The sequence below is a fragment of the Oncorhynchus masou genome, unplaced genomic scaffold (assembly GCF_036934945.1).
Source record: "Oncorhynchus masou masou isolate Uvic2021 unplaced genomic scaffold, UVic_Omas_1.1 unplaced_scaffold_1673, whole genome shotgun sequence".
Lineage (NCBI taxonomy): Eukaryota > Metazoa > Chordata > Actinopteri > Salmoniformes > Salmonidae > Oncorhynchus > Oncorhynchus masou.
The window spans coordinates 1-107500 of record NW_027006863.1 but is presented as its reverse complement, the minus strand read 5'-3'; the positions used below and the strand labels follow the sequence as shown (position 1 = coordinate 107500).

General features: G+C 47.3%; 1 pseudogene; it reads right to left on the bottom strand.

Annotated features, from left to right (window-relative positions):
* Positions 1-35863: 35863 nt before the first annotated feature.
* On the bottom strand, positions 35864-94671 carry LOC135531934 (regulator of G-protein signaling 7-like; annotated as a pseudogene).
* Between the last annotated feature and the right edge of the window lie 12829 nt (positions 94672-107500).

The window sequence follows — 107500 nt, the reverse complement described above, 5'->3', positions numbered from 1 at the left end:
TACATCTGTCAGCCCTTCCCAGTATGAATACATCTGTCAGCCCTTGCCAGTATGAATACATCTGTCAGCCCTTCCCAGTATGAATACATCTGTCAGCCCTTGCCAGTATGAATACATCTGTCAGCACTTCCCAGTATGAATACATCTGTCAGCCCTTCCCAGTATGAATACATCTGTCAGCCCTTCCTAGTTCTAAACATCTGTCAGCCCTTCCCAGTATGAATACATCTGTCAGCCCTTCCCAGTATGAATACATCTGTCAGCCCTTCCCAGTATGAATACATCTGTCAGCCCTTCCCAGTATGAATACATCTGTCAGCCCTTGCCAGTATGAATACATCTGTCAGCCCTTCCCAGTTCTAAACATCTGTCAGCCCTTCCCAGTATGAATACATCTGTCAGCCCTTCCCAGTTCTAAACATCTGTCAGCCCTTCCCAGTATGAATACATCTGTCAGCCCTTCCCAGTATGAATACATCGGTCAGCCCTTCCCAGTATGAATACATCTGTCAGGCCTTCCCAGTATGAATACATCTGTCAGCCCTTCCCAGTTCTAAACATCTGTCAGCCCTTCCCAGTATGAATACATCTGTCAGCCCTTCCCAGTATGAATACATCTGTCAGCCCTTCCCAGTATGAATACATCTGTCAGGCCTTCCCAGTATGAATACATCTGTCAGGCCTTGCCAGTATGAATACATCTGTCAGGCCTTGCCAGTATGAATACATCTGTCAGGCCTTCCCAGTATGAATACATCTGTCAGGCCTTGCCAGTATGAATACATCTGTCAGTAAAGTCAACACTTCCCAGTATGAATGAGAATCTGATCTAGACCCAGTAATAGGTTTCTGAGCCATGTGATTCCAGTCCGTTCTATTCCGTGTACTGTTAGTAAACTGTCAGGGCAGTTTCCCCTACTGGGCCTGAGGAAGAGGTCTCCAGACCAAGCCTTGGCTGTTGGCAGGGAAGATGAGAAACGAGAGGTGAAGATGCAGCCTGAGCTTGTCTCCGTCTGGCAGGTCTGGAAACTCTGCCCAGTATTATGTTAGCCCATCAACTCATATCAGTCTCACTCTGAAACTGATGGTGCTTCAGAGTGATGATGGTGGATGGAGGGAGGGAAGGAGTCCTCAGTGGTGTGATGGAGGGAAGGAGTCCTCGGTGGTGTGATGGAGGGAAGGAGTCCTCGGTGGTGTGATGGAGGGAAGGAGTCCTCGGTGGTGTGATGGAGGGAAGGAGTCCTCGGTGGTGTGAGGGAGGGAAGGAGTCCTCGGTGGTGTGAGGGAGGGAAGGAGTCCTCGGTGGTGTGAGGGAGGGAAGGAGTCCTCGGTGGTGTGAGGGAGGGAAGGAGTCCTCGGTGGTGTGATGGAGGGAAGGAGTCCTCGGCGGTGTGATGGAGGGAAGGAGTCCTCGGCGGTGTGATGGAGGGAAGGAGTCCTCGGCGGTGTGATGGAGGGAAGGAGTCCTCGGCGGTGTGATGGAGGGAAGGAGTCCTCGGTGGTGTGATGGAGGAAAGGAGTCCTCGGTGGTGTGATGGAGGGAAGGAGTCCTCGGTGGTGTGATGGAGGGAAGGAGTCCTCGGTGGTGTGATGGAGGGAAGGAGTCCTCGGCGGTGTGATGGAGGGAAGGAGTCCTCGGCGGTGTGATGGAGGGAAGGAGTCCTCGGCGGTGTGATGGAGGGAAGGAGTCCTCGGCGGTGTGATGGAGGGAAGGAGTCCTCGGCGGTGTGATGGAGGGAAGGAGTCCTCGGCGGTGTGATGGAGGAAGGAGTCCTCGGCGGTGTGATGGAGGGAAGGAGTCCTCGGCGGTGTGATGGAGGGAAGGAGTCCTCGGCGGTGTGATGGAGGAAGGAGTCCTCGGCGGTGTGATGGAGGAAGGAGTCCTCGGCGGTGTGATGGAGGGAAGGAGTCCTCGGCGGTGTGATGGAGGGAAGGAGTCCTCGGTGGTGTGATGGAGGGAAGGAGTCCTCGGTGGTGTGATGGAGGGAAGGAGTCCTCGGTGGTGTGATGGAGGGAAGGAGTCCTCGGTGGTGTGATGGAGGGAAGGAGTCCTCGGTGGTGTGATGGAGGAAGGAGTCCTCGGTGGTGTGATGGAGGAAGGAGTCCTCGGTGGTGTGATGGAGGGAAGGAGTCCTCGGTGGTGTGATGGAGGGAAGGAGTCCTCGGTGGTGTGAGGGAGGAAGGCGTCCTCGGTGGTGTGATGGAGGGAAGGCGTCCTCGGTGGTGTGATGGAGGGAAGGCGTCCTCGGTGGTGTGATGGAGGGAAGGCGTCCTCGGTGGTGTGATGGAGGGAAGGCGTCCTCGGTGGTGTGATGGAGGGAAGGCGTCCTCGGTGGTGTGATGGAGGGAAGGCGTCCTCGGTGGTGTGATGGAGGGAAGGCGTCCTCGGTGGTGTGATGGAGGGAAGGCGTCCTCGGTGGTGTGATGGAGGGAAGGCGTCCTCGGTGGTGTGATGGAGGGAAGGCGTCCTCGGTGGTGTGATGGAGGGAAGGCGTCCTCGGTGGTGTGATGGAGGGAAGGCGTCCTCGGTGGTGTGATGGAGGGAAGGCGTCCTCGGTGGTGTGATGATGGAGGGAAGGAGTCCTCGGTGGTGTGATGATGGAGGGAAGGAGTCCTCGGTGGTGTGATGATGGAGGGAAGGAGTCCTCGGTGGTGTGATGATGGAGCGAAGGAGGGAGGGAGTCCTCAGTGTAGTCCTCAGTGGAAAACTAAAGTAAGATAGACCTCTCCTCCTCCATCTCTTCGGTCTTCCTCTAAAGTCACCGTCTGGAGTCGTTCTGTCTATCGCCCCTAGGGAATGTTGGGAGGTAGGCAGGTAGGTCACAGAGAAAGAGGATTTGGAGGAACAGAAAAGTCCTTCAAAATCCTCACAAAAAAACACCTTTGCATGGTCTGTCGTGGAGGCAAACATGTTCTGCTCTTTAAATTAAAATGAGTGAAAAGCGGAGTTGACCAAGTCAAGTATCATAAATGCTACTGTAGTGTATTCATGGATGCTGTGGTGAAGAGATTTCTCTGAGAGAAACTGTCCGGAACAGTAACTGTTATGAGGTGGACTAAATCATCTTGGGAAAAAGGGGGATATGAATATCGTGTCCCTTAGGACATGACCTCGAGGCCTTCCTATGTCCACTAACACATCTTCTGTATCAACACCAACAAGACCTGAAACCTGATGAGGCCTCTCTATGTCCACTAACACATCTTCTGTATCAACACCAACAAGACCTGATGATTCCTCTCTATGTCCACTAACACATCTTCTATATCAACACCAACAAGACCTGAAACCTGATGACTCCTCTCTCTGTCCACTAACACATCTTCTGTATCAACACCAACAAGACCTGATGATTCCTCTCTATGTCCACTAACACATCTTCTGTATCAACACCAACAAGACCTGATGATTCCTCTCTATGTCCACTAACACATCTTCTATATCAACACCAACAAGACCTGAAACCTGATGACTCCTCTCTCTGTCCACTAACACATCTTCTATATCAACACCAACAAGACCTGAAACCTGATGACTCCTCTCTATGTCCACTAACACATCTTCTGTATCAACACCAACAAGACCTGAAACCTGATGACTCCTCTATATGTCCACTAACACATCTTCTGTATCAACACCAACAAGTCCTGAAACCTGATGACTCCTCTCTATGTCCACTAACACATCTTCTATATCAACACCAACAAGACCTGAAACCGGATGACTCCTCTCTATGTCCACTAACACATCTTCTGTATCAACACCAACAAGACCTGAAACCGGATGACTCCTCTCTCTGTCCACTAACACATCTTCTGTATCAACACCAACAAGACCTGATGATTCCTCTCTATGTCCACTAACACATCTTCTGTATCAACACCAACAAGACCTGATGATTCCTCTCTATGTCCACTAACACATCTTCTATATCAACACCAACAAGACCTGAAACCTGATGACTCCTCTCTCTGTCCACTAACACATCTTCTATATCAACACCAACAAGACCTGAAACCTGATGACTCCTCTCTATGTCCACTAACACATCTTCTGTATCAACACCAACAAGACCTGAAACCTGATGACTCCTCTATATGTCCACTAACACATCTTCTGTATCAACACCAACAAGTCCTGAAACCTGATGACTCCTCTCTATGTCCACTAACACATCTTCTATATCAACACCAACAAGACCTGAAACCGGATGACTCCTCTCTATGTCCACTAACACATCTTCTGTATCAACACCAACAAGACCTGAAACCGGATGACTCCTCTCTATGTCCACTAACACATCTTCTGTATCAACACCAACAAGACCTGAAACCGGATGAGGCCTCTGTCCACTAACACATCTTCTGTATCAACACCAACAAGACCTGAAACCTGATGACTCCTCTCTATGTCCACTAACACATCTTCTGAGGCCTTTGATTTCTAAATGAAGCATGTATCACATTTACACAATAAATCCCAATTCTACTAATTATCCTCATCACGTTCTCCATTGGCTGAAAACCGCATTACTAATGTGGAGCATTTAAAGGAACATGCTACATGTGGTTCTCTAACACAGAGAACATTAGCCTGGGGCTGCTGTGTGGACATAGGCTGCTGCAACCACAATGCACTTTGGACACAGACACGACCCCTTCCTGCTGCTGGTGATAATTACCGCCAGCTGAGAGACAGTCCTTATGTTCCCCCAGCCCGGCCTACTGTTCAGTTTCAGAAGTGGATTCTCAGCTACTTAGTTCAACCCCACATGTGGTCTTCATTCCAGGGCCCAGGTCAATAGTAGTGCACTATGTAGAGAAAGGGGCTCCATTTGGGACATAATTGCTGGTCGGGCGTGGGGGTGGGAGCTGCTGGCTGTGGTGGGAGCTGCTGGTCGTGCGTGGGGTTGGGAACTGCTGGCTGTGGTGGGGGTGGGAGCTGCTGGTCGGGTGTGGGGGTGGGAGCTGCTGGGTGGGGTGGGAGCTGCTGGGTGGGGTGGGGGTGGGAGCTGCTGGGTGGGGTGGGGGTGGGAGCTGCTGGTCGGGTGTGGGGGTGGGAGCTGCTGGCTGGGGTGGGGGTGGGAGCTGCTGGTCGGGTGTGGGGGTGGGAGCTGCTGGCTGGGGTGGGGGTGGGAGCTGCTGGCTGGGGTGGGGGTGGGAGCTGCTGGTGCTGGTCGGGCGTGGGAGGTGCTGGTCGGGCGTGGGGGTGGGAGCTGCTGGCTGTGGTGGGAGCTGCTGGCTGTGGTGGGAGCTGCTGGCTGTGGTGGGAGCTGCTGGTGGGGGTGGGAGCTGCTGGCTGTGGTGGGAGCTGCTGGTGGGGGTGGGAGCTGCTGGCTGTGGTGGGAGCTGCTGGCTGTGGTGGGAGCTGCTGGCTGTGGTGGGAGCTGCTGGCTGTGGTGGGAGCTGCTGGCTGTGGTGGGAGCTGCTGGCTGTGGTGGGAGCTGCTGGCTGTGGTGGGAGCTGCTGGCTGTGGTGGGGGTGGGAGCTGCTGGTCGGGTGTGGGGGTGGGAGCTGCTGGCTGTGGTGGGGGTGGGAGCTGCTGGCTGTGGTGGGGGTGGGAGCTGCTGGTGCTGGTCGGGCGTGGGAGCTGCTGGTGCTGGTCGGGCGTGGGGGTGGGAGCTGCTGGCTGTGGTGGGAGCTGCTGGCTGTGGTGGGAGCTGCTGGCTGTGGTGGGAGCTGCTGGTCGGGTGTGGGGGTGGGAGCTGCTGGTCGGGTGTGGGGGTGGGAGCTGCTGGTCGGGTGTGGGGGTGGGAGCTGCTGGCTGTGGTGGGGGTGGGAGCTGCTGGTCGGGCGTGGGAGCTGCTGGTCGGGCGTGGGAGCTGCTGGTGCTGGTCGGGCGTGGGCGTTGCTGGTCGGGCGTGGGAGCTGCTGGTCGGGCGTGGGCGTGGGGAGCTGCTGGCTGTGGTGGGGGTGGGTTGATGTTGGTCCATTAGACAGACAGTTTGTGTGGGATTTCACAGGGCAAATCAGCAAACAGTCCAGGGTTCTGCAGGGCCAGCCAACCACGTTCCGCCAACCACAGCCCCAGCACCGATCAGGGGGACCACAGGCCCGACCCAGCAGGGGAAGGCGGTACCAGCTCCCTGCGCTGGGCTGGTCAGACCTGGGGCTGCCCTCAAGGTTTATCTCCCTGGATAAACTAACCAACAGCAGGGAAAGACAAACACTGTCGTCTGGAGGTCAGGGTTACAGTAGGTTGGTCCACCTAACAACACTGTAGCCATGTCATCTGGAGGTCAGGGTTACAGTAGGTTGGTCCACCTAACAACACTGTACCCCTGTCGTCTGGAGGTCAGGGTTACAGTAGGTTGGTCCACCTAACAACACTGTAGCCATGTCATCTGGAGGTCAGGGTTACAGTAGGTTGGTCCACCTAACAACATTGTGGCCATGTCATCTGGAGGTCAGGGTTACAGTAGGTTGGTCCACCTAACAACATTGTGGCCATGTCATCTGGAGGTCAGGGTTACAGTAGGTTGGTCCACCTAACAACATTGTGGCCATGTCATCTGGAGGTCAGGGTTACAGTAGGTTGGTCCACCTAACAACACTGTAGCCATGTCATCTGGAGGTCAGGGTTACAGTAGGTTGGTCCACCTAACAACACTGTAGCCATGTCATCTGGAGGTCAGGGTTACAGTAGGTTGGTCCACCTAACAACACTGTAGCCATGTCATCTGGAGGTCAGGGTTACAGTAGGTTGGTCCACCTAACAACACTGTAGCCATGTCATCTGGAGGTCAGGGTTACAGTAGGTTGGTCCACCTAACAACACTGTAGCCCTGTCATCTGGAGGTCAGGGTTACAGTAGGTTGGTCCACCTAACAACACTGTAGCCATGTCTCTCTCTCGGTCCCCTGACGGAGGCGTCTGTGACGGTCCACTGACGGAGGCGTCTGTGACGGTCCCCTGACGGAGGCGTCTGTGACGGTCCCCTGACGGAGGCGTCTGTGACGGTCCCCTGACGGAGGCGTCTGTGACGGTCCCCTGACGGAGGCGTCTGTGACGGTCCCCTGACGGAGGCGTCTGTGACGGTCCCCTGACGGAGGCGTCTGTGACGGTCCCCTGACGGAGGCGTCTGTGACGGTCCCCTGACGGAGGCGTCTGTGACGGTCCCCTGACGGAGGCGTCTGTGACGGTCCCCTGACGGAGGCGTCTGTGACGGTCCCCTGACGGAGGCGTCTGTGACGGTCCCCTGACGGAGGCGTCTGTGACGGTCCCCTGACGGAGGCGTCTGTGACGGTCCCCTGACGGAGGCGTCTGTGACGGTCCCCTGACGGAGGCGTCTGTGACGGTCCCCTGACGGAGGCGTCTGTGACGGTCCCCTGACGGAGGCGTCTGTAACGGTCCCCTGACGGAGGCGTCTGTGACGGTCCCCAGACGGAGGCGTCTGTGACGGTCCCCCGACGGAGGCGTCTGTGACGGTCCCCCGACGGAGGCGTCTGTGACGGTCCCCGACGGAGGCGTCTGTGACGGTCCCCGACGGAGGCGTCTGTGGACGGTCCCCGACGGAGGCGTCTGTGACGGTCCCCGACGGAGGCGTCTGTGACGGTCCCCGACGGAGGCGTCTGTGACGGTCCCCCGACGGAGGCGTCTGTGACGGTCCCCGACGGAGGCGTCTGTGACGGTCCCCACGGAGGCGTCTGTGACGGTCCCCGACGGAGGCGTCTGTAGACGGTCCCCCGACGGAGGCGTCTGTGACGGTCCCCGACGGAGGCGTCTGTGAGACGGTCCCCCGACGGAGGCGTCTGTGACGGTCCCCGACGGAGGCGTCTGTGACGGTCCCCCGACGGAGGCGTCTGTGACGGTCCCCGACGGAGGCGTCTGTGACGGTCCCCGACGGAGGCGTCTGTGACGGTCCCCGACGGAGGCGTCTGTGACGGTCCCCCGCGGAGGCGTCTGTGACGGTCCGCCGACGGAGGCGTCTGTGACGGTCCCCTGACGGAGGCGTCTGTGACGGTCCCCTGACGGAGGCGTCTGTGACGGTCCCCAGACGGTCCACTGACGGAGGCGTCTGTGACGGTCCCCCGACGGAGGCGTCTGTGACGGTCCCCCGACGGAGGCGTCTGTGACGGTCCCCCGACGGAGGCGTCTGTGACGGTCCCCGACGGAGGCGTCTGTGACGGTCCCCGACGGAGGCGTCTGTGACGGTCCCCGACGGAGCGTCTGTGACGGTCCCCGACGGAGGCGTCTGTGACGGTCCCCGACGGAGGCGTCTGTGACGGTCCCCTGACGGAGGCGTCTGTGACGGTCCCCGACGGAGGCGTCTGTGACGGTCCCCAGACGGTCCACTGACGGAGGCGTCTGTGACGGTCCCCGACGGAGGCGTCTGTGACGGTCCCCGACGGAGGCGTCTGTGACGGTCCCCGACGGAGGCGTCTGTGACGGTCCCCCGACGGAGGCGTCTGTGACGGTCCCCAGCGGAGGCGTCTGTGACGGTCCCCGACGGAGGCGTCTGTGACGGTCCCCGACGGAGGCGTCTGTCCCCGACGGTCCCCCGACGGAGCGTCTGTGACGGTCCCCGACGGAGGCGTCTGTGACGGTCCCCGACGGAGGCGTCTGTGACGGTCCCCCCGACGGAGGCGTCTGTGACGGTCCCCCCGGAGGCGTCTGTGGCGGTCCGCCACGGAGGCGTCTGTGACGGTCCGCCCGACGGAGGCGTCTGTGACGGTCCGCCCGGAGGCGTCTGTGACGGTCCCCGACGGAGGCGTCTGTGACGGTCCCCCGAGGAGGCGTCTGACGGTCCCCCGACGGAGGCGTCTGTGACGGTCCCCGGCGACGGAGGCGTCTGTGACGGTCCCCGACGGAGGCGTCTGTGACGGTCCCCGACGGAGGCGTCTGTGACGGTCCCCGGGAGGCGTCTGTGACGGTCCCCCGACGGAGGCGTCTGTGACGGTCCGCCCGGAGGCGTCTGTGACGGTCCGCCGACGGAGGCTTCTGTGACGGTCCCCTGACGGAGGCGTCTGTGACGGTCCCCTGACGGAGGCGTCTGTGACGGTCCCCTGACGGAGGCGTCTGTGACGGTCCCCTGACGGAGGCGTCTGTGACGGTCCCCTGACGGAGGCGTCTGTGACGGTCCGCCGACGGAGGCGTCTGTGACGGTCCCCGACGGAGGCGTCTGTGACGGTCCCCGACGGAGGCGTCTGTGACGGTCCCCGACGGAGGCGTCTGTGACGGTCCCCGACGGAGGCGTCTGTGACGGTCCCCGACGGAGGCGTCTGTGACGGTCCCCGACGGAGGCGTCTGACGGTCCCCCGACGGAGGCGTCTGTGACGGTCCCCGACGGAGGCGTCTGTGACGGTCCCCCGACGGAGGCGTCTGTGACGGTCCCCGACGGAGGCGTCTGTGACGGTCCCCGACGGAGGCGTCTGTGACGGTCCCCGACGGAGGCGTCTGTGACGGTCCCCCGACGGAGGCGTCTGTGACGGTCCCCCGACGGAGGCGTCTGCAGACGGTCCCCGACGGAGGCGTCTGTGACGGTCCCCCGACGGAGGCTTCTGTGACGGTCCCCCGACGGAGGCGTCTGTGACGGTCCCCCGACGGAGGCGTCTGTAACGGTCCCCAGACGGTCCACTGACGGAGGCGTCTGTAACGGTCCCCTGACGGAGGCGTCTGTGACGGTCCCCTGACGGAGGCGTCTGTGACGGTCCCCTGACGGAGGCGTCTGTGACGGTCCCCAGACGGTCCACTGACGGAGGCGTCTGTGACGGTCCCCGACGGAGGCGTCTGTGACGGTCCCCGGAGGCGTCTGTGACGGTCCCCCGACGGGGAGGCGTCTGTGACGGTCCCCCGACGGAGGCGTCTGTGACGGTCCCCGACGGAGGCGTCTGTGACGGTCCCCGACGGAGGCGTCTGTGACGGTCCCCGACGGAGGCGTCTGTAGCGGTCCCCCGACGGGCGTCTGTGACGGTCCCCCGACGGAGGCGTCTGTGACGGTCCCCGGACGGGCGTCTGTGACGGTCCCCCGACGGAGGCGTCTGTGACGGTCCCCCGACGGAGGCGTCTGTGACGGTCCCCGACGGAGGCGTCTGTGACGGTCCCCGACGGAGGCGTCTGTGGCGGTCCGCCGACGGAGGCGTCTGTGACGGTCCGCCGACGGAGGCTTCTGTGGACGGTCCCCTGACGGAGGCGTCTGTGACGGTCCCCTGACGGAGGCGTCTGTGACGGTCCCCTGACGGAGGCGTCTGTGACGGTCCCCTGACGGAGGCGTCTGTGACGGTCCCCTGACGGAGGCGTCTGTGGACGGTCCCCTGACGGAGGCGTCTGTGACGGTCCGCCGACGGAGGCGTCTGTGACGGTCCCCGACGGAGGCGTCTGTGACGGTCCCCCGACGGAGGCGTCTGTGACGGTCCCCGACGGAGGCGTCTGTGACGGTCCCCGGACGGGCGTCTGTGACGGTCCCCCGACGGAGGCGTCTGTGACGGTCCCCGACGGAGGCGTCTGTAACGGTCCCCGACGGAGGCGTCTGTGACGGTCCCCCGGAGGCGTCTGTGACGGTCCCCGACGGAGGCGTCTGTGACGGTCCCCCGACGGAGGCGTCTGTGACGGTCCCCCGACGGAGGCGTCTGTGACGGTCCCCCGACGGAGGCGTCTGTGACGGTCCCCCGACGGAGGCGTCTGTGACGGTCCCCCGACGGAGGCGTCTGTGACGGTCCCCGACGGAGGCGTCTGTGACGGTCCCCCGACGGAGGCGTCTGTGACGGTCCCCCGACGGAGGCGTCTGTGACGGTCCGCCGACGGAGGCGTCTGTGACGGTCCCCCGACGGAGGCGTCTGTGACGGTCCCCCGACGGAGGCGTCTGTGACGGTCCCCCGACGGAGGCTTCTGTAACGGTCCCCCGACGGAGGCGTCTGTAACGGTCCCCAGACGGTCCACTGACGGAGGCGTCTGTAACGGTCCCCTGACGGAGGCGTCTGTAACGGTCCCCTGACGGAGGCGTCTGTAACGGTCCCCTGACGGAGGCGTCTGTAACGGTCCCCTGACGGAGGCTTCTGTAACGGTCCCCTGACGGAGGCGTCTGTGACGGTCCCCTGACGGAGGCGTCTGTGACGGTCCCCTGACGGAGGCGTCTGTGACGGTCCCCTGACGGAGGCGTCTGTAACGGTCCCCTGACGGAGGCTTCTGTGACGGTCCCCTGACGGAGGCGTCTGTGACGGTCCCCTGACGGAGGCGTCTGTAACGGTCCCCTGACGGAGGCGTCTGTGACGGTCCCCAGACGGTCCCCTGACGGAGGCGTCTGTAACGGTCACCTGACGGAGGCGTCTGTAACGGTCCCCTGACGGAGGCGTCTGTAACGGTCCCCAGACGGTCCCCTGACGGAGGCGTCTGTAACGGTCCCCTGACGGAGGCGTCTGTAACGGTCCCCTGACGGAGGCTTCTGTAACGGTCCCCTGACGGAGGCTTCTGTAACGGTCCCCTGACGGAGGCTTCTGTAACGGTCCCCTGACGGAGGCGTCTGTAACGGTCCCCTGACGGAGGCGTCTGTGACGGTCCCCGACGGAGGCGTCTGTAACGGTCCCCAGACGGTCCCCTGACGGAGGCGTCTGTGACGGTCCCCTGACGGAGGCATCTGTAACGGTCCCCTGACGGCGGCGTCTGTAACGGTCCCCAGACGGTCCCCTGACGGAGGCGTCTGTAACGGTCCCCTGACGGAGGCGTCTGTAACGGTCCCCAGACGGTCCCCTGACGGAGGCGTCTGTAACGGTCCCCTGACGGAGGCTTCTGTAACGGTCCCCTGACGGAGGCTTCTGTAACGGTCCCCTGACGGAGGCTTCTGTAACGGTCCCCTGACGGAGGCGTCTGTAACGGTCCCCTGACGGAGGCGTCTGTAACGGTCCCCCGACGGAGGCGTCTGTAACGGTCCCCTTACGGAGGCGTCTATGTTGTTGTCTTCGGTCTGTCTTTATGTCGTGTTGTGGTGTCTCTCTTCTGCCATGCTATGTTGTTGTCTTCGGTCTGTCTTTATGTTGTGGTGTCTCTCTTCTGCCTTGCTATGTTGTTGTCTTAGGTCTGTCTTTATGTCCTGTTGTGGTGTCTCTCTTCTGCCTTGCTATGTTGTTGTCTTCGGTCTGTCTTTATGTTGTGGTGCCTCTCTTCTGCCTTGTGGTGTCTCTCTTCTGCCTTGCTATGTTGTTGTGTTAGGTATGACATTATGTCGTGGTGTCTCTCTTCTGCCTTGCTATGTTGTCTTCTGTCTGTCTTTATGTCATGTTGCCTCTTCTGCCATGCTATGTTGTTGTCTTAGGTCTGTCTTTATGTCGTGGTGTCTCTCTTCTGCCTTGCTATGTTGTTGTCTTCGGTCTGTCTTTATGTTGTGGTGTCTCTTCTGCCATGCTATGTTTTTGTCTTCGGTCTGTCTTTATGTTGTGGTGTCTCTTCTGCCTTGCTATGTTATGGTCTTCGGTCTGTCTCTATGTTGTGGTGTCTCTTCTGCATTGCTATGTCGTTGTCTTCGGTCTGTCTTTATGTTGTGGTGTCTCTCTTCTGCCTTGCTATGTTGTTGTCTTCGGTCTGTCTTTATGTTGTGGTGTCTCTCTTCTGCCTTGCTATGTTGTTGTCTTCGGTCTGTCTTTATGTCGTGTTGTGGTGTCTCTCTTCTGCCATGCTATGTTGTTGTCTTCGGTCTGTCTTTATGTTGTGGTGTCTCTCTTCTGCCTTGCTATGTTCTTGTCTTCGGTCTGTCTTTATGTCGTGTTGTGGTGTCTCTCTTCTGCCTTGCTATGTTGTTGTCTTAGGTCTGTCTTTATGTCCTGTTGTGGTGTCTCTCTTCTGCCTTGCTATGTTGTTGTCTTCGGTCTGTCTTTATGTTGTGGTGTCTCTCTTCTGCCTTGCTATGTTGTCTTCGGTCTGTCTTTATGTTGTGGTGTCTCTCTTCTGCCTTGCTATGTTGTTGTGTTAGGTATGACATTATGTCGTGGTGTCTCTCTTCTGCCTTGCTATGTTGTCTTCTGTCTGTCTTTATGTCATGTTGCCTCTTCTGCCATGCTATGTTGTTGTCTTAGGTCTGTCTTTATGTCGTGGTGTCTCTTCTGCCTTGCTATGTTGTTGTCTTCGGTCTGTCTTTATGTTGTGGTGTCTCTTCTGCCATGCTATGTTGTTGTCTTCGGTCTGTCTTTATGTTGTGGTGTCTCTTCTGCCTTGCTATGTTATGGTCTTCGGTCTGTCTCTATGTTGTGGTGTCTCTTCTGCATTGCTATGTTGTTGTCTTTGGTCTGTCTTTATGTTGTGGTGTCTCTCTTCTGCCTTGCTATGTTGTTGTCTTCGGTCTGTCTTTATGTTGTGGTGTCTCTCTTCTGCCTTGCTATGTTGTTGTCTTCGGTCTGTCTTTATGTCGTGTTGTGGTGTCTCTCTTCTGCCATGCTATGTTGTTGTCTTCGGTCTGTCTTTATGTTGTGGTGTCTCTCTTCTGCCTTGCTATGTTCTTGTCTTCGGTCTGTCTTTATGTCGTGTTGTGGTGTCTCTCTTCTGCCTTGCTATGTTGTTGTCTTAGGTCTGTCTTTATGTCCTGTTGTGGTGTCTCTCTTCTGCCTTGCTATGTTGTTGTCTTCGGTCTGTCTTTATGTCGTGTTGTGGTGTCTCTCTTCTGCCTTGCTATGTTGTCTTCGGTCTGTCTTTATGTTGTGGTGTCTCTCTTCTGCCTTGCTATGTTGTTGTGTTAGGTATGACATTATGTCGTGGTGTCTCTCTTCTGCCTTGCTATGTTGTCTTCTGTCTGTCTTTATGTCATGTTGCCTCTTCTGCCATGCTATGTTGTTGTCTTAGGTCTGTCTTTATGTCGTGGTGTCTCTCTTCTGCCTTGCTATGTTGTTGTCTTCGGTCTGTCTTTATGTTGTGGTGTCTCTTCTGCCATGCTATGTTGTTGTCTTCGGTCTGTCTTTATGTTGTGGTGTCTCTTCTGCCTTGCTATGTTGTTGTCTTCGGTCTGTCTTTATGTTGTGGTGTCTCTCTTCTGCCTTGCTATGTTGTTGTCTTCGGTCTGTCTCTATGTTGTGGTGTCTCTTCTGCATTGCTATGTTGTTGTCTTCGGTCTGTCTTTATGTTGTGGTATCTCTTCTGCCTTGCTATGTTGTTGTCTTCGGTCTGTCTTTATGTTGTGGTGTCTCTTCTGCCTTGCTATGTTGTTGTCTTCGGTCTGTCTTTATGTTGTGGTGTCTCTTCTGCCTTGCTATGTTGTTGTCTTCGGTCTGTCTTTATGTTGTGGTATCTCTTCTGCCTTGCTATGTTGTTGTCTTCGGTCTGTCTTTATGTTGTGGTGTCTCTTCTGCCTTGCTATGTTGTTGTCTTCGGTCTGTCTTTATGTTGTGTTGTCTCTCTTCTGCCATCCTATGTTGTTGTCTTTGGTCTGTCTTTATGTCGTGTTGTGGTGTCTCTCTTCTGCCTTGCTATGTTGTTGTCTTCGGTCTGTCTTTATGTCGTGTTGTGGTGTCTCTCTTCTGCCATGCTATGTTGTTGTCTTTGGTCTGTCTTTATGTCGTGTTGTGGTCTCTCTCTTCTGCCATGCTATGTTGTCTTCGGTCTGTCTTTGTGAAGTGGTGTCTCTCTTCTGCCTTGCTATGTTGTTGCCTTAGGTCTGTCTTTATGTCGTGTTGTGGTGTCTCTTCTGGCTTGCTATGTTGTCTTCGGTCTGTCTTTATGTTGTGGTGTCTCTTCTGCATTGCTATGTTTGTTGTCTTCGGTCTGTCTTTATGTTGTGGTGTCTCTTCTGCCTTGCTATGTTGTTGTCTTCGGTCTGTCTTTATGTTGTGGTGTCTCTTCTGCCTTGCTATGTTGTTGTCTTCGGTCTGTCTTTATGTTGTGGTGTCTTCTGCATTGCTATGTTGTCTTCGGTCTGTCTTTATGTCATGTTGTGGTGTCTCTCTTCTGCCTTGCTATGTTGTTGTCTTTGGTCTGTCTTTATGTCGTGTTGTGGTGTCTCTCTTTTTGGGATGTGTGTGTTGTCCTATAAAAGGCCTTTTGGTAGGCCGTCATTGAACATAAGAATTTGTTCTTAACTGACTTGCCTCGTTAAATAAAAGTTAAATCATTTTTCTAAATAAAAAAACTATGTAAACATCACAGTTCTGAAAACCCCAAAAGTTGTCTCTTGGAACGGGACAAGGTACGTTAAGCCCCCGACACATTAAATTGTCATTAATTATTCAACTAAATATTTCCACCACCTTTTAAAAAACTATCTTTAGTTCTCAAACACAATCACAATCTATGCCCAATCTCAGCGATAATGCTTTGCATTACTCCTTGGAAAAAAACACTTACATTTGCTCAACTTGACATTGGCTCAACTTACCCCAAGGCAAACATTTACACTATATTAGCCTACACAGCTACAAGGATACACTTTAATATTAGATTTAGGACCTCATATTGAAGCTAATAGAGGCCCCAACTGATGTTTATAACAACGTTAAAATGATCTACTTTGGTTTAGATACAAGCAAAATGAAACCTCTAACACAATAAATTAACTAACTAGCTAACTTGCTGGTCAGGTTTTCCATGTGGTTTCATCCTTCACAGACTCCATGAACTGATGACCTCTTCCTACATATTAGGTCACATGATTCATTTTGTGTACGGTTTCCTAGAAACAAGGGTGGTTCAAACTTCGCCCACTCTCCCCTACTGCTACTCTATTGATTATTCATTAAAATGTCCCGTTACACATCAATCATTTAATCAATAATGTTGTGTGAATTGTGATGAGGGCAAGTTCTCTCATTTCAGTGATGTCAATAAATGAAAGTCACTAGACAAGTCATCTTTAAAGGGTACTGGAGTACAACATCACAGCTGATCATATTAACACCATATCAACACCACAGGTTATGTTAACGTCTTACCTTATATGTCTGTACCATTTACAGTAAACTGTGCCCAGAGCTTGTCTAAGTGAGGATGATTGAGATAAGGACATTGGTACTCTATTCTGTGTGGTTCTGTCTCTAAGGTTAGGAAGTGTCAGGTCAGTTGACCTCTTGTCTGTAAGCATAGAATGTGTCAGGTCAGTTGACCTCTTGTCTGTAAGGATAGAATGTGTCAGGTCAGTTGACCTCTTGTCTGTAAGGATAGAATGTGTCAGGTCAGTTGACCTCTTGTCTGTAAGGATAGAATGTGTCAGTTTTACCTCTTGTTTCAGGTGTCCAAAGCGTCCTCTCTCTCTCTCTGTGTCCCGGTCTCTCTCTGCGTTAGGGTTAGGTAAGTATTCCAGTAGAGACAGAGGTCAGGGGTTGAGGTGGTCTATTCGTTGGTCACTCATTGGTTGGCTCCTCTGTTTTGGTGGTCAGTTTGAAGGTTTTTCAGCTCTTCTGTCAGATCATGGTTTCTATGCTGAGCTTGGTGGTTTGTTCGCTGGTCTCTACCCTGGTCAGTCCGCGACTCTCTTCGGGGTCCTGGTGAGGTAGCTGTATGGATGCCCATGGACAGGCTGAGATTCCTGGGGTTAGGGTCTCTCTCTGTGTCTCTGTGTTCTGGCTCCTCTCCATCTCCCGCATGTGGATATTATCACCCAGCAGACTTTCTATTGGCTTTCATCACTAAACAAGTCTCGCCCTCTCCCTCCCTAACACTCCCTCTCCCTCCCTCACACTCTCTCTCCCTCCCTCACACTCTCTCTCCCTCCCTCACACTCTCTCTCCCTCCCTCACACTCTCTCTCCCTCCCTAACACTTTCTCTCCCTCCCTCACACTCTCTCTCCCTCCCTCACACTCTCTCTCCCTCCCTCACACTCTCTCTCCCTCCCTCACACTCTCTCTCCCTCCCTCACACTCTCTCTCCCTCCCTCACACTCTCTCCCTCCCTCACACTCTCTCCCTCCCTCACACTCTCTCTCCTCTCCCCTCCCTCACACTCTCTCTCCCTCCCTCACACTCTCTCTCCCTCCTCCCTCACACTCTCTCTCCCTCCCTCACACTCTCTCTCCCTCCCTCCCTCACACTCTCTCTCCCTCCCTCCCTCCCTCACACTCTCTCTCCCTCCCTCCCTCACACTCTCTCTCCCTCCCCTCCCTCCCTCACACTCTCTCTCCCTCCCTCACACTCTCTCTCCCCTCCCTCACACTCTCTCTCCCTCCCTCACACTCTCTCTCCCTCCCTCACATTCTCTCTCCCTCCCTCACATTCTCTCTCCCTCCCTCACACTCTCTCTCCCTCCCTCACCCTCTCTCTCCCTCCCTAACCCTCTCTCTCCCTCCCTCACACTCTCTCTCCCTCCCTCACACTCTCTCTCCCTCCCTCACACTCTCTCTCCCTCCCTCACACTCTCTCTCCCTCCCTCACACTCTCTCTCCCTCCCTCACACTCTCTCTCCCTCCCTCACACTCTCTCTCCCTCCCTCACACTCTCTCTCCCTCCCTCACACTCTCTCTCCCTCCCTCACACTCTCTCTCCCTCCCCTCACACTCTCTCTCCCTCCCTCACACTCTCTCTCCCTCCCTCACACTCTCTCTCCCTCCCTCACACTCTCTCTCCTCCCTCCCCCCTCCCTCACACTCTCTCTCTCTCCCTCACACTCTCTCTCCCTCCCTCACACTCTCTCCCTCCCTCACACTCTCTCTCCCTCCCTCACACTCTCTCTCTCCCTCCCCTCACACTCTCTCTCCCTCCCCTCACACTCTCTCTCCTCCCTCACACTCTCTCTCCCTCCCTCACACTCTCTCTCTCCCTCCCTCACACTCTCTCTCCCTCCCTCACGCTCTCTCCCTCCCTCACGCTCTCTCCCTCTCACGCTCTCTCTCCCTCCCTAACGCTCTCTCTCCCTCCCTAACGCTCTCTCTCCTCCCTAACGCTCTCTCTCCCTCCCTAACGCTCTCTCTCCCTCCCTAACGCTCTCTCTCCCTCCCTAACGCTCTCTCCCTCCCTAACGCTCTCTCTCCCCTCCCTAACGCTCTCTCTCTCCCTCCCTAACGCTCTCTCTCCCTCCCTAACGCTCTCTCTCCCTCCCTAACGCTCTCTCTCCCTCCCTAACGCTCTCTCTCTCTCCCTCCCTAACGCTCTCTCTCTCCCTCCCTAACGCTCTCTCTCTCTCCCTCCCTAACGCTCTCTCTCTCTCCCTCCCTAACGCTCTCTCTCTCTCCCTCCCTAACGCTCTCTCTCTCTCCCTCTCTCCCTCCCTAACGCTCTCTCTCTCCCCCTCCCTAACGCTCTCTCTCTCCCCCCTCCCTAACGCTCTCTCTCTCCCCCCTCCCTAACGCTCTCTCTCTCCCCCTCCCTAACGCTCTCTCTCTCCCCCTCCCTAACGCTCTCTCTCTCCCCCTCCCTAACGCTCTCTCTCTCCCCCTCCCTAACGCTCTCCCCCTCCCTAACGCTCTCCCCCTCCCTAACGCTCTCTCTCTCCCCTCCCCTAACGCTCTCCCCCTCCCTAACGCTCTCTCCCCCTCCCTAACGCTCTCTCTCTCTCCCCCTCCCTAACGCTCTCTCTCTCTCCCCCTCCCTAACGCTCTCTCTCTCCCCCCTCCCTAACGCTCTCTCTCTCTCCCCCTCCCTAACGCTCTCTCTCTCCCCCTCCCTAACGCTCTCTCTCTCTCCCCCTCCCTAACGCTCTCTCTCTCTCCCCCTCCCTAACGCTCTCTCTCCCTCCCTAACGCTCTCTCTCCCTCCCTAAAGCTCTCTCTCCCTCCCTAAAACTCTCTCTCCCTCCCTAACACTCTCTCTCCCTCCCTAACACTCTCTCTCCCTCCAGACTGCCCCTCCCTGTTTCTCCCCTTCTCACCCTCATTGCATTGTTAATTCAATCCAACCAGCCCTGTTGACAAAACACACACACACACTGCAACACTTTCCCAGTGTCTCCTGATGTGGTTGGCCCCCTGCTTGCTTCCCGGCAGGGAGGAAGAGAGGTAGAGAAAGAATGAAAGAGAGGGAGAACAAGACCAAGAGGGAGAGGTAGAGAAAGAATGAAAGAGAGAGAGAACAAGACCAAGAGGGAGAGGTAGAGAAAGAATGAGAGAGAGAGAGAGGGAACAAGACCAAGAGGGAGAGGTAGAGAAAGAATGAGAGAGCGAGAGGGAACAAGACCAAGAGGGAGAGGTAGAGAAAGAATGAGAGAGCGAGAGGGAACAAGACCAAGAGGGAGAGGTAGAGAAAGAATGAGAGAGAGAGAGGGAACAAGACCAAGAGGGAGAGTTACAGCAGGGACTTATTTTAACACCACAGATGGAGTGTATTTAAACACTTAAAACAGCCCTTTATTGAACACTTTAAGGTCTCTAAGTGTCTGAAGGTTTAAGTACGTCTCAGTGGGATGAAAGCCATTTTGACACGCGAAATACCACTACTGAAGTGATCTGGACGTCATGTCTCCAACCCGACAACTACAACCATGCTGTATGTTCTTCAACAACCGTCAAGGTGAAATACCACTACTGAAGTGATCTGGAAGTCATGTCTCCAACCCGACAACTACAACCATGCTGTATGTTCTTCAACAACCGTCAAGGTGAAATACCACTACTGAAGTGATCTGGAAGTCATGTCTCCAACCCGACAACTACAACCATGCTGTATATTCTTCAACAACCGTCAAGGTGAAATACCACTACTGAAGTGATCTGGAAGTCATGTCTCCAACCCGACAACTACAACCATGCTGTATGTTCTTCAACAACCGTCAAGGTGATGGAGTTGTGTTGCTCCTTGGGTATTAGTAAGAGAACACAGCAGTGTTCTTTCACAGTACTTTCCATAGTAGTCTACACGTCACCAGCAATTAATAACACCCATGGATAATACACCTACTGTATAATGTTTATAATCAATTAAACAAGATCAGTATCGTTATCATGCATTCAAATAATGAGATTAAGCTCTGTGTAAACTCCTTGACTACAGTGACGCTACAGTGGCAGAAACAAAATAGTGTCTGGTGCCATCTAGTGGCCATAGATGGAATTCCACTCCTTTATATTCCTCAATACCATCCTGCAGCTCAGGTGTGTCAAACTCATTTCCCCTCTGGGCCGCATTCGCTCTTCACCAAGGTCAAATACAATTAGATTATTTGACCTCAAAATTAGTATGAAATGGTCCTTTTATCCTTTTATTTATTACAAGTAAAACTAAATTAGAATACTTAAATGAATTATTCTGTATACTTCTGGCCCTCCTTTGGATACTGTGTTAACTAACCTCCGGACGAGCTTCAATGCCATACAACTCTCCTCTGGCCTCCAATTGCTCTTAAATAAAAGTAAAACTAAATGCATGCTCTTCAACCGATCGCTACCCGCACCTGCCCGCCTGTCCAACATCACTACTATGGACGGCTCTGACTTAGAATTTGTGGACAACTACAGTGTCATCCGTTTTGTCACCAAAGCCCCATATACTACACACCATTGCGACCTGTACCCTCTCGTTGGCTGGCCCTCGCTTTATACTTGTCGCCAAACCCACTGGCTCCATGTCATCTACAAGACCCTGCTAGGTAAAGTCCCCCCTTATCTCAGCTCGCTGGTCACCATAGCATCATCCACCTGTAGCAGGTATATCTCTCTGGTCACCCCCAAAACCAATTCTTTCTTTGGCCACCACTCCTTCCAGTTCTCTGCTGCCAATGACTGGAACGAACTGCAAAAAGCACTGAAACTTGAAACACTTATCTCCCTCACTAGCTTTAAGCACCAACTGTCAGAGCAGCTCACAGATTACTGCACCTGTACATAGCCCATCTATATTTTAAAATATCCCTACTTTTTGAATGTTCAATGCTCCCTGAGTCTCTAGCTTTTGTTTTGATGGAAGTTTGCAAGCTGGACAGCGTGATGAGACAATAATGGACCTACATTTATAATTTTTACACAGTTTCAATTTGGTTTTAGTAATTTAAGTGTTGATTGAGATCTCGCTCTCCTTTCCCTCTCTTTCCATGTACTCTTGAGCCAATAAACACCACAAAAGGCAAGCGACACTCAATTTGTTTACATTATTTAATTTCACCAGGTATGTTTATTTAACCAGGTAGGTCAGTTGAGAACAAGTTCTCATTTACAACTGCGACCTGGCCATAAAAAAATAATAGCCATAATGCACCTTCAAGTTGGTTGCCAACCACAGAAGAAGAAGAAGCCTGAAGGAGGAGAGATTACTAGAAAAGGACCCTTTTATCTGTGGATTAATTGTCAGAGTAGAGGATCTTGTGCATTTCAGGTAAAATAACAACCCATTGTTTATATCCCAGGACAAATTAGCTAGCAACAGTAAGCTAGCTTGCTACATTGCCATAAATGTTTAATGATTGTCGACCTGTCCACAAATGAATATAGTTGTTTCAGAGTTTGTTTTGATATTTCAACCTGCTTGACCTGATCATGTCTGGTATGGATGGACAAAATCAACATGCGAACACCTGGTCCAGTCTGGATAAGAGCTTCTGCTAAAATGATCCCCCAAAATATAATAATAGATTGGCAAGTCATGTGCATTAAGGGGAGGGGAGGACGTGCTAAAGAAGTCTCTCTTACGGAACGACCCTGGGATTATAAGTCATGTGCATTAAGGGGAGGGGAGGACGTGCTAAAGAAGTCTCTCTTATGGAACGACCCTGGGATTATAAATCATGTGCATTAAGGGGAGGGGAGGACGTGCTAAAGAAGTCTCTCTTACGGAACGACCCTGGGATTATAAGTCATGTGCATTAAGGGGAGGACGTGCTAAAGAAGTCTCTCTTATGGAACGACCCTGGGATTATAAATCATGTGCATTAAGGGGAGGGGAGGACGTGCTAAAGAAGTCTCTCTTACGGAACGACCCTGGGATTATAAGTCATGTGCATTAAGGGGAGGACGTGCTAAAGAAGTCTCTCTTATGGAACGACCCTGGGATTATAAATCATGTGCATTAAGGGGAGGGGAGGACGTGCTAAAGAAGTCTCTCTTATGGAACGACCCTGGGATTATAAATCATGTGCATTAAGGGGACCCTCTTGGTGTACCCTCTAACCTCTTGGTCTGAAGACTATCTGTGTTGCTACTTCAACATCACTTTGCTCCTGTATATATTGTGTTCCATCGTATCAGTGGAGACTTTATAAGGGCCCGTGTGTTCAGGGTGATAACTCGTCTTATGGAACAAGGTGTCAGCAGGCTTAAAATATACCGTCGTCCCGAAGAGATTCTTTCCACCTGCATCCAAATACCAGTGTTAAGAAATTCTCTATATTTTGGTAGGTTAAACTTAACCGTGTTGGAAGGATGATGCCACTGGGTGGCACCAAAACCCGGAGATATCATCTACGTACTGGATGTAAAGGGAGGGGAGCTTCCTGCGCTTGGTAAAGACGCTCCCAATCGGCTATGTAGTGGCATATGCAGGAGGAAACTTCTCATAGAACCCCAAACCTGCAAATAGTGTTTGGAATCCAGCTCTAAATCAAATAGTGTTTGGAATCCAGCTCTAAATCAAATAGTGTTTGGAATCCAGCTCTAAATCAAATAGTGTTTGGAATCCAGCTCTAAATCAAATAGTGTTTGGAATCCAGCTCTAAATCATTGCGCGTTAACCCCAGTTCAAGGAGAGAGAGGACAGCCTTGTCTGGTTTATTTGGGTCTGGCTGTTTGAGATTTCTGTAACAGTTTTCAGGTATAACTGAGTGTCAGGGTTTTGTATATAACACATCTAAATCAATAGAGAAAAGCGACCGGTGGAAACCTCATACGGGACTGTCTTTGTACTAGGAACCTTGTGTATTTTACTTAACAGATAGAATTCTCTGGCTCTCAGGGGGTCAGGACCAAAGAAGTAGTAGCTTTGTTTAGAGATGTACTTTTCCTTCTACAATTCCCCCTATAATTTCATCAGTCCTTCTCTGGGTTCCCAGCTGTAGGGAACGTTGTAAAGGCATAGTGTGCCTGGTGGGGTTCAGTTATCTGTTGGGTTTTGTCCAAAACAACCATTTTTATCTGCTGGTTTGATATCTATATCCTGGTTGTTTCTGTTGTTGTTCTACAGTCAGATTGTCATTATTCACTGTACTAGATGGAGCTTGTATCCCATCCAATAAGGTTTTGTATCGGTTTGGAAACCGAGTCCAATTCATGTTCTCATTTAGATAGTTTGATGAACGGTAATGGTGTTGAATCTATCGTAATGCCCGTACAGATTGCTGCAATCTAAATGTACGAGACCAGGTAGAGGATATTGGACTGTGTGGAGGAGGGCTGACCCGTAGTTGAATTGCTTTAGTCAGGACTCCCGTGGTCTTAACAGGCCAGTGGACCGGATCGTGAGGCTCCACCTGGAACAGGAGCTCATCCACACCAGTCAACACCCTGCGATGGTGTCTGATGATGTCATTGGTCTGTTCATCAGCGTCTGCTGTTTAAATCGACAAACGATCACAAAAGTGGATCAGACACCAACAGATCTACGGGGGAAAGACCTTCACAACTAAAAGCTGTTGAATCTGTTTTTTAAATATTGTTTTAGGTTGATTGAACCTGAGCAGTTCTAGTTCAACACAACCGTCTGGGTGACCTGCATATGGCTACAACCTGTCCAACAGCACTGCCATATGGTGTATCTGAGGAAAGCTTCTTCACTTTGTACAAGTGGAAGATGGAATGAGGGGGATTCCCCCACACATTAGAACCTCCTACTATGGCTGCCAGTTTGTTCATGTCTATTGACCAATCCCGCTTCTTGTAAGTATTATCATGTCGGCTCGGGTTTCTAGAGATGAGCCAGTGTTTGTGGTGTCAGCTGTGAGAGTGGCGGGGGAGGCCATACTGTTATTTGTTACTCAGAACGGGCATTATGCCCTTAACGTTTTTGCAGTATTTTGATGTCCGGATGAAAAGCGATGAAGAATGACTCTTCATCACATTTCCCCCCCAGTGAGGGGCACTGTATGTGTGTGAGAGTGTTGTGTATGAGGTGTGGTTTCTCCCCTCCAGTAGCCAAGCAGCTGGTCCCACTATCTGGAGGTGGAGAGGAGACAATAGGATCAGATATATCCACAGCAACATTAATCACAGGTGCTTCAGGTATCAAAATAACCTCTGGTTCTGGTCTAAGCCCTGTACGGTGAGTGGATGAAGCTTTCCATGGTGTCTATTGAGGTTGGGGGGGGGGGGGGGGTCTACCAAGGCTCCCAGTTCAAAGTTAACATTTTCCAAAGAGTCCATGTTAAAGGAAAGACTACCATGGCTATACGGAGGGCTAGGATACTGGACCTGGAGTGGTAAACTACCTCTACAGAGTCAATATGGAGGCTATATACAGGGGGTACCGGTACAGAGTCAATGTGGAGGCTATATACAGGGGGTACCGGTACAGAGTCAATGTGGAGGCTATATACAGGGGGTACCGGTACAGAGTCAATGTGGAGACTATATACAGGGGGTACCGGTACAGAGTCAATGTGGAGGCTATATACAGGGGGTACCGGTACAGAGTCAATGTGGAGGCTATATACAGGGGGTACCGGTACAGAGTCAATGTGGAGGCTATATACAAGAGGGTACCGGTACAGAGTCAATGTGGAGGCTATATACAGGGGGTACCGGTACAGTGTCAATGTGGAGACTATATACAGGGGGTACCGGTACAGAGTCAATGTGGAGGCTATATACAGGGGGTACCGGTACAGAGTCAATATGGAGGCTAGATACAGGGGGTACCGGTACAGAGACAATGTGGAGGCTATATACAGGGGGTACCGGTACAGAGTCAATGTGGAGGCTAGATACAGGGGGTACCGGTACAGAGTCAATATGGAGGCTATATACAGGGGGTACCGGTACAGAGTCAATATGGAGGCTATATACAGGGGGTACCGGTACAGAGTCAATGTGGAGGCTATATACAGGGGGTACCGGTACAGAGTCAATGTGGAGACTATATACAGGGGGTACCGGTACAGAGTCAATGTGGAGGCTATATACAGGGGGTACACAGAGTCAATGTGGAGGCTATATACAGTACCGGTAGAGTCAATGTGGAGGCTATATACAGGGGTACCGGTACAGAGTCAATGTGGAGACTATATACAGGGGGTACCGGTACAGAGTCAATGTGGAGGCTATATACAGGGGGTACCGGTACAGAGTCAATGTGGAGGCTATATACAGGGGGTAGGTACAGAGTCAATGTGGAGGCTATATACAGGGGGTACCGGTACAGAGTCAATGTGGAGGCTATATACAGGGGGTACCGGTACAGAGTCAATGTGGAGGCTATATACAGGGGTACCGGTACAGAGTCAATGTGGAGGCTATATACAGGGGGTACCGGTACAGAGTCAATGTGGAGGCTATATACAGGGGGTACCGGTACAGAGTCAATGTGGAGGCTATATACAGGGGGTACCGGTACAGAGTCAATGTGGAGGCTATATACAGGGGGTACCGGTACATGAGGCTATATACAGGGGGTACCGGTACAGAGTCAATGTGGAGGCTATATACAGGGGGTACCGGTACAGAGTCAATGTGGAGGCTATATACAGGGGTACCGGTACAGAGTCAGTGTGGAGGCTATATACAGGGGGTACCGGTACAGAGTCAATGTGGAGGCTATATACAGGGGGTACCGGTACAGAGTCAATGTGGAGGCTATATACAGGGGGTACCGGTACAGAGTCAATGTGGAGGCTATATACAGGGGGTACCGGTACAGAGTCAATGTGGAGGCTATATACAGGGGGTACCGGTACAGAGTCAATGTGGAGGCTATATACAGGGGGTACCGGTACAGAGTCAATGTGGAGGCTATATACAGGGGGTACCGGTACAGGCTAGGGGGTACCAAGAGTGTGGAGGCTATATACAGGGGGTACCGGTACAGAGTCAATGTGGAGGCTATATACAGGGGGTACCGGTACAGAGTCAATGTGGAGGCTATATACAGAGTCAATGGGAGGCTATATACAGGGGGTACGGTACAGAGTCAATGTGGAGGCTATATACAGGGGGTACCGGTACAGAGTCAATGTGGAGGCTATATACAGGTATACAGGGGTACCGGTACAGAGTCAATGTGGAGGCTATATACAGGGGGTACCGGTACAGAGTCAATGTGGAGGCTATATACAGGGGGTACCGGTACAGAGTCAATGTGGAGGCTATATACAGGGGGTACCGGGGGTACAGAGTCAATGTGGAGGCTATATACAGGGGGTACCGGTACAGAGTCAATGTGGAGGCTATATACAGGGGGTACCGGTACAGAGTCAATGTGGAGGTTATATACAGGGGGTACCGGTACAGAGACAATGTGGAGGCTATATACAGGGGGTACAGAGACAATGTGGAGGCTATATACAGAGTCAATGTGGAGGTTATATACAGGGGGTACCGGTACAGAGTCAATGTGGAGGCTAGATACAGGGGGTACCGGTACAGAGTCAATATGGAGGCTATATACAGGGGGTACCGGTACAGAGTCAATATGGAGGCTATATACAGGGGGTACCGGTACAAAGTCAATATGGAGGCTATATACAGGGGGTACCGGTGCAGAGTCAATGTGGAGGCTATATACAGGGGGTATCAAAGATTCTCTGTAATTAGTTACTCGATTATCCTGAATAATCATGTAACTGTAATTAACTACGAAGTCGGGGCACCAAGGAAAGAATTCAGATTACAAAGTTATAATTTCCCAATATAATCTTTCAGATATTTTCATATCTGATTAATGATTTATTTATTTTACCTCACGTTAATCTCATTCCAAACGTCGTAAATTGTTGGTTATCTGCACGAATCCAGTCTTCACTATGAGTCATCCATACATCAATTGTCTTAAATTATTTATTTATTACTAAGGAATTCACAGAAATGCATAAACAAACAGTAAATATGGTTACATGTGGTGATAGAATGTGCCCTAGTGGGCTGAACCGGCATGGCTGCTTGTTAGACAAAGGGGCAATGGGGGATTGACTAAGAAGTCCCGACAGAGTTAATTATAACAATTAAGATGCTAATCCCTTACACATGAACTCTCACTCATTCGGGAACAATTGCAATCAATATATATATTTACGCTCAGTGTGTCGTCTTGATCGCCGGTGAAAAGTCTTTCTTTTGTGGAGTTGTCCGTCTCTCTCCCTCTCTCTCTCTGTCTTGTTTAGAGGGGATAGTTCAAAGTGACATTCGTTCCTGATGGATGTTTCGGCGGTTGTCGTTCTTCACGTTCAATGATACTGAATTCAGACTAGTAATCAATATTAAAGGCTTGTTCTTTCGGCGGTTGTCGTTCTTCGCGTTCAATGATACTGAATTCAGACTAGTAATCAATATTAAAGGCTTGTTCTTTCGGCAGTTGTTGTTCTTCGCGTTCAATGATACCGAATTCAGACTAGTAATCAATATTAAAGGCTTGTTCTTATTCTGTCGCTATCGATAGTCTAAGAGTTAAACTACGTGGTTAAAAGATTCAGGAATGGTGTATAACCTCTGTCCTCCCCTAATGGAGATAAACATGGTCTGGTGATAATTTCTCAAAGTTGGGTTTTATCCAGAATGGCAGAAGAGGGCTGTCCCAGGATGTCTGACCCTAACTGGGCTCAGCGGCAGTCCACTGACTTAGTTCAAATCAAAAGGGAATTGTATTTTTCTTCATCAAACAGTCCACAATCATATTACACCATTATACAAACAGTATCATACTCACTCATTCATCTTATACAACAATTAGATGTAAACCTTATATCTGAGGCTATTATATAAACAGCATTATGGTAATTTGGCCACACCGTCTCCCATGAGCTTCCCAAGTTGTAACAAACAGACCAGTTCGTAGCTGAATTCTTCACCCATCTTTTATACTTTCTCCGGAACATGACATTTGTTCGTACCTCAAGTTCTGTGAGGTGGAAGGATTTCCTTTGTCTCCATGAAAAACTACTCTCTATAACTGTGTCCATGAGGTCTTCTCAGGAATATATGACCTCTGACCACAGCAGTCTGGTTGTTGAAGCAGAGAGCGGGGGATGGTGCTCGCTGTACTCAAAGAGGGCAACGTCATGACAAGGCCTACCACTGTTGTGTCGTCTGCAAAATGAATGATGGTGTTGGAGTTGTGCCTGGCCGTTCAGTCATGAGTAAACAGGGAGTACAGGAGGGGACTGAGCACGCACCCCTGAGGGGCCCCCGTGTTGAGGATTAGCGTGATGGATGTTGTTATCTACCCTTACCACCGGTGGCCGGCCTGTCAGGAAGTCCAGGATCCAATTGCAGAGGGAGGAGTTTAGTCCCAGGGTCCTTAGTTTATTGATGAGCTTTGAGGGCACTATGGTGTTGAACGCTGAGCTCAAGGCTGAGTCAAGGCTGGATTTAGTGTCAACATACTTACTGGGACTATCTAGTGTCAAGGCTGGATTTAGTGTCAACATACTTACTGGGACTATCTAGTGTCAAGGCTGGATTTGGATTCAACATACTTACTGGGACTATCTAGTGTCAAGGCTGGATTTAGTGTCAACATACTTACTGGGACTATCTAGTGTCAAGGCTGGATTTGGATTCAACATACTTACTGGGACTATCTAGTGTCAAGGCTGGATTTAGAGTCAACATACTAGGTTAGGGTTAGAGTTGAGGGTTAGAGTTGAGGGTTAGGGGTCAGGGTTGAGGTTTGGGGTCAGGGTTGAGGGTTATGTTTTTTTTGTTTTTTTACCTTTATTTAACTAGGCAAGTCAGTTAAGAACAAATTCTTATTTTCAATGATGGCCTAACTGCCTGTTCAGGGGCAGAACGACAGATTTGTACCTTGTCAGCTCGGGAATTCAAACTTGCAACCTTTCGGTTATGAGTCCAACGCTCTAACCACTAGGCTACCCTGCCGCCCCATGGTTATAGTTTGGGTTGAGGGTTATTGTTAAGGGTTAGTGTATGGTTTAGGGTTAGTGTTGAGGTTAGGATTAGGGTTGAGGTCAAATCAAATTTTATTTGTCACATACACATGGTTAGCAGATGTTAATGCAAGTGTAGCGAAATGCTTGTGCTTCTAGTTCCGACAATGCAATAATAACCAACAAGTAATCTAACTAACAATTCCTAAACTACTGTCTTATACACAGTGTAAGGGGATAAAGAATATGTACATAAGGATATATGAATGAGTGATGGTACAGAGGAGCATAGGCAAGATACAGTAGATGGTATCGAGTACAGTATATACATATGAGATGAGTATGTAAACAAAGTGGCATAGTTAAAGTGGCTAGTGATACATGTATTACATAAGGATGCAGTCGATGATAGAGTACAGTATATACGTATGCATATGAGATGAATAATGTAGGGTAAGTAACATTATATAAGGTAGCATTGTTTAAAGTGGCTAGTGATTTAGTGATTTAGTGGCTAGTGATTTAGTGGCTAGTGATTTACATCATTTCCCATCAATTCCCATTATTAAAGTGGCTGGAGTTGAGTCAGTGTGTTGGCAGCAGCCACTCAATGTTAGTGATGGCTGTTTAACAGTCTGATGGCCTTGAGATAGAAGCTGTTTTTCAGTCTCTCGGTCCCAGCTTTGATGCACCTGTACTGACCTCGCCTTCTGGATGATAGCGGGGTGAACAGGCAGTGGCTCGGGTGGTTGATGTCCTTGATGATCTTTATGGCCTTCCTGTAACATCGGGTGGTGTAGGTGTCCTGGAGGGCAGGTAGTTTGCCCCCGGTGATGCGTTGTGCAGACCTCACTACCCTCTGGAGAGCCTTACGGTTGAGGGCGGAGCAGTTGCTGTACCAGGCGGTGATACAACCCGCCAGGATGCTCTCGATTGTGCATCTGTAGAAGTTTGTGAGTGCTTTTGGTGACAAGCCAAATTTCTTCAGCCTCCTGAGGTTGAAGAGGCGCTGATGCGCCTTCTTCACGATGCTGTCTGTGTGAGTGGACCAATTCAGTTTGTCTGTGATGTGTATGCCGAGGAACTTAACTTGCTACTCTCTCCACTACTGTTCCATCGATGTGGATAGGGGGGTGTTCCCTCTGCTGTTTCCTGAAGTCCACAATCATCTCCTTAGTTTTGTTGACGTTGAGTGTGAGGTTATTTTCCTGACACCACACTCCGAGGGCCCTCACCTCCTCCCTGTAGGCCGTCTCGTCGTTGTTGGTAATCAAGCCTACCACTGTTGTGTCGTCCGCAAACTTGATGATTGAGTTGGAGGCGTGCGTGGCCACGCAGTCGTGGGTGAACAGGGAGTACAGGAGAGGGCTCAGAACGCACCCTTGTGGGGCCCCAGTGTTGAGGATCAGCGAGGAGGAGATGTTGTTACCTACCCTCACCACCTGGGGGCGGCCCGTCAGGAAGTCCAGTACCCAGTTGCACAGGGCGGGGTCGAGACCCAGGGTCTCGAGCTTGATGACGAGCTTGGAGGGTACTATGGTGTTGAATGCCGAGCTGTAGTCGATGAACAGCATTCTCACATAGGTATTCCTCTTGTCCAGATGGGTTAGGGCAGTGTGCAGTGTGGTTGAGATTGCATCATCTGTGGACCTATTTGGGCGGTAAGCAAATTGGAGTGGGTCTAGGGTGTCAGGTAGGGTGGAGGTGATATGGTCCTTGACTAGTCTCTCAAAGCACTTCATGATGACGGAAGTGAGTGCTACTGGGCGGTAGTCGTTTAGCTCAGTTACCTTAGCTTTCTTGGGGACAGGAACAATGGTGGCCCTCTTGAAGCATGTGGGAACAGCAGACTGGTATAGGGATTGATTGAATATGTCCGTAAACACACCAGCCAGCTGGTCTGCGCATGCTCTGAGGGCGCGGCTGGGGATGCCGTCTGGGCCTGCAGCCTTGCGAGGGTTAACACGTTTAAATGTTTTACTCACCTCGGCTGCAGTGAAGGAGAGACCGCATGTTTCCGTTGCAGGCCGTGTCAGTGGCACTGTATTGTCCTCAAAGCAGGCAAAAAAGTTATTTAGTCTGCCTGGGAGCAAGACATCCTGGTCCGTGACTGGGCTGGATTTCTTCCTGTAGTCCGTGATTGACTGTAGACCCTGCCACATGCCTCTTGTGTCTGAGCCTTGTTTGATAGCCTTGCGGAGGGAATAGCTGCACTGTTTGTACTCGGTCATGTTACCAGACACCTTGCCCTGATTAAAAGCAGTGGTTCGCGCTTTCAGTTTCACGCGAATGCTGCCATCAATCCACGGTTTCTGGTTAGGGAATGTTTTAATCGTTGCTATGGGAACGACATCTTCAACGCACGTTCTAATGAACTCGCACACCAAATCAGCGTATTCGTCAATGTTGTTATCTGACGCAATACGAAACATAATCCAGGTTAGGATTAGGGTAGAGGTTTGGGGTTGGAATTAGGAAAATTCTTGTCCCTATTCCAGATACACATTTTTATCACTCACACAAACTGGTGAGACAATGAGGATGATTAAAGTCTAATTGATATTAAACAAACATCACATCAGATCAAGCTTGAGTCGAAAACATCCATCTTCTGGATTCCATGTCACTTGATATCACTCTCCACATAACCCAGAGGGATATCACTCTCCACATAACCCAGAGCGATATCACTCTCCACTTAACCCAGAGCGATATCACTCTCCACATAACCCAGAGTGATATCACTCTCCACATAACCCAGAGTGATATCACTCTCCACATAACCCAGAGTGATATCACTCTCCACATAACCCAGAGTGATATCACTCTCCACATAACCCAGAGTGATATCACTCTCCACATAACCCAGAGTGATAGCACTCTCCACGTAACCCGGGGTGATAGCACTCTCCACGTAACCCGGGGTGATAGCACTCTCCACGTAACCCGGGGTGATAGCACTCTCCACGTAACCCGGGGTGATAGCACTCTCCACGTAACCCGGGGTGATAGCACTCTCCACGTAACCCGGGGTGATATCACCCTCCACGTAACCCAGGGTGATATCACCTTTCACGTAACCCAGGGTGATATCACCTTTCACGTAACCCAGGGTGATATCACCTTTCACGTAACCCAGGGTGATATCACCTTTCACGTAACCCAGGGTGATATCACTCTTCACGTAACCCAGGGTGATATCATTCTTCACGTAACCCAGGGTGATATCACTCTTCACGTAATCCAGGGTGATTCAGAGTGATATCACTCTCCACATAATCTAGAGTGATATCACTCTTCACATAATCTAGGGTGATATCACTCTTCACATAATCCAGGGCTATCCAGGGTGATATCACTCTCCACATAATCCAGGGTGATATCACTCTCCACATAATCCAGAGTGATATCACTCTTCACATAATCCAGGTAAGGTTTTTAGTTTACATTCTGAAGAGAGAACTGATCTGAGATCAGCTCGGTCCGGTACCAGAGGACCAACTGTCAGAGGGACATTTACAGAAATATTGGTAACACTTGATTGTATTTCATAACCAACACATTCATGGGTTATGGGTAAGTAATGTGTTGAAACGTCTACATAAGTACCCTTGAAATAAAATGTTCCAGAAATATGAGTCACGTAAAACCGGTAACGGTTGTAGCTTTAATACATCCAATCAGTGAGTGGAAAACATTTAAATATGATAGAAAAATAAACCAATGAGACATGTGGGGCTCGATTCAATCCGTAGTGCTTAAGAGCTGCGCTAGAGCGCAATATAAATTTAAAGACAATGTTCACGGAGACGCTATTCATGGTAAATACGCATAACAATTAGTGTGTTGAGATATCTGTTATGAATGTATTGTAATGTTATAAAAATTGTATAAACTGTCTTTAATCATGACGGACCCCAGGAAGAGTAACTGCTGCCTTGGCAGGAACTAATGGGGATTTAATAACTTTATTTAACTAGATAAGAGTCAGTTAAAAACAAATTATTTACAATGACGGCCTACCTACCCCTCTAACCACTAGGCTACCTGCCTCCCCACCCTCTAACCACTAGGCTACCTGCCTCCCCACCCTCTAACCACTAGGCTACCTGCCTCCCCCCCTCTAACCACTCGGCTACCTGCCTCCCCCCCTCTAACCACTAGGCTACCTGCCTCCCCCCCTCTAACCACTAGGCTACCTGCCTCCCCCCTCTAACCACTAGGCTACCTGCCTCCCCACCCTCTAACCACTAGGCTACCTGCCTCCCCCCTCTAACCACTAGGCTACCTGCCTCCCCCTCTAACCACTAGGCTACCTGCCTCCCCCCTCTAACCACTAGGCCACCTGCCTCCCATCTCTAACCACTAGACTACCTGCCTCCCCTCTCTAACCACTAGGCTACCTGCCTCCCCCTCTAACCACTAGGCTACCTGCCTCCCCCTCTAACCACTAGGCTACCTGCCTCCCCCCCTCTAACCACTAGGCTACCTGTCTCTGCCCATCTAAGCACTAGGCTCCCTGCCGCCCCTACACTCTAACCGCTAGGCTACCTGCCGTCCCAACACTCTAACCGCTAGGCTACCTGCCGTCCCAACACTCTAACCGCTAGGCTCCCTGCCGTCCCTACACTCTAACCGCTAGGCTACCTGCCTCCCCCCTCTGACCACTAGGCTACCTGCCTCCCCCCCTCTAACCACTAGGCCACCTGCCTCCCTGCTCTAACCACTAGGCTACCTGCCCCCCCCCTCTAACCGCTAGGCTACCTGCCTCCCAACACTCTAACCGCTAGGCTACCTGCCGTCCCAACACTCTAACCGCTAGGCTACCTGCCGTCCCAACACTCTAACCGCTAGGCTCCCTGCCGTCCCAACACTCTAACCGCTAGGCTACCTGCCTCCCCCCTCTGACCACTAGGCTACCTGCCTCCCCCCCTCTAACCACTAGGCCACCTGCCTCCCCCCCTCTAACCACTAGGCTACCTGCCTCCCCCACTCTAACCACTAGGCTACCTGCCTCCCCCCTCTAACCACTAGGCTACCTGCCTCCCCCCTCTAACCACTAGGCTACCTGCCTCCCCCCTCTAACCACTAGGCTACCTGCCTCCCCAATAAAAACAAATGTCATCTCAATGGGAAATGACCTTTAAATTTAAATCACACTACAGAGCTTTTAGGGCTATGGGTTGAATCGAGCCCTAAGACGCTATAAGACAAAAGTGTGAGTGCCCAAATGGCAACGTATTCCCTATATAGTGCACTACGTTTGATGAGGGCCCATAGGGCTAGTAATGCACTATATAGGGAATAGGGTGCTATTTGGGTTATACACAAAAACATTTCCCTAAAACATTACATTAATGTACAAATGATCTGGTCCTCTCTCCTCTCTCTCCCAAGGCTAAAACATTACATTAATGTACAAATGATCTGGTCCTCTCTCCTCTCTCTCCCAAGGATAAAACATTAATGTAATGTACAAATGATCTGGTCCTCTCTCCTCTCACTCCCAAGGCTAAAACATTACAATAATGTACAAATGATCTGGTCCTCTCTCCACTCTCTCCCTAAAACATTACATTAATGTACAAATGATCTGGTTCTCTCTCCTCTCTCTCCCAAGGCTAAAACATTACATTGTTCCAGGGTGATTCCATCAAAATGATTTGACCTAAAAAAGGAGACAAAGAGACAGAGGATTGATACTAAGGCCTAGATTCAATAAGGAGTCTATTCAATGAAGTATCGTGAAGTTCAACCCAATTGAAATGTACAGGCAATGTCTCTGCGTGAGCTCATTTCACTGTAAACGCTGCACATGTCGGCTCAATCAGAAGTTCCCTTTTTACATTTCTATCGATGTGATCTGCAATGCTTCAGCGATGCATATAACATAGAGCCCTGAGGCCTGGATTCAATCAGATCTAACTTTATAACCCGGTGATACCAGATGCCCACATAGCAGCTGTTTCCTCATTGGCTTATAGGTGGGTTCTGTGTTGGAGCCCCACTGTGTTGGAGCCCCACTGTGTTGGAGCCCCACTGTGTTGGAGCCCCACTGTGTTGGAGCCGAAGTCACGTCGGTGAGCAGCTGCGATCGTTGTCACGGAGCCACCCCTGTCCAACTCTCACGTTAGACGTTCAGAAGGAGAAAGTGTCTTTTTTTAAAATAGAAAATAACGAAGGTCACAATTGAAAATCACTCAACTAATATAATAAGGATTTCTATCAGCAGAATGGAGGTGTAGCTTAGAACACATCCCAGTCTTGAAACAAGGCTGCATAGGATTTCTACTAATAGGACTAGAAGAGTCCGCGTTAGGTATAAAAGCCGGGATCTTCACAGCTCCAACACAGTGAAACCTCCAACATGGCCCAACTTAAAACAACAGCACGGCAATTCTGTTGTCTCAGATCTAATTGGATCAAGCCCTCCATCTGTCACATTTGAGTTACAAGTTAAGCACTAAATAGGACACACTTTGCATAGCATAGTGTTTTAGGGACATGAAGCTGGGGTTAGAGGTTAGAGGTTAGGGGTTAGGGTAGAACTGGGGAGTGGACATGAAGCTGGGGTTAGGGGTTAGGGTAGAACTGGGGAGTGGACATGAAGCTGGGGTTAGGGGTTAGGGTAGAACTGGGGAGTGGACATGAAGCTGGGGTTAGGGTGGAGCTGGGGAGTGGACATGAAGCTGGGGTTAGGGTAGAACTGGGGAGTGGACATGAAGCTGGGGTTAGGGGTTAGGGTAGAACTGGGGAGTGGACATGAAGCTGAGATTAGGTGTATGTAGAGTTAGTGGTTAAAGGTCAGGGGTTAGGTGTATGTAAGGTGAAGGGTTAAAGGTCAGGGGTTAGGTGTATGTAAGGTGAAGGGTTAAAGGTCAGGGGTTAGGTGTATGTAAGGTGAAGGGTTAAAGGTCAGGGGTTAGGTGTATGTAAGGTGAAGGGTTAAAGGTCAGGGGTTAGGTGTATGTAAGGTGAAGGGTTAAAGGTCAGGGGTTAGGTGTATGTAAGGTGAAGGGTTAAAGGTCAGGGGTTAGGGTTATAATCATCTTTACCTGGACGTGGAGATCCTCAGGATAAGTTCTTACTTTTCTGAGGACAAAAATAAAAAGTATAAATGAACCACAGCCTGCATATCTCCATCTCTGTACATCACTATATCTACTCCTCATGTGGACAAGTCTCAAATCTTACATTGCAGTCGACTCAGCAGATATTTCATTTTTTATGACGGACAATGTTCAAAATTGTAAACCACAAAGGAGGGTATCTAGAGCATTGTGATATGCGGAGGGAAAATCTATTTGAATGGGATCTTTGACACGATGCACCAGACTGTTGTGAGTCAGTGTGGTAACGATGCACCAGACTGCTGTGAGTCAGTGTGGTAACGATGCACCAGACTGCTGTGAGTCAGTGTGGTAACGATGCACCAGACCGCTGTGAGTCAGTGTGGTAACGATGCACCAGACCGCTGTGAGTCAGTGTGGTAACGATGCACCAGACCGCTGTGAGTCAGTGTGGTAACGATGCACCAGACCGCTGTGAGTCAGTGTGGTAACGATGCACCAGACCGCTGTGAGTCAGTGTGGTAACGATGCACCAGACCGCTGTGAGTCAGTGTGGTAACGATGCACCAGACTGCTGTGAGTCAGTGTGGTAACGATGCACCAGACCGCTGTGAGTCAGTGTGGTAACGATGGACCAGACTGCTGTGAGTCAGTGTGGTAACGATGCACCAGACTGCTGTGAGTCAGTGTGGTAACGATGCACCAGACCGCTGTGAGTCAGTGTGGTAACGATGCACCAGACCGCTGTGAGTCAGTGTGGTAACGATGCACCAGACCGCTGTGAGTCAGTGTGGTAACGATGCACCAGACCGCTGTGAGTCAGTGTGGTAACGATGGACCAGACTGCTGTGAGTCAGTGTGGTAACGATGCACCAGACTGCTGTGAGTCAGTGTGGTAACGATGCACCAGACCGCTGTGAGTCAGTGTGGTAACGATGCACCAGACCGCTGTGAGTCAGTGTGGTAACGATGCACCAGACCGCTGTGAGTCAGTGTGGTAACGATGCACCAGACTGCTGTGAGTCAGTGTGGTAAGGATACAGACCTAGTAGTCATCTGTAAACACGCATCACTTCGCTTTTTCAGCCTCTACACCACTTACCCTGTTTACCAGTGTTTCAGCCCCTACACTACTTACCATGTTTACCAGAGTGCGTCAGCCCCTACACCACTTACCCTGTTTACCAGAGTGTTTCAGCCCCTACACCACTTACCCTGTTTACCAGAGTGTTTCAGCCCCTACACCACTTACCCTGTATACCAGAGTGTTTCAGCCCCTACACCACTTACCCTGTTTACCAGAGTGTTTCAGCCCCTACACCACTTACCCTGTATACCAGAGTGTTTCAGCCCCTACACCACTTACCCTGTTTACCAGTGTTTCAGCCCCTACACTACTTACCCTGTTTACCAGAGTGTTTCAGCCCCTACACTACTTACCCTGTTTACCAGAGTGTTTCAGCCCCTACACTACTTACCCTGTTTACCAGTGTTTCAGCCCCTACACTACTTACCCTGTTTACCAGAGTGTTTCAGCCCCTACACCACTTACCCTGTTTACCAGTGTTTCAGCCCCTACACCACTTACCATGTTTACCAGAGTGTTTCAGCCCCTACACCACTTACCCTGTTTACCAGTGTTTCAGCCCCTACACCACTTACCCTGTTTACCAGTGTTTCAGCCCCTACACCACTTACCCTGTTTACCAGTGTTTCAGCCCCTACACCACTTACCCTGTTTACCAGTGTTTCAGCCCCTACACCACTTACCCTGTTTACCAGTGTTTCAGCCCCTACACCACTTACCCTGTTTACCAGTGTTTCAGCCCCTACACCACTTACCCTGTTTACCAGTGTTTCAGCCCCTACACCACTTACCCTGTTTACCAGGGTTTCAGCCCCTACACCACTTACCCTGTTTACCAGGGTTTCAGCCCCTACACCACTTACCCTGTATACCAGTGTTTCAGCCCCTACACCACTTACCCTGTTTACCAGTGTTTCAGCCCCTACACCACTTACCCTGTTTACCAGTGTTTCAGCCCCTAAACCACGTACCCTGTTTACCAGTGTGTCAGCCCCTACACCACTTACCCTGTTTACCAGTGTTTCAGCCCCTACACCACTTACCCTGTTTACCAGTGTTTCAGCCCCTACACCACGTACCCTGTTTACCAGTGTTTCAGCCCCTACACCACTTACCCTGTTTACCAGTGTTTCAGCCCCTACACCACTTACCCTGTTTACCAGTGTTTCAGCCCCTACACCACTTACCCTGTTTACCAGTGTTTCAGCCCCTACACCACTTACCCTGTTTACCAGTGTTTCAGCCCCTACACCACGTACCCTGTTTACCAGTGTGTCAGCCCCTACACCACTTACCCTGTTTACCAGTGTTTCAGCCCCTACACCACTTACCCTGTTTACCAGTGTTTCAGCCCCTACACCACGTACCCTGTTTACCAGTGTTTCAGCCCCTACACCACTTACCCTGTTTACCAGAGTGTTTCAGCCCCTACACCACTTACCCTGTTTACCAGTGTTTCAGCCCCTACACCACTTACCCTGTTTACCAGTGTTTCAGCCCCTACACCACGTACCCTGTTTACCAGTGTTTCAGCCCCTACACCACTTACCCTGTTTACCAGTGTTTCAGCCCCTACACCACGTACCCTGTTTACCAGTGTTTCAGCCCCTACACCACGTACCCTGTTTACCAGTGTTTCAGCCCCTACACCACGTACCCTGTTTACCAGTGTTTCAGCCCCTACACCACTTACCCTGTTTTCCAGAGTGTTTCAGCCCCTACACCACTTACCCTGTTTACCAGTGTTTCAGCCCCTACACCACTTACCCTGTTTACTAGTGTTTCAGCCCCTACACCACTTACCCTGTTTTCCAAAGTGTTTCAGCCCCTACAACACTTACCCTGTTTACCAGTGTTTCAGCCCCTACACCACGTACCCTGTTTACCAGTGTTTCAGCCCCTACACCACTTACCCTGTTTTCCAGAGTGTTTCAGCCCCTACACCACTTACCCTGTTTACCAGAGTGTTTCAGCCCCTACACCACTTACCCTGTTTACCAGAGTGTTTCAGCCCCTACACCACGTACCCTGTTTACCAGTGTTTCAGCCCCTACACCACTTACCCTGTTTACCAGTGTTTCAGCCCCTACACCACGTACCCTGTTTACCAGTGTTTCAGCCTCTACACCACTTACCCTGTTTACCAGTGTTTCAGCCCCTACACCACTTACCCTGTTTACCAGAGTGTTTCAGCCCCTACACCACTTACCCTGTTTACCAGTGTTTCAGCCCCTACACCACGTACCCTGTTTACCAGTGTGTCAGCCCCTACACCACTTACCCTGTTTACCAGTGTTTCAGCCCCTACACCACTTACCCTGTTTACCAGTGTTTCAGCCCCTACACCACGTACCCTGTTTACCAGTGTTTCAGCCCCTACACCACTTACCCTGTTTACCAGAGTGTTTCAGCCCCTACACCACTTACCCTGTTTACCAGTGTTTCAGCCCCTACACCACTTACCCTGTTTACCAGTGTTTCAGCCCCTACACCACGTACCCTGTTTACCAGTGTTTCAGCCCCTACACCACTTACCCTGTTTACCAGTGTTTCAGCCCCTACACCACGTACCCTGTTTACCAGTGTTTCAGCCCCTACACCACGTACCCTGTTTACCAGTGTTTCAGCCCCTACACCACGTACCCTGTTTACCAGTGTTTCAGCCCCTACACCACTTACCCTGTTTTCCAGAGTGTTTCAGCCCCTACACCACTTACCCTGTTTACCAGTGTTTCAGCCCCTACACCACTTACCCTGTTTACTAGTGTTTCAGCCCCTACACCACTTACCCTGTTTTCCAAAGTGTTTCAGCCCCTACAACACTTACCCTGTTTACCAGTGTTTCAGCCCCTACACCACGTACCCTGTTTACCAGTGTTTCAGCCCCTACACCACTTACCCTGTTTTCCAGAGTGTTTCAGCCCCTACACCACTTACCCTGTTTACCAGAGTGTTTCAGCCCCTACACCACTTACCCTGTTTACCAGAGTGTTTCAGCCCCTACACCACGTACCCTGTTTACCAGTGTTTCAGCCCCTACACCACTTACCCTGTTTACCAGTGTTTCAGCCCCTACAGCACGTACCCTGTTTACCAGTGTTTCAGCCTCTACACCACTTACCCTGTTTACCAGTGTTTCAGCCCCTACACCACTTACCCTGTTTACCAGAGTGTTTCAGCCCCTACAACACTTACCCTGTTTACCAGTGTTTCAGCCCCTACACCACTTACCCTGTTTACCAGTGTTTCAGCCCCTACACCACTTACCCTGTTTACCAGTGTTTCAGCCCCTACACCACTTACCCTGTTTACCAGTGTTTCAGCCCCTACACCACGTACCCTGTTTACCAGAGTGTTTCAGCCCCTACACCACTTACCCTGTTTACCAGAGTGTTTCAGCCCCTACACCACTTACCCTGTTTACCAGAGTGTTTCAGCCCCTACACCACTTACCCTGTATACCAGTGTTTCAGCCCCTACACCACTTACCCTGTATACCAGTGTTTCAGCCCCTACACCACTTACCCTGTTTACCAGTGTTTCAGCCCCTACACCACTTACCCTGTTTACCAGTGTTTCAGCCCCTACACCACGTACCCTGTTTACCAGTGTGTCAGCCCCTACACCACTTACCCTGTTTACCAGTGTTTCAGCCCCTACACCACTTACCCTGTTTACCAGTGTTTCAGCCCCTACACCACGTACCCTGTTTACCAGTGTTTCAGCCCCTACACCACTTACCCTGTTTACCAGAGTGTTTCAGCCCCTACACCACTTACCCTGTTTACCAGTGTTTCAGCCCCTACACCACTTACCCTGTTTACCAGTGTTTCAGCCCCTACACCACTTACCCTGTTTACCAGTGTTTCAGCCCCTACACCACTTACCCTGTTTACCAGTGTTTCAGCCCCTACACCACGTACCCTGTTTACCAGTGTGTCAGCCCCTACACCACTTACCCTGTTTACCAGTGTTTCAGCCCCTACACCACTTACCCTGTTTACCAGTGTTTCAGCCCCTACACCACTTACCCTGTTTACCAGTGTTTCAGCCCCTACACCACTTACCCTGTTTACCAGTGTTTCAGCCCCTACACCACTTACCCTGTTTACCAGTGTTTCAGCCCCTACACCACTTACCCTGTTTACCAGTGTTTCAGCCCCTACACCACTTACCCTGTTTACCAGTGTTTCAGCCCCTACACCACGTACCCTGTTTACCAGTGTTTCAGCCCCTACACCACTTACCCTGTTTACCAGTGTTTCAGCCCCTACACCACTTACCCTGTTTACCAGTGTTTCAGCCCCTACACCAGTACCCTGTTTACCAGTGTTTCAGCCCCTACACCACTTACCCTGTTTACCAGAGTGTTTCAGCCCCTACACCACTTACCCTGTTTACCAGTGTTTCAGCCCCTACACCACTTACCCTGTATACCAGCCCCTACACCACTTACCCTGTTTACCAGTGTTTCAGCCCCTACACCACTTACCCTGTTTACCAGTGTTTCAGCCCCTAAACCACGTACCCTGTTTACCAGTGTGTCAGCCCCTACACCACTTACCCTGTTTACCAGTGTTTCAGCCCCTACACCACTTACCCTGTTTACCAGTGTTTCAGCCCCTACACCACGTACCCTGTTTACCAGTGTTTCAGCCCCTACACCACTTACCCTGTTTACCAGAGTGTTTCAGCCCCTACACCACTTACCCTGTTTACCAGTGTTTCAGCCCCTACACCACGTACCCTGTTTACCAGTGTTTCAGCCCCTACACCACTTACCCTGTTTACCAGAGTGTTTCAGCCCCTACACCACTTACCCTGTTTACCAGTGTTTCAGCCCCTACACCACGTACCCTGTTTACCAGTGTGTCAGCCCCTACACCACTTACCCTGTTTACCAGTGTTTCAGCCCCTACACCACTTACCCTGTTTACCAGTGTTTCAGCCCCTACACCACGTACCCTGTTTACCAGTGTTTCAGCCCCTACACCACTTACCCTGTTTACCAGAGTGTTTCAGCCCCTACACCACTTACCCTGTTTACCAGTGTTTCAGCCCCTACACCACTTACCCTGTTTACCAGTGTTTCAGCCCCTACACCACGTACCCTGTTTACCAGTGTTTCAGCCCCTACACCACTTACCCTGTTTACCAGTGTTTCAGCCCCTACACCACGTACCCTGTTTACCAGTGTTTCAGCCCCTACACCAAGTACCCTGTTTACCAGTGTTTCAGCCCCTACACCACTTACCCTGTTTTCCAGAGTGTTTCAGCCCCTACACCACTTACCCTGTTTACCAGTGTTTCAGCCCCTACACCACTTACCCTGTTTACCAGTGTTTCAGCCCCTACACCACTTACCCTGTTTTCCAGAGTGTTTCAGCCCCTACACCACTTACCCTGTTTACCAGAGTGTTTCAGGCCCTACACCACTTACCCTGTTTACCAGAGTGTTTCAGCCCCTACACCACGTACCCTGTTTACCAGTGTTTCAGCCCCTACACCACTTACCCTGTTTACCAGTGTTTCAGCCCCTACACCACGTACCCTGTTTACCAGTGTTTCAGCCTCTACACCACTTACCCTGTTTACCAGTGTTTCAGCCCCTACACCACTTACCCTGTTTACCAGAGTGTTTCAGCCCCTACAACACTTACCCTGTTTACCAGTGTTTCAGCCCCTACACCACTTACCCTGTTTACCAGTGTTTCAGCCCCTACACCACTTACCCTGTTTACCAGTGTTTCAGCCCCTACACCACGTACCCTGTTTACCAGAGTGTTTCAGCCCCTACACCACTTACCCTGTTTACCAGAGTGTTTCAGCCCCTACAACACTTACCCTGTTTACCAGTGTTTCAGCCCCTACACCACTTACCCTGTTTACCAGTGTTTCAGCCCCTACACCACTTACCCTGTTTACCAGAGTGTTTCAGCCCGACAAGAAAGCAAGAAAGCTGAAGTATGATAGACACTGGAGGGAAGACATTCACAGTGATATGTGCTGTACTGTAGACACCATAGTTGAGCCTCCAGATCATCCTGTCCTGCTGGCTCTGATGCCAATACAATGAGATTATATGGTCTTGTGATATTTGACTGATGTTTTCATAAATTGATTTGTAGTGTATTTCCTCTGCTCTGTATTGAACCTCTCATCCATGCGTCCGTCCCGAGCTGCTGTAATCCTCCACAGATACAGCTGTGACCCAGAGTCAGACGCCCGGCCTCCTCAGCCAGTTGTTTACCTTCTTCTTGGCCTGTTGCAGCTCCTGGTAGAAAGTAGAGCGGAGGAAGCGGCTGTAGGAATCACTCTTCATCAGCTTGTAGATGTGCTCCTGAAACAGAGAAGGTCCATTCCAATCTTACTGTGTAGAGACCCACCAATAACCCCACTCCAATTCTAACCCACCAATAACCCCACTCCATTCTAACCTTACACCTTACTGTGTAGAGACCCACCAATAACCCCACTCCATTCTAACCTTACTGTGTAGAGACCCACCAATAACCCCACTCCAATTCTAACCCACCAATAACCCCACTCCATTCCAATCTTACTGTGTAGAGACCCACCAATAACCCCACTCCATTCTAACCTTACTGTGTAAAGACCCACCAATAACCCCACTCCATTCTAACCTTACTGTGTAGAGACCCACCAATAACCCCACTCCAATTCTAACCCACCAATAACCCCACTCCAATTCTAACCCACCAATAACCCCACTCCAATTCTAACCCACCAATAACCCCACTCCAATTCTAACCCACCAATAACCCCACTCCAAATCTAACCCACCAATAACCCCACTCCAATTCTAACCCACCAATAACCCCACTCCAATTCTAACCCACCAATAACCCCACTCCAATTCTAACCCACCAATAACCCCACTCCAATTCTAACCCACCAATAACCCCACTCCAATTCTAACCCACCAATAACCCCACTCCAATTCTAACCCACCAATAACCCCACTCCAATTCTAACCCACCAATAACCCCACGCCATTCCAACCTTACTGTGTACAGACCCACCAATAACCCCACGCCATTCCAACCCACCAATAACCCCACTCATTCCAATCTTACTGTGTACAGACCCACCAATAACGCCACTCCATTCTAACCCTCCAACCTTACTGTGTACCAACCCACCAATAACCCCACTCCATTCTAACCTTACTGTGTACCAACCCACCAATAACCCCACTTCATTCTAACCTTACTGTGTACCAACCCACCAATAACCTCACTCCATTCTAACCTTACTGTGTACAGACCTACCAATAACGCCACTCCATTCCAACCTTACTGTGTACAGACCTACCAATAACGCCACTCCATTCTAACTCACCAATAAACCCACTCCATTCTAACCTTACTGTGTACCAACCCACCAATAACCCCACTCCATTCCAACCTTACTGTGTACCAACCCACCGATAACCCCACTCCATTCTAACCTTACTGTGTACCAACCCACCGATAACCCCACTCTATTCCAACCTTACTGTTTACCAACTCACCAATTACCCCACTCCATTCCAACCTTACTGTGAACCAACCCACCAATAACCCCACTCCATTCCAACCTTACTGTGTACCAACCCATCAATAACCGCACTCCACACTAACCTTACTGTGTACCAACCCACCAATAACCCCGCTCCATTCCAACATTACTGTGAACCAACCCACCAATAACCCCACTCCATTCTAACCTTACTGTGCACCAACCCACCAATAACCCCAACACCTGTCTAAAAATGTGGGCAATATCTGAATGTGGACAAGAAAGGACAAAGGACGCATGTTAGCACCAGGTGTAAACGGGGCAAGGGGTTTCACAAAGAAGTAATTAAACAGAACATTGTTCCTATTCAGCTGCAGTATTACTCTCCCCATTCAAAACACCACTTCCTGACTCCTCACAGACCTGTGCGTCCTCGAAGGCGTATCGTCCAGGGTCCTTGACATTCTGTGTGGTCTTGTCGTAGCTCTTGGAGTCAACGTTAATGGCACTGGGGGCCCCTGGGGCCAAGAATTCCTGCCAAATCTCCTGGACTCTTGTAGGGACCTCCCGAATCGGCCTCTTCTTCACCTCCTGAACCGCCAGCCAGAACCTGGACCACAGAAAGATACAGGAATGTTAAACACAACAGAACCTGGACCACAGACAGATAAAGGAATGTTAAACAACAGAACCTGGACCACAGACAGATAAAGGAATGTTAAACAACAGAACCTGGACCACAGACAGATACAGGAATGTTAAACAACAGAACCTGGACCACAGACAGATACAGATACAGGAATGTTAAACAACAGAACCTGGACCAGAGACAGATACAGGAATGTTAAACAACAGAACCTGGACCACAGACAGATACAGGAATGTTAAACAGAACCTGGACCACAGACAGATACAGATACAGGAATGTTAAACAACAGAACCTGGACCAGAGACAGATACAGGAATGTTAAACAACAGAACCTGGACCACAGACAGATACAGGAATGTTAAACAGAACCTGGACCACAGACAGATACAGATACAGGAATGTTTAACATCAACAGAACCTGGACCACAGACAGATAAAGGAATGTTAAGCACATCAACAGAACCTGGACCACAGACAGACAAAGGAATGTTAAGCACATCAACAGAACCACAGATAAAGGAATGATAAACATGTTCACTGGAAGTGAAAAGCAAATTGTGACGTTACAGGTGACCTATTCCGTATAATAACATTGTCAAGTAAATATAAATTGAATGGGGTCATGTTCAGGACACAAGTAGGGGCAGGAGGTATGTGGAAAGGTAGCTTTGTGTACTGACACGAACAAGCCGACACCTACCTAGCAGTTGTTTTGGCGGTGATGGCTGTGAAACCGTGTTAGAGCGGTCAAATCCACAAGCGACTCGCGGCATTATACCTAAAGCGGACGTTGCCATTGGCTGCACGGCGTAGCATTAAGATAAAACCCAGCCTCGTTTACAAGTTTTAACACTGGAATGTGAGATGTAATCTACACCTGGATTCGACTGATAGAAATCCTCATTATTTCCTTTGAATGATTTTCAATTTGAGTCATTATTTTTATATAGAGCCTGCACTTTCTCCGTCTGTATTTCTTACAAGAGTGGGATGGATGTGGCTTAGTGACAATGACCACACGAGCAGCTGCTCACCGATTTGACAACACCAAAACACCAGCTCTGCTGGTTGAGTATTGATTGAATATTAGTGAAAGTATAAATCAGATATCTGCATCACAGTTCACGCTCCAAACTACAGTAATCTGACAGGAAGCTCTTCCAGCATGTCAACATCTATACGCTCCAAACTACAGTAATCTGACAGGAAGCTCTTCCAGCATGTCAACATCTATACGCTCCAAACTACAGTAATCTGACAGGAAGCTCTTCCAGCATGTCAACATCTATACGCTCCAAACTACAGTAATCTGACAGGAAGCTCTTCCAGCATGTCAACATCTATACGCTCCAAACTACAGTAATCTGACAGGAAGCTCTTCCAGCATGTCAACATCTATACGCTCCAAACTACAGTAATCTGACAGGAAGCTCTTCCAGCATGTCAACATCTATACGCTCCAAACTACAGTAATCTGACAGGAAGCTCTTCCAGCATGTCAACATCTATACGCTCCAAACTACAGTAATCTGACAGGAAGCTTTTCCAGCATGTCAACATCTATACGCTCCAAACTACAGTAATCTGACAGGAAGCTCTTCCAGCATGTCAACATCTATACGCTCCAAACTACAGTAATCTGACAGGAAGCTCTTCCAGCATGTCAACATCTATACGCTCCAAACTACAGTAATCTGACAGGAAGCTCTTCCAGCATGTCAACATCTATACGCTCCAAACTACAGTAATCTGACAGGAAGCTCTTCCAGCATGTCAACATCTATACGCTCCAAACTACAGTAATCTGACAGGAAGCTCTTCCAGCATGTCAACATCTATACGCTCCAAACTACAGTAATCTGACAGGAAGCTCTTCCAGCATGTCAACATCTATACGCTCCAAACTACAGTAATCTGACAGGAAGCTCTTCCAGCATGTCAACATCTATACGCTCCAAACTACAGTAATCTGACAGGAAGCTCTTCCAGCATGTCAACATCTATACGCTCCAAACTACAGTAATCTGACAGGAAGCTCTTCCAGCATGTCAACATCTATACGCTCCAAACTACAGTAATCTGACAGGAAGCTCTTCCAGCATGTCAACATCTATACGCTCCAAACTACAGTAATCTGACAGGAAGCTCTTCCAGCATGTCAACATCTATACGCTCCAAACTACAGTAATCTGACAGGAAGCTCTTCCAGCATGTCAACATCTATACGCTCCAAACTACAGTAATCTGACAGGAAGCTCTTCCAGCATGTCAACATCTATACGCTCCAAACTACAGTAATCTGACAGGAAGCTCTTCCAGCATGTCAACATCTATACGCTCCAAACTACAGTAATCTGACAGGAAGCTCTTCCAGCATGTCAACATCTATACGCTCCAAACTACAGTAATCTGACAGGAAGCTCCAAACTTCCAGCATGTCAACATCTATACGCTCCAAACTACAGTAATCTGACAGGAAGCTCTTCCAGCATGTCAACATCTATACGCTCCAAACTACAGTAATCTGACAGGAAGCTCTTCCAGCATGTCAACATCTATACGCTCCAAACTACAGTAATCTGACAGGAAGCTCTTCCAGCATGTCAACATCTATACGCTCCAAACTACAGTAATCTGACAGGAAGCTCTTCCAGCATGTCAACATCTATACGCTCCAAACTACAGTAATCTGACAGGAAGCTCTTCCAGCATGTCAACATCTATACGCTCCAAACTACAGTAATCTGACAGGAAGCTCTTCCAGCATGTCAACATCTATACGCTCCAAACTACAGTAATCTGACAGGAAGCTCTTCCAGCATGTCAACATCTATACGCTCCAAACTACAGTAATCTGACAGGAAGCTCTTCCAGCATGTCAACATCTATACGCTCCAAACTACAGTAATCTGACAGGAAGCTCTTCCAGCATGTCAACATCTATACGCTCCAAACTACAGTAATCTGACAGGAAGCTCTTCCAGCATGTCAACATCTATACGCTCCAAACTACAGTAATCTGACAGGAAGCTCTTCCAGCATGTCAACATCTATACGCTCCAAACTACAGTAATCTGACAGGAAGCTCTTCCAGCATGTCAACATCTATACGCTCCAAACTACAGTAATCTGACAGGAAGCTCTTCCAGCATGTCAACATCTATACGCTCCAAACTACAGTAATCTGACAGGAAGCTCTTCCAGCATGTCAACATCTATACGCTCCAAACTACAGTAATCTGACAGGAAGCTCTTCCAGCATGTCAACATCTATACGCTCCAAACTACAGTAATCTGACAGGAAGCTCTTCCAGCATGTCAACATCTATACGCTCCAAACTACAGTAATCTGACAGGAAGCTCTTCCAGCATGTCAACATCTATACGCTCCAAACTACAGTAATCTGACAGGAAGCTCTTCCAGCATGTCAACATCTATACGCTCCAAACTACAGTAATCTGACAGGAAGCTCTTCCAGCATGTCAACATCTATACGCTCCAAACTACAGTAATCTGACAGGAAGCTCTTCCAGCATGTCAACATCTATACGCTCCAAACTACAGTAATCTGACAGGAAGCTCTTCCAGCATGTCAACATCTATACGCTCCAAACTACAGTAATCTGACAGGAAGCTCTTCCAGCATGTCAACATCTATACGCTCCAAACTACAGTAATCTGACAGGAAGCTCTTCCAGCATGTCAACATCTATACGCTCCAAACTACAGTAATCTGACAGGAAGCTCTTCCAGCATGTCAACATCTATACGCTCCAAACTACAGTAATCTGACAGGAAGCTCTTCCAGCATGTCAACATCTATACGCTCCAAACTACAGTAATCTGACAGGAAGCTCTTCCAGCATGTCAACATCTATACGCTCCAAACTACAGTAATCTGACAGGAAGCTCTTCCAGCATGTCAACATCTATACGCTCCAAACTACAGTAATCTGACAGGAAGCTCTTCCAGCATGTCAACATCTATACGCTCCAAACTACAGTAATCTGACAGGAAGCTCTTCCAGCATGTCAACATCTATACGCTCCAAACTACAGTAATCTGACAGGAAGCTCTTCCAGCATGTCAACATCTATACGCTCCAAACTACAGTAATCTGACAGGAAGCTCTTCCAGCATGTCAACATCTATACGCTCCAAACTACAGTAATCTGACAGGAAGCTCTTCCAGCATGTCAACATCTATACGCTCCAAACTACAGTAATCTGACAGGAAGCTCTTCCAGCATGTCAACATCTATACGCTCCAAACTACAGTAATCTGACAGGAAGCTCTTCCAGCATGTCAACATCTATACGCTCCAAACTACAGTAATCTGACAGGAAGCTCTTCCAGCATGTCAACATCTATACGCTCCAAACTACAGTAATCTGACAGGAAGCTCTTCCAGCATGTCAACATCTATACGCTCCAAACTACAGTAATCTGACAGGAAGCTCTTCCAGCATGTCAACATCTATACGCTCCAAACTACAGTAATCTGACAGGAAGCTCTTCCAGCATGTCAACATCTATACGCTCCAAACTACAGTAATCTGACAGGAAGCTCTTCCAGCATGTCAACATCTATACGCTCCAAACTACAGTAATCTGACAGGAAGCTCTTCCAGCATGTCAACATCTATACGCTCCAAACTACAGTAATCTGACAGGAAGCTCTTCCAGCATGTCAACATCTATACGCTCCAAACTACAGTAATCTGACAGGAAGCTCTTCCAGCATGTCAACATCTATACGCTCCAAACTACAGTAATCTGACAGGAAGCTCTTCCAGCATGTCAACATCTATACGCTCCAAACTACAGTAATCTGACAGGAAGCTCTTCCAGCATCTCAACATCTATACGCTCCAAACTACAGTAATCTGACAGGAAGCTCTTCCAGCATGTCAACATCTATACGCTCCAAACTACAGTAATCTGACAGGAAGCTCTTCCAGCATGTCAACATCTATACGCTCCAAACTACAGTAATCTGACAGGAAGCTCTTCCAGCATGTCAACATCTATACGCTCCAAACTACAGTAATCTGACAGGAAGCTCTTCCAGCATGTCAACATCTATTCGCTCCAAACTACAGTAATCTGACAGGAAGCTCTTCCAGCATGTCAACATCTATACGCTCCAAACTACAGTAATCTGACAGGAAGCTCTTCCAGCATGTCAACATCTATACGCTCCAAACTACAGTAATCTGACAGGAAGCTCTTCCAGCATGTCAACATCTATACGCTCCAAACTACAGTAATCTGACAGGAAGCTCTTCCAGCATGTCAACATCTATACGCTCCAAACTACAGTAATCTGACAGGAAGCTCTTCCAGCATGTCAACATCTATACGCTCCAAACTACAGTAATCTGACAGGAAGCTCTTCCAGCATGTCAACATCTATACGCTCCAAACTACAGTAATCTGACAGGAAGCTCTTCCAGCATGTCAACATCTATACGCTCCAAACTACAGTAATCTGACAGGAAGCTCTTCCAGCATGTCAACATCTATACGCTCCAAACTACAGTAATCTGACAGGAAGCTCTTCCAGCATGTCAACATCTATACGCTCCAAACTACAGTAATCTGACAGGAAGCTCTTCCAGCATGTCAACATCTATACGCTCCAAACTACAGTAATCTGACAGGAAGCTCTTCCAGCATGTCAACATCTATACGCTCCAAACTACAGTAATCTGACAGGAAGCTCTTCCAGCATGTCAACATCTATACGCTCCAAACTACAGTAATCTGACAGGAAGCTCTTCCAGCATGTCAACATCTATACGCTCCAAACTACAGTAATCTGACAGGAAGCTCTTCCAGCATGTCAACATCTATACGCTCCAAACTACAGTAATCTGACAGGAAGCTCTTCCAGCATGTCAACATCTATACGCTCCAAACTACAGTAATCTGACAGGAAGCTCTTCCAGCATGTCAACATCTATACGCTCCAAACTACAGTAATCTGACAGGAAGCTTTTCCAGCATGTCAACATCTATACGCTCCAAACTACAGTAATCTGACAGGAAGCTCTTCCAGCATGTCAACATCTATACGCTCCAAACTACAGTAATCTGACAGGAAGCTCTTCCAGCATGTCAACATCTATACGCTCCAAACTACAGTAATCTGACAGGAAGCTCTTCCAGCATGTCAACATCTATACGCTCCAAACTACAGTAATCTGACAGGAAGCTCTTCCAGCATGTCAACATCTATACGCTCCAAACTACAGTAATCTGACAGGAAGCTCTTCCAGCATGTCAACATCTATACGCTCCAAACTACAGTAATCTGACAGGAAGCTCTTCCAGCTTGTCTACAGTCCTGTAGCAGCATTGGGAATTATGTCCAGCAGAGGGATCCAGAGAGCAAATTAAATTCTACTACAGGCCAGTTGAAACACGTGTTTATCTTCCATAGTAGAGTACTATACTAGACTAGAGTACTAGAGTAGAGTAGTAGATTACTTGAGTACTAGAGTATAGTACTAGTAGAGTAGTACTAGTAGAGTAGAGAAGTGTGTAATACAGAGTAAAGAACAATAGACATACCTGAGGTTCTCTGAGCTGAACTCTGACTCCAGAAACTTGAGGAACTGTTCTCTCCCAACAGGATCCTTCAACACCTCGTTAATCCCAAAGCCCCACCTCTTCACTCTCTGCTGGCCCGGCTCCTTACTACAGAGAGAGATAGACAGAGGATCCTTCAACACCTCGTTAATCCCAAAGCCCCACCTCTTCACTCTCTGCTGGCCCGGCTCCTTACTACAGAGAGAGATAGACAGAGGATCCTTCAACACCTCGTTAATCCCAAAGCCCCACCTCTTCACTCTCTGCTGGCCCGGCTCCTTACTACAGAGAGAGATAGACAGAGGATCCTAAAACACCTCGTTAATCCCAAAACCCCACCTCTTCACTCTCTGCTGGCCCGGCTCCTTACTACAGAGAGAGATAGACAGAGGATCCTTCAACACCTCGTTAATCCCAAAGCCCCACCTCTTCACTCTCTGCTGGCCCGGCTCCTTACTACAGAGAGAGATAGACAGAGGATCCTTCAACACCTCGTTAATCCCAAAGCCCCACCTCTTCACTCTCAGCTGGCCTGGCTCCTTACTACAGAGAGAGATAGACAGAGGATCCTTCAACACCTTGTTAATCCCAAAGCCCCACCTCTTCACTCTCAGCTGGCCTGGCTCCTTACTACAGAGAGATATTTTTTTAATTTTTCCTTCATTTAAGTTTAGAACACATTCTTATTTTCAATGACGGCCTAGGAACAGTGGGTTAACTGCCTTGTTCAGTGGCAGAACGACAGATTTGACCTTGTCAGCTCGGGTTTTCGATCTTGCAACCTTTTGGTTACTAGTCTAACACTCTAACCATCATCAAATCAAATTTATTTATATAGCCCTTTGTACATCAGCTGATATCTCAAAGTGCTGTACAGAAACCCAGCCGAAAACCCCAAACAGCAAGCAATGCAGGTGTAGAAGCACGGTGGTTAGGAAAAACTCCCTAGAAAGGCCGAAACCTAGAGAGGAACCAGGCTATGTGGGGTGGCCAGTCCTCTTCTGGCTGTGCCGGGTGGAGATTATAACAGAACATGGCCAAGATGTTCAAATGTTCATAAATGACCAGCATGGTCGAATAATAATAAGGCAGAACAGTTGAAACTGGAGCAGCAGCACGGCCAGGTGGTCAGGGGACAGCAAGGAGTCATCATGTCAGGTAGTCCTGGGCTATGGTCCTAGGGCTCAGGTCCTCCGAGAGAGAGAGGAGAGAATTAGAGAACGCACACTTAGATTCACACAGGACACCTACTGAGCATAAATACTGGACAGGAGAAGTACTCCAGATATAACAAACTGACCCCAGCCCCCCGACACATAAACTACTGCAGCATAAATACTGGAGGCTGAGACAGGAGGGGTCAGGAGACACTGTGGCCCCATTCGAGGACACCCCCCGGACAGGGCCAAACAGGAAGGATATAACCCCACCCACTTTGCCAAAGCACAGCCCCCACACCACTAGAGGGATATCTTCAACCACCAACATCCTGAGACAAGGCTGAGTATTGCCCACAAAGATCTCCGCCATGGCTCAACCCAAGGGGGGCGCCAACCCAGACAGGATGACCACATCAGTGAATCAACCCACTCAGGTGACGCACCCCTTCCAGGGACGGCATGAGAGAGCCCCAGTAAGCCAGTGACTCAGCCCCTGTAATAGGGTTAGAGGCAGAGAATCCCAGTGGAAAGAGGGGAACCGGCCAGGCAGAGACAGCAAGGGCGGTTCGTTGCTCCAGAGCCTTTCTGTTCACCTTCCCACTCCTGGGCCAGACTACACTCAATCATATGACCCACTGAAGAGATGAGTCTTCAGTAAAGACTTAAAGGTTGAGACCGAGTTTGCGTCTCTGACATGGGTAGGCAGACCGTTCCATAAAAATGGAGCTCTATAGGAGAAAGCCCTGCCTCCAGCTGTTTGCTTAGAAATTCTAGGGACAATTAGACGGCCTGCGTCTTGTGACCGTAGCGTACGTGTAGGTATGTACGGCAAATCAGAGAGATGGGTAGAAGCAAGCCCATGTAATGCTTTGTAGGTTAGCAGTAAAACCTTGAAATCAGCCCTTGCTTTGACAGGAAGCCAGTGTAGGGAGGCTAGCACTGGAGTAATATGATCAAATTTTTTGGTTCTAGTCAGCCGTATTTAGCACTAACTGAAGTTTATTTAGTGCTTTATCCGGGTAGCCGGAAAGTAGAGCATTGCAGTAGTCTAACCTAGAAGTGACAAAAGCATGGATTAATTTTTCTGCATCATTTTTGGACAGAAAGTTTCTGATTTTTGCAATGTTACGTAGATGGAAAAAAGCTGTCCTTGAAATGGTCTTGATATGTTCTTCAAAAGAGAGATCAGGGTCCAGAGTAACGCCGAGGTCCTTCACAGTTTTATTTGAGACTACTGTACAACCATCAAGATTAATTGTCAGATTCAACAGAAGATCTCTTTGTTTCTTGGTACCTAGAACAAGCATCTCTGTTTTGTCCGAGTTTAAAAGTAGAAAGTTTGCAGCCATCCATTTCCTTATGTCTGAAACACATGCTTCTAGCAAGGGCAAATTTGGGGCTTCACCATGTTTCATTGAAATGTACAGATGTGTGTCATCCGCATAGCAGTGAAAGTTAACATTATGTTTTCGAATAACATCCCCAAGAGGTAAAATATATAGTGAAAACAATAGTGGTCCTAAAACGGAACCTTGAGGAACACCGAAATTTACAGTTGATTTGTCAGAGGACAAACCATTCACAGAGACCAACTGATATCTTTCCGACAGATAAGATCTAAACCAGGTCAGAACTTGTCCGTGTAGACCAATTTGGGTTTCCAATCTCTCCAACAGAATGTGGTGATCGATGGTATCAAAAGCAGCACTAAGGTCTAGGAGCACGAGGACAGATGCAGAGCCTCGGTCCAATGCCATTAAAATGTCATTTACCACCTTCACAAGTGCCGTCTCAGTGCTATGATCTAAAACCAGACCGAAGAATTTTGTATACATTGTTTGTCTTCAGGAAGGCATTGCTGGTCACTGGCCCAACGCTCTAAGCACTAGGCTACGCTGCCGCCCCACTACAGGCTCCTTACCATAGAGAGAGATTGGTTCTTGAAACAACTTGTGTTGCGTGGACGTAAATGAAACCATTGTAGTGTAGAGGCTGTGTAGAGGCTCTACGCTCAAAGAAGATATTTGAAAGGTTGTTTATTCATTGAATACAACACAGACCGTCCTGACTGCTGGGCTTCTTCTCAGTACCTTCCCTAGCCTGGCCAGCCACTCACTACTTAATAACAACACAGACTGCTGGGCCTCTGCTCAGTACCTTTGTTCTTAACCTGGCCAGCCACTCACTACTTAATAACAACACAGACTGCTGGGCCTCTGCTCAGTACCTTCCCTAGCCTGGCCAGCCACTCACTACTTAATAACAACACAGACTGCTGGGCCTCTGCTCAGTACCTTCCCTAGCCTGGCCAGCCACTCACTACTTAATAACAACACAGACTGCTGGGCCTCTTCTCAGTACCTTCCCTAGTGACCAGCCACCACAATGCCACTGCTGGTTTGGGAAGCCACTCACTTTGCTTCTGCTTAATAACCAGAACTAGGAGGAACAGACTGCTGGGCATCTGCTCAGTACCTTCCTAGCCTGGCCAGCCACTCACTACTTAATAACAACACAGACTGCTGGGCCTCTGCTCAGTACCTTCCCTAGCCTGGCTCAGTAACTCTGACCACTCACTAGAATAACAACACAGACTGAGGGTGAACCCACCTAAGTAACTCTGAATAACACACAGACTGAGAGAAGGACAGACTGACTAGGTAATAACAACCCACCTGGTCTCAGTACTCTGACAGAGAGAGAGAAGGACAGACTGAGGGTGAACCCACCTGGTCTCCAGTAACTCTGACAGAGAGAGAAGGACAGACTGAGGGTGAACCCACCTGGTCTGCTAACTTGACAGAACAACACAGACTGCTGGTGAACCCACCTGGTCTCCAGTACAGACTGAAGGTCCCAGCCTGGCCAGCCACTCACTGACAATAACAACACAGACTGCTGGGCCTCTGGTCTCCAGTACCTTCCCTAGACAGAGAGAGAGAAGGACAGACTGAAGTACCTTCCCCTAGCCTGTGAACAGCCACTCACTACTTAATAACAACACAGACTGCTGGGCCTCTGCTCAGTACCTTCCCAGCCTGGCCAGCCACTGACACTTAATAACAACACAGACTGCTGGGCATCTGCTGAACCCACCTGGTCTCAGTAACTCTGACAGAGAGAAGGACAGACTGAGGGTGAACCCACCTGGTCTGCAGTACTCTGACAGACAACACAGGGACAGACTGGGGTGAACCCACCTGGTCTCCAGTAACTCTGACAGAGAGAGAAGGACAGACTGAGGGTGAACCCACCTGGTCTCCAGTAACTCTGACAGAGAACAGAGAAGGGACAGACTGAGGGTGAACCCACCTGGTCTCCAGTAACTCTGACAGAGAGAGAGAGAAGGACAGACTGAGGGTGAACCCACCTGGTCTCCAGTAACTCTGACAGAGAGAGAGAAGGACAGACTGAGGGTGAACCCACCTGGTCTCCAGTAACTCTGACAGAGAGAGAGAAGGACAGACTGAGGGTGAACCCACCTGGTCTCCAGTAACTCTGACAGAGAGAGAGAAGGACAGACTGAGGGTGAACCCACCTGGTCTCCAGTAACTCTGACAGAGAGAGAAGGACAGACTGAGGGTGAACCCACCTGGTCTGCAGTAACTCTGACAGAGAGAGAGAAGGACAGACTGAGGGTGAACCCACCTGGTCACCAGTAACTCTGACAGAGAGAGAGAAGGACAGACTGAAGGTGAACCCACCTGGTCTCCAGTAACTCTGACAGAGAGCTCAGAAATACGACAGACTGAGGGTGAACCCACCTGGTCTGCAGTAACTCACTACTGATCACTGAGACAGACTGGACAGACTGAGGGTGAACCCACACTGGTCTCCAGTAACTCACTGACAGATAGAGAAAGGACAGACTGAAGGTACAACCCACCTGGTCTCAGTAACTCTGACAGAGAGAGAGAAGGACAGACTGAGGGTGAACCCACCTGGTCTCCAGTAACTCTGACAGATAGAAAGGACAGACTGAGGGTGAACCCACCTGGTCTCCACTCTGACAATAGAGACACAGATGAGGGTGAACCCACCTGGTCTCCAGTACACTCTCACAGAGAGAGAATAACAACACAGACTGAGGGTCAACCCACCTGGTCTCCAGTAACAATCTGACAGAGAATCACACTGACAGACTGAAGGTGAACCCACCTGGTCTCCAGTAACTCTGACAGAGAGAGACAGACTGAGGGTGAACCAATCACCTGGTCACCAGTCACACTCTGACAGAGAGAGAGAAGGAATCACACTGCTCACTGAACCCACCTGGTCACAGTAACTCTGACAGAGAGAGAGGACAGACAGACTGAGGGTGAACCCACCTGGTCTCCAGTTCCCAGACGGTGATGTCATCAGAGATCCAGGGGTTGGAGGGCTCCGGGGAGGTCAAGAAGGGGTCATACCCTACATACTGCTCTGTGTAGTTCAGCAAGCTGTATAGGGAGTCCAACAGTCACATTGCTCACTGACAATACGTACACCAATCACACTGCTCACTTACAATACGTACACCAATCACACTGCTCACTGACAATACGTACACCAATCACACTGCTCACTGACAATACGTACACCAATCACACTGCTCACTGACAATACGTACACCAATCACACTGCTCACTGACAATACGTACACCAATCACACTGCTCACTGACAATACGTACACCAATCACACTGCTCACTGACAATACGTACACCAATCACACTGCTCACTGACAATACGTACACCAATCACACTGACAATACGTACACCAATCACACTGCTCACTGACAATACGTACACCAATCACACTGACAATACGTACACCAATCACACTGCTCACTGACAATACGTACACCAATCACACTGCTCACTGACAATATGTACACCAATCACACTGCTCACTGACAATACGTACACCAATCACACTGCTCACTGACAATACGTACACCAATCACAGCTTTGACTCACTGACAATAATCCACAATCTGAAAATATGCATAGATGTGACAATACGTGTGTGTGTGTGTGTGTGAATCACACTGTGTGTGACTGACAGAGTGTGTGTGTGAGAGAGAGTGTGTGTGTGAGTGTTGCATTACAAGGAAACAGCCAATCACACTGCCACTGGACATTTTTAGCCAATGCCTGTCTGTTGGGCTTGCCAGTGTTGAATCTGAAAGGAGAAGGTGCCAATGTGAAGGCATGCTGCTCTGTCAGATACCCAGATAACGATCAATATGTCAGATACCCAGATAACAATCAATATGTCAGACGACCAGATAACGATCAATATGTCAGACGACCAGATAACGATCAATATGTCAGACACCCAGATAACGATCAATATGTCAGATGACCAGATAAAGATCAATATGTACACCAATCACACTGATCAATATGTCAGACGACCAATCACATCAATATGTCAGATGACCAGATAACGATCAATATGTCAGACACCCAGATAAAGATCAATATGTCACTGACACCAGATAACGATCAATATGTCACACTGATCACTGACAATATGTCAGATGACCAATCACACTGCTCACTACAATGTCAGACACCCAGATAAAGATCAATATGTCAGACGACCAGATAACGATCAATATGTCAGACTGACCAGATAACGATCAATATGTCAGATGACCAGATAACGATCAATATGTCAGATGACCAGATAACAATCAATATGTCAGATGACCAGATAACAATCAATATGTCAGATGACCAGATAACAATCAATATGTAGGATGACCAGTCAAGCTAATGATCAATATGTCAGATGACATGATAGAGTCAAGATAACGACCATTCTGTTGTTTTTAAAGGCCCATTCTACCAGAAAACACTGTGACATGATAGAGTCAAGATAACGACCATTCTGTTGTTTTAAAGGCCCATTCTACCAGAAAACACTGTGACATGATAGAGTCAAGATAACGACCATTCTGTTGTTTTTAAAGGCCCATTCTACCAGAAAACACTGTGACATGATAGATCAGGATAACTGACCATTCTGTTGTTTTTAAAGGCCCATTCTACCAAAAACACTGTGACATGATAGAGTCAAGATAACGACCAATCTGTTGTTTTTAAAGGCCCATTCTACCAAAAACACTGCTCACATGACAATAGAGTCACCAATCACATTCTGCTGTTTTTAAAGGCCCATTCTACCAGAAAACACTGTGACGTGATAGAGTCAAGATAATCACCATTCTGTTGTTTTTAAAGGCCCATTCTACCAGAAAACACTGTGACGTGATAGAGTCAAGATAACACCATTCTGTTGTTTTTAAAGGCCCATTCTACCAGAAAACACTGTGACATGATAGAGTCAAGATAACGACCATTCTGTTGTTTTTAAAGGCCCATTCTACCAGAAAACACTGTGACATGATAGAGTCAAGATAACACCATTCTGTTGTTTTTAAAGGCCCATTCTACCAGAAAACACTGTGACGTGATAGAGTCAAGATACACCAATCATTCTGTTGTTTTTAAAGGCCCATTCTACCACACTGCTCACTGTGACATACGTACACCAATCAAGATAACTGACCATTCTGTTGTTTTTAAATCACCATTCTACTGAAAACACTGTGACGTGATAGAGTCAACTGATAACGACCATTCTGTTGTTTTTAAAGGCCCATTCTACCAGAAAACACTGTGACGTGATAGAGTCAAGATAACGACCATTCTGTTGTTTTTAAAGGCCCATTCTACCAGAAAACACTGCTGACGTGATAGAGTCAAGATAACACCATTCTGTTGTTTTTAAATACCCATTCTACCAGAAAACACTGCTGACTGATAGAGTCAAGATAACACCAATCTGTTGTTTTTAAAGGCCCATTCTACCAGAAAACACTGCTGACATGATAGAGTCAAGATACCAATCATTCTGTTGTTTTTAAAGGCCCATTCTACCAGAAAACACTGTGACATGATATCAGGATAACACCATTCTGTTGTTTTTAAAGGCCCATTCTACCAGAAAACACTGACATGATAGAGTCAGGATAACATTCTGTTGTTTTTAAAGGCCCATTCTACAGAAAACACTGTGACATGATAGAGTCACCATAACACATTCTGTTGTTTTTAAAGGCCCATTCTACCAGAAAACACTGTGACATGATAGAGTCAAGATAAATCACATTCTGTTGTTTTTAAAGGCCCATTCTACCAGAAAACACTGCTGACATGATAGAGTCAAGATAACACCATTCTGTGTTTTTGAAAGGCCCATTCTACCAGAAAACACTGTGACATGATAGAGTCAAGATAACACCAATCTGTTGTTTTTAAAGGCCCATTCACCAAAAACACTGTGACATGATAGAGTCAAGATAACGTACACCATTCTGTTGTTTTTAAAGGCCCATTCTACCAGAAAACACTGTGACATGATAGAGTCAAGATAACGTACCATTCTGTTGTTTTTAAAGGCCCATTCTACCAGAAAACACTGTGACATGATAGAGTCAAGATAACACCAATCTGTTGTTTTTAAAGCTCATTCTGAAAACACTGTGACATGATAGATCACACTGCTCACTGACATTCTGTTGTTTTTAAACCCATTCAAAACACTGTGACGTGATAGAGTCAAGATACACCAATCTGTTGTTTTTAAAGGCCCATTCACCAAAAACACTGTCACAATAGAGTCAAGATAACACATTCTGTTGTTTTTAAAGGCCCATTCACCAATCACACTGCTCACTGAGTCAATAACGACATTCCAAAGGCCCACACTGCTCACTGACAATACGATAGAGTCAAGATAACACCAATCTGCTCACTGTTTTTAAATCAATGGCCCATTCTACCAGAAAACACTGTGACAATAGAGTCAAGATAACGACCATTCTGTTGTTTTTAAAGGCCCATTCTACCAGAAAACACTGTGACATGATAGAGTCAAGATAACCACCATTCTGTTGTTTTTAAAGGCCCATTCTACCAGAAAACACTGTGACATGATAGAGTCAAGATAACGACCATTCTGTTGTTTTTAAAGGCCCATTCTACCAGAAAACACTGTGACAATAGAGTCAAGATAACGACCATTCTGCTCACTTTTTAAAGGCCCATTCTACCAGAAAACACTGTGACATGATAGAGTCAAGATAACGACCATTCTGTTGTTTTTAAAGGCCCATTCTACCAGAAAACACTGTGACGTGATAGAGTCAAGATAACGACCATTCTGTTGTTTTTAAAGGCCCATTCTACCAGAAAACACTGTGACATGATAGAGTCAAGATAACGACCATTCTGTTGTTTTTAAAGGCCCATTCTACCAGAAAACACTGTGACGTGATAGAGTCAAGATAACGACCATTCTGTTGTTTTTAAAGGCCCATTCTACCAGAAAACACTGTGACATGATAGAGTCAAGATAACACCAACCCATTCTACCAGAAAACACTGACATAGAGTCAAGATAACGATCATTCTGTTGTTTTTAAAGGCCCATTCTACCAGAAAACACTGTGACATGATAGTCAGATAACCACCATTCTGTTGTTTTTAAAGGCCCATTCTACCAGAAAACACTGTGACATGATAGAGTCAGATAACGATCATTCTGTTGTTTTTAAAGATAACATTCTAATATGAAAACACTGTGACATGATAGAGTCAATATAACGACCATTCTGTTGTTTTTAAAGGCCCATTCTACCAGAAAACACTGTGACATGATAGACACCCAGATAACTATTCTGTTGTTTTTAAAGGCCCATTCTACCAGAAAACACTGTGACATGATAGAGTCAAGATAACGACCATTCTGTTGTTTTTAAAGGCCCATTCTACCAGAAAACACTGTGACATGATAGAGTCAAGATAACGATCATTCTGTTGTTTTTAAAGGCCCATTCTACCAGAAAACACTGTGACATGATAGACACCCAGATAACGATCATTCTGTTGTTTTTAAAGGCCCATTCTAACAGAAAACACTGTGACATGATAGAGTCAAGATAACGATCAATATTGTTTTTAAAGGCCCATTCTACCAGAAAACACTGTGACATGATAGAGTCAAGATAACAATCATTCTGTTGTTTTTTCTAAGAAAACACTGTGACCAGATAACACATCCCATTCTACCAGAAAACACTGTGACATGATAGAGTCAGATAACGACCATTCTGTTGTTTTTAAAGGCCCATTCTACCAGAAAACACTGTGACATGATAGAGTCAAGATAACGATCATTCTGTTGTTTTTAAAGGCCCATTCTACCAGAAAACACTGTGACATGATAGAGTCAAGATAACGACCATTCTGTTGTTTTTAAAGGCCCATTCTACCAGAAAACACTGTGACATGATATTCCTAAAACCCCAAAACAGCAAGCAATGCAGTCAAGATAACAGAACATTCTGTTGATTTTTAAATGCCCATTCTACCAGAAAACACTGTGACATGATAGAGTCAAGATAACGAACATTCTGTTGTTTTTAAAGGCCCATTCTACCAGAAAACACTGTGACATGATAGAGTCAAGATAACGACCATTCTGTTGTTTTTAAAGGCCCATTCTACCAGAAAACACTGTGACATGATAGAGTCAAGATAACGACCATTCTGTATTTTTAAAGGCCCATTCTACCAGAAAACACTGTGACATGATAGAGTCAAGATAACGACCATTCTGTTGTTTTTAAAGGCCCATTCTACCAGAAAACACTGTGACATGATAGAGTCAAGATAACGATCATTCTGTTGTTTTTAAAGGCCCATTCTACCAGAAAACACTGTGACATGATAGAGTCAAGATAACGATCATTCTGTTGTTTTTAAAGGCCCATTCTAAGAAAACACTGTGATAGAGTCAGATAACGGGTCAAGATAACGACCATATAGGTCTTCTGTTGTTTTTAAAGGCCCATTCTACCAGAAAACACTGTGACATGATAGAGTCAGGATAACGATCATTCTGTTGTTTTTAAAGGCCCATTCTACCAGAAAACACTGACGTATAGGGTCAAGATAACGACCATTCTGTTGTTTTTAAAGGCCCATTCTACCAGAAAACACTGTGACATGATAGAGTCAAGATAACGACCATTCTGTTGTTTTTAAAGGCCCATTCTACCAGAAAACACTGTGACATGATAGGGTCAAGATAACGACCATTCTGTTGTTTTTAAAGGCCCATTCTACCAGAAAACACTGTGACATGATAGAGTCAAGATAACGACCATTCTGTTGTTTTTAAAGGCCCATTCTACCAGAAAACACTGTGACATGATAGAGTCAAGATAACGACCATTCTGTTGTTTTTAAAGGCCCATTCTACCAGAAAACACTGTGACATGATAGGGTCAAGATAACGACCATTCTGTTGTTTTTAAAGGCCCATTCTACCAGAAAACACTGTGACATGATAGAGTCAGGATAACGACCATTCTGTTGTTTTTAAAGGCCCATTCTACCAGAAAACACTGTGACGTCATAGGGTCAAGATAACGACCATTCTGTTGTTTTTAAAGGCCCATTCTACCAGAAAACACTGTGACATGATAGAGTCAAGATAACGACCATTCTGTTGTTTTTAAAGGCCCATTCTACCAGAAAACACTGTGACATGATAGGGTCAAGATAACGACCATTCTGTTGTTTTTAAAGGCCCATTCTACCAGAAAACACTGTGACATGATAGAGTCAAGATAACGACCATTCTGTTGTTTTTAAAGGCCCATTCTACCAGAAAACACTGTGACATGATAGAGTCAAGATAACGACCATTCTGTTGTTTTTAAAGGCCCATTCTACCAGAAAACACTGTGACGTGATAGAGTCAAGATAACGACCATTCTGTTGTTTTTAAAGGCCCATTCTACCAGAAAACACTGTGACGTGTCATTGCAGTTTGATATTTGTTGCCATCTGCTCAGGAATAACCCTCTTTTGTAATTGGCCCTGATGCCATTACCTGCTGACGTAGCTCCTCCTCCGTGGGCTCTTTGACCTCTGGGGCGGGGGCGTGGGCGGGGCTGTGGCTCCGGACGTCATTCTGGAGGCTGTACACAGACTGGAGAGAAACATCCTTGTTACGGAAACGGGTATCCTGTGTTTCTTTTCTCTCCTTCTCCCCTCACAGGTGACAAACATCATTCACCAATCAGTCATCAATCAGAAGACACACCTCCTGTTTCCCTGACCCAATCACACTCCCTTTCCCTTGGTTTAAAACCCCTGTCAGTTGTTTTCTCAGGGGCTCAATCTGTCTGTAGATCTCTGGTTTGGTTTATCAACTACATGTCACTGTGTCTGTTACCATGTGAGTATTGTTTTGGTTATGGTGTTTGACTGTTTGTTTGCTGGTGGGAAAAGGGGGTACCATGACAAGTCACCCGTGGGCATACACTACCCGTAGGTAAACGTCTACATCCCCTAGTTAGAACGGGGTGGACCACCCGCTGTATTTTTTGTTAGTGAGTTAGCTGTATTGAAAGTAGGCTAGTCTAGCTTAGGGGTGTTTTGGGATATTTGTTTATTTCCTTGGGTCCAGCTCAGCCCCTTTTCCTGCCCCCCCCTCCTTAAATAAACATTGTGTTATAGATAGATAGATAGACATCACATCCGGCTCCGTGATTTGGAGTCCCAGCACAATTGGCCCAGCGTCGCCAGGTTTTTCAGGGTAGGTCGTCATTGTAAATAAGATTTTGTTCTTAACTGACTTGCCCTGTTAAATAAAATAAACAAAAAAAGCGAGGGAGAGTTGAAGAGACAAAGATATATTGTGAGTGTGACAGTGTGAATGGGCTGTCCTTGTCTTGCTCCTCTGTATCAGTGTGAATGGGCTGTCCTTGTCTTGCTCCTCTGTGTCCGTTTGAATGGGCTGTCCTTGTCTTGCTCCTCTGTGTCAGTTTGAATGTGCTGTCCTTGTCTTGTTCCTCTGTGTCCGTTTGAATGGGCTGTCCTTGTCTTGCTCCTCTGTATCAGTGTGAATGGCCTGTCCTTGTCTTGCTCCTCTGTATCAGTGTGAATGGCCTGTCCTTGTCTTGCTCCTCTGTATCAGTGTGAATGGCCTGTCCTTGTCTTGCTCCTCTGTGTCCGTTTGAATGGGCTGTCCTTGTCTTGTTCCTCTGTGTCAGTTTGAATGGGCTGTCCTTGTCTTGCTCCTCTGTGTCCGTTTCAATGGGCTGTCCTTGTCTTGCTCCTCTGTGTCCGTTTGAATGGGCTGTCCTTGTCTTGTTCCTCTGTATCAGTGTGAATGGGCTGTCCTTGTCTTGCTCCTCTATGTCCGTTTGAATGTGCTGTCCTTGTCTTGTTCCTCTGTGTCAGTTTGAATGGGCTGTCCTTGTCTTGCTCCTCTGTGTCCGTTTGAATGGGCTGTCCTTGTCTTGCTCCTCTGTGTCCGTTTGAATGTGCTGTCCTTGTCTTGTTCCTCTGTGTCAGTTTGAATGGGCTGTCCTTGTCTTGCTCCTCTGTATCAGTGTGAATGGGCTGTCCTTGTCTTGCTCCTCTGTGTCCGTTTGAATGGGCTGTCCTTGTCTTGCTCCTCTGTGTCCGTTTGAATGGGCTATCCTTGTATTGCTCCTCTGTGTCCGTTTGAATGGGCTGTCCTTGTCTTGCTCCTCTGTGTCCGTTTGAATGGGCTGTCCTTGTCTTGCTCCTCTGTGTCCGTTTGAATGTGCTGTCCTTGTCTTGTTCTCTGTGTCAGTTTGAATGGGCTGTCCTTGTCTTGCTCCTCTGTATCAGTGTGAATGGGCTGTCCTTGTCTTGCTCCTCTGTGTCCGTTTGAATGGGCTGTCCTTGTCTTGCTCCTCTGTGTCAGTGTGAATGGGCTCTCCTTGTCTTGCTCCTCTGTGTCCGTTTGAATGGGCTCACCTTGTCTTGCTCCTCTGTGTCCGTTTGAATGGGCTGTCCTCTTCCTCCTCTGAGTCCGGAATGGGCTGTCCTTGTCTTGCTCCTCTGTGTCCGTTTGAATGGGCTGTCCTTGTGTCCTCCTCTGTGTCCGTTTGAATGTGCTGTCCTTGTCAACACCTCCGTGTCAGTTTGAATTCTCTCCCTCTCTCTCTCTTTCTTTGCTTTGGGGATGCTTTTCTGCAAAGGGGACAGGACGACTGCCCGTATTGAGGGGAGGATGGATGGGGCCATGTATCGCGAGATCTTGGCCAGCAACCTCCTTCCTCAGAAAGAGCATTGAAGATGGGTCGTGGCTGAGTTTTCCAGCATGACAACAACCCGAAACACACAGCCAGGGCAACTAAGGAGTGGCTCCGTAAGAAGCATCACAAGGTCCTGGAGTGGCCTAGCCAGTCTCCAGCCCTGAACCAAAAGAACATCTTTGGAGGGAGCTGAAAGTCCATATTGCCCAGGCTCTGACAGCCCCGAAACCTGAAGGATCTGGAGAAGGTCTGTATGGAGGAGTGAGTTCCAAAATCCCTGCTGCAGTGTGTACAAACCTGGTCAAGAACTACAGGAAACGTTGATCTCTGTAATTGCAAATAAAGGTTCCTGTACCAAATATTAAGTGCTGCTTTTCTGATGTATCAAATACTTATGTCACGCAATAAAATGCAAATTAATTACTTCTCATACAATGTGATTTTCTGCATTTTTGTTTTAGATTCCGTCTCCACAGTTGAAGTGTACCTCATCAAAAATTAGACCTCTACATGCTTTGTACGTCTGAAACACTGACAATTTTACAGGTTATCAAATACTGTCTCCCACTGTATTACAGTAGATTTCTCACTGTTCATATTACAGTACATATGACAATTCATACCTTTCTTGTTTTATGAGGCTGCTTCATCCTTGAGGACTTCTTGATGTCGGCCTCTGTTGTGTTCACACATCCAGGCTGTATAGAGAAACAAGGACACATTTACATCAGTCTTCTCCAGGCTGTATAGAGAAACAAGGACACATTTACATCAGTCTTCTCCAGGCTGTATAGAGAAACAATGACACATTTACATCAGTCTTCTCAAGGCTGTATAGAGAAACAAGGACACATTTACATCAGTCTTCTTCAGGCTGTGAAACAAGGACACATTTACATCAGTCTTCAGGCTGTATAGAGAAACAAGGACACATTTACATCAGTCTTCTCCAGACTGTATAGAGAAACAAGGACACATTTACATCAGTCTTCTCCAGACTGTGGAACAAGGACACATTTACATCAGTCTTCTTCAGGCTGATAGAGAAACAAGGACACATTTACATCAGTCTTCCAGGCTGTATAGAGAAACAAGGACACATTTAATCAGTCTTCCAGGCTGTATGAGAAACAAGGACACATTTACATCAGTCTTCTCCAGGCTGTATAGAGAAACAAGGACACATTTACATCAGTCTTCTTCAGGCTGTATAGAGAAACAAGGACACATTTACATCAGTCTTCTCAGGCTGTATAGAGAAACAAGGACACATTTACATCAGTCTTCTTCAGGCTGGCTATAGAGAAACAAGGACACATTTACATCAGTCTTCTCCAGGCTGTATAGAGAAACAAGGACACATTTACATCAGTCTTCTCAGGCTGTATAGAGAAACAAGGACACATTTACATCAGTCTTCTCCAGGCTGTGGAACAAGGACACATTTACATCAGTCTTCTTCAGGCTGTATAGAAACAAGGACACATTTACATCAGTCTTCTGGCTGTATAGAGAAACAAGGACACATTTACATCAGTCTTCTCCAGGCTGTGGAACAAGGACACATTTACATCAGTCTTCTTCAGGCTGTATAGAGAAACAAGGACACATTTACATCAGTCTTCTCCAGGCTGTGGAACAAGGACACATTTACATCAGTCTTCTTCAGGCTGTATAGAGAAACAAGGACACATTTACATCAGTCTTCTTCAGGCTGTATAGAGAGACAAGGACACATTTCCATCAGTCTTCTCCAGGCTGTGGAACAAGGACACATTTACATCAGTCTTCTCAGGCTGTATAGAGGAACAAGGACACATTTACATCAGTCTTCTCCAGGCTGTGGAACAAGGACACATTTACATCAGTCTTCTTCAGGCTGTATAGAGAAACAAGGACACAATTACATCAGTCTTCTTCAGGCTGTATAGATAAACAAGGACACATTTACATCAGTCTTCTCCAGGCTGTGGAACAAGGACACATTTACATCAGTCTTCTTCAGGCTGTATAGAGAAACAAGGACACATTTACATCAGTCTTCTCAGGCTGTGGAACAAGGACACATTTACATCAGTCTTCTTCAGGCTGTATAGAGAAACAAGGACACATTTACATCAGTCTTCTCCAGGCTGTATAGAGAAACAAGGACACATTTACATCAGTCTTCTCCAGGCTGTGGAACAAGGACACATTTACATCAGTCTTCTTCAGGCTGTATAGAGAAACAAGGACACATTTACATCAGTCTTCTTCAGGCTGTATAGAGAAACAAGGACACATTTACATCAGTCTTCTCCAGGCTGTGGAACAAGGACACATTTACATCAGTCTTCTTCAGGCTGTATAGAGAAACAAGGACACATTTACATCAGTCTTCTCCAGGCTGTGGAACAAGGACACATTTACATCAGTCTTCTTCAGGCTGTATAGAGAAACAAGGACACATTTACATCAGTCTTCTTCAGGCTGTATAGAGAAACAAGGACACATTTCCATCAGTCTTCTCCAGGCTGTGGAACAAGGACACATTTACATCAGTCTTCTCCAGGCTGTATAGAGGAACAAGGACACATTTACATCAGTCTTCTCCAGGCTGTGGAACAAGGACACATTTACATCAGTCTTCTTCAGGCTGTATAGAGAAACAAGGACACATTTACATCAGTCTTCTCCAGGCTGTATAGAGAAACAAGGACACATTTACATCAGTCTTCTCCAGGCTGTGTAGAGAAACAAGGACACATTTCAGTCAGACACTTTTCCACATTTCCAGAACTTCTTAACATCAGTCTTCTCCAGGCTGTATAGAGAAACAAGGACACATTTACATCAGTCTTCTTCAGGCTGTATAGAGAAACAAGGACACATTTACATCAGTCTTCTCCAGGCTGTCCATAGAGAAACAAGGACACATTTACATCAGTCTTCTTCAGGCTGTATAGAGAAACAAGGACACATTTACATCAGTCTTCTCCAGGCTGTATAGAGAAACAAGGACACATTTACATCAGTCTTCTCCAGGCTGTATAGAGAAACAAGGACACATTTACATCAGTCTTCTCCAGGCTGTGGAACAAGGACACATTTACATCTGTCTTCTTCAGGCTGTATAGAGAAACAAGGACACATTTACATCAGTCTTCTTCAGGCTGTATAGAGAAACAAGGACACATTTACATCAGTCTTCTCCAGGCTGTGGAACAAGGACACATTTACATCAGTCTTCTCCAGACTGTATAGAGAAACAAGGACACATTTACATCAATCTTCTCCAGGCTGTGGAACAAGGACACATTTACATCAGTCTTCTCCAAGCTGTATGGAGAAACAAGGGCACATTTACATCAGTCTTCTCCAGGCTGTGAAACAAGGACACATTTACATCAGTCTTCTCCAGGCTGTATAGAGAAACAAGGACACATTTACATCAGTCTTCTCCAGGCTGTATAGAGAAACAAGGACACATTTACATCAGTCTTCTCCAGGCTGTATAGAGAAACAAGGACACATTTACATCAGTCTTCTCCAGGCTATATAGAGAAACAAGGACACATTTACATCAGTCTTCTTCAGGCTGTATAGAGAAACAAGGACACATTTACATCAGTCTTCTACAGGCTGTGAAACAAGGACACATTTCCATCAGTCTTCTCCAGGCTGTATAGAGAAACAAGGACACATTTACATCAGTCTTCTCCAGACTGTGGAACAAGGACACATTTACATCAGTCTTCTCCAGGCTGTGAAACAAGGACACATTTCCATCAGTCTTCTCCAGGCTGTGAAACAAGGACACATTTACATCAGTCTTCTCCAGGCTGTATAGAGAAACAAGGACACATTTACATCAGTCTTCTCCAGGCTGTATAGAGAAACAAGGACACATTTACATCAGTCTTCTCCAGGCTGTATAGAGAAACAAGGACACATTTACATCAGTCTTCTCCAGGCTGTATAGAGAAACAAGGACACATTTACATCAGTCTTCTCCAGGCTGTATAGAGAAACAAGGACACATTTACATCAGTCTTCTCAGGCTGTATAGAGAAACAAGGACACATTTACATCAGTCTTCTCCAGGCTGTATAGAGAAACAAGGACACATTTACATCAGTCTTCTCCAGGCTGTGGAACAAGGACACATTTACATCAGTCTTCTTCAGGCTGTATAGAGAAACAAGGACACATTTACATCAGTCTTCTCCAGGCTGTATAGAGAAACAAGGACACATTTACATCAGTCTTCTTCAGGCTGTATAGAGAAACAAGGACACATTTACATCAGTCTTCTCCAGGCTGTATAGAGAAACAAGGACACATTTACATCAGTCTTCTTCAGGCTGTATAGAGAAAACAAGGACACATTTACATCAGTCTTCTCCAGGCTGTATAGAGAAACAAGGACACATTTACATCAGTCTTCTTCAGGCTGTATAGAGAAACAAGGACACATTTACATCAGTCTTCTCCAGGCTGTATAGAGAAACAAGGACACATTTACATCAGTCTTCTCCAGGTTGTGGAACAAGGACACATTTACATCAGTCTTCTTCAGGCTGTATAGAGAAACAAGGACACATTTACATCAGTCTTCTCCAGGCTGTGGAACAAGGACACATTTACATCAGTCTTCTCCAGGCTGTATAGAGAAACAAGGACACATTTACATCAGTCTTCTCCAGGCTGTATAGAGAAACAAGGACACATTTACATCAGTCTTCTTCAGGCTGTATAGAGAAACAAGGACACATTTACATCAGTCTTCTCCAGGCTGTATAGAGAAACAAGGACACATTTACATCAGTCTTCTCAGGCTGTATAGAGAAACAAGGACACATTTACATCAGTCTTCCCAGGCTGTGGAACAAGGACACATTTACATCAGTCTTCTTCAGGCTGTATAGAGAAACAAGGACACATTTACATCAGTCTTCTCCAGGCTGTATAGAGAAACAAGGACACATTTACATCAGTCTTCTCCAGGCTGTATAGAGAAACAAGGACACATTTACATCAGTCTTCTCCAGGCTGTATAGAGAAACAAGGACACATTTACATCAGTCTTCTCCAGGCTGTATAGAGAAACAAGGACACATTTACATCAGTCTTCTCCAGGCTGTGGAACAAGGACACATTTACATCAGTCTTCTCCAGGCTGTATAGAGAAACAAGGACACATTTACATCAGTCTTCTCCAGACTGTGGAACAAGGACACATTTACATCAGTCTTCTCCAGGCTGTGGAACAAGGACACATTTACATCAGTCTTCTTCAGGCTGTATAGAGAAACAAGGACACATTTACATCAGTCTTCTCAGGCTGTATAGAGAAACAAGGACACATTTACATCAGTCTTCTTCAGGCTGTATAGAGAAACAAGGACACATTTACATCAGTCTTCTCCAGGCTGTATAGAGAAACAAGGACACATTTACATCAGTCTTCTTCAGGCTGTATAGAGAAACAAGGACACATTTACATCAGTCTTCTCCAGGCTGTATAGAGAAACAAGGACACATTTACATCAGTCTTCTTCAGGCTGTATAGAGAAACAAGGACACATTTACATCAGTCTTCTCAGGCTGTATAGAGAAACAAGGACACATTTACATCAGTCTTCCCAGGCTGTATAGAGAAACAAGGACACATTTACATCAGTCTTCTCCAGGCTGTGGAACAAGGACACATTTACATCAGTCTTCTTCAGGCTGTATAGAGAAACAAGGACACATTTACATCAGTCTTCTCCAGGCTGTATAGAGAAACAAGGACACATTTACATCAGTCTTCTCCAGGCTGTATAGAGAAACAAGGACACATTTACATCAGTCTTCTCCTGGCTGTATAGAGAAACAAGGACACATTTACATCAGTCTTCTCCAGGCTGTATAGAGAAACAAGGACACATTTACATCAGTCTTCTCCAGGCTGTATAGAGAAACAAGGACACATTTACATCAGTCTTCTTCAGGCTGTATAGAGAAACAAGGACACATTTACATCAGTCTTCTCCAGGCTGTGGAACAAGGACACATTTACATCAGTCTTCTCCAGGCTGTATAGAGAAACAAGGACACATTTGCATCAGTCTTCTCCAGGCTGTATAGAGAAACAAGGACACATTTACATCAGTCTTCTCCAGACTGTATAGAGAAACAAGGACACATTTACATCAGTCTTCTTCAGGCTGTATAGAGAAACAAGGACACATTTACATCAGTCTTCTCCAGACTGTATAGAGAAACAAGGACACATTTACATCAGTCTTCTCCAGGCTGTGGAACAAGGACACATTTACATCAGTCTTCTCCAGGCTGTATAGAGAAACAAGGACACATTTACATCAGTCTTCTCCAGGCTGTATAGAGAAACAAGGACACATTTACATCAGTCTTCTCCAGGCTGTATAGAGAAACAAGGACACATTTACATCAGTCTTCTCCAGGCTGTATAGAGAAACAAGGACACATTTACATCAGTCTTCTCCAGGCTGTATAGAGAAACAAGGACACATTTCCATCAGTCTTCTCCAGGCTGTGGAACAAGGACACATTTACATCAGTCTTCTCCAGGCTGTATAGAGAAACAAGGACACATTTGCATCAGTCTTCTCCAGGCTGTATAGAGAAACAAGGACACATTTACATCAGTCTTCTCCAGACTGTGGAACAAGGACACATTTACATCAGTCTTCTCCAGGCTGTATAGAGAAACAAGGACACATTTGCATCAGTCTTCTCCAGGCTGTATAGAGAAACAAGGACACATTTACATCAGTCTTCTCCAGACTGTGGAACAAGGACACATTTACATCAGTCTTCTCCAGGCTGTATAGAGAAACAAGGACACATTTGCATCAGTCTTCTCCAGGCTGTATAGAGAAACAAGGACACATTTACATCAGTCTTCTCCAGACTGTGGAACAAGGACACATTTACATCAGTCTTCTCCAGGCTGTATAGAGAAACAAGGACACATTTACATCAGTCTTCTCCAGGCTGTGGAACAAGGACACATTTACATCAGTCTTCTCCAGGCTGTATAGAGAAACAAGGACACATTTACATCAGTCTTCTCCAGGCTGTATAGAGAAACAAGGACACATTTACATCAGTCTTCTTCAGGCTGTATAGAGAAACAAGGACACATTTACATCAGTCTTCTCCAGACTGTATAGAGAAACAAGGACACATTTACATCAGTCTTCTCCAGGCTGTGGAACAAGGACACATTTACATCAGTCTTCTCAGGCTGTATAGAGAAACAAGGACACATTTACATCAGTCTTCTCCAGGCTGTATAGAGAAACAAGGACACATTTACATCAGTCTTCTCCAGGCTGTATAGAGAAACAAGGACACATTTACATCAGTCTTCTCCAGGCTGTATAGAGAAACAAGGACACATTTACATCAGTCTTCTTCAGGCTGTTGACACTTTTCCACATTTCCAGAACTTCTTAAGGCAGGGATAGAGGGGGCAGTATCCTGAATTTCCGGCTGACTGACGTGCCCAAAGGAAACTGCCTGTTATTCAGCCCATTGGATAGAAAACAGTTTCTAAAACTGTTAAAATGTCTGTGAGTATAACAGAACTGATATGGCAGGTGGAAATCCATCTGGAAAATTCCACAAGATCAACAGTCTTTATACAGAGATTCAGGCTTGTTTCTTGAAAAACGAACAAGTAGTCGTTTATTCAAGGTGTGCTCATCAGGAAAGGTAGACTTTTGGCGCGCGTGAATGAGGGCGCACCCTTTGTTATTTTCCTTTTCTATTGAACACTGTTCTTTCCATCTGAAATATTATTGTTTATTTACATATTAGGGTACTTGAGGATTGTATAGAGACATCGGTTGACTTGTTTGGACGAAGTTTTCCGGTAGCTTTTTGGATTCCTCTTTATGAGTTGAAGGAGTGGTTTACTGAAATCAATGGCAACTAAACTGACTTTTTTGGATATGAAGAAGGACTTCAAAACGACCATTCATTGTGTAGCTGGGACCCTTGGGATTGCAAACAGAGGAAGATCTTCAAAGGTAAGTGATTTATTTTATCGCTATTTGTGATTTATGTGAAGTAGTATTGGGTAGCTTGGATGAAAAATGTGCCCAAATTAAGCTGCCTGCTACTCAGCCGTAAAAGCTAGAATATGCATATAATTAGCAAATTTGGATAGAAAACATTCTGAATGATATCTGTGAGTATAACAGAACTCATATGGCAGGCAAAAACCTGAGAAAAAATCCAACCAGGAAGTGGGAAATCTGAGGTTCGTAGTTCTTCAACTCAGCCCCCATTGAAGATACAGGGTGATATTAGTTAAGTTTCAATTCCCAAGGCTTCCACTAGATGTCAACAGTATTTAGATCCTGTTTTGAGGATTCTACTCTGAAGGAGGGGCTCATAAGGGCTCTTTGAGTGAGTGGTCTGGCAGAGTGCCACAGCCTCGGTCTGGTGGTCTGGCGCGCTCACGTGAAAAGTAGCTACGTTCCACTTCATTTGTACAGACAAAGGAATTGTCCGGTTGGAACATCAAGTTTTATGTTAAAAACATCCTAAAGATTGAGTCCATACTTAGTTTGGCATGTTTCTACAGTTTGTAACGGAACCTTTTTGAACATTTCGTCCGACGTTCGGCATGACCTGAACGCGCTTTTGGATTTTTTTACCAAACGCCCTAACAAAAGCTCCAGGCTGTGGAACAAGTACACATTTACCTCAGTCTTCTCCAGACTGTATAGAGAAACAAGGACACATTTACATCAGTCTTCTCCAGGCTGTATAGAGAAACAAGGACACATTTACATCAGTCTTCTCCAGACTGTATAGACTTCGGTGCGAACTGAACGCGCTTTTGGATTTGTTTACCAAACGCCCTAACAAAAGAAGATATTTGGACATAACTGATGGACATTATCGAACAAATCAAACTTTTATGGTGGAACTGCGATTCCTGGGAGTGCATTCTGATGAAGATCATCAAAGGTAAGTGAATATTTAAAATGCTATTTATGAGTAATGTTGACTACCCAATATGGCGGGTATCTTTTTGGCTGTACTCAGATTATTGCATGGTTTGCTTTCTCAATAAAGTTTTTTTTTTAAATCTGACACAGCGGTTGCATTAAGGAGAATGCTTCCGCTAGTGGAACCCCAGTCCTAGACAGGTTAAATAAAAAAATGAAAAAGTTATTTTGTTGCTTTGACAGTCATTTCTGAAAATGATTTATTTCATGTGACAAGTGATTGATGTACTTCTATCCCTCATATTACATGAACTGAACTCTCGTTTTAATATGGTTAATCTATCATTTGTTTATTTATTTTTTCAAAAATATCTATGAATATCTCATCATCAAATCATAGTGTGTAAAGGCAAGTGAGCTGGTTTTAATCTTCTTGGACATTTTCTGGTGTTTTGTGGTGGAAAGCTGAGTGGGTCGAGCACAACACGTCAACTCAACAATTTTTTTTGTGAAGCTTGCTTTCAATTGCCATTGCATCCAACAGGCCTCCATTTGCCCCTGTCACAAGGGGATGGATGATTGAAGATGAAATCCTCAACCCTGTTAGGTCAACTCAATTACGGTCAACCTTGTTATTTTATGTTACTATAGTATTTTTTTATTTTTTTTTAACCTCTTGAGATGGGAAAAAACGGGAATTTTAGGAAGTTGAACATGTGCTTTTTAATAGCAGAATGTTAAAATGAAACTTTTTATTTTAATCAAGTTACACTTCTCAAAAGGCACCGAATTGGTGAAACGATTCATTTACATGTCTACATTTTCACATTCCCATTAGGCCAATAACACTACTGACTGAACACCAGGGAGTTGGTCCTCATCTACATTTTCACATTTAGCAGAAGCCCTTATTCAGAGTCACTTAAAGTAGTGTGTCTCCAACAGTACGTCCCATTAGGCCAATAACACTACTGACTGAACACCAGGGAGTCGGTCCTCATGTCCAACAGTACGTCCCTTTAGACCAATAACACTACTGACTGAACACCAGGGAGTCAGACGGTCCTCATCTCCAACAGTACGTCCCTTTAGACCAATAACACTACTGACTGAACACCAGGGAGTCGGTCCTCATCTCCAACAGTACGTCCCTTTAGACCAATAACACTACTGACTGAACACCAGGGAGTCGGTCCTCGTCTCCAACAGTACGTCCCTTTAGACCAATAACACTACTGACTGAACACCAGGGAGTTAGACGGTCCTCATCTCCAACAGTACGTCCCTTTAGACCAATAACACTACTGACTGAACACCAGGGAGTCGGTCCTCATGTCCAACAGTACGTCCCTTTAGGCCAATAACACTACTGACTGAACACCAGGGAGTCAGACGGTCCTCATCTCCAACAGTACGTCCCTTTAGACCAATAACACTACTGACTGAACACCAGGGAGTCGGTCCTCATCTCCAACAGTACGTCCCTTTAGACCAATAACACTACTGACTGAACACCAGGGAGTTAGACGGTCCTCATCTCCAACAGTACGTCCCTTTAGACCAATAACACTACTGACTGAACACCAGGGAGTTAGACGGTCCTCATCTCCAACAGTACGTCCCTTTAGACCAATAACACTACTGACTGAACACCAGGGAGTTAGACGGTCCTCATCTCCAACAGTACGTCCCTTTAGACCAATAACACTACTGACTGAACACCAGGGAGTCGGTCCTCGTCTCCAACAGTACGTCCCTTTAGACCAATAACACTACTGACTGAACACCAGGGAGTCGGTCCTCGTCTCCAACAGTACGTCCCTTTAGACCAATAACACTACTGACTGAACACCAGGGAGTCGGTCCTCGTCTCCAACAGTACGTCCCTTTAGGCCAATAACACTACTGACTGAACACCAGGGAGTTGGTCCTCATCTCCAACAGTACGTCCCTTTAGACCAATAACACTACTGACTGAACACCAGGGAGTCAGACGGTCCTCATCTCCAACAGTACGTCCCTTTAGACCAATAACACTACTGACTGAACACCAGGGAGTTGGTCCTCATGTCCAACAGTACGTCCCTTTAGACCAATAACACTACTGACTGAACACCAGGGAGTCGGTCCTCATGTCCAACAGTACGTCCCTTTAGGCCAATAACACTACTGACTGAACACCAGGGAGTTGGTCCTCATGTCCAACAGTACGTCCCTTTAGACCAATAACACTACTGACTGAACACCAGGGAGTCAGACGGTCCTCATGTCCAACAGTACGTCCCTTTAGGCCAATAACACTACTGACTGAACACCAGGGAGTCGGTCCTCATCTCCAACAGTACGTCCCTTTAGGCCAATAACACTACTGACTGAACACCAGGGAGTCGGTCCTCATCTCCAACAGTACGTCCCTTTAGGCCAATAACACTACTGACTGAACACCAGGGAGTCAGACGGTCCTCATCTCCAACAGTACGTCCCTTTAGACCAATAACACTACTGACTGAACACCAGGGAGTTAGACGGTCCTCATCTCCAACAGTACGTCCCTTTAGACCAATAACACTACTGACTGAACACCAGGGAGTCAGACGGTCCTCATGTCCAACAGTACGTCCCTTTAGGCCAATAACACTACTGACTGAACACCAGGGAGTCGGTCCTCGTCTCCAACAGTACGTCCCATTAGGCCAATAACACTACTGACTGAACACCAGGGAGTCGGACGGTCCTCATGTCCAACAGTACGTCCCTTTAGGCCAATAACACTACTGACTGAACACCAGGGAGTCAGACGGTCCTCGTCTCCAACAGTCCAGGGAGTTAGATGGTCCTCATCTCCAACAGTATGTCCCTTTAGGCCAATAACACTACTGACTGAACACCAGGGAGTTGGTCCTCATGTCCAACAGTACGTCCCTTTAGGCCAATAACACTACTGACTGAACACCAGGGAGTCAGACGGTCCTCATGTCCAACAGTACGTCCCTTTAGACCAATAACACTACTGACTGAACACCAGGGAGTCGGTCCTCATGTCCAACAGTACGTCCCTTTAGGCCAATAACACTACTGACTGAACACCAGGGAGTTGGTCCTCATCTCCAACAGTACGTCCCTTTAGGCCAATAACACTACTGACTGAACACCAGGGAGTCGGTCCTCGTCTCCAACAGTATGTCCCTTTAGACCAATAACACTACTGACTGAACACCAGGGAGTCAGACGGTCCTCATGTCCAACAGTACGTCCCTTTAGACCAATAACACTACTGACTGAACACCAGGGAGTCGGTCCTCATCTCCAACAGTACGTCCCATTAGGCCAATAACACTACTGACTGAACACCAGGGAGTTGGTCCTCATCTCCAACAGTACGTCCCTTTAGGCCAATAACACTACTGACTGAACACCAGGGAGTCGGTCCTCGTCTCCAACAGTATGTCCCTTTAGACCAATAACACTACTGACTGAACACCAGGGAGTTGGTCCTCATCTCCAACAGTACGTCCCTTTAGGCCAATAACACTACTGACTGAACACCAGGGAGTCAGTCCTCGTCTCCAACAGTACGTCCCTTTAGACCAATAACACTACTGACTGAACACCAGGGAGTCGGACGGTCCTCATCTCCAACAGTACATCCCTTTAGACCAATAACACTACTGACTGAACACCAGGGAGTCGGTCCTCATGTCCAACAGTACGTCCCTTTAGACCAATAACACTACTGACTGAACACCAGGGAGTTAGACGGTCCTCGTCTCCAACAGTACGTCCCTTTAGACCAATAACACTACTGACTGAACACCAGGGAGTCGGTCCTCATCTCCAACAGTACGTCCCATTAGGCCAATAACACTACTGACTGAACACCAGGGAGTCGGTCCTCATCTCCAACAGTACGTCCCATTAGGCCAATAACACTACTGACTGAACACCAGGGAGTTGGTCCTCATGTCCAACAGTACATCCCTTTAGGCCAATAACACTACTGACTGAACACCAGGGAGTCGGTCCTCGTCTCCAACAGTACGTCCCTTTAGGCCAATAACACTACTGACTGAACACCAGGGAGTCGGTCCTCGTCTCCAACAGTACGTCCCTTTAGGCCAATAACACTACTGACTGAACACCAGGGAGTCGGTCCTCATGTCCAACAGTACGTCCCTTTAGGCCAATAACACTACTGACTGAACACCAGGGAGTCGGTCCTCATGTCCAACAGTACGTCCCTTTAGACCAATAACACTACTGACTGAACACCAGGGAGTCAGACGGTCCTCGTCTCCAACAGTACGTCCCTTTAGACCAATAACACTACTGACTGAACACCAGGGAGTCAGACGGTCCTCATGTCCAACAGTACGTCCCTTTAGACCAATAACACTACTGACTGAACACCAGGGAGTCGGTCCTCATCTCCAACAGTACGTCCCATTAGGCCAATAACACTACTGACTGAACACCAGGGAGTCGGTCCTCATCTCCAACAGTACGTCCCTTTAGACCAATAACACTACTGACTGAACACCAGGGAGTCGGTCCTCATCTCCAACAGTACGTCCCTTTAGGCCAATAACACTACTGACTGAACACCAGGGAGTTGGTCCTCATGTCCAACAGTACGTCCCTTTAGGCCAATAACACTACTGACTGAACACCAGGGAGTTGGTCCTCATGTCCAACAGTACATCCCTTTAGGCCAATAACACTACTGACTGAACACCAGGGAGTTGGTCCTCATGTCCAACAGTACGTCCCTTTAGGCCAATAACACTACTGACTGAACACCAGGGAGTCGGTCCTCGTCTCCAACAGTACGTCCCTTTAGGCCAATAACACTACTGACTGAACACCAGGGAGTCAGACGGTCCTCATGTCCAACAGTACGTCCCTTTAGACCAATAACACTACTGACTGAACACCAGGGAGTCGGTCCTTATCTCCAACAGTACGTCCCTTTAGGCCAATAACACTACTGACTGAACACCAGGGAGTCGGTCCTCATCTCCAACAGTACGTCCCTTTAGACCAATAACACTACTGACTGAACACCAGGGAGTCAGTCCTCATGTCCAACAGTACGTCCCTTTAGGCCAATAACACTACTGACTGAACACCAGGGAGTCGGTCCTCATCTCCAACAGTACGTCCCTTTAGACCAATAACACTACTGACTGAACACCAGGGAGTCAGACGGTCCTCATGTCCAACAGTACGCTATTCACCGATAAGACTATGTACAGCTGCAGCGATCAGTTAGCTGCTCAGATAGCAGATGTTTGAAGTTGGTGAGAGAGATAAAAGTCTCAAACTTTGGTGATTTTTGCAATTCGAACAAGTCACAGGCAGCAGAGAACTGGAACGAAAGGCGGCCAAATGAGGTGTTGGCTTTAGGGATGATCAGTGAGATACACCTGCTGGAGCGCGTGCTACGGATGGGTGTTGCCATCGTGACCAGTGAACTGAGATAAGGCGGAGCTTTACCTAGCATGGACTTGTAGATGACCTGGAGCCAGTGGGTCTGGCGACGAATATGTAGCGAGGGCCAGCCGACTAGAGCATACAGGTCGCAGTGGTGGGTGGTATAAGGTGCTTTAGTAACAAAATGGATGGCACTGTGATAAACTGCATCCAGTTTGCTGAGTAGAGTATTGGAAGCTATTTTGTAGATGACGTCGCCGAAGTCGAGGATCGGTAGGATAGTCAGTTTTACTAGGGTAAGTTTGGCGGCGTGAGTGAAGGAGGCTTTGTTGCGGAATAGAAAGCCAACTCTAGATTTTATTTTAGATTGGAGATGTTTGATATGAGTCTGGAAGGAGAGTTTACAGTCTAGCCAGACATCTAAGTACTTATAGATGTCCACATTTTCTAGGTCGGAACCATCCAGGGTGGTGATGCTTGTCGGGCGTGTGGTGCAGGCAGCGAACGGTTGAAAGCATGCATTTGGTTTTACTAGTGTTTAAGAGCAGTTGGAGGCCACGGAGGGAGTGTTGTATGGCATTGAAGCTCATTGGAGGTTAGATAGCACAGTGTCCAAGGACGGGCCAGAAGTATATAGAATGGTGTCGTCTGCGTAGAGGTGGATCAGGGAATAGCCCGCAGCAAGAGCAACATCATTGATATATACAGAGAAAAGATTCGGCCCGAGAATTGAACCCCGTGGCACCCCCATGGAGACTGCCAGAGGACCGGACAGCATGCCCTCCGATTTGACACACTGCACTCTGTCTGCAAAGTAGTTGGTGAACCAGGCAAGGCAGTCATCACTCTCTGAACACAACACAGTGTATCACTCTGAACACAACACAGTGTAACACTCTGAACACAACACAGTGTAACACTCTGAACACAACACAGTGTATCACTCTGAACACAACACAGTGTATCACTCTGAACACAACACAGTGTATCACTCTGAACACAACACAGTGTATCACTCTGAGCACAACACAGTGTATCACTCTGAGCACAACACAGTGTATCACTCTGAACACAACACAGTGTATCACTCTGAACACAACACAGTGTATCACTCTGAACACAACACAGTGTATCACTCTGAACACAACACAGTGTATCACTCTGAACACAACACAGTGTATCACTCTGAACACAACACAGTGTATCACTCTGAACACAACACAGTGTATCACTCTGAACACAACACAGTGTATCACTCTGAACACAACACAGTGTATCACTCTGAACACAACACAGTGTAACACTCTCTGATCACAACACAGTGTATCACTCTGAACACAACACAGTGTATCACTCTGAACACAACACAGTGTATCACTCTGAGCACAACACAGTGTATCACTCTGAACACAACACAGTGTATCACTCTGAACACAACACAGTGTATCACTCTGAACACAACACAGTGTATCACTCTGAACACAACACAGTGTATCACTCTGAACACAACACAGTGTATCACTCTGAACACAACACAGTGTATCACTCTGAACACAACACAGTGTATCACTCTCTGAACACAACACAGTGTATCACTCTGAACACAACACAGTGTATCACTCTGAACACAACACAGTGTATTACTCTGAACACAACACAGTGTAACACTCTCTGATCACAACACAGTGTATCACTCTGAACACAACACAGTGTATCACTCTGAACACAACACAGTGTATCACTCTGAGCACAACACAGTATATCACTCTGAGCACAACACAGTGTATCACTCTGAACACAACACAGTGTATCACTCTGAACACAACACAGTGTATCACTCTGAACACAACACAGTGTATCACTCTGAACATAACACAGTGTATCACTCTGAACACAACACAGTGTATCACTCTGAACACAACACAGTGTATCACTCTCTGAACACAACACAGTGTATCACTCTCTGAACACAACACAGTGTATCACTCTGAACACAACACAGTGTATCACTCTGAACACAACACAGTGTATCACGCTGAACACAACACAGTGTATCACTCTGAACACAACACAGTGTATCACTCTGAACACAACACAATGTATCACTCTGAGCACAACACAGTGTATCACTCTCTGAACACAACACAGTGTATCACTCTGAACACAACACAGTGTATCACTCTGAACACAACACAGTGTATCACTCTGAACACAACACAGTGTATCACTCTGAACACAACACAGTGTATCACTCTGAACACAACACAGTGTATTACTCTGAACACAACACAGTGTATCACTCTGAACACAACACAGTGTATCACTCTCTGAACACAACACAGTGTATCACTCTGAACACAACACAGTGTATCACTCTGAACACAACACAGTGTATTACTCTGAACACAACACAGTGTAACACTCTCTGATCACAACACAGTGTATCACTCTGAACACAACACAGTGTATCACTCTGAACACAACACAGTGTATCACTCTGAGCACAACACAGTATATCACTCTGAGCACAACACAGTGTATCACTCTGAGCACAACACAGTGTATCACTCTGAACACAACACAGTGTATCACTCTGAACACAACACAGTGTATCACTCTGAACACAACACAGTGTATCACTCTGAACATAACACAGTGTATCACTCTGAACACAACACAGTGTATCACTCTGAACACAACACAGTGTATCACTCTCTGAACACAACACAGTGTATCACTCTGAACACAACACAGTGTATCACTCTGAACACAACACAGTGTATCACGCTGAACACAACACAGTGTATCACGCTGAACACAACACAGTGTATCACTCTGAACACAACACAGTGTATCACTCTCTGAACACAACACAGTGTATCACTCTGAACACAACACAGTGTATCTCTCTGAACACAACACAGTGTATCTCTCTGAACACAACACAGTGTATCACTCTGAACACAACACAGTGTATCACTCTGAACACAACACAGTGTATCACTCTAAACATGGTCTGTGGTGACAGGGAAACAGAAAGGTTGTATTCTTACCACTGGTCTGTGTACGTCCCAGAAAGCTCTCTCTTGACTGTCCAGAATCTTCCTCTCAATTTTGTCTCTCTTCTTGTCAACTCTGCGTTAAAGGAAAGAGGTGGACACCTTGTAACACAGACGTCCCATCATTCATTTAATTACAGATGTAGGTTCTTCTTTGGATCACCCTGTCGCACATGAACCTTTGTGAAATGTAGGAAAGTCAAATGCGTGGTGTATTTGAGGTTTATAAAGGCTTCTGAAGTTTGTATTTTTCACTTAGAAATTTCAGACTTGATTTTCTCCAACAAAAATGTATCAACCTTTGCAAACATGTTCATTATTTATAATCCACATAATGATTTATATTTCCTGTTGCTGCGGGATAAGTTTAATGCTGTAGCAAATGGGCTCAAATTAAAATCCTTCATCTGTATACTCCCTCTCCCCCTCCCCTCCCCTCCCCCTCCCCCCTCCCCCTCCCCCTCCCCCCCCCCTCCCCTCCCCTCCCCTCCTCTCCCCTCTCCTCTCCTCTCCCCCTCCCCCTCCCCCTCCCATCCCCTCCCCTCCCCTCCCCTCCCCTCCCCTCCCCCTCTCCCCCTCCCCTCCCCCTCCCTCTCCTCTCCCTCTCCTCTCCTCTCTCCTCCTCTCCCCCTCCCCCTCCCCCTCCCCTCCTCTCCTCTCCCCCTCCCCCTCCCCCCCCTCCCCTCCCCTCCTCCTCCCATCCCCTCTCCCCTCCCCCTCCCCTCTCCTCTCCCCCCCCTCCCCCTCCCCTCCCTCCTCTCCTCTCCTCTCCTCTCTCCTCCTCTCCCCCTCCCCCTCCCCTCTCCCTCTCCCCTCCCTCCCCTCCCCCTCCCCTCCCCCTCCCTCCTCTCCCCTCCCTCCTCTCCCCTCCCTCCCCTCCCCTCCCCCTCCCCTCTCCCCTCCCTCTCCCCTCCCCCTCCCTCCCCCTCCCCTCCCCTCTCCCCTCCCCTCCCCCTCCCCTCCCTCCCTCCCCTCCTCCCCCTCCCTCCCCTCCCTCCCTCCTCTCCTCTCCCCCTCCCCTCCCCCTCCCCTCCCCTCCTCCTCTCCTCTCCTCCCTCCCTCCTCCCCCCTCTCCTCTCCTCTCCTCTCCTCTCTTTCCACATCTGTGAGTAAATTGAGGCAGAGACCTTGAGGCTGTGTTGTTGGGGAAAAGGGCTGTTTTACCAGTCAGTCTGCATGCATCAATTCAGCTCAACATGAGCTTGCAGCCCAAATGGTACCCTATTCCCTAATAGCACCCATAGCAGTGCACTGTGTAGGGGATAGGGTTCCATTTGAGACGCTAGATTGGAGGAGATACTTACTTTGCTTGTGCTTCAGCTTGCATAAATATAAACTCCCATTTCCTGGCGAACGCTCTCTGTAGTCTGGCTAAGCTCTCCTGAAACACACAGGAACATACAAACACCTAGTGTCTTATAGTTTCACTACCTCTTACATAAAACATGCCTCTGAGGGGATAAATACAGTTGTTTTGAATGTTAAACCGTAGTTAACTGCTTTCCAAACTAAGCAGCCTTGTCTCCATGGAATGGTGGGACTGGTTGATTGTTCTTTACACTCGGATAGAGACGACTGATACAGTAGAATAGAGGAGGAGGAAAAGGAGGGTGGAGGAGGATGGGAGGAGGTGGGAGGGGGAGGGAGGGGAGGGGAGGGAAGAGGTGGGAGGGGAGGGTGGGAGGGAGGGAGGAGGTGGGAGGGGGGAGGGAGGGGGAGGGAAGAGGTGGGAGGGGAGGGAGGGAGGTAAAAGGTGGGAGGGGGAGGGAGGGAAGAGGTGGGAGGGGAGGGAGGTAAGAGGTGGGAGGGGGAGGGAGGGAAGAGGTGGGAGGGGGAGGGAGGAAGGGAAGAGGTGGGAGCTTACAGCTTCGTAGTCAGCCAGCTCCAGGCGGGCTTTGTTTTGCATTGTTCTTTTGCAGAGGTAAACAGCTGAAAGAGACAGAGGTGAAAAACAGTTAGTCAGAGAACAGTCAGCAGAAACGGTCAGTGAGAGAACAGTCAGCAGAAACAGTCAGAGAACAGAAACAGTCAGCAGAAACAGTCAGCAGAAACAGTCAGCAGAAACAGTCAGCAGAAACAGTCAGAGAACAGAAACAGTCAGCAGAAACAGTTAGTCAGATAACAGTCACAGAAACAGTCAGTCAGAGAACAGTCAGCAGAAACAGTCAGAGAACAGAAACAGTCAGCAGAAACAGTCAGTCAGAGAACAGTCACAGAAACAGTTAGCCAGAGAACAGTCAGCAGAAACAGTCAGTCAGAGAACAGTCAGCAGAAACAGTCAGAGAACAGAAACAGTCAGCAGAAACAGTCAGTCAGAGAGACAGTCAGCAGAAACAGACAGCCAGAGAACAGTCAGCAGAAACAGTCAGTCAGCAGAAACAGTCAGCAGAAACAGTCAGAGAACAGAAACAGTCAGCAGAAACAGTCAGTCAGAGAACAGTCAGCAGAAACAGTCAGAGAACAGAAACAGTCAGCAGAAACAGTCAGTCAGAGAACAGTCACAGAAACAGTTAGCCAGAGAACAGTCAGCAGAAACAGTCAGCCAGAGAACAGTCAGCAGAAACAGTCAGAGAACAGAAACAGTCAGCAGAAACAGTCAGTCAGAGAACAGTCACAGAAACAGTTAGCCAGAGAACAGTCAGCAGAAACAGTCAGTCAGAGAACAGTCAGCAGAAACAGTCAGTCAGAGAACAGTCAGCAGAAACAGTCAGAGAACAGAAACAGTCAGCAGAAACAGACAGCCAGAGAACAGTCAGCAGAAACAGTCAGCAAAAACAGTCAGCAGAAACAGTCAGCAGAAACAGTCAATTAGTGAGAAACAGTCAATTAGTCAGAGAACAGAAACAGTTAGTCAGAGAACAGAAACAGTTAGTCAGAGAACAGAAACAGATAGTCAGAGAACAGTCAGAGAACAGTCAGCAGAAACAGTCAATTAGTCAGAAACAATAAGTCAGAGAGCAGAAACAGTTAGTCAGAGAACAGTCAGCAGGAACAGTCAGTCAGCAGAAACAGTTAGTCAGAGAACAGTCAGAGAACAGTCAGCAGAAACAGTCAGTCAGAGAACAGTCAGTAGAAACAGTCAGTCAGCAGAAACAGTCAGTCAGAGAACAGTCAGAGAACAGTCAGCAGAAACAGTCAGTCAGAGAAACAGTGTCTCTACCCCACCTGCTGTCTCTACCCCACCTGCTGTGTCTACCCCACCTGCTGTCTCTACCCCACCCTCTCTACCCCACCTGCTGTCCCTACCCCACCCTCTCTACCCCACCCTCTCTACCCCACCTGCTGTGTCTACCCCACCTGCTGTCTCTACCCCACCCTCTCTACCCCACCTGCTGTCTCTACCCCACCCTCTCTACCCTACCTGCTGTCTCTCTCTCTCTCTCTCTCTCTCTCTCTCTCTACCCCACCCTCTCTACCCCACCTGCTGTCTCGACCTCTCTCTCTCTCTCTCTCTACCCCACCCTCTCTACCCCACCTGCTGTCTCGACCTCTCTCTCTCTCTCACTCTACCCCACCCTCTCTACCCCACCTGCTGTCTCGACCTCTCTCTTTCGCTCTCCCCAACCTGCTGTCTCTCTCTCTCTCCTCTCTCTACCCCACCCTCTCTCCCCCACATGCTGTCTCGACCTCCCTCTCTCTCTCTCCCCCACCTGCTCTCTCTCTCTCTCTCTCTCTCTCTCTCTCTCCCTCTCTCTACCCCACCCTCTCTACCCCACCTGCTATCTCGACCTCTCTCTTTCTTTCTCCCCCACCTGCTGTCTCTCTCTCTCTCTCCCTCTCTCTACCCCACCCTCTCTACCCCACCTCCTGTCTCGACCTCTCTTTCTTTCCCTCTCTCTACCCCACCCTCTCTACCCCACTTGCTGTCTCTACCCCACCCTCTCTACCCCACCTGCTGTCTCTACCCCATCCTCTCTACCCCACCTGCTGTCTCTACCCCACCCTCTCTACCCTACCGGCTGTCTCTACCCCACCCTCTCTACCCTACCTGCTGTCTCTCTCTCTCTCTCCCTCTCTCTACCCCACCTGCTGTCTCGACCTCTGAATGCTGGGCTATGAAGAGCCAACTGACATTTACTCCTGAGTTGCTGACCTGTTGCACCCACTGTGATTATTATTTGACCCTGCTGGTAATCTATGAACGTTTGAACATCTTGAAGAACAATCTGACCTTAATGGCCATAAGCTCCACCCGGTACAGCCAGAAGAGGCGTGGCCACCCCTCATAGCCTGGTTCCTCTCCAGGTTTCTTCCTAGCTTCCTTCCTTTCTAGGGAGTTTTTCCTAGTCACCGTGCTTCTACACCTGCATTGCTTGCTGTTTGGGGGTTTAGGCTGGGATTCTGTTCTGTGACAACACCTGTTTTCCATGACAGACTGACCAGGGGAAGGGTTTGATCCCTTATTGATGTCACCTGTTAGTGTCAATTTGTCAAAAACAGCGGGTGCGCAATGTCATATATTAATGAAGTCTGGAGGTATTGCTCGCCTGAGATAGAGAACCGCATGATAAGCTGTAGTCCACACTATCATACGTAGAGAGGTGTCATCTATATTATTCGTAGCCATCTTTTTACCACCACAAACTGATGCTGGCGCTAAGACCGCAACCAGCTGTATAAGGCCATAATCAAACTGGAAATTGCTCACCCTGAAGCGACACTCCTAGTGGCCCGGGGACTGTAATGCAGGCAAACTTAAATCTGTTTTACCTAACTTCTACCAGCATGTCACATGTGCAACCAAAGGAAAAAACTCAAGACCACCTCCACAAACAGAGGCGCATACACAGTTATCCCTCACCCTCCATTTGGAGATCTGACCATAACTCTATCTTCCTGCTTACAAGCAAACACTAAAGCAGGAAGTACCAGTGACTCGCTCAATACGGAAGTGGTCAGATGACTCAGATGCTATGCTACAGGACTGTTTTGGTAGCACAGACTGGAATATGTTCCGGGATTCATCCAATGGCATTGAGGAGTAAACCACCTCAGTCACCGGCTTCATCAATAAGTGCATCGACAACGTCGTCCCCACAGTGACCGTACGTACAGTGGGGCAAAAAAGTATTTAGTCAGCCACCAATTGTGCAAGTTCTCCCACTTAAAAAGATGAGAGAGGCCTGTACATTTCATCATAGGTACACTTCAACTATGAGAGACAAAATGAGAAGAAAAAAAATCCAGAAAATCACATTCTAGGATTTTTTTATTTTTTTATTTGCAAATTATGGTGGAAAATAAGCATTTGGTCAATAACAAAAGTTTATCTCAATACTTTGTTACATACCCTTTTTTGGCAATGACAGAGGTCAAATGTTTTCTGTAAGTCTTCACAAGGTTTTCACACACTGTTGCTGGTATTTTGGCCCATTCCTCCATGCAGATCTCCTCTAGAGCAGTGATGTTTTGGGGCTGTTGCTGGGCAACACGGACTTTCAATTCCCTCCAAAGACAAAACCGCTTCTATCTTAAGGACACCAGACTGTTAAATAGCCATCACTAGGCAGCTTCCACCCGGTTATGTAATCCTGCACTTTAGAGGCTGCTGACCCATTGACTTGAAATCACTGGCCACTTTAATAATGGAACACTTTAATAAGGTTTACATATTTTTGCTTTACTCATCTCATATGTATATACTGTATTCTATTCTACTGTATCTTAGTCTATGTATTACTCATCCCATATCTATATACTGTATTCTATTCTACTGTATCTTAGTCTATGTATTACTCATCTCATATGTATATACTGTATTCTATTCTACTGTATCTTAGTCTATGTATTACTCATCTCATATGTATATACTGTATTCTATACTATTCTACTGTATCTTAGTCTATGTATTACTCATCTCATATGTATATACTGTATTCTATACTATTCTACTGTATCTTAGTCTATGTATTACTCATCTCATATGTATATACTGTATTCTATTCTACTGTATTCTACTGCAGACAGACAGGGTATTGGTTTATTGGTTTCCTAGTTGTGTACCAGACAGGAAGCAGACAGACAGGGTATTGGTTTATTGGTTTTCCTGGTTGTGTACCAGACAGGAAGCAGACAGACAGGGTATTGGTTTATTGGTTTCCTGGTTGTGTACCAGACAGGGTATTGGTTTCCTGGTTGTATACCAGACAGGAAACAGACAGACAGGGTATTGGTTTATTGGTTTCCTGGTTGTATACCAGACAGGAAGCAGACAGACAGGGTATTGGTTTCCTGGTTGTGTACCAGACAGGAAACAGACAGTGAGGGTAATGGTGTGTGTGTGTGTGTGTGTTAGTGTGTGTGTGTGTGTGTGTGTGTGTGTGTGTGTGTGTGTGTGTGTGTGTGTGTGTGACAATTAGGGGATTTAGGTCATCGTCTGCTGTATTGTCTGCTGTACTCACCATAGTCTGTGTTCTCAGGTTCCCAACAGTTAGATGGCCAGAAGTAGGGAGTCTGAGGGGGGGGGGGGGGAGAAAGAGGGAGGGTGAGAGAAATGGGAAATCAGTGAAGAACAAACAACATTGTAAATACAACCCATATTTAAGTTGATTTATTTTCCCGTTTATGTACTTTAACCATTTTCACATCGTTACAATACTGTATATAAGCATAATATGACATTTGTAATGTCTTTATTCGTTTGGAACTCCTGTGAGTGTAATGTTCACTGTTCATTTTTATTGTTTATTTCACTTACATGCTTCCCATGCCAATAAAGCCCTTTGAATTGAATTGAGAGGAATAAAGTGTGAGCGAGAGAGAGAGCATGGTGAAATTATTCTAATAGACACTCTAAGGACCCATATCAATTCTAATAGACTCTCTATGGACCAATATGATTATAATAGACTCTCTATGGACCCATATGATTCTAATAGACCCTCTATAGACCAATATGATTCCAACAGACTCTCTATGAACCCATATGATTATAATAGACTCTCTATGGACCCATATGATTCTAATAGACTCTCTATGGACCCATATGATTCTAATAGACACTCTATAGACCAATATGATTCCAACAGACTCTCTATGGACCCATATGATTCCAACAGACTCTTTATGGACCCATATGATTCTAATATACCCTCTATAGACTCATATGATTCTAAAGACTCTCTATGGACCCATATGATTCCAACAGACTCTCTATGGACCAATATGATTCTCAAAGACTCTCTATAGACCCATATGTGGGAACTCCTTCAAGACTGTTGGAAAAGCATTCCAGGTGAAGCTGGTTGACAGAATGCCAAGAGTGTGCAAAGCTGTCATCAAGGCAAAGGGTGGCTATTTGGAAGAATCTCAAATCAAAAATATATTTTGATTTCTTTAACTATTTTGGTTACACCATGATTCCATAGTTTTGATGTCATCACTTATTTTACAATGTAGAAAATAGTCAGAATAAAGAAAAACCAGAAGAGGAAGCTGGAGAGCGGGACAGTACTCGCTGACTGACACCCTACAGGTGATATTATACTGTAACTACGGAGCTCATTGCTGTCTACTGTAGCTGTCTGAAGGGTCTATGACGAGCTCGTCAATCAGAGTAGAACAGAACCGTGTTTAACAGAGAGAGAGAATCAGTCAGACACTAGAGTCAACCACGTGTCTAGAATACTAGCTGTTGTTTCCATAGTGGAACATTCAGGATATTTAACCAGATTGTTTCAGATCGTTTCTGTTATTTTCAAGATTTTTTTTATTTTTTATTTATTTTACCTTTATTTAACCAGGCAAGTCAGTTAAGAACACATTCTTATTTTCAATGACGGCCTGGGAACAGTGGGTTAACTGCCTGTTCAGGGGCAGAACGATAGATTTGTACCTTGTCAGCTCGGGGGTTTGAACTCGCAACCTTCCGGTTACTAGTCCAACGCTCTAACCACTAGGCTACCCTCACCCATGAATTAAGGATATTTTTTTGTTTTCAATATTGTTCTGTAAAACTTTACCTATAGTTTATACCTGATCTGTAAACAGCACCTATAGTTTATACCTGATCTGTAAACAGCACCTATAGTTTATACCTGATCTGTAAACAGCACCTATAGTTTATACCTGATCTGTAAACTTTACCTATAGTTTATACCTGATCTGTAAACAGCACCTATAGTTTATACCTGATCTGTAAACAGCACCTATAGTTTATACCTGATCTGTAAACAGCACCTATAGTTTATACCTGATCTGTAAACAGCACCTATAGTTTATACCTGATCTGTAAACAGCACCTATAGTTTATACCTGATCTGTAAACAGCACCTACAGTTTATACCCGATCTGTAAACAGCACCTATAGTTTATACCTGATCTGTAAACTTTACCTATAGTTTATACCTGATCTGTAAACAGCATCTATAGTTTATACCTGATCTGTAAACAGCACCTATAGTTTATACCTGATCTGTAAACAGCACCTATAGTTTATACCTGATCTGTAAACAGCACCTATAGTTTATACCGGCTGTGTTACTCTATCAAAGCATTCGTTGGCAGTATTAATAGAATACTGTGGATTCAGGTATGAAGATAATATTAGATCGACTGAAGGGATATGTGTTTTGTACAGTACTGGATGTTTCTTCTGTCTCTACGTCCTACTGGGAAAGTGTTGTGTTAGTAGATGAGTGTTTGACTGGTTCATTTACTACAATAGAAGTTGGTCTTATCTTAGTAGCTGAAACCTGTAGAAGTTGGTCTTATCTTAGTAACTGAAAACCTGTAGACGTTGGTCTTATCTTAGTAACTGAAACCTGTAGACGTTGGTCTTATCTTAGTAGCTGAAACCTGTAGACGTTGGTCTTATCTTAGTAGCTGAAACCTGTAGACGTTGGGTCTTATCTTAGTAACTGAAACCTGTAGACGTTGGGTCTTATCTTAGTAGCTGAAACCTGTAGACGTTGGGTCTTATCTTAGTAACTGAAACCTGTAGACGTTGGGTCTTATCTTAGTAGCTGAAACCTGTAGACGTTTGTCTTATCTTAGTAGCTGAAACCTGTAGACGTTGGTCTTATCTTAGTAGCTGAAACCTGTAGACGTTGGTCTTATCTTAGTAGCTGAAACCTGTAGAAGTTGGTCTAATCTTAGTAGCTGAAACCTGTAGACGTTGGTCTTATCTTAGTAACTGAAACCTGTAGACGTTGGTCTTATCTTAGTAGCTGAAACCTGTAGACGTTGGTCTTATCTTAGTAGCTGAAACCTGTAGACGTTGGGTCTTATCTTAGTAACTGAAACCTGTAGACGTTGGGTCTTATCTTAGTAGCTGAAACCTGTAGACGTTGGGTCTTATCTTAGTAACTGAAACCTGTAGACGTTGGGTCTTATCTTAGTAGCTGAAACCTGTAGACGTTGGTCTTATCTTAGTAGCTGAAACCTGTAGACGTTGGTCTTATCTTAGTAGCTGAAACCTGTAGACGTTGGTCTTATCTTAGTAGCTGAAACCTGTAGAAGTTGGTCTAATCTTAGTAGCTGAAACCTGTAGACGTTGGTCTTATCTTAGTAACTGAAACCTGTAGAAGTTGGTCTTATCTTAGTAGCTGAAACCTGTAGAAGTTGGTCTTATCTTAGTAGCTGAAACCTGTAGACGTTGGTCTTATCTTAGTAGCTGAAACCTGTAGACGTTGGTCTTATCTTAGTAACTGAAACCTGTAGACGTTGGTCTTATCTTAGTAACTGAAACCTGTAGACGTTGGTCTTATCTTAGTAACTGAAACCTGTAGACGTTGGTCTTATCTTTGTACCTGAAACCTGTAGACGTTGGTCTTATCTTTGTACCTGAAACCTGTAGACGTTGGTCTTATCTTTGTACCTGAAACCTGTAGAAGGTTCCATCGTCCTTCAGTGTGAGCACATGGTCTGAGATGGGGAAGAAGTAGCCGTGGGCTGCCATCAGAGTGCCAAGGTGGAGTGCTTCTACTGTAACACAACAACAACAACAACAATAACATATTCAACAACAACATCAACAATAACAACAACATCATCAATAACATCATCAACAATAACAACAACATCATCAATAACATCATCAACAATAACAACAACATCATCAATAACATCATCAACATCAACAATAACATATTCAACAACATCAACAATAACATCATCAACAATAACAACAACATCATCAATAACATCATCAACAATAACAACAACATCATCAATAACATCATCAACATCAACAATAACATATTCAACAACATCAACAATAACATCATCAACAATAACATCAACATCAACAATAACATCATAAACAATAACAACATCTCCATCATCAATCTACACTGCTAAACAACATCATCATCAATAACATCATCATCAACAATAACAACATAAACAATAACAACATCTCCATCATCCATCATCAATCTCCTCTGCTAAACAACATCATCAACAACATCATCAACAATCTCCATCATCAATCAATCTCCACTACTAAACAACATCATCAACAACAACATAGACAACATATCCATCATCCATCATCAATCTCCCCTGCTAAACATCATCGATCCCACCATGTTTCAACATTGGTAGAGACAGTTTTAATGAAGCTCTCCCCTCAGCCCACAGAGCTCTAACTAAGGCGTTGAGGCCGATACGTAAAGCTCCCCTGCTAAACATCATCAATCCCACCATGTTTCAACATTGGTAGAGACAGTTTTAATGAAGCTCTCCCTCAGCCCACAGAGCTCTAACTAAGGCGTTGAGGCCGATACGTAAAGCTCCCCTGCTAAACATCATCGATCCCACCATGTTTCAACATTGGTAGAGACAGTTTTAATGAAGCTCTCCCCTCAGCCCACAGAGCTCTAACTAAGGCGTTGAGACCGATTGTTAAAGGAATTCTAAATTCCTCTGTATTGTTTCCCAATCAGAATTTAATACTCTGTCAATGCATTCTAAGGGATTGTAAGACCCAATATTTCTATAAGAATGGACAGAGCCCCGGTCTTAAAAGTCAGGTAACAGCGTTTAATTCAAGAGAGTACTGACCCAAAATACAAAGAACATTACATTTTTAAAGAGAGAAGATAAAAATGACGTCATCAGTTCTCACACTCTCTCCGATCCACACAATAGCGGAGTGTCTTCAGGTCTGGAGATTGTCTCCTACTCCCCTCATAAAGCAAACATTCCAATCTGTCTAAAAGACATACTCTCCTCCACTAATGGAACATCAAAGAACATTCTTATCTGTCTGCAAAGATATAGCCTTCTTCTCCCTTAAACCCGCAAGGTACAGACAATTCATTCGTTTGACCTACAATTTCAGTCCTAGTTTAACCAAAAATCCAGACATTTCATAACATAATAGTATTAAAACTTAATGGTTCTAATAAAAATGTATACATAATTAATCATTTCAACTATAATTTCCTCCAACACCGATACGTAAAGCTCCCTTGCTAAACAACATCAATCCCACCATGTTTCAACATTGGTAGAGACCCTCACCCCACAGAGCTCTAACTAAGGCGTTGAGGCCGATACGTAAAGCTTAATAAAGAGCAGTGATACGAGCAAGAGCAGAGCGCAGGTTTCTTCATTAATGCATGAAGAACACAAGATGCCAAGTACTGTATATTTTATCACGTTGACTCATTGATGTGAGAGAACCCTTTGAAGCCGGGGACAAATGCATTTCATTTTACCACCTGGGTACCCCCCTCCACCCTCCCCCCCTTAACTAATCTAGTAAACAGCTCCAGAAAGCCCAGAACAAGCTGATTAGGGTGGTGTTGAATCTGAGCCAACATACTTGTGTTGGTAGGAGACAGTTTCAGGAGCTGGGCTGGCTGCCGGTTGGGTCAAAGGTTACACAGACCAGGCTTAGTCTGGATCATAGGATCATTCGCTGGGCAGCTCCTAGGTATTCGTCTGGTTCTTAGGATCATCTGTTGGGCAGCTCCTAGGTATTAGTCTGGATCATCCATTGGGCAGCTCCTAGGTATTAGTCTGGATCATAGGATCATTCGCTGGGCAGCTCCTAGGTATTAGGATGGATCATCTGTTGGGCAGCTCCTAGGGTATTAGTCTGGTTCATAGGATCATTCGCTGGGCAGCTCCTAGGTATTAGGATGGATCATCTGTTGGGCAGCTCCTAGGTATTAGTCTGGATCATCCATTGGGCAGCTCCTAGGTATTAGGATGGATCATCTGTTGGGCAGCTCCTAGGTATTAGTCTGGTTCTTAGGATAATTCGCTGGTAGATGCCTTGTCTGCTTTATGGCTCTATTCTGATAGTGGTCGTGGGGTGGTAGATGTCTAGTCTCCCTTATGGCTCTAATCTGATATTGGCTTTGGGGTGGTTGATGTCAAGTCTCCCTTATGGCTCTAATCTGATATTGGTAATGGAGTGGTAGATGTCTAGTCTCCCTTATGGCGCTAATCTGATATTGGTAATGGGGTGGTAGAAACCTAGACTCACTTATGGCTCTAATCTGATATTGGCTTTGGGGTGGTAGATGTCTAGTCTCCCTATGGTTCTAATCTGATTGTTATAATGAGGTGGTCGATGTCTGGACTCCTTTATGGCTCTCATCTCACAATGGTATTGGGGGTAGATGTCTAGTCTCCCTTATGGCTCTAATCTGATAGTGGTAGTGAGGTGGTAGATGTTGATACTCCCTTCTGGCTCTAATCTGATAGTGGTAGTGAGGTGATAGATGCCTAGTCTCCCTTGTGGCTCTAATCTGGTAGTTGTAGATGTCAAGTCTCCCTTATGGCTCAAATCTGATTGTTGTAGTTGGGTTGAAGAAGCCTAGTCTCCCTTATGGCTCTAATCTGATAGTGGTAGTGGGGTGTTCCCTCAGACCCCTACTCTACAACACACTGTGTTCCCTCAGACCCCTACTCTACAACACACTGTGTTCCCTCAGACCCCTACTCTACTACCACATAACTACAATACACTGTGTTCCCTCAGGCCCCTACTCTACTACCACATAACTACAATACACTGTGTTCCCTCAGGCCCCTACTCTACTACCACATAACTACAACACACTGTGTTCCCTCAGACCCCTACTCTACTACCACATAACTACAATACACTGTGCTCCCTCAGGCCCCTACTCTACTACCACATAACTACAATACACTGTGTTCCCTCAGGCCCCTACTCTACTACCACATAACTACAATACACTGTGCTCCCTCAGGCCCCTACTCTACTACCACATAACTACAACACAAAGTCTGTGTCTATGTGTTTGTATAGTGTGTATGTTATTGTGTGTGTGTGTGTGCATGTATCTGTGCCTATGTTTGTGTTGCTTCACACTTCCCACTGTTCATGAAGGTGTATTTTTATCAGATTTTTCTGTTTGTTTGTATTTGACTCCTTTTGTCTCCAATTCTTTGATATCCAATTGCTATCTTCTGGGTCCTGTGTGGCTCAGTCGGTAGAGCATGGCGCTTGCAACGCCAAGCGTCGTGGGTTCGATTCCCGCTGGGGCCACCCATATGTAAAAGTAGTGGCCCCAGCCGACTTGTAAGTCGCTTTGGACAAAAGCGTCTGCTAAATGGGATATATATATATATATATATCTTGCCTCATCGCTGCAACTCCCAACGTGCTCGAGAGAGAGAGGTGAAGGTCGAGTTATGCGTCCTCCGATACTTGACCCGTCAAACCACAACCGCCAGCTTAAACTGGAGCTCATGTGTCGGAGGAATGTTCCGGAGGAAACACAGACGACCGAGTCAGCCTGCAGGAAGCTGGCCCACCACAAGGAGTCGCTAGAGCGCAATGAGTCAAGTGAAGCCCCCTCGGCCAAAACCTCTACCGAACCCGGACAACGCTGGGCGAATTGTGTGCCGCCCTATGGGAATTCTGGACGCGGCCGGTTGTGACACAGCCTGGGATCAAACCCAGGTCTGTAGTGTTGAATCAAGCACTGCGATGCCTTTGACCGCTACGCTTCTCGCCCTTTTGTTTTTTAAATCTAACTTTACTGCAACACATATTAATATATTAAGATATTAATTTTACTTCTTGCATGAGTTATTTGATGTTGAATAGAGTTCCATGCAGCCATGGCTCTATGTTGTACTGTGCGCCTCCCATAGTCTGTTCTGGACTTGGGAACTGTGAAGAGACCTCTGGTGGCATGTCTTATGGGGTATGCATTGGTGTCTGAGCTGTGTGCCAGTAGTTTAAACAGACCTCTGGTGACATGTCTTGTGGGGTATGTGTTGGGTGTCTGAGCTGTGTGCCAGTAGTTCAAACAGACAGCTTGGTGCTTTCAAATACAAATACAAATACAAGTAGTGATGAAGTCAATCTCTCCTCCACTTTGAGCCAGGAGAGATTGACATGCATATTATTAATGTTAGATCTCCGTGTACATTTAAGGGCCAGCCGTGCTGCACTGTTGTGAGCCAACTGCAATTTTCCCAAGTCCCTCTTTGTGGCACCTGACCACATGACTGAACAGTAGTCCCAGTGCAACAAAACAAGGGCCTGTAGGACCTGCCTTGTTGATAGTGTTGTTAAGAAGGTAGAGCAGCGCTTTATTATAGACAGACGTCTCCCCATCTTAGCTACTGTTTTATCAATATGTTTTGACCATGACAGTTTACAATCCAGGGTGTCATGACGTGACCCTCCTCTCCTCTCCTCCTCCTCTCCTCTCCTCTCTTCTCCAGTCCTCTCCACTCCACCTCTCCTCTCCCCTCCCTCCCTCTCCCTCTCCTCTCCTCTCCTCTCCCCTCCCTCTCCTCTCCCCTCCTCTCCTCCCCTCCTCCCTCTCCTCCTCTCCTCCCTCTCCAGTCCTCTCCACTCCACCTATCCTCTCCCCTCCTCTCCTCTCCTCTCCTCTCCTCTCCCTCTCCTCTCCCTCTCCTCTCCTCTCCTCTCCCTCTCCTTTCCTCTCCTCCTCCCTCTCCTCTCCTCTCCACTCCACCTCTCCTCTCCTCTCCTCTGCCCTCCTCTCCTCTCATCTCTCCTCTCCACTCCCTCTCCTCTCCTCCTCCTCCCCTCTCCTCTCCCCTCCTCTCCCCTCTCCCCTCCTCTCCTCTCCCTCTCCCTCCCCCTCCCCCTCCCTCCCCTCCCTCTCCTCTCCACTCCCCTCCTCTCCCCTCCCCCTCCTCTCCCTCCTCTCCCCTCCTCTCCCTCCTCTCCTCTCCTCCTCTCATCTCCTCTCCACTCCACTCCCTCCCCTCCTCCCCTCCCCCCCTCCTCTCCTCTCCTCTCCTCTCCCCTCCTCTCCCCTCCCCTCCTCTCCTCTCCTCTCCTCTCCCCCTCCTCTCATCTCCTCTCATCTCCTCTCCCTCCTCTCCCCCTCTCATCTCCTCTCATCTCCTCCTCCTCTCCCTCCTCTCCCCTCCTCTCCCCTCCTCTTCTCTCATCTCCTCTCATCTCCCCTCCACTCCCCTCCTCTCCACTCCTCTCCTCTCCTCTCCACTCCTCTCCCCTCCTCTCCTCTCCTCTCCTCTCCACTCCTCCTCTCCCTCCTCTCCTCTCCCTCTCCTCTCCTCTCCTCTCCCTCCTCTCCTCTCCTCCTCCTCTCCCCTTGTCCCTACACCTGCTGCTGCGAGGCAGACACTCCTACAACTCGTTCTATCAGTTGTCTGTAATGTGACCTCGGTTCCATGCATTTCCCCAGAAGCTAAACATTCTGAAGCCGATGCCGTGTAGGACTGACTCACGTGTGTCATCACCCGTTCTAAGATGTTTTCACAAGAGGATGTTTTACCATATTTGACCATTTAAACCCCTCAAGGTCAATCCAAGGTCTCACATCACAAACCTTTACCATATTTTATCATCTAAACCCCTCAAGGTCAATCCAGGGTCTCACATCACAAACCTTTACCATATTTTATCATCTAAACCCCTCAAGGTCAATCCAAGGTCTCACATCACAAACCTTTACCATATTTTATCATCTAAACCCCTCAAGGTCAATCCAAGGTGTCACCCACAAAGCCAATAAACGAGCGAGGACGTAATCATGCTGACTGACTGGATGCCAGATAGGTAGGTGAGCTAAACTCTTACACCACAGCAGTCATGAAGGACTATGTGTCACATAAGTATGATGAGTGACATCAGCAAAGTCTCGTGTTCTGAAGGCACTTTGCAACGAATCATACAGCCTTGACCCAGGTGTCCATTCATACAGCCTTGACCCAGGTGTTGAATCATACAGCCTTGACCCAGGTGTTGAATCATACAGCCTTGACCCAGGTGTTGAATCATACAGCCTTGACCCAAGTGTTGAATCATACAGCCTTGACCCAGGTGTTGAATCATACAGCCTTGACCCAGGTGTTGATTCATACAGCCTTGACCCAGGTGTTGATTCATACAGCCTTGAAGGAATACCTAGGATAGGATAAGTAATCCTTCTCAGTGGCCCAGGTGTTGAATCAAATGTAAAGCCTTGACCCAGGTGTTGATTCATCAGCAGCCTTGACCCAGGTGTTGAATCATACAGCCTTGACCCAGGTGTTAAATCATACAGCCTTAACCCAGGTGTTGAATCATACAGCCTTGATCCAGGTGTTGAATCATACAGCCTTGACCCAGGTGTTGAATCATACAGCCTTGACCCAGGTGTTGAATCATACAGCCTTGACCCAGGTGTTGAATCATACAGCCTTGATCCAGGTGTTGAATCATACAGCCTTGATTCAAGTGTTGAATCATACAGCCTTGATCCAGGTGTTGAATCCTACAGCCTTGACCCAGGTGTTGAATCATACAGCCTTGACCCAGGTGTTGAATCATACAGCCTTGACCCAGGTGTTGAATCATACAGCCTTGACCCAGGTGTTGAATCATACAGCCTTGACCCAGGTGTTGAATCATACAGCCTTGATCCAGGTGTTGAATCCTACAGCCTTGATCCAGGTGTTGAATCATACAGCCTTGACCCAGGTGTTGAATCCTACAGCCTTGATCCAGGTGTTGAATCATACAGCCTTGACCCAGGTGTCCATTCATACAGCCTTGATCCAGGTGTTGAATCATACAGCCTTGACCCAGGTGTCCATTCATACAGCCTTGACCCAGGTGTCCATTCATACAGCCTTGACCCAGGTGTTGAATCATACAGCCTTGACCCAGGTGTTGAATCATACAGCCTTGACCCAGGTGTTGAATCATACAGCCTTGACCCAGGTGTCCATTCATACAGCCTTGATCCAGGTGTTGAATCATACAGCCTTGACCCAGGTGTCCATTCATACAGCCTTGATCCAGGTGTTGAATCATACAGCCTTGACCCAGGTGTTGAATCATACAGCCTTGACCCAGGTGTCCATTCATACAGCCTTGACCCAGGTGTTGAATCATACAGCCTTGACCCAGGTGTTGAATCATACAGCCTTGACCCAGGTGTTGAATCATACAGCCTTGATCCAGGTGTTGAATCATACAGCCTTGACCCAGGTGTTAAATCATACAGCCTTGACCCAGGTGTTGAATCATACAGCATTGATCCAGGTGTTGAATCATACAGCCTTGATCCAGGTGTTGAATCATACAGCCTTGACCCAGGTGTTAAATCATACAACCTTGACCCAGGTGTTGAATCATACAGCCTTGATTCAAGTGTTGAATCATACAGCCTTGACCCAGGTGTTGAATCATACAGCCTTGATTCAAGTGTTGAATCATACAGCCTTGATCCAGGTGTTGAATCATACAGCCTTGACCCAGGTGTTGAATCATACAGCCTTGACCCAGGTGTTGAATCATATAGCCTTGACCCAGGTGTTGAATCATACAGCCTTGACCCAGGTGTTGAATCATACAGCCTTGATTCAAGTGTTGAATCATACAGCCTTGATCCAGGTGTTGAATCATACAGCCTTGACCCAGGTGTTGAATCATACAGCCTTGACCCAGGTGTTGAATCATACAGCCTTGATCCAGGTGTTGAATCATACAGCCTTGACCCAGGTGTTGAATCATACAGCCTTGACCCAGGTGTTGAATCATACAGCCTTGACCCAGGTGTTGAATCATACAGCCTTGATCCAGGTGTTGAATCATACAGTCTTGATCCAGGTCTTGAATCATACAGGCTTAATAAATCCTTGATCTAGGTGTCAAATCATTGAGTCTTGATCCAAATCAAAACGAATTGTATTTGTCACATGCACTGAATACAACAGGTGTTGACCTTACAGTGAAATGCTTACTATGAGATTTGAGGGCACTATGGTGTTGAATGCTGAGCTACAGTCAATGAATAACATTCTCACATAGGTGTTCCTTTTGTCCAGGTGGGAAAGGGCAGTGTGGAGTGCAATAGAGATTGCATCATCTGTGGATCTGTTGGTGCGGTATGCAAATTGGTGTAGGTTTCTGGGACAATGGTGTTGATGTGAGCCATGACCAGCCTTTCAAAGCACTTCATGGCTGCAGACGTGAGTGCTACAGGTCGGTAGTCATTTAGGTAGGTTGCCTTAGTGTCCTTGGGCACAGGGACTATGATGGTCTGCTTAAATCATGTTGGTACTACAGCTTTCGACAGGAAGAGGTTGAAAATGTCAGTGAAGACACTTGCCAGTTGGTCAATGCATGCTCGCAGTACAAGTCCTGGTAATCCGTCTGGCCCTATTGTATATATTGTGAATGCTGACCTGTTTAAAGGTCTTACTCACACCGGCTGCGGAGAGCGAGATCACAGAGTCTTCTGGAACAGCTGGTGCTCTCATGCATGTTTCAGTGTTATTTGCCTCGAAGCGAGCATAGAAGTAGTTTAGCTCGTCTGGTAGGCTCGTGTCATTGGGCAGCTCTCGGCTTCGCTTCCCTTTGTAATGGTTTGCAAGACCTGCCCCATCCAATGAGCTTCAGAGCCGGTGTGGTACGATCCGATCTTTGTCCTGTATTGATGTTTTGCCTGTTTGATGGTTCATCGGAGGGCATAGGTGGATTTCTTATCTCCTGGGTTAGAGTCCTGGTCCTTGAAAGCGGAAGCTCTCGCCTTTAGCTCAGTGTGGATGTTGCCTGTAATCCATGGCTTCTGGTTGGGATATGTACGTACGGTCGCTGCATGGACTCTAACCATGGCTCTCGACCTTCATCTCTCCCGGGTCCGTAGGGGAATTGCAGACAAGACTAACTACTAAGTGGGGAGAAAAAGGGGCAGAAGTACTAAAACAAATGTAAAACTCTTGCACTATAAAGAGAATAGAGTGCCATTTGGTTCAGTTGTTCCATGGCTCGGAGGGAAAAACATATGTTATCCAACAGCCAGAGTTTAAGATGTTGAATCATGACCATCTTGAATCACAAAGTCTAGTTTTAATGTGATTTAAAGATCATCGGCAGAAAAAAGCCTTTCATTGAAACCGTAGTAAAAGACTGATCTCACCTGGGAAGTTTTAAAGGCTGAAGGTTTTAAATGTCAAGTGTTTGATGTCTGCCTTCATTAGACCAGTACGTCACCGTAAGGCTGGTCTCACAAATAATTGCACACACACACAGATGAGCTGCAGATTCTCTCTCTTACCCCTCTCTCCCTCTCCCTCTTATTCTCCTGTGGAGAGATGGTGTGTGTTCTTCACTGGTTGCCCTTTTCTTGTGGCAACAGGTCACAAATCTTGCTGCTGTGATGGCACACAGTGGTATTTCACCCAATAGATATGGGAGTTGATCAAAATTGGATTTGTTTTTCAAATTCTTTGTGGGTCTGTGTAATCTGAGGGAAATATGTGTCTTGTTTCAGGGAACTAGGCGTATGTCGCAGGTCACTACTTCACAGAAATGCCTTCTCGAACGTGAACTTTCATGTGCCTTAATAACAAACTTGTCATCTGTAAATATGAATACAATTGTTCAATTACAAGCCTAGTTGGTTTAGCCACAGAAAAAGTGGGCAACCTTCCCACTGGCCATGATTGGCTGAGACAATGAGTGTGCTGAGATGAGTTTGGATTGGTCTGCCATAGAGCTTCTGTCTATTTGAGCAGGTCAGTATGTCTAAGTAATCCATTCTAACATGCAGAGAGATGAGTTTGTATTGGTCTGCCATAGAGCTTCTGTCTATTTGAGCAGGTCAGTATGTTTAAGTAATCCGTTCTAACATGCAGAGAGATGAGTTTGGATTGGTCTGCCATAGAGCTTCTGTCTATTTGAGCAGGTCAGTATGTCTAAGTAATCCGTTCTAACATGCAGAGAGATGAGTTTGTATTGGTCTGCCATAGAGCTTCTGTCTATTTGAGCAGGTCAGTATGTCTAAGTAATCCATTCTAACATGCAGAGAGATGAGTTTGTATTGGTCTGCCATAGAGCTTCTGTCTATTTGAGCAGATCGGTATGTTTCAGTAATCCGTTCTAACGTGACTTTAAAAGAAGTATTGTGTAGTAAAACTACATAAGTGTCGTTTTCCACTTTCTGGAGGACCGAGTTTTGAAATGGTGGAATTTGAGTAAAACACCTGTCTCTGGATTACATCTTCAAACTAAGGGCAACCATGGCAACCGACAGGACACACGTCCATCCATTATGTTACGGATAAGATACTCTAGCTAGCTTTATTTTCAGAAATTTCACGTTTATAATTTTGTCATAGTCTTTTCATTTCAAGTTAAAATGTACTGTTAGCTAGCTGACTTTAGCTGGCCTGCTAGCTAATGTTACATTTATGATCTTATTGTCCGTATCTCAGAGCCATGTGCTTGACTAGTTAAAGCTTAATGTTAGCTAGCTAACATTGGACATGGTTGGTTAGCTATCTGCAGATTCATGCAAGGTAGTAACATCATGAGTTGGGATTATAGTTAATTGTTTCCCTAGCTAGCTAACTAAATGTCTTAACTCCACTATGCAAGTAACCACTTCGGTGCTTTCGTAAATTCAGTCTGGCCATCTAGTCCGATTTCAGAGCACTCTCGTCTAAGTGTGACAGAGTGCAGAATAACTGATGAATTTACGAACGCTCAACACCCGTTGAATATGGACGGTGTCAGTAAACGTTGGCAAAAAAGCCAAATTGTTGCCAGCAGTGAACCAACGCACTGCATAACATAAACAGCCTAATCAGCTCTGCTAGGGTGAGTAAAATGATCAGAGTGAGGTGTTCTCTGATTTGTGTCTGAAAGTAGCTAGAAGCAAGCCAATGTTAGCCAGTTAGCTTAGGTGCTTTAGTGCAGTTGTGAGGTCAGAACGTTCGGATCAACCCTGCTCATCGGCCAGAGCGTCCAGTGTGCACTCTGAACGCCCAGAGAGCGAAATGCTCTGAATTTACGAACGGACAATCTGACAGCACAGTTGCAGTCACCAACACTCTGCATAACAAAGCAGCCTAACCAGCTTTGCTAGGGTGAGTAATGATCAGTGAGCTGTTCTATAATTTGTGTATGGAAGTAGCTAGCAAGTTAGCTTGGGTGCTTGACTGCTGTTGTTAGTTGAGAACGCTGGGATCAACCCTTAAAGAGATGGGTGGGGCTAAAGCTTAAGAGGGTGGGAACGATGCTGAATGGGTGTAGACAAAGAAGGGCTCTCCAGTAGGTACCAAAACATTCAAAGGCCATTTCCTCAGAAGTGAGTTTACAAGTTTATCAACTTTCAAAGCAGAATTACTTTCCATTGTTCCTGAAATCAAGTGTATGATATACCATTTTGTAGCTCTGAGTCACTACTTTTATCCAATGTAAAAAACACAACTTCAAATTCCAATTTGAGCAAGTCGGTCACATATGTGTCTCCTAGTATGGTCATACATTTGGCAGGAGAATAGGAAGTGGAGCTCAGTTTCCACCTCATTTTGTGGGCAGTGTGCACATAGCCTGTCTTCTCTAGAGAGTCAGATCTGCCTACGGCGCCCTCTTTCAATAGCAAGGCTATGCTCACTGAGTCTGTACATTGTCAAAGCTTTCCTTAAGTTTGGGTCAGTCACAGTGGTCAGGTATTCTGCCACTATGTGTACTCTCTGTTTAGGGACAAATAGCATTCTAGTTTGCTCTGTTGTTTTGTAAATTCTTTCCAATGTGTCAAGTAATTATCTTTTTGTTTTCTCATGATTTGATTGGGCCTAATTGTGTTTCTGTTCTGGGGCTCTGTGGGGTCTGTTTGTGTTTGTGAACAGAGCACCAGGACCAGCTTGCTTAGGGAACTTCCCCGAGGAATCGTTTTTTGTGTGCTCTGGGGCTACGGTGTCTAGATGGAATTTGTGTTTGTGGTCCTGGCAACTGGACCTTTTTGGAACACCATTATTTTGGTCTTACTGAGATTTACTGTCAGGGCCCAGGTCTGACAGAATCTGTGCAGAAGATCTAGGTGCTGCTGTAGGCCCTCCGTGGTCGGGGACAGAAGAACCAGATCATCAGCAAACAGTAGACATTTGACTCCCGTTTCTAGTAGGTTCAGGCCGGGTGCTGCAGACTGTTCTAGTGCCTTGCCAATATATATATTGAAGAGGGTGGGGCTTAAGCTGCATTCCTGTCTCGCCCCACGGCCCTGTGGGAGGAAATGTGTGTTTTTAGCCCATTTTAACCACACACTTGTTGTTTGTGTACATGAATTTTATAATGTTGTATGTTTTCCCCCAACACCACTTTCCATCAATTTGTATAGGTGACCCTGATGCCAAACTGAGTCAAAAGCTTGTTTTGAAATTAACAAAGCATGAGAAGACTTTGCCTTTGTTTTGGTTTGTTTGCTTGTCAATTGGGGTGCGCAGGGTAAATACGTGGTCTGTTGTATGGTAAATTGGTAAAAAAACAATTAACCATTTGAGGTTGAACCTTCGTTAGAGTCCAGTTGTATTTGCATATGGTTACTAGCATCATGCTGGCCTAGTGAAAGGGAAAAGAAGAGTGCTACATCAGAAATGAGTGCCATTTTGCTCACACACAGTGTCTTTTATCCTCCTGCAACACTTCAAAGCCAGCATCCCCTCCCACCAGTGAGAAGGCTTTCCGAGCTGTCCTCCCCTCCCCCCTCTCTCCCTCCAGTCTCTGCTCTAAAGCTCATCAAACGAAGAGTCATGGTTTGAGGGGTTCAGCCTCTACTCTGTCCACAGCTGGGAGCTGCCGTGTGCTGGGCTGCTGGCTGGGAGCTGGGATGCTGTGCTGGGCAGACCAGGTGCCAGGGGACTGCAGAGGGGCTCATCGCTCAGGGGCTCATCGCTCAGCTGGAGAGGAGTCACTCAAGGAGAGCTAGGGGAGAGGGAGTTTGAGGAGAGGAGGATTGGAAGAAATGGAGTTTGACGAGAAGAGGATTGGATGAAAGGGAGTTTGAGGAGAGGGGGATTGGATGAAAGGGAGTTTGAGGAGAGGGGGATTAGAGGAAATGGAGTTTGAGGAGAGGGGGATTAGAGGAAATGGAGTTTGAAGCAAGGGGGATTAGAGGAAATGGATTTGAGGAGGAAATGGAGTTTGAGGGGAGGGGGATTAGAGGAAATGGAGTTTGAGGGGAGGGGGATTAGAGGAAATGGAGTTTGAGTTGGAGTTTGAGGGGGATTAGAGGAAATGGAGTTTGAGGAGGGGGGATTAGAGGGGATTTGAGGAGGAAATGGAGTTTGAGGAGAGGGGGATTAGAGGAAATGGAGTTTGAGGGGAGGGGGATTAGAGGGGAGTTTGAGGAGAGAAATGGAGTTTGAGGGGGAGGGGGATTAGAGGAAATGGAGTTTGAGGGGAGGGGGATTAGAGGAAATGGAGTTTGAGGAGAGGGGGATTAGAGGAAATGGAGTTTGAGGGGAGGGGGTTTGATTAGAGGAAATGGAGTTTGAGGAGAGGGGGATTAGAGGAAATGGAGTTTGAGGGGAGGGGGATTAGAGGAAATGGAGTTTGAGGAGAATTAGGGGGAGTTTGAGGGGAGGATTAAGGAAATGGAGTTTGAGGGGAGGGGGATTAGAGGAAATGGAGTTTGAGGAGAGGGGGATTAGGAGGGGGAAATGGAGTTTGAGGAGAGGGGGATTAGAGGAAATGGAGTTTGAGGAGAGGGGGATTAGAGGAAATGGAGTTTGAGGAGAGGGGGATTAGAGGAAATGGAGTTTGAGGAGAGGGGGATTAGAGGAAATGGAGTTTGAGGAGGGGGGATTAGAGGAAATGGAG